The 144,179-nt window shown below is 45.9% G+C and overlaps 3 protein-coding genes and 1 pseudogene across 3 annotated transcripts in view; 2 read left to right on the top strand and 2 right to left on the bottom strand.

Annotated features, from left to right (window-relative positions):
- Positions 1–68,210: 68,210 nt before the first annotated feature.
- C7H17orf67 (chromosome 7 C17orf67 homolog) lies at positions 68,211–82,754 on the bottom strand. Its single transcript, XM_057773386.1, has 3 exons — positions 82,700–82,754; positions 81,695–81,795; positions 68,211–68,327 (listed from the first exon to the last, which is right to left on the bottom strand). The coding sequence occupies exons 1-3, from the start codon at positions 82,752–82,754 to the stop codon at positions 68,211–68,213; spliced, it is 273 nt and encodes a 90-aa protein (XP_057629369.1).
- On the top strand, positions 69,543–69,646 carry LOC130878894 (U6atac minor spliceosomal RNA; annotated as a pseudogene).
- A 15,576-nt stretch (positions 82,755–98,330) lies between the features above and the next one.
- Dgke (diacylglycerol kinase epsilon) lies at positions 98,331–120,301 on the top strand. The gene is made up of 11 exons (XM_057774957.1): positions 98,331–99,147; positions 102,987–103,146; positions 104,958–105,077; positions 106,725–106,868; positions 107,095–107,252; positions 107,894–107,945; positions 109,334–109,447; positions 112,978–113,049; positions 114,969–115,096; positions 115,944–116,055; positions 116,332–120,301. Exons 1-11 carry the CDS (start codon positions 98,690–98,692, stop codon positions 116,509–116,511), a joined length of 1,698 nt encoding a protein of 565 aa, XP_057630940.1. The 5' UTR covers positions 98,331–98,689; the 3' UTR covers positions 116,512–120,301.
- A 23,272-nt stretch (positions 120,302–143,573) lies between these two features.
- Trim25 (tripartite motif containing 25) overlaps positions 143,574–144,179 on the bottom strand; it is a 22,463-nt gene continuing 21,857 nt past the window's right edge. The window contains exon 9 of the mRNA XM_057776315.1: positions 143,574–144,179. This exon is cut by the window's right edge and continues 3,673 nt beyond it. The gene's annotated coding sequence lies outside the window, so the exon portion shown is untranslated.

Below are 144,179 nucleotides of genomic sequence, written 5' to 3'. Positions count from 1 at the left end.
GACTTACTGGACAGCTGATGACTCCAGAGACGCTGAGATATCACCTTTGCTCTGCAGGAGAACACTTGGGCCCAGCGGAAGGAGGGAAGGGACAGGGACCACAAACAAGCCATGGAGAGGAGAGTTACTCATAGATGAAGTTGGCTGTGGTTGCAGGTAAGCTTTGAGGAAGAGTACAGGACAAGGGCAGCATCTCACATCAACCTGCACCCATTATGTCTCAAGCCCCTTGTGCTCAGCAAGCCTGGCTTCTCTGTTTGTTTCTCCCAAAATCGCAGCCCACTGAAGCACATGGTGGCATCACTGAACGATCCTAGGAGGGTCAAACTCTCTGCATGTATATTTTCTTGTCTAATGAAAAGAGGCAACAGCATTTGATTTACAAATATAGACATGGGAATCTTTGGGGAAACAGCCCCTTGGGTAACGAAATGGCCCACATTTACCAAGCACTCACTACACACCATGCATGGGTCCAAATGTTTAATCTGAACAAGTCTCCATCATCACAGCTCCATAACTTAGGAATTCCGTACAATTAGGCAAACTTATAAAGGAACGGTGATGCACTCAAATTCTCACATGTGAACCAGACAAATGCACAGCTCCTATGTAAATAAGAGGGTGGTTTGATTTTTCACCATAGGTCTAACTGGAGTCTCTCGGTGTGTGAAGATTTTTGACAGCTTGCCTGTTTTTGTTTTCATGGGGACCTACACATGCCACGCAAGCACTCTACCACTAAGCTGCACCTCCAGCTCTAAACGAGCCCTCTATGCAGACATCCTTACTGGCCTTCAGGGGTTTAAAAGACGCCTCCAGGATCCCATGAATATAAGCACACCAATTTCAGATTTGGATCCCTGTTCTACCTCTCACTAGGTACTTCAACAGAATTCTCAAATGTTTCAGATCTTGGTTCTCTCCTGGTGTTATCATCAACGGAAAGGGAATCATGCATGCGCACACTCAGTTGGTATATCTACAGTACAGTGAAGGACTGGAGAGATGAAGAACACATAATGCCTCCTCCAGAAGACCTGAGTTTGATTTCTTGTACCTACATCAGGTGGCTCACAACCACCTCTAACTCCAGCTCCAGGAAATCCAATCCCTCTGCCTCCTTGAACAGCTGCCCCGACATGCCATGCACATACCCACAAACAGACACAGACACACACACACACACACACACTTGAAAATAATAAAAATGGAATTTAAGAAAAAAAATTTTTAATACAGCAACTATCACTCTTATGCAGATGGGCACAAGGATGTTAATGCAAGACGTCGCCATGTGCTCCCGTTGTGCATGCCCCTTCAGCCCCAGGCTGCTTGTATTTGGAACATAAAGACCACCAAAGACACTGGCCCTGCTTTACTTTTAAGTTGCCTCACTGTTCAAACACATGTCAATGAGCTTTGTAAGTGCTATTGAATTTTAAGTGACTTATGGGATGGATGGACTAACAGACGAATGGAAGGACAGATGGATGAAAGCAAATTAACCTCCACCACGTCTTTACTGGTAAGCTTTTTGATTCGACAACAATAACCTAAGATAAGCAACTTAAAAGGAAGAAAGATTTATTTGGATGTGTGGGGTCACGCATGGTTGTCAGTCTATGGCCACTTAACCCTTTTGCCTTTGGGGACCTCGTAAGACAGAGAGAGCATCATGGCAGGGAGCAGGTAGTATAGGAGGCTGTTCAACTTCAGAAAGCCAGGGAGTAAAAAAGGAAAGAGGAGAAGGAGGTCCCAATATTCCCTTCAGAGCTTGTCCCCAGTGACCTAACCTCCACCAACTAGGCCCCACCTCCAAGTTTCCACCCACCCCAACAATGCCACAAACTTGGGATTGAGTCTTTTATCATAGGAGCCTCTGGGGGACATCCCAAATCAAATCTACAGCATTCTGCCATGGCTCCCAATGCAAAAAAAAAAAAACCAAAAAACTTATTTTGTCTGTATAGGGACCAGTACCAGCTCAGGACCTCCAAGACCAACTTCTCAGCACAAAGGAGATTTGTCCAGCGGGCAGGGAATAAGAAACAAAGACAAGAGACAGAGGATGAGGGAGAAGGGGAAGGGAACAAGGAAAAAGGGCAGGGATATTTGCCCCAGGGGGACAAAGGACTGCCTCTGGATGGAGAAGAAACAGATGGGCACATAGGAAAATGGCAGTTTATAAAGCTACAAGGGGAAGCCCTGTGTTAGGATGAGGTGTTTAATTTTAATTGGGCCTGTTAATTAGGGGTGAGCCAAAGGGGTTTCTGATTACTGAACTTCAATACTTTGATAGCTGCACCTTGGTAGTCAGCATCAGGAGGAGGACGTGGCCAAATAAGGGAATAGACCTTGTTGAGCAGCTTTAGGGACGTAATATAATCGTTTTTAACGAGGCAGAGGGAATGGGGGAGAAGCAAGGCCTAGCAAAGCCATGTTTGCCATTCTCAGACTGGCTAGCATCCCTTCAAGGTGCACCTTAACCGGGCTAAGATTTTCTTCCCATACGAAGGATCCTTGCCATCCCAGGCATCTAACCAAGGTGGGGGATGGACTTGTTCTGTAAATTTTGCTCCATGCTTAACAACAAACTTTACTTCACGCTTAAACAATAACAAAGATACATTCAATCCATCTCCAGGGATTTTCTTTATCAAGACAGAGTCCCTCTATGTAGCCTAAGCCGTCCCTGCTTCCAAAATCTCCTCCTGAGTTCCAGGATTTCAGGGGTTCCTTACCATGCCTTGGGCCCCATAGTCCTTCACAGTTCCTTGCTCAAAATCCTTGCACACACACACACACACAAAAAAAAAAATCCTTGCACACGAGTCAAAGTCTGAAGTCTTCTCTAAGACTGAAGAAAACGTTTTGCTGTGAGCCCGTGTAGGAATAAACATAGGGGAAGTCTTATGTCCCCAAGATACAGGACACAACATACACATTCGTCCTCCAAAGAGCAGGCTAGGAAGACAGCTAGGAGGAACTGGGTCAAAGCGAGGCTGAAACTCGTGGGGGCCAAGATTAAATCCTATAGCTCCAGATCTTGCACCCAATGTACCTGGTGGCGATATGCAAACCCCTCCAAGAGCTTGGGAAGTCCTGCCTTTATAAACTTTCTGAGTTTAGCCCATCTAGCTATTTTGGAACGTGGGAGAGGAAACTATTTCTTCTCATTGCCTCTGACCTCCTTCAACAGATGGTCCAGGTTCCTGGCATCTCTTACGACCTGGAGTCTCCAACGTCTTTACTGTCAACCTTCACAAATCACCCTCTCAGAGGCCGCCTGCCTGAGGGGATTCTAAGCTTGCCACACAATGCCTGGTCTCCCAAAGTTTCTTTGGAAATCTTGATGGAAGCCTCCATGAGCCCATAACTCTTGCCTTGTGTATGGAAGCAAAACCACATCGTGTGGCCGTCACAAATGTCTTTTCCCACCAGCAGGTGCAGTAGCTGTTCTTTTGAGTAGTGGCTGCATGGCCTTTGAGTCCCTAGACAGCTGAACAAAAGAGACAAATTCTGGGGAAAGAATCCAGTAGAGTGATGGGAGGGCATCTTTTCTTCAAACAGAAGAGTTACAAATAGTTCACAGTTTGCATTGATGGCTTTGGTCCCATCCTTCCTTTTGGAACGGGAGTATTTACTTTGTGTCACTGTGTCTTGGAAGTACGTGACATTTTGTTTTTATGGGAACTGCCAGCTGTGAGCTTGCCTTGCACCTTAGAAGAGACTTTGGACTTAGGCTTTTGGGCAGGGCTTGAGCTGTGGACTTTGGGGATTTTGGAGATGGACCCCACCCTTTCCCTGCACTCTTTCAACTTCCGACCTCCAGGAGTTGAGCAGCCTCTACCACCACCCACTCCTTCCCTGCTGTTCTGCCTCACCAAAGGCAGCAGAGCCCCATGACCCTAAACTGAAACCTCTGAATCCATGAGCCTAAACAAATCCTTCCTCCTTCCATGTTGTTTATTTCGGGCATTTTCTCACAGAGAAGGGAAACTTCATACAGCATCCCAGACCGAGTTTGTTTTACACCTCGGAGGATCTTTCCAGTCTTTGGCTCCCCTCCATTCTTTGAAACCTGTAGCTCATCTTATGGGATTCCTCACCGTGGCCTCTTCGCTGAGCCCCTTCACAATGGTACATTGTTCCACTGTCTGGTAGCTGTTGACTCTGGCTTCACCTCTGTGCAGCATCCTCCCAACTAGAACTCCATAGCCCATGGACCAGCTCCATCCCAATTCTCAGTTCCACCTTCCATAACCCCAGCCTGTGCACAGGGCTTTCAGCTTGTTGGGGAGGAGGAGGTAGTGTCCAGGTATTTGTTCCCTGGGGCCCCAGTCCCCGGAGACCTGGGCTGGAACAGTGGATCCTGTGTGTCTTGGCATTCCATGGCCAGACTCCAGCCATGCTCTGAGGTTGTTTCATACACAGCTCTGAGTGCCCTGGGCTCTGCCTACCCAAGAGCCAAGAGCAAGTCCAGCCTGAGGCTCTGTCGCCCTCCTTTGGTAGTGGCTAGATGTGAAAAGAGAAACTGACCACCAGCAGAGTCTGGGGCTAAAGTCAGTTATAATTTCCTAGGGGCCAAAGCAGCCACCCAACAAGACACAAGTCTAGATGAAGCTGGCTCCCCAAAGCCAGGGCTACCAGTCTGGAACACTCGCACACCTTCAATGCCCCACATAGCTCTTATCATCACTGCCAATCCCAGAAAAACTACCCAGTGTCTTGGAGAATCAGCCCTCCTCTTACCAGCTGAACAGTACCAAGAAAACCATAGGCTCAGAGGCTCAGGCTAGTGCATGTCACCTCCCTGGTGTTACGCCTGATAGGAGCAATGGTGGGGCCTATATGATTCTTTCTTGTGACTGTGGAGAATGATTGCATGTGTGGAACATGAGGACAATAAGGACATCAACTTGTCTCACACCCCAGGCCCAACTTTCAGGAAAGAATGGCCCACATTTCATCAGAGTTCTTAGTGGGAAGGTGCTAATTCGTAAATTCGGATTCAGAGGGAAGATGCCAGTTCTCATTTACCTGAAGGTCAGTATCTACACGTAGACATTCACGAGAGAACTCCTAACTTGGGGGAAGGGCAGCTGGGACCTGTGAGCTCTCCCTACAGGGTACATGGGAAGAATGCTAGTGGCTGCCTTGTCTGTCATTGATGCTCATGTTGCCAAGCAACCATGACCCAACCCACTGCCTCAGTGTTGTCCTCTCCTGGATACCATCTCTGAGCTACCGGATCAAAAAAGGAAATAAAAAAAAAAATGTGTCATATGGAAACAGAGTTAGAGAGAGAACACCGCTTCAAAATCACATCAAATGCATCTGGAGCCCACCTCTGTGACAAGCACAAGGGCCTGTAATGCTCACAGGGGTGTAAACACTATGCGCTCCTGGATTCACCGGGACCACCACCTTCACTGTTTAGTCCTCACCTGTCGCCATCTTGGAAAAGAACAAGAACTGGGGGGAGCCCCCAACAAGTTAGAACAGGGGCCACAATTGTTCAAGTTTCTTCCCCCAAACACTGTTCTGTTCTGGCTCGAGCTAAGGTTGCCAGGATTAATTAGAATCTAGGGTTTTTAACCTGGTCGAGGTGGGGCACACCTTTAATCCCAGAACTCAGGAGGCTGAGGCAGGTGGATCTCTGTGAGTTTAAGGCCAGTCTAGTCTACAGAGCTAGTTCCAAGATAGCTAGGACTACAAAGAGAAACCCTGTCTCAGGGGGGATAAATAATCTAGGACTTTTCTGCCTTCATTTCCCCTATCTTATTGGAAAAGAGTGGAGTTTTGAAGGAAAATAAAACCTACTCTAAAGAATTGTCCTTGGAGCCAGTGAGATGGGTCAACAGGTACAAGTGTTTGCCACCCAAGCCTGAGAACTTCAGCTCCATTTCCATATCCTACATTAGAGGGGAAGGACTTCCAAAAGCTGTGCTGACTTCTACACATACACCATGACATACATGCATGCCCATACATGCATACATACTAATAATGACTAATAAATAAGATTTAATTTAAAAATAAGAATTGGAGCTGAAGTGAGAGCTCGGTAGGTAAAAACACTGGTTGCTTTTGCAGAAGACCCAAGTTTCAATTCCCAGCACCCACTTGGTGACTCACAACCATACATAACTTCAATGCCAGGAGCCCTGATGCTCTCTTCTGGCCTCTGCAGGTACCAGACGTGCACACACAATGTTGTTGTGGAATAATCTTTTTGTACTCTGTGAAGATATTGTACTCTGATTGGTTTAATAATAAAACTGAGTGGCCAATGGCTAGGCAGGATTTTGGGGGCAGAGAGGATGCTGGGAAGAAGGGCAGCAATGCAGAGAGTTGCCAGCCAGGCACATAGGCAGCAGCATGGGCATTACAAAGTAATGGTAACCAAGCCACGTCAAAGAAGTTATAAGAGTTAACTAGTAACAAGCCCAAGTTATTGGCAAAGCTTATTAGTAACAAGTTATTGGCCAAGCTTTCATAATTAATAAGACGTCTCCATGTGGCTATTTGGGAACTGGCAGGTGAGACAGAAAAGTCTGCCAAAAAAATGGTGCCCAAAATCATAAGACCTAAAAAAGCTTAACACAGAGTAAAAGCAGCTTCCTGGTGACTGCACTTTCTCTGGTAGGGTCAGTGCTAGTGGCATACAGAGGTGCAGTTCTTTTAAGAGGCCCTACTAACACTCACTTGAATGGAGTTTATGAGCAGCAAGCAGCCACTACTCAGTAGCATGAGACTAGGAAGGTCTATACCAGTGTGGACCCCAAAACTTCCCAGAGCTGGGGAGGTCAACATGGCTCCAGCCAGTACCTTCACAATGACGCTATGCTCTCTCAGGGAACCAAGGAGGCAGAGCCAGCTGCCAGCATGCCATGAGCTAAGCGGCTTAGCAGTTTAAGATTTTGTCCATGTGGACAAAAAAGATTAAAGATACACAGTAAAGCAGGTTTAGATGAAAATAAAACTCTAAAAAGGTTACAGTGTGTTCAACAATGTATATATGCTTAAAGAAAAAGGTATAAATGGTCATAAAAATAAATAAATATTTAAAAAATACTAAAGTCTTTAAAGAAAGAGTAAAGTAATAACAAAAAGTATGAGCCACATCAGGGCTGGAGAGATGGCTCAGCAATTAGGAGCATTATTGCTTTTTCATAGGACCCAGGTTCAATTCCTAGCACCCACATGACAGTTCACAACTGTCTGTAACTCCAGTTCCAGAGAATCTGACACCATTATACCAATGCACATAAAATAAAGTTTAATAAATTTTTAAAAAGAAGACACATAGAGATGGGAAATACACAGGGAGTCTGGATGCTATATGTTATTGTGTTATCTTTGAGTTTTTGATTGCTAGAGAACAAACAATAGCTGCTGAGAGACATTGGGTTATAAAATTGCTAAATTAAACCAACCTATATCTTTTGTAAATGTCTTAACTTCAAGATGGAAGTCAAAACTTATGTTACGTTGGAGAAGAGGTTATGCTTTTGTTTCCATAGAAAACAAAGACTATAGATTCATCTAAAGTTAAAGAAGATTGTGTTTGGTCAGGAGAGACCCCCTGAAAATCCTGGCTATATACATAAAGAAATAAACCTAAAAGAATTTACAAGGCAGGTGCTGTATATTTTACCTTCTCAAACATAAAACAAAAAAATAATATTTGGCTGGCTTATGTATAATGCATAGTCCATACTTGTATTAATGCAGATATGTATGTTACCTTTGAAAGTTTATGATTTTTCTCAAACGAAACAAGTGGAAGACCTGTATGACAAGAATTTTAAATCTTTGAAAAAAGAAATTGAAGAAGACACCAGAAAATGGAAAGATCTTCCATGCTCTTGGATAACATAGTAAAAAAGGCAATCTTACCCTAAGCAATCTACAAATTCAATGCAATGCCCATCAAAATCCCAGCAAAATTCTTCACAGACCTTGAAAGAACAATACTCAAATTCATATGGAAAAACAAAAAACCCAGGATAGTCAAAACAATCCTATACAATAAAAAACTTCTGGAGGTATCACAATCCCTGACTTCAAGCTCTACTACAGAGCTACAGTACTAAAAACAGTCTGGTGTTATCTTAAAAACAGACAGAAGGACCAATGGAACCGAATCAAAGACCAAGATATTAATCCACACACCTTCAAACACCTGATTTTTGACAAAGAAGCAAAAACTATAAAATGGAAAAAAAGAAAACATATTCAACAAATGGTGCTGGCACAAATGGATATCAACATGTAGAAGAATGAAAATAGATCCATATCTATCACCATGCAGAAAATTCAAGTCCAAATGGATCAAAGACCTCAACATAAAGCCAGCCACAATGAACCTCATAGAAGAGAAAGTGGGAAGTACATCTGAATGCATTGGCACAGGACCACTTCCTAAATATAAACCCCGTATCACAGACACTGAGAGAAACAAGTAATAAATTGGACTTCCTGAAACTGAAAAGCTTCTGTAAAGCAAAGGACATGGTCAACAAGACAAAATGGCAGCTTACAGAATGGGAAAAGATCTTCACCAACCCCACATCGGACAGAGGACTGATCTCCAAAATATACAAAGAACTCAAGAAATTTGTCATCAAAAGAATAATCCAATAAAAAATAGGGTACAGACCTAAACAGAGAACTCACAGCAGAGGAATCTAAAATGGCTGAAAGACACTTAAGAAAATGCTCAACATTCTTTTTTTATAATTTATTTAATTTTATTTTATGTGCATTGGTATGAGGGTGTCAGATCTCCAGGAACTAGAGTTACAGACAGTTATTAGTTGCCATGTTGGTGTTGGGAATTGAACCCAGGTCCTCTGGAAGAGCAGAAGCATTGCTCTTAACCACTGAGCCATCTCTCCAACCCAAACATCCTTAACCATCAGAGAAATGCAAATCAAAACAACTCTGAGATTCCATCTTACACCTGTAAGAATGGTCAAGATCAAAACACTTATGAAAACTTATGCTTGAGAGGATGTGGGATAAAGGGAACACTCTTGCATTGCTGGTGGGAGTGCAAACTGGTATACCTGCTTTAGATTTCAGTATGGTGATTGCTCAGAACATTAGAAAACAACCTACCTTAAGACCCAGCAATACGACTTTTGGGTATATACCCAAAAGATACTCAATCATACCACAGGACATGTGCTCAGTTATATTCATAACAGCATTGTTTGTCATAGCCAGAACCTGAAAACAACCTAAATGCCCTTTTACCAAAGAATGAATAAAGAAAATGTGGTACATTTAAACATTGGAGTACTACACAACAGAAAAAAATGATATCTTGAAATTTGCAGGCAAATAGATGGATCTAGAAAACAATATACTGAGTGAGGTAACCCAGACCCAGAAAGAAAATATCATGTGTGCTCACTGATAAGTGACTTTTAGACATAAAGCAAAAAACAAACAAAACAAAGCAAAAACACCCTACAATTCACAATCCTAGAGAACCTAAACAGCGAAGAGGACCCTAAGAGAAGCATACATGAATCTAATGCACATGGGAAGTAGAAAAAGACAAGCTCTTCTGAGTAAATTGGAAGTTGTGGACCATGGGAGAGGCTAGAAGGGGAGGGGAGAGGAAGGGGGGAAGCAGAGAAAAATATAGAGCTCAATAAGAACAATTAGAAAATAAATTTTATGAGTTTTCAGAGCAAAGAAAACAGAACCAATGAAAACAGGTCGCCCAGGTGATCCAGCATTTCAGAGCACCCCTGTTACAGTTTCCTCTGAGTTCTACATCCAGAACAGCTTCAAAGCTACTGGCTGAGATGATCCAGGCTCACAAACTATTCCAGTAAGGACTTCAGTAAGCCTTGTACTTTCCCATTGTGCAGAGACAGGACAACAAATAGGACAGCTAACTCTCCAAGGACTTGGCCATTATCACAATTTTCCCAGAATCTCCTAAAGATTTCAGTGCTCCAGACAACAAGAAGCAGTCCAGAAAACATGATGTCCACATTCCCAGGACATATGGTGGATAGATTTTGGTCATTCAGTGGGTTATATATGTTTGTCATCATTTAGAAGAATTGGTTACAAGTTGTTATTGGTCATGGCCGAGAAAAAAGCTAAACAAAAGAGTTAAATTCAAGTATCTCATTCTGAAGGGAAAAAAAGGAGATATAGTATAGAAATGATGAGAGAAAAGTGTGTATTGTTGAGTCTACTTTTAAACAACCACTAGTCTCAAATATTTTACAACGGTATGGCTTTTTTATATTGACACACATTTAAGGTTATTTTTCTTAGAACATACTGTACATATGTTTCTACTCTTGTTTAAGGTATTGTACCTATACAGCTCATTTAACAATGTAATGCACATTTCTAGTCCTTGAAAGCTATTATTACACACTATTTAGGATAATAAAGAAATGCAGGTTAGTAGTTAGTTACCTATAACAATCAAACTTGTAGTCATGTTAGCCATGTTTTCAAGGTTAAACAGAGATATATTTTAGATAGATGATCTTTAAACACTTCAAAGACTTATATAATATGAAATTTAAAATGGTTTGTAACATAGGGCTTTTTATGACAATAAGACACATCTGCTTCTGGTAGCATCAATTTACTTCAGATAAGATGATGGGCATCAAAGAAACTCCACGTGGAGTTTGCTTTCAATGTGACAAAACTAGCCCTTTGAGTAAGGTGCTGCTCTTGCCTCAACTGATGACAATATGTTGTCCAAGCTAGACAAGTAGGACACAAAAAAAGGTTACTGCTGAACTTTGCCAAGACAAGGTAGAACAGTCCTTCAAAATTCCTGATTTATAGAAAAATCTGTAAGATATTTTAGGCCTGTAGGAAGAAGATGATGCCCAACATTGCAGAAGAATCTTGGTTGACTATCTAGGCAATCAGATATTTTGGAATATCTGACTGTTATTTTGGAAGTGGTTTGTACTACACTTTCTGTTTACTCAAGTAATACTATATCCTTTGGGGCTTTTGATGGAGTTGAAGACTAGGTAGTTATAGTTGCAGTTTTCCTTAGTTATGTTAGAAGATAAATTAGGTACAGAGCTTTGGACTCATCAAAATAGAATAAATAATGGAGTATTGTCTCCAAATATGCCAAATACAAATGAACTGGACAATGTAATTCTTACTTGATAATTGTTCCTATTGTTTATAGTTTTATTATGTTAGAGTTAAAACCTTTGCTTTTATGTAGACAAAAAGGGGAAAATGTTATGAAAGATTCATTTATGTCACTGTGATTGGTTTAATAAAAAACTAAATGGCCAATAGCTAGGTAGATTTTTCAGGGCAGAGAGAATGCTGGGAAGAAGAAAGGCAGACTTACCAGCCAGAGGGAGAGAAAGCAGAATAGAGAGTATAAAGGTAGCCAAGTCACTTAAAAGAGCTTAAATTAAAAGCTATGAGTTAATTTAAGTTGTAAAAGCTAGTTAGTAATAAGCCTAAGCCACCAGTCAAGCTTTTATAAGTCATAAGTCTCTGTGTGAATATTTGAAAGATGGCAGGTGGGACAGAAAAGTCCGCCAACACAATGTAAGTATGCACATGCAGGCAAAACACCCATATCTATAAAACAAAATAAGTATAAAAGAAATTGAAAATAAAAATTATCTTTGAATTAGAATTTCTCATATATGATTATCTAGAGAATGAGATGATCTCTGTGAAAACATCCAGGAAGCAATTCAGGTGGGAGGAGAAGAGGTAAGGGGGCTAAGGGGATGCCCACTGACTCTTGACTTAGAGCAAAGACTCAAAAGGGAACTGTAACTTCTATTATCTCTATCAGAATGGAGCCTATAATGAGCGAGGTCATAGAGATTTAAAAACTTGGCCATGGCTTTGATTGACTCCACTTAACATAGGCTGTGGTAGCGCAAAGGCCTGTCTTAACATCCACAGCCTGTCAGCTCTGTGAATCAGACCTGAGTACCTCATCCCTGGGCAGAAGAGAGGACTCACTGGCAAACTGCAGATCTAGTTCCTAGAGCTGTAAAAGAAGATGTAAGCCTGGTCCAAGGAGAGCTTCCTACTCCACGTATGATTTCAAACCCTGCCTGGATACCTGAGACATCTGTGTGGACCTCCCTCAGTCCTGCCTTATCAAACAAAGGCAAGCTGTTAGCAGAGCACCTGGTCATCCGTTCCCAAAAAGTGACTATGTATATGTACATCAAAGAGTCGGGTGCCAGGGTGTTGATGGGGTCCTATTCTTTCTCTTGGACTGGCTATGAAAGCATGAGATTTTCATGGGTAGCCCCCAGCCTGAACTCTGAGATTTGTGCTGTTTTTCCCGTACTTGTTATAATCCAAGTAAATTTTTTTTAAGTGCCAGGAAGCCAGATGACCTCCCGCATGGTCTCTGGTTCTTCCCGGCACCTGCAGTGCTAGGCAAAGGGACATTCCTGCAGCTGCTGCTATAAATCATCTGGTTTCATCCGAGTCATTGCTAGGCTGGGACAGGCCAGCAAGGATCTGTAAAAGATACTTACCCCTTTCACCACAAAACTCCAAGCAGCACCTCAGCCTGAGTCTTCACTCCTTTAACACATTTCTATGTGCAACCCTCACGAGCTCCTCACTAAACCAAGACTTGCCCTGAAGTCCATCTGGCCTCCACCACCCAGAGAAAGGATCCAGAAACAGGGATGCTACCTTGAAAGCCCCTGCCTCCCCGCAATACAGCAGCCACTCCTGTACACTGTAGAGTCTGCTTTGGGGAATTTTCTGTCTCCTTGTCTCACTGTCCTTTCCCATAGCCGGGTCCCAGGATAGACCCCATCCTCTCACATATGGACTGCTATAGATGCTCTTTACCTCACGTGTGCCTAAAGTCGCATGCTTTTGAAGGACATGCCCTCTTGTGGCGGAGCAAATGAATGTAGACAGATTATATAGATATATACAGCTTTAATAAGGAAATAGACTTACAGGACCACAGGTTCCCGCGGCGGAGCAAAAGACAAAAAAGGGCTGCTGGGCTCACGCCCGGCAGATTTATCCGTAAACATTAGCCCGAGGCGAACACGCCCCCAATGGGTGGGGCTATGTCCCTACACCCTCTGACATCATCTGATTACATCACAGTGGGGTCCCAAGATCAACATTAGCTTAGGATGCATAATGAGAATCTAACTTTAAAAAAATAATATTTATATAAATGTTTTAGAGCCAAGTATGGTAGTGTCTACTCCTGCAATCCTAACACCCTGAGAAAGGAGGACCTTACAGTCAAGGCCAACCTGTGCTCCATGGAAAGGCCTAACTCAAAAACCAAACAGGGCTTGCAAGAAGGCTCAGTAGGTAAAATCATTTGCTGCTAAGGCCTAGTGACTTGAATTCAGTCCCCAGAATCCGTGTAAAGGTAGAAGAAGAGAATTGGTTCCACAAAACCCTCCTCTGGTCTCCACACATGTCCCATGGCACACACATGTGCACGCTGTCAAACATACACATAATGATAATAAATAAATATTTATTTTAAATGCAGTATTGGCTTGTTAAATTGTCTAGTGGGCCAGATGAGACCTGTGGGCAGTTTTCAGAACCCTGTGTTAAAGGACGAATATCACAGCCAACTGAAAACAGAAGAATAAGTCAAAGATGACATGTCAGCACAGAGCCTCTTCAGAGTCTAAAGAGCACAGAAAGAATCCAGGTTACTTAGGAAATCGAGATTCATAGTGAGTGTGGAGGTCAGTTTGCAAGGAGCAGAACCCGGCTCTACAAGATAGGGTTAGGAGGATGAGAAAGAAGAGGAAAAAGAGATGGAGGGGGGCAGGGCTCGTTGCAAACTTCAGCCCTAGAAAACAGCTCAGGGGTAAAGGTTTTGTGTCACAAGCATGAGGATCTGAGTTCCTTTCCTAGAACTCATTTTTTGTTTGTTTTGTTTTATTTTGAAAAAAAAAAAAAACGGGCATGGTGGCCTGTGCTTGTAATCCCAGTGCTGGGGAAGTGGAATCAGGCATATCCTTCACCCACGATCCACCAGCTTTGTCTAGGTGATGAGTTCCAGCCCAGAGAAAGATCCTGTCTCCCCCAACACACCCTCTAAAAAAAAAGGTGTAGGCCCTGAGGTGTCCTCTGGCCTACACACACCACACACACAAATACTAAAAGAAACTTCAAACTCTGGGCTCAGCGGGCCTGGGCTCTTCTTCCACGTACCTTCTCACTGATTTCCAAATGTAACAAACCCTAGCATTTGAGCACTGACGCTGGCTACCCTGTGCAGCGTTTGCCTAAAAGCATGGAAGGAGACGCTGCTGAGGTCCCGGCCAAACCTTCCACTGCCTCTGTCAGTGTGTGTTTACATCACACACAGCTGCCTACAAAACTATCTGGGCACCCACAGCGCTCCACGAGCAGGCCGTGTGTATTTATAACCGCACGGCCATGTGTGGACAGCCCCACACATAGATCTCACCTCCATCACTTCACACATCCCCGAGGTGCCCGGGGCCTGCTTCCTGACCTCACGTCAGGAGCTGTGTGCCCTGTAATTGACTCTGATGGGAACCGCGTTCTGCCAGCCAAAGGCATGCAGCCCACCACCTCCCACAGCCCACGGCTGCTGCCCTCCCACAGCTTCAGGGGCTGAGCCTTCCTGGTAAAGCTATGCCTACCCAGAGACTGGCTATAAACATGCCACAGGCTGACCTGCATATGGAAATGAGGCTCGCGGTTGGGACTGGCGCCCAGCCACAGGCCTGTGGCCTGGCTGCCGCCAAGTATCTTTAGCATGAACTTGGTTCCCATCAGTCCTTTCTCTGCCCTGCCTCCTGTCTCCCTGGTCTCCTGCCTTTTCTTCCACTCATAGTTTGTGGTTGAGGGCTTAACCTCAAGCCGGCACAAAGGGTTTGGCTCCAGCCTCCCCATCTGACAACGATAGCAACAGAATCATAGCAGTGCTCTCAGATCCAGAATCTCATCCAATGCGTGAGTCTCCCACGTTACAAATAACGACCTGAAGCCGGGAGAAAGTCAGTCATTCAAGACTAAAGAGGACAAGTTTATCACAGTTCAAGGGTGATCTCGTGGCTAAAAGCACCAGCTGAAGGAGGTGTTGGAATAGGCTGACGCAGAGCAAAGACATAATACCTCATATGAGAACAGCTGGCAGAGAATCATCATCACCCAGGTGGCCATGGAGAGAGGGTGACGAAGAAGAAATGAAGAATGTCTTCAAGCGTGCATAAGAGCTATATACAGAGTTCTTTTCCAAGAGAGAATAGGGTAATAGCCATCCAGCAGACCTTATTAGATTAGAAGATACACCGAGGATACTCAGGCCCCTTGAGATGATATGGAAACCACCCAAACCACTCCTAAGAACCTCTGAGATGTCAGCCCATCCTTTCTTTCATCGCCAACATTGCCCAGCCATTTCCGGAGCGGGACCCCAAGCACCTTGGGAAGAGAGGATGGAGAAGAACATTTGACTGCTTCTCTCATCAGTGTGCTGTGGTCCCCAGGCTCAGCTACCATGGAGCCCCTAATGGAGGCTTGGCCGTACCTGTCTCAGTTTCAACCACTAATAAATATGTGTGTGGAAACCTTCCCTCTTTCCTCCCCTGTCTCCTTATCCCTTTTCCTTCTCTCCATCCCTTCTTCCCATGCCTTTTTTTTTTTTTTTTTTGGTTTTTTTCGAGACAGGGTTTCTCTGTGGCTTTGGAGCCTGTCTCGAACTCACATAGATCCGCCTGCCTCTGCCTCCCGAGTGCTGGGATTAAAGGCGTGCGCCACCATCGCCCGGCTCCCATGCCCTTTTTTCTACCATTCTAAAGGATTCTTTCTTGGGTTGAACCATGATCAGCCTCCCTGTGATTTTTGGTCATTTGATATGCTTCTGCCTTCAAGGCTGCACCAAATGGGTGCCAGCACAAGCAATGAGGAGGATGGCAGTGAGGGTGGCATTTTGTTGGTACTAAATGAGCCTCATGCCGTCTCTTGCTTCTCTTTCCAGCCTTGGGGTGATTTGGTCTTTCACAGGCAACAGGTGGCAGCGTGAAAGCCTTCAGCCCTGGCAATCTAATGCAAGAGCTCCTTCCTCGAGTCCCTCACTAGAAGCTCCAGCTCCCCTCTTGCCCTCCGTATGCAAACCTTTAAACACTAAAGTCAGAGTCAGCAAGGTGGTCCCATGAAGGGTAAAGGTACCTGCCTCCAAGTCAGATTGCCAGGTCTCTCGTGGTAGGGGGAGAGAACCAGCTTCTACAAGTTGCCCTCTGATCTCCATGACACACATGCACCCAAGTGCACACACACACATATACACAAACAAATAAATAAATGTGATTTGCTATTTTAAATACTGAGACACTCTCCCCACCTAATCAGGCCAGGCTACACCGGCTCCTAACCCAGCCATTTTACCAGTTGCTCCATCAAGCTCCCCACAGTGTAATCAAACCGCATCAAGCCTATCCTGCCGACCTGACGGACTCTGCAGAGCTGAGTGCAAACCTAGCCCCCATTTCCAGCCAGGCTTCACAAAAATGCCATTCCCTCCAGCCCACAGCCTGCGGGCAGGCAGACACGAGCCCCATGGAGATCCACTCAGACTCTTTAAATCGCAAAGCTGAGAATGCAATCCACTATCCGGAGCACGAGTAGTATCCAGTCCCCGCCCGCCCATGTCACACCCACTAAGAGAGGTCACTCACTTGGGGATCTTCTCTAAATCAACTTCCCACCCCCTCCTACTGTTTCCCATTCTCCGCCCGTGGGTCCTCTCTGAGTCCCGTGTCTGTGGCTCCCATGCCTTGGGTCATAATAAACCCTGCTGAAATGTAAGTTCAAGCCTGTCCATTGTCATCCCAGTAAACAGCCTGGACCCGAAGACTGCCTCTCTCCCTCCTCCCCCTCCCTCCCCAGCAGATTAATAAATCAGATGTAGACGCCCATTGTTCTGGATGCAGTCAGAGTCAATTGCAGGATTTTAAATCTCTCAGCACAGAGCAGCTGGCTAGCTATGAGAGGCCCCGCTCTGTCTCTGGGAAAGGCAGCTAGGGGTGGAAATCAGAAAGGAGAGAAAGGGGAGACGAAATAATCAATAGTCAGTGGGAGCTCTGGGTGGTATCCCCCTTGGATCCCACAAGAAGAGGATCCCTAACTTCATCATGGTTCTCACACTGTTAGGACATCGGGAGGGGACAGAAAGTCAGGCCAGGAGGTGGAAGGTATGCTAGGCCTGGGGTTAACCCTCAGATGGGTGGGGCCCTTCCACACCTACCCTCTAACCTCAGCAGGGGCTAATTTCATCTGCAAATGTTTGAATGGTTCCTAGGTGAACCTTCCTGGGTCCCAAGCCACTAGCTGAATTCCGGTTGATTATCCCAGAATTCCCAAGAAGAATTCATAGAAATCCCTGGATCTTAGACTAATGATCCCCGGACACCCCCACCCCTTGGGTTTTGGTTTTGTCCTGTTGTTTTGTTGTTTTAATCCCTCGCTCTCTTGGGAGACGTGGTGTGTCTGCCACTGCCGCCTGAGTGGCTGCTAGATTTTCCCTCCCTGTGTATGTGGAAAATCATAAAAATATTTGGTGGCCAAAAAAAGAATGGGGAAATGCTTTGGTGGTCTGATGCAAGAGAAATGCTTTTATGGAGGGAGGGAGGCGGGAAGCTGGATGTCTTCTTCTCATCCCAAAACAAGCATAAACACTGTATTGACTGGAAAACGCTAGGTGGACAGCATTTTCCTGGGAGACCCGGCCCGCCCCACCCCCTCCAAGCAGACAAAAGCACTGTTGGCATCTGGCAGAGGGAAAGTCACTTAGAATCAGACCACAGAGTTTGGGAAGAGCTGAAAGCCGAAATTTTTGTGGGCTATGTTCGAGGCTCCTGCCCTGGTGGCCTAATTCTCTTGACTGAGAGAGGAGGCGGGGCTGCTGGTATTGACACAATGATGGTACTGAGGCTGACGCTGATGGTCAGAAAGAGAGGGCAAGGGGGGGATATGAAGGGGGGTGTAAAACAGAGGTGTGTGGAAAACATCCCTCATAGCCCCATGTATTTGAACCCTTGGTCCTCAGTGGGTGGCACTGTTTAGGGAGGATATGAAACTTTAGGAAGTGGAGCCTTGCTGGGAGAAGCCCATCACTCAGGGTGGGGCTTTGAGGGTTTATAGGCTCACCCCATCTCAGCTGACCCTCTGCTTCTTGTCGGGGTTTGAAGTGCGATCTCTGCTTGCTGGCCCTGTCACCACACCACCTCTACCGTCAAGGACATCTCGCCTTCTGTTACTGGAAATCAAAATAAGTTGCTCAAGTTGCTTCTGGTCAGAGTATTTTATGACCCAAACAGAAAAGTAGCTAGTGTAGGAGAAGAAAAACGGGAAAAGGGCCATGTGCTCATTATGTCAACTTGACACAAACTGGAGTCATTTTGAAAGAGGGAATCTCAGCTGGTGGTGGCACACGTCTTTAATGTCAGCAATCGGGAGGCAGAGGTAGGTGGATCTCTGAGTTTGAGGCCAGCCTGGACTATAGAGTGAGTTCCAGGACAGTCAGAGCTACACAGAGAAACCCTGTCTCAGAAAAAAAGGAAGGAAGGAAGGAAGGAAGGAAGGAAGGAAGGAAGGAAGGAAGGAAGGAAAGAAAGAAAGAAAGAAAGAAAGAAAGAAAGAAAGAAAGAAAGAAAGAAAGAAAGAAAGAAAGAAAGAAGAGGCACTGCGGGCAAGCCTGTGGTTTTGGTTGATGATCGATGTGACTGTGGGTGGTGCTGCCTCTGGGCTGGTGGTCCTGGGTGCTATAAGAAAGCTGAGAAAGTCATAAGGAGCTAGACAGGATCCTGCCTTGTTTGAGTTCTGCCATGACTTTCCTCAGCAATGGAGTGTGACCTGAGAGTGGTAGATCAAATAAATCCTTTCTTCTCCAAGTTGAATCATGTTTTATCTCAGTGACAGGAACCCCAAAACATGAGAGACAGGGAAAGAAGAGGAGAAGAGGGGAGGGGGAGGGGAGTGGAGGGGAGGAGAGAAGAGGAGAGGAAAGAAGAGGAGAGGAGAGAGGTGGGGAAAGGAGGGAGAATAGAAGAAAGGGAAGAGAAGAAAGGAAAAGAATAGAGGAGATGACGGAGGGAGAAGATGATAATAGAGGAGAGAAGAGACAGAAAGGGAAGGGAGGGGAGAAGAGAAAGGTAGACAACAGGAAGGGAGGGAAAGGGAGGAAAGGAAAACAAGCGTTTGTGCTGTGTTTTGGAGCTGAGAAGCTTGTCTGCATAGTTATCTCCTCCGATGTCCCTGGTGACTCCCAGGGGCAGGGCAGGTGCCATGATCACACCACACCATCCCAGAGAATCAGAAAACAAACCTCAGAGACTAATATGTCTGACAGCTCATCAATAGCAAAGATACCGTCCTACATGTCCGCTTCAGATCAATCCTACAAGTCAGCTTCATACCACGTGTGCCCTGGGTACTTTCCAACAGAAAGATAGTGTGAGTCCCTCTAAATTGTTCTGGTAGCCACCGTTTCTAAAGTTAATATTTGAAGTTGATTTGAAGCCGTAGGACATAGTGAAAGGTATGTACACTATTGTACTGAGTTTGAGGATACGGCATGGCATCAGATGTACGATGGGATCAGGCCGTTTTGCAAGACTAATGACATACAGTTGGTTAGTGTTGTGGAACTAGAAAGGATCAGAAACTGCCTAGGAGACAAGCCTCTAAGTACACCCGCAAGGAATTCTTTAACTCTGGGCATGCCTGTGAGGGAATGTTTATTGGGTTAGTTGAGGTTGGAATGGAGTCAAAATTTGGGTGGCACCATTCCCTGGGCTGGGATCCTGAACTCCAGAAAAAGAGAACATGAACTGAGCACAGGCATTCTTCACTCTCTGCCTCTTGACTATGGATGCGATGTCACCAGCTGCTGCAGGCTCCTCCACTTTGACATCTCTGATATGAAGGCTGTACCTTCTATCTAACTGTGATTCCGAATGAGTCCTTACTCCCTTAAGTTGCTTTTTCTTATTTAAGTATTTCTTTTTATGTGCATGGGCGTTTTGTCTTCTTGTCCTTCTGTGCATCGTATGATACCCAAGAAGGAGGAGAAAGAAGAGGCGAAGGCAGGAGGAGGAAGAGAAGAAGGGGTGTAGCTTGGGAAAGGAAGTGATCTTTGTGTGTTGACTACATGACTGAAGGAAGCTGACATTGAGACGAATTCTTCTCCATCAAGCAAGGATCTTGCTCCCTCTGTCTGAGGTGCTCTCAGCCCCATCCTCCTCATTAAAGCTGTCAAGTTCTTCTAGACTCATGCTGCTGGGCCATCTTGCCAGCCCCTAGGATTAATCTTGACTGTCGACTTGATTGTGCTGAGAGATGCACGAATTAGTAAAATATACTTTTAGGTGTGGTCTGAGGGCTTCTCCAGAGACAATTACCTACGTGGAGGAAAGGCCAACCCAAAAGGGACAATACCATCACAGCGCCTGGGGACCGTGGCAGAAATGGAGGGAAAGAAGGAGGGAGCCCATCAGCATCAGCACGCTTTGAGCTTCCTGGCCACTGGGATGTAAGCATCTTGGGCTCACACTTGTTCCGGCCACCATGATGTTCTTCCTTGCCTTGGGCCCACAGTGGAGCAAGCTGACTCCAGAGACCAGCTGCCAACCTCAAGTTTTCCTCCTTAAGCAACTTTTCTCCGGGGCGTGGTCAGAGCACTGTGAAACACTAACTCCCAGGAGCATGGGGCAGGTGCCCTCTGAGAGCTTCAGGAAGTAACCGCCTAGATTTCCGACATCTAGCCTTTACTTCTTTGAGGATCTTAACTCCTAGCCCACCCACTACGGCAGTTTCTTAAAGCAGCCCCAAGAAACTACTAGAAAAGGAAGGCCAGACACACAGCCTTTCTCAAGAAAACCAGAGGACAGCTAACTGAGAAGACAGAGCTTACAGGGAGGCGGTAAGGGACTTGGGTGCTGGTTTCACTGGCTGCAGGCCCCCAGGTACTTGTGAACACAGATCCAATGACATCACCTGTCACAATTACCCTACTATGTTGGTAATTACATGTGAGCCCTGTGAGACACTAAGCCTTAAAGTGAAAGGTTGAACATTTCAAATAAGGTTACGTAGATGTAAGGGCATGCTGTCTGCCACATCTGTTACCCCACTGATGGCCAGTGTTGATTCTGGCTGCCTGGAATCTTCCTTTCCTCCCTCACTACTCCCCGTACATCCATCTCCCTCGATAGGTCAAAAAGGACAACCTTCCCCAAACAGAAGAGGACCAGCATCATCCAAGGTACAGAGTAGTTGTATTTCCTTCTAGAAACCTCCAAACAAGCTCTCAAGGTTCCAATAGTATCCTATAAAGGAGAAAGTCACTTACTCTGAGAACTACTCAGAGGGCAAATTGTAGAACAGAATCAAAGTAAGAAGACAGGAAACATTAGTTCAACAGATCAGCCTGGAGTGGGGTGTTGTTAGTTTGTTTTGAGACAGACTTGATGTGTGACCCAAGCTGGCCTCAAACTCCTGCTCCTTCCAGCACAACTGTCTCTGTGGCAGGGTTATAGGTGCGTGCCACCATGCCTAGCTCTTCTGACAGAATTTTGTTGTTGTTGTTGCTTTGAAGATGTCCCAAGTAGCCTAGACTGACCTTGAACTTGCTCTCTGTGGCCGCCTGGCCTTGAACTTCTGACACTCCTGCCTCTACCTCTGAGTTCTGAGAAAGTCGGCAGGGGTATCAGAAGTTCAAAGCTTTGATAGAATTTTTGAACAAGGAGTGACAGGTGAGCTATCTCGTAGGCCAGTCACCAGTGGAAACTGGCCCAGGAAGTATTAGAAACTAGAGACCTGGAGAGAGGATTGGGGGGCGTGGTTACAGGCACTTGCCATGCCAGCCCCGAAACCTGAGTTTGATCCCCAGAACCCACATGCAGGTGGAATCAGAGAACTGAGCCTGCAAAGTTGTCCCCTGAACTCTACACTCACCGTGGAACAAAAACCCCACAAACACTCATGATGCATACACACACACACACGCACACAATAAGAAAAATTTTTAAACTAGAGATGGGTTTTATGGGGTGGGACATCTTGTTTTGTTTTGCTGTCATCACGGAAGTTGCTTTGGCAGAGGAATAGAATGAAAACTGATTCTGAGCAAGAACATTTTCTGTCTGGGCAGAAGCAGGACAGTTAGGAAGGGGTTAATATGTGAGGTAGGGGCTCCCCAGTGGGATGGCTTAACACAAATCCTGCCTGGCACTGATGTGGGTTCCTGATCTGCTGGGCTCTCCCCAGTGTGGCCCATGCCACATAATCTGTGATCTTGCCCCTGACCTAGCTGCTCCATTTCTCATTCATTTCTCGCTATATGAACACTAGTCAACGAGCCAGAGAGGGGCTGGGAGTAGAGAGAGCCGTGTATAGGTTACATTTATGAGGAAGCCGGAAATATAAGGAAACAGGAAAGTCAACAAGGCAGGGCAAGTCAGAACAAAGCAGAAAGTGGTACATGTCCTGTGCTCTGCTTATTTCTGCATCCCAAACTCCTTTGAAAGTTAGCGGCTCAGAACTACTGACGCATGACACGCGGCATTACGTTTACGAGTTATGAATATAGTGAGGCTCAGCTGACTGAGTCTTCTGTCGGGATGGAATCAAGAGGAGCCACTCCATGGCCGTCTGCTGGCAGATTGGTGAGTACAGCAATCCAGGATGGCTTCCCTTGCCTTTGGCACAGAGACGACTGAAAGATGGGGCTTAGCTGGGCTGTAAAGGGAACCTCCTAGAATCTCTCCAGCAAGCCCTCTGGGGGAAGCTAGACACTGTATTAGTTAAGGCTCCCAAAACCGAACCTTTCAGTTAGCAAGGCAAAAGTTCCATGGCCTTTTATGACCAAGCCTGAAACTGGCATAGCACCTTTTTGACATATTATATTTCTGAAAGCAGTCACAAGCCAACTCAGATTCCAAGGGCTTATGATTCCAAGAGAAGAGGGTCCAACAATCTGTGGCCATGGTGTAAAGTCACCACCCAGAGATGCACAAGAGATGGGAAGAATTGCTTTCTGGTTCCTGATTCTCAGAAGAGAAACACCTAGGACTGAGGAGGTAAACAGGCGGGAGAGCAATTGCTGACATACACAAAACCCTGGGTTTGACCTTTAGCCTCACAAAATGAAACTTTTTTAAAAAGATTTTTGCTAATTGTGTGTATATGTGTGTGTGTGTGAGAGTGTGTGTGTGTGTATGAACATGTGAGTGCAAGTACAGCAAAGGCCAGAAGAGGTCGCCAAATCCCCTGGAGCTGAAGTTACAGGCAGCTGTAAGGTTCCCAGTGTGGGTGACAGGCACCAAACTTGGTACAAAGCAATAGACATGCTTCACCACTATGCTGTCTTTCCAGGGCCCCAAAACACTTCCTTTTGAAAACGTGATGTGTATGGGTGTTTTGCTTGCATGCGTGTCTATGCACCATGTACATGACTGGGGCCAGCAGAAGCCAGATGAGGGTATCAGATCCCCGAGACTGAAGTTACAAACAGCTGTGATCTGTTGTGTGGGTACTGGGAATAACACCTGGGTCCCAGAAAGAGCAGTCAGTGCTCTTAACTACTGAGCCATCTCACTAGCCCAATTTAAAAAAAAAAAAAAGCCGGGCGGTGGTGGCGCACACCTTTAATCCCAGCACACGGGAGGCAGAGACAGGTGGATCTCTGTGAGTTCGAGGCCAGCCTGGTCTACAAGAGCTAGTTCCAGGACAGGAACCAAAAGCTACGGAGAAACCCTGTCTCAAAAAATCAAAAAAAAAAAAAAAAACTAGATTCTAGATCCTGTATGTGGGTTTCTGTTCCCTGTTGGGGGCTGAATTGTGTCTGGCAAAAAAATAAATAAAAATATGTTGAAATCCTAACCCTTATACATTTTAAAATGTGATTGTATTTGGAAACAAAGTACTTAAAGAGGCAATTAAGTGAAAATGATGTCATTAGGGTGGGCCCTAATCCAATATGAATCGTCTTCTTATATAAGGGTGGGAATCAGGACAGTGGCAGGTACAAAGGGAAGAACGCATGCATGAAGACACAGAGAGAGCAGCCATCTACCAGACAAGGAGACAGGAGGCCTCAGGGGAATTTCAGTCTCCAAAACAGAGAGAGAGAGAGAGAGAGAGAGAGAGAGAGAGAGAGAGAGAGAGAGAGAGAGAGAGAATATGAATCTGCTGTTTAAATCTCCCAGTCTGAGGAAATTTGTTATGGCAACCCTAAAAGCTTACTGCAAGCCCTGGCTGAGCCACTGTGCCCAGAGAAGGTGTCCTGGTGTTAGCTAAGCAGTGAGTGGGCTGGGCCTGCATGGATACTCATCAGAGCAGATATAGAGCCAGGGTGGTGCCAGTGTGCCACAAAACGTGAGGACACCATTGGCACAGGCCAGCTACCAGCCTCTGGTGTACCAGAAGCAGCATGGAAAAATGGATGCCTCGCGGCTCCCTTCTCCACCACAAGCGGAGACATAACCTTCATCCTTTGCAAAAGCAATAGCACTTTTTCTTTACAAAAATAAACACGGGCCTGGTCCAGGTTTCTTGTAAACACAGACCATGAATGCAAACAAATGCAGGTCTGCTTATACACACACTTGCATACACACATGCGTGCATGCGTGTGCACATGTGCATACACATTATTTCTGAATTCCCTCCCAAAATACTCTCCTCCTGGGTCTGGCACCAATACCCGGCAGCACACCAGGGCTCAGGAGACCTGGGCTTGGTCACAGCGCATCTCTACCAATATCCACTCCTCCTAGCTTTCTGTTTGTTCAACTTAAAGTCAAAGGCCTAGACCGGAGATGGCTTCCAATATGACTTTCGGCACTCGACCTCTTAATCCCAGCCCCACGAAGACAGCCCAGCCTGGCATGACAGTTGCATAGGGGTCTGCTGTTGAGCAGTCACGAGCAGCCAGCTGGTCACGGCTTCTGGTCTCCGTCTCCTCCACTCTGAAATGAACCTCACAGGCTTCCTCTCACAGTCTAAATGCAAGATCTGCTCTCTGTTCTATCAATTCTTCCGCCATTTTGCCCTTGTTTTGCTTTGTTTTTTGCCTTCAACAAGAATGTCTCCTCCTTAGCCTCCTGAATTAAAAAAAAAAAAAAAAAAAAACAGAAGGACACTCCTAGGTAAGGTGGAGAAGAAGGGAAAGCATAGCTAGAGGCAGGGACATCTGGGAGAGTCCAGAGTGAATAGGAGGAAGGGAAGAGGAGCCACCCACCAAGAGGGGCAGCCTGGACTGAGAGACTGACCAAGGGACCAAGAAGGTAAAGGGTAGACAAAAAGTCAAAAGGACCAGGTAACCAAAATGTCTGGATTATATGAGAAAGGGCAGCCCAGCCTCTGGGCTGGAGAAGTTTAGGGTAAGGGGCCGAACGCCAACCCTGTGACCGGTAAAGACTGAAGGACACAGGTGGCCAGGGTCTGCTTTGATATGTTAATGGACACCTCAGTTAGCCTTTTGTCTGGGGTTTGAAACCTTGCCTCTCCGCTCTCTTCTCCATCCCTGAGTCCCTCCTCCTCCATTCCTGGCACCTACTGCTCTAAGTCCCTCCTCCTCCATTCCCCGCATCTACTGCTCTAGCCTCAATGACCTTGACTGACCTCCATTTCCACTCCCCCCCCCCATCATAAGGGAGCGCTGGGCCCTCCCGCACCCACTACCAGGGCAGCCAGCACCCTCATGTCCCCTTCGTTTGCTGACTCTTGTCTCTGCCACCCTTTATCTCTACAGTATCTTTCTTTCTTGACCACTGAGTGCCCTCCCTCTCCTGCTGTCACCGAGAATCCCTTGCCTCCCATTCTGGAGTCTGACTTCCCAACCTCGGGGCCTTGGCATCAACCCAACCAAGAACCTTATCTCCTGGCAACTATGGACACCAGAATTAAACAGAGAAATTTTCCAGCTACACAGACAGGTGCCAAGCCAGATGAAAGAAAGGTCCCTGCCACAGCTGACCCTGGACAGAGATCACCTGTCCCTAACAGCTCTTCTGTCGTCACCCCGCCCCCGCCCAGGTCCTTCCCAGCCTCCCCAGCGCCTTCAGTCTCCCAGCCTGGGAAGCTGCCCGCTACACCCGCACAGGATGACCCCACCTCCACCATCACGGAGAAAATAGAGGCGATCAGGAAAGGGCGCCCCCATGTTCCTGCCACCCCACCGACAGACTCCACACCTGTGCGCGCGTCGTCATTCCTGCCTTTCCTCTCGCTTCGGGGGAAGCGCACTCCTACCCCTGCCAGGGCTGACCCAGCCTCCAGTGCCAGATTCTTCCCTACCCTCCCCTCTCCCTCAATCCTTGCCCTGCCAGAAGTGACAGCCCCCTCAGGTTTTGTCCTTTACCTGGTCCTGGGTACCTTCCTCTTGGCACATATGTATGACCGCATCTCTCCTTTGGGAGAAAGAGGGACTAGATTGCAGGCCCTGCCCTTTGAGGTAACTTATACCCCACTTCCTTTCCTGGCTCAGACATTTGAAATCAACCGCTAGTCTGGGACTTTCTCATCAGATACGTATAGATTTTAAAAGTGAAAATCTTTTAGGATTTCGTGTGAAGGCTCTTGACTTCTACCTTGCTGAGGCTTCATCTCTTGACAGTGCTACTGTGCCAAGCACTCCAGGCTGGTTGTCCCCTGAGCTTCTGTCTCCACCTCCCAGGAATGCTAGGGTTACAGATGTTTGAACCAGACCATGTGGGTTCCAGGGATCAAATACAGACTGAGACTTGTACAGCCAGTACCTTTCTCTATTGCGTTGTCTTCCTGACCCTAAAGTTGCTTTCTTGCTGTTAAAAGGCAGGGGATCATAGTCAGCTCACAAACAATGCAAGAACATTTGAAAAAACAAATTTAGCCAGCAGGACAGCTCTGCAGATGAAGCTGCCAGTGCAAGTCTGAGAACTTCAGTTTGACCCAGAAAACCAACCCCAGAAATTTGACCTCTGACCTCCACATGGCACACACATATATAAATAAATGAAAGACGTCCAAAGAAAATTTGAAGCCAGGTGTGGTGGTGCACGCCTTTAATCCCAACATTAGGAGCCAGAGGCAGGTGGATTTCTATGAGTTTGAGGCCACTATGGTCAACAGAGTGAGTTCTAAAACAGCCAGGGCTGTTACACAGAGAAATCCTGTCTCAAAAATAAATAAATGAATGAATAGAGGGGGAAGGGGAGAAAGGGAAGGAGGAAGAAACTTTAAATAAAAAACAAAGTCAAAATTTCTCCTGCCTCAGCGAGCAGCTTTGGTGCGCAGCCACACAGCAGCCAGGGTGAATAGCCACCATCAATGGTGGCTCCCCCAGACCTGTGTGTAGACTCCTCATCAGTGACTGAACTGGTCTGCAGAGAAGGGGTGTTTAGCTTGCCCTTCTGAGCCCCCTCCCAATGTGGCCCAGTGTTGGAGGGTACAGCTCGAGACCGAGATACAGAAAGTACAGTTAAGTTTGAGAGACCAGGACCTGTGCCCTATTGCTCTTTCCACTTGAATGGCTCCCCCGTCTCCACTCTTTCCTGGATGAGTACTCCGTTCTCCCTTCTCTGCTGCTCAGTCTCCTGTCCCTCGTCAGCACATGTGTGGCCGCAGCCCCTGAGTCCATAAGGCCTTCCAGCTTTGCTCCCCAAGGAACAAGCTGTTCGTTCACAACCATCTGAGACAGGCTGGCCTCCTGTGCAAAGACTCCCCAGTGTCCAGAGACAATGGCCAGTTAAGTCGTGTTCTCACGGTTTCCCCGTTTCACTAACACCCAAAAGGGCATTGGCAACTGCTCTCCCCCATCTCACTTCCATTTGCTTCCAGGCCACTGGCCCTCTACAGATCCCAAAGCCAGATTTTCCTGTGCCTGAGAGTATATCACTGCCACCACCCAGCCTGCCCTACCCCCAGTCCTTGCCAGCATCCCTCCACCCACCTCAGGGACTGATGTTCTCAGCTACCTGACAAAAGATTCTAAGCAAGATCTGGTATTTCCTTTATTGTAGGGGTGTGTGCCATAGCCACTTCAGCTCCTCCTCAATCCGAGGAAGGCACAAATACAACGCACAGGCCTGTGTGCATGCACACACACACACACAGAGTCACCAGTGTCACCACATTCTGAGTCAACACCCTGACACAAGGTCCAGGACAAAACCAGCATCCATGCTGATCTATGGAGAATCTGACTATGGAATCCACTCTGCAGTCAACAGCAGTATGAAGCTGGACTGGAGACATCAGCCTTGGCATCAGCCATGGAATCTTACTAATAACAGAGACTTCCTTTCCTCTGAACCTTTCTTCTCTCGTGTGGGAAACGGGTATAAAGATATAAGGTCTGTAGAGAGGTGATGGCCTAGAAGCAAGTGGAATGGGGGTATAGGGAGAAGGGTTGACAGTGTTCTTTACGAGTACCAGTGAAAAACCAAAGCATGGAAACCGTGTTTAACAATGGGGTGACTGAGAGATGGTGTTTAACGCATATATGTGGGAGAGGCATGTATGTATATGCATATATATATGCTGAATCTTCCACTCTTTCCTCTGTCTTAACTTTCATCCCTGACAAAGCTTTCCAGGGCCAAGGCTCCTTTCCACAGCTGTCCCTGGATTAAGTATGACCAGTGCCTACCACAGCAGAACCCCAGTTGAGTCACCTGCTGTCTTCCAAGACAGCTCTACTTTTGTCAAAGCCCCAGTGACACATCTGGAGAGTGGATTGAGGGAACCGTGCCCAACTGTCACCAAGCTGGCTACAAAAGCAAGAGGAAGAAGCTGGGGGTGGGGCGGTGGCAAGGAACAAGAGGGGAACTCTATAAGTAAGTGACTTCTTGGATTCAATAGTGCAAGCAATGCCCATGCTGACTGTAGACTTCTGTGGTGATGAGAAAGAAAACTCCCCCCAAAAGGATTGGCAATGTTAGGAGGTATGGTCTTGTTGGAAGAAGTATGTCACTGTGAAGGCAGGCTCTGAGGTCTCATATATGTTCAAGTCCATGGCCAGAAAGACAGACCACTTTCCTGTTGCTTGCCAGTCAAGACTAGGAATCTCAGCTGCTTCTCCAGTACCATGTCTGTTTATATGACACCATGTTGCACCATGACAATAATGAACTAAACCTCTGATTGTAAGCCACTCCAATTAAATGGTTTTCCTTTATAAGACTTGCCATGGTCATGGTGTCTCTTCACAGCAATAGAAACCCCAAGACAGAAGTTGGTACCAGGGATTGCGGTATTGCTGAGATAAGTCAGACCCATGTTTTTATTTGGAGTAATATGGACTTTGGTACTTTGGGTTAGGAAAGCAGTGGAAGGCTTTCAGCATTCCTTAATGGGTCATACTAGTAGGAGCATGAAAGACAACGGTGCTGAGTATGACTTGAACTGTGGGGGTGGGGGCTGACTCAGGAGGGCTCAGAGGAAAAGAATATTAATATGTGGCCTCGAGATCATTCTTGTGATATTTTGGTGAAGAATGTGGCTGCTTTGGGCTCTTGTCTGAAAAGTCGGCCTGAAACTAAAGAGTTTTAAATTAATTCTATTGGCAGAGGAAATCTCAAAACAGCCTAGTATAGACTCTGTAGTGTGGTTACTAGTGTTAACTCTAATGAAGACATATAGTGAAAAGGAGCAATCCAAGCAAAGAAAAATATTTGAGGAGAAAAAGAGTACCAGAAAGTGGAGCTAAATCCTGTATCCAAGAAAACAAACAGCTTATGAAACAAAGGGAGTGGGAAACCTTAGGGCAGGATCCCACCCAGCTAAATTTCCAACTTGTGAAAAAGAATTAAAGTCAAGTGTAAAGGTGCACACCTTTAATCCCAGGACTCCAAAGGCAGAGGCTGGCAGATCTCTGAGTTTGAGGCCAGCCTGGTCTACAGATCCGGTTTCAGGACAGCCAAGCTTAAGCAATGAAAGAAACCATCAAGAATAGAAAGTTAGTGAAGATGTAACTGAATGAGGGAGAAAATGTTCCTGCCCCAGTAAGCAGCAGAACTTGGCAGCTTCAGCCACATGGTTCTGGCTTTAGAGTCAAGAACAGAAGAAAAGAGTTAGGGAGTTTTCCCCTAAGACTATGGAAAGCCGCTGAGGCCAGGCATGTGTCATAGGTGTCCCTGAATGGAGGCCTAAAGAGGCCATTAAGTGAAACTGTGAAGTTGAAGTCTGGACTGCCTTGGAATCCCCAAGATGTTGGAGATGCCAGAGTCATGGGATACCTGCCAAGGAAAGCTGCTAACAGGGAGTGGAAACAGCCCAAGAGAAAGAAATATGTTGCAGTCAACAAAACCGAAAGGAGTTGGAGATCTGAAGAGCATTTTGACATGAGACATGGAGATGCAGAGTTTGGAGTTGGCCCTGCTGATTTTCAGCCTTGCCTTGGTCCAATATTTCCTCACTATTCTCTCTTCCCTGTGTTTAGGAACTATAATGTATATCCTGTGCCTATAATGTATATCCTGTGCCATTATATGTTGGAAGTATGTGATCTGTTTCTTGGTTTTGATTTTATAGGGGATCACTGTTAAGAAATTGCATGAATCTCAGAAGAGAATTTGAGCTTTAGACTTTTAAGTAAGTTTGAGATTATTATAGACTATGGGGACTTTTGAAGTTGGACTGAATGCATTTTTGCATTATTTGGATATAAGCCCTTGAGGGCCAAGGAATGGAATGTGGTCGTTTAAAAGGAAATGGCCCCCAAAGGGAGTGTCACTATTAGGAGGTGTGGCCTTGTTGGAGTTGGTGTGATCTTATTGGATGAAATAAGTCACTGTAGAGGCAGACTTTGAGGTCTCATATATGCTCAAGTCATGTCCAGTGAGACAGATCACTTCCTGTTACCTGCAAATCAAGATGTAGGAATCTCAGCCTCTTCTCCAGCACCATGCATGCCACACCATGACAATAATGAACTAAACCTCTGAAAATGTAAACCACCCCAAATAAATATTTTTTTCCTTTATAAGAGTTGTCATGACCATGGTGTCTCTCCACAGCAATAGAAACCCTAAGACAGCATCCATGTCCAGTGTCTGCCCTCCCTTCCTGTCCCAGCAGCCCTAGGGTTCTACTTGAGAACTCAACAGTCATGGAGTGACATTGTTATGGCATGAATGTAAAGCATCCCTCCAAAATGCTATTGGAGTTGTTAGCATCAAAGTCCAGGCCCTCGCAGCCTTAACAAGCTATGCTCATCATACCCATCCTCAGCAGATCAACTAAACAAACAAGTGATGGAGACAAGGAGATGTGTTTGATGTGGCCACACTAGGAAGAGGAACAAAGAGTTCCAGTAACACTTGCATCCTGATAAGCTCATCTATAGGGTCCTGACATGGAGTTTAGGTTTAAAAAGGGAGCAGAAGTGTGTATTACTAAGTAGTCCTGGTCATGGTGTGGTCCTGCTAACCATTGGTGCATCATTAAAGCGTCATTGTCCTGGCTCCAGTCCCTCCTGTAAGGTGATCTGAGAAGTTGTCAGAACTGTGTTAAATCTCCATCAAGGGACAAAATTTCCCCCTCTAGCTGGGGCCAGGATTCAGTCAGTGTTTTCCTTTTCCCAGCATGGGCTCCCTGGAGAAATTCCAATTTCCTGGACTCCCTTGTCTCAGTCTGACAGGGAGGTCACATGTGTCTATTTAGAATATCTTCATTCCTACACCAAGATCATTACAAAAAGGCTTATGTAGAGCGGACTTGGTCCCCAGGTAGATCCAGTCACTGAGCAGTGATTGGATAATGAGGCCTTGACCTGACCACCAATGGATGTACCACGTGATGGCATTACTGGCAGATGAAGGGCAATGCGGAAGGTAAGGCCTGGCTGGAGAAAGTAGACCACTGAGGGCTTGGGGATTCTCTTTATTTCTCTCTACTTCCTGGACAGCAGGAAGTGACATCCCTGCTCTGCCACATACTCACCACCATGACGATTCTGCTTCTTCTAGGACCCAAAGCAATAGAACCACTGACCGTCAGAAACCGTGAGCCAACTCACTCTCCCCTTTGAACATGCTCCCCTCAAGTATCTGTCAGCAAATGGAAAGTCTAACACAGATACACTCTGTTCCCAACACAGGTCACAGGGGAGAGACAAGGTCAATTGATCTAAATGTTCCCCCAGTGTGCCATGCACCCTGAATCTCATGCCCATCTTCCTTCTACCCCCCTGCAGCCCTAAAGCCAAGCACATAGGAGTTTGCTTGGGAAGCAGAAGGCAGACAGCCCTGCAGATCCAGATGAAGTCCATGACCCTTACCAGGCTCTGTGGAGAGTGGAGGAGAAAGCACTCTCTGTTCCCATGAGTCTACCAGCCCTGCACCGATATGTTGCCCTGAACTGAGCCTCCTCTTCTGTCACAAAGAGAAAAAAAACTTGACAGGATCCATCCTAGAGTGCAGAAAACAGAAAGCACACACTGAAGGTTGGCTTCATAAGAATTCAATGAAGCTGACAATTTCTCTAAGTAGAGATAGAGTGAGGCACCCAGAAACTACCAACAACGCCCTGCCCAGAGCTGAGAGGCTGAGAGGGAGTCCAGCACTGGGAGCAGACATGATACAGATGGGCCAAGAAGAAGTGCTCCAACTCAAGCCAGACATGGTGGTAACCATAGAACCTGAAAGGTAGGGGCAAGAAGATTGCGAATTTAAGGTCATTCTTAGCTACCTTGTAAACCAGAGGCTAGTCTGGCTGGGCTATATGAGACCTTGTCTGTCCCAACCTCTCATCTTACCCTATGATGTCCTCACAGTGTCTTCCCTTGAATAAACCCAACAAGAAGTCAGAAGGTGGGTAAGGCAAGAGTGTATGTCCATAGCGACCAGCCTTCGCACGGAGAGAAGGGTCAACATGGGACCAGAGGGAAAGAGCATTGTGCTCACCCACGTCACTCTGGCGTCCGGGCAGAAAGAAGCGAATGCCTGCCATAGTCAATGCTCAGTGCATTCTGGTTCTTACCCTTGTCATCGCCAGTTGCATCGCCAGTTGACCTGTCTATCATGAACCCAGCCTCTGCTCTTCTCTTTAGGTACCCTTGTCTTCTCTTCCATGGAGCGAACACGGTTATCTTTTATCTTCTTAGGGAGGGAACCACTGATGAAGACGGCAGCATCGGCTTTACTCTAGTGACCACATTTTACCTCCGATCTCACATTCCTGTATGTTAGAGTGCAACCACACCTCCCTCATCGACTTTGTCCAGCCTACCGAAAAGGGCCCGTGAGGTTTCCACTCTTTGCCCCCTTGGAGTCAAGGCATCAAGAAAACCAACATTGGCTGAACTCCTACAATGCCCAGTGCCCTTCTACACTATATCCAGTGTGGCTGGACAGTTGAGCACATTTGCTTTGGGACTAGCGGTGGAGTTCAATGGTAGATCACTTGCGTGATAGCCATTCCACCACTGTAAAGTGGGGGGAGGGAGAGTGGTAGCCTCGTCTTGGAAGCAGGCCATTCCTGGACAAACTGCAGGATTTTTCTGATTCCCAGGTCCCCCCCCCCCCCCCGTCAATGGAACGCTGCCTGTGAAAGCTCTGTGGTGACAAGGGGAGGGCCTCGCACAGATTCAGCCTATCATCTCCCGGGGAACCTGTGTCAGATGGAGAAACGGGGATCATAGCAGATAAGGGGTTTCCTAGGAGCTCCTCCAGTGATGACATCTGAACCCAACCCAAAGCCAGTAACAGCCCACTGCCCGTCCTACCGTACCTCTCCCGTCTGAGGCCATCACTGTGTTTTGAAGAAGCACAGACAACACATCCTGTAATCTTATCTCCTGATGCTGTTGCTTAGCTATTGGGCACAGACATGCATGGGTATGGGGTCAGTGGCCTCCTTGGCAGCAGCTCCAGGAATTAGGAAGGAGAATAAAGAAAGTGCAGCTGAGGAAGAGCTGACTGTGAGCATCCACGCAAGGGGACTGACTGAACACATCTTCTCCTTTCATTGAAACTACCAGAAGAGGGGACTTAAAAGGGGAGCTCCCAGTGATATTCCTAAGCTATCTGCCAATATAAGCAGCCCCCTTACATCCTGGCCTCCAGAGCTAAAAGATGGCCCTGTGCCCCTCTGCAAGGCCTAGGGACACTCAGAAATCTGGTCTCTGGGAAGTTAATGTTAAGGTGATTTGGAAATGAACTTCACTGAAAATTAGACTGGTCTTTGAGCCACGAGGTAAACCTTTTTCTATGCAACAGTAGGGAGTTAATCTTCCAGGCCTCGGTTTCCTCATCTGTGACCCCTAACTCCTTGTGTCATCAGGAGGAGGTGCACTGAGGCCAGGTGTTTGCAGGGAAGGGGACACAGGGCTGAGGGAACCAAAGCTGTGGCCTCCTGCCAGCTGTTAGTCAGGGATAGCTGAGCACCCCAGAGTTCCTCAGGCAGAATCAAGGCTGGCTCCTGTCTGAGCCTCAAGGCTCCAGCCCACTCCGGCCATGGTTGCCTATTGCCGCCTGCCCTTCGCTCCTTTAAAAGGAGGAAGCGTCCTTCCTCTGGAGACCGTTGTCCTGAAACCAGCCTGGAGCACTGGAGACACGGACTTCACGCTGAGTGTGTGGAACCACTTTCTGGGTTTAAGAAAATATATTATTGTTTACTTAACAGTTCCTCGGTGAGAAATGGAGGTCTGTTGCCTTAAACAGAGGCAGGGTGTGCACACAAAAAGGTTCCAGACTTGTTTGCAGCCAGCGGGGAGGAGGGAGAAGGAGGGCATCCTGTTGTTAACTCAAAAGGACAGACAGATGACGGGAACAGGTCAGCAGGGACCAGAACAGAGACACCTAACTCATTTTCCCTCTCCATAGAAAATGGTGTGTGTGTGTGTGTGTGTGTGTGTGTGTGTGTGTGTGTGTGTTTTCAAAAGCAATTCCTTTCCTTCTCTTTTCTGGCATGTGTTTTGCCAGTCTTACCTCAAATACTACTACTTTGCTTAAGAAAAGCATATTTTCTCCAGTTAGGCTCTGTGGGACTGACTGGCATTTCTACCTGACTACGTCAATTCTGAAAATCCAGTCAGCAGTTTTATGAGCAGCTCAGAACCTGGTAATGGGAATATGAAAAGCCCGTCTTACAACTGCTGCTTGACTTATTAAAATTATACATTGCTTATTTAATTTTTTCTTTTCCAAAATGACATTACGTTTACTTGTGTGTATATTTGCACATGTGTGTGAGTATGTGTGACACATTCTTATGTGTAGAGGTCAGAGGGCAACTATTTTTATCTTCTCTTTAGTGGAGAAGGGGCATAGTACACAAATATGCATATGGTGGCCAGAAGACAACATTATGGAGTCACTTCTCTCCTTCCACTTTTACGTGGGTTCCGGGAACCCAACACAGGTCGTCAGGTTTGCGTCATTAGCGGGAAGCTCCTTTGCCCACTGAGCCACCTTGCCAATCTTAATTCTTTCTTATGACATCAAGAAGCAAATTTCCCTACTCTCACGTCCAGCCTGGTCAGTGTAGTCTTCATACCTCATCAAGGAAATTTCCTCTTGCCATAGATGGAGACCGCAATGGAAAAATCACAACCAATCAATATAAAGAGCTATAGAGACCAGTTCCAGAGGATAAACTTACAAAACACTTCCACGCCTACGGCTGAGGGAACATTCAGGAAGAGAGAATGGAAAGAATGACAGAGACAGAGGATCAAGGACTTTGCTGAGAGATTGTGTCTCCTAGGAATGCCAGAAGCTACACCTAAAAAGTCTAACCATGACTGCCTAAACATGAACTGAACACGGAGGGCACAAGTGAACATGCCAACGACATGCAGAAAAGCCCTCGAGGTCTCAACTCTACATGAAGAACTCCAGGCAACTGAGTAAAGCTGAGGAGAGTGGTCCTCCCCAGGGAAGAGCACACCAATAGGTTAGCCAGTGCCAGTCAACCCTGAGAACATACATACAGGTGTCATTGTATGGACTTAACAGGTTATATTTGGGAATATAAATAAATACACACACATATGCATGCAATAACGGCTGACGAAAAAAGAGGCCATGAATTTGAAGGAAAGCAGGGAGGAGTATATGGGCGGATTGGAGGGAGGAAAGGGAAAGGAGGAATGTTATAAAATACAATCTCAAAAATAAACAAAAAAAGAGAAGTGAATTTAGCTGTTCTTATCATTCCTATCTCCTATATCTGTCTGACCTGAATGAATTATATCACTGTTAACTATCTTTATAAAATCAAGCAATGTGATAAAAATACATTATTTGTTCAACTATTACTGGCCCTTCCACCCATCCCAAGACAGGGTTTCTCTGTGTAACCCCGGCTATCCTATAGCTCCCAATGTAGACCAGGGTGACCTCAAACTCACAGAGATCCGCCTGCCTCTGCCTCCCAAGTGCTTGGATCCCAAGTGCATGTGTCACTACTGCCCGGCATTACTGGCCCTTCTTGAATTGCTATCTTATAAAAGTTCTAGGGTCTCTCTATTTTTCTTAGCTCACGTCTCCACATGACCCGGCAGCTTCTGTCATTTCTATATTTACAGTGCCAATGGTAATAATCACATTCTGTTATTTGGCCAAAATAATTGCCTTCAATTCCCCGTCTATCTAAAATTTGAAAATACATTGCATTAATATTATTGGTCTACTAATACTCACAAATAATGTATAGCAATATCTCCTTTGTCATAGGCTTTATTATTTTCCTTGAGTTGCCAATAGCTTTTGTTTTCCTTTTAGTATTTACCTTTGTTATAACTCCTCCCCTCTCAATTGTAAACGTTCTATCGTACACACTTGGACTCCGATTTTCTCCAGGCGGCATCTTAACACACTATCCTGGTCCTCACCTAACCTCCACAGCATCTTCTAGCATGGTTGCTTTTGAGCACCCCCCAAACTCTCATAAAGTGCTCTCTTCAGTTAGAGCCATGGTATTTTAAAGCTGTGTCTTAGTTAGGGTTTCTGTTTGTTTGTTTGTTTGTTTGTTTGTTTGGTTGGTTGGTTGGTTGGTTGGTTGGTTTTTCAAGACACGGTTCCTCTGTAGCTTTTAGAAGCCTGTCCTGGAACTCACTCTGTATACCAGGCTGGCCTCGAACTCACAGAGATCTGCCTGCCTCAGCCTCCCAAGTGCTGGGATTAAAGACGTGTGCCACCACTGCCTGACTCAGTTAGGGTTTCTAATTGCTGGAATAAATACCATAACCAAAAGCAACTTGGAAAGCAAAGAGTGCATTTCATGCTTATAGTCCATCATGCCTGGCAGCAAGGGCAGGACGTCAAGGCAGGAACCTGGAAGTAGGAACTGATGCAGAAGCCACGGAGGAATGATGCTTACTGGCTTACTTGCTAATGGTTTGCTCAGCTAGGATCACCTGCCCAAGAGTGGCACTACCCACAATGAACCAGGCCCTCTCGCATCAATCTTCACTTAAGAAAATGGACCACAGGGCTCGCTGACAGATCAGTCTATGGGAGTGCTTTCTCAATTGAGGCTCTCTCAAAATGGCTCGTGTGTGTGTGTGTGTATGTGTGTGTGTGTGTGTGTGTGTGTGTGTAGATGTCTGTGTATGTACATGTACGGGGAAGCCATAAGGCACCCTCAGGCATGAGTTCTTAGGAGCCATATCCTTTGAGACAGGCTCTCTCTGGAACCTGGAGCCTGCTGGTCAGTCTAGGCTACCTGGCCAGTGAGCCCCAGGAAGCTCCCTGTGTCCCACCTTCTCAGCGCTGAGCTCACAAAGACCACCACATCCGGTTTCTCCTGTAGGTGCTGGAGATTGAACTCAGGCCCGCATGCCGGCAGGGCAAGCACTTTACCAACTACCAACTAAAACTCTCTTCCCGGCTCCTCCTCCAGTGTTTTCGCTGCAACATGGTCTTAACTTCCAAATAAATAAATGAAGGGTTCGTGACATACACCTTTGATAAATCCTTGTCGTTGTTTAACTATGCTTCTCAGTCATAATTGATCATTTTTCTAAATGGAGAAGTCGATGGAGAGTCATTGTTTCTCAGAACTCTGAAGTCACATGCCTCTTTTAGCATCCAGGACTGCCCATACAGAGTATGACCTACAGTCTTCCCTGAATGACGGTTTCTTTCTCTTCTCTTCTCTTCTCTTCTCTCTCCCTTTCTTTCGTCCTGGGCTTCCTTTCTTCAGGATCTTTTCATTTAGAGAAAGTTAACAGTGATTCACCTTTCCATTACAAACTCATGTCCTTCAGCGCTGGGACTCTGTAGACACGACCTCGTGAATAAATCCTTGCTTCTGTTTTCTTTGTCGCCTTTCTGAAGCCCAAGCAGGGCTTCCAGGCAGGGCATCCAGGAGGCACCTGGATGCCACCTTTATGTCTCTTGTTTCCTTTCTCGCCACTTCTGTCTCTTGGCCTATGTTGTGGGATTCCTCTTTGCCTCATTGTCCAAATAGACTTTGTTTTCCTATCACTTTTATTTTTTAAATAAGTCCTTTCTTTTTAAAAAGAGATTTGACTTTATTTTATGCGTATAAGTGTTTGTGGAATAAGTTCAAAGCCAGCCTGGGCAACTTAATGAGACCTGGCCCCAAAGGATAAGAAGGCTTGGGAGTATAGCTTGGTGGCAGAATACTTGCCTGGCATGCCGAAGGTCTTGGGTTCAATCCCCAGAGGCACAGAAGAGATAAGGAATGAAAAAGAAAGAAAAGGAATGGTCTCTTCAGTCTCTATAACAGGAGGTAGGATCTTCCTGGGCCCACACAGGGTGATCTTGTACTACACTAAGTCAGGCTGAAGGGGGTGAACAGAGGTTGAAATCAGGCCCCCCTGCTTTTCAGGGCTTGTGGCCTAGCCCAGAGCTTGTTAAACCTGCTTGGGCTCCATTTTAGCCTCTCGTTGCCCTCTCACCCGAGTACTCGTGCAATGAACGACCTGCTCACACATCCACAGAAGCCCTGTTTCTCGGGAATAAGACGACCACACTAGCCCCCATTGTCACCGGGCAAGACACGAGAGTCCCACATCCTCCTTAAACGGAACACATACTCCATATCGCCACGCCTTCTGCCCAACCTGCTCTGTTTATTTATGTTACCCATGTGATCCCCCAAGGAATTTGAGTTTATGATCGTTATCTTAAACAATAACCTTTTTATGTTGGTTTATCCAAGTAATTAGTTTCATGGTCTATTTCTGAACGGCATTTTTCTTTCCCACCCAACCCCCTTTCCCAGCACTCCTGGTTAATCTATTTGTGCTCACTCTGCCCTCCTCTAAAAATACATACAATGCAACAAGATTTTTTTAAAGGTAATCTCTGGAATGTGTGAAAAGCATTCTGACCACAAAGTTATATTAAGATGTTTAATTATCAGAAAATTGCTGTATAATAAACCTATCAAACAGTAAGTGTGTACCCTGCATATATGCACTGGGAATTCCTGAGCAACCTCAGTCTGTAAACCTATTCACCTCACCCAGGCCCTCAACGGACTCTTTATGCCTTTGCTTTAGCCAGCCTGAGAGGCTTGGAGGTTCAGTTGCTTCTGAGTTGCTTCCGGATCCACAAGTTCCGGGGAGTTCTCCAAGCAGTTAGGACTTCCCCTAGCTCACCCAGAGACTGTGCTTGCTCATTCTTCCCTCCTCTTGCCACTTGCCCACTCTTAAGGGTTGTATTTGTTCACTGTCTATGTTTTAGGAAGTCGCTGGGGCACCAGGTCGCTACCGTGGGTTGCCTCAGTCAGCTGATTCTGCACAACAAGCAAACACAAACATTACGGTAGCCTGTAACAAGAAGCGTTTCTGAGGGTCTCGTGGGGTGGCTTGACTTCAGGATCTACGTCTCTGGGTCATCTGGAGCAGCTTAGCTCTGCACAGCTCTCGCCCCCACAGAGCCCATGCCCTGGTTTTCCCATAGCAACGGCATGTGTTTAAGGAGGATGGTTCAAGAGCATGAGCCTTTTCCACTTCTAGCCCTAAGGTTGCCTCCATTAGCACCAAGTGACACAGGGAAGCTGGGAGTCAAGGGCAGGCGAATGTGCTTGTCTCTGGAGGTGGGAAGGGAGAAGAGGAGCTTTTACAGACTTTCCTCATTCGTCTGCCCGTTTGTCAGAAATATCTGCTCCTTTCCCACATACAAAATACATCACTAGATCCCCGAGACACACCATCAAAGCCGGCATGGCTCTGAAACCCCAGAGTCTGATGATCTACACCAGAGCTGGCTGAGACTCTTCTTCACGTGATAAGCGAATGAAAAGAAGAAATAAAAAAGAAAAGACATGGCTGCTCCTAGGTATGGTGGAGGAGAAGGTTTATTGTAGATAAAAAGGAGAACTTGATAGTCAGAGGCAGGGGCATCTGGGAGAATCCAGAGTGAGCATGGCCCTTAGCTAGGATATGTGAGGAGAGAGAAAGGGGAGACAGGAGAGAAGCAGTATGGGTCAAGACACGACAGTGCCAAAATGGCTGAGTTATACAGGGGCCAGAGGAGCTGGGGGGAAGAAGCCCAGCTCAGTACCTGGACTGGAGAGTCCTGGGTAGGGGGCAAGTTGTACCTGCTGGGAGGTGGGGGTAGAGACTGAGGGATGTTGGGAGAACCTGACGGCTAGCGTCCACATTGGTATGTTAATGGGCACCTCAGTTAGCATTTGTCCCATGTTTAAGACATAACAAGAAGGACCTGAGAATCAGCAAGACATGATGTTCTTCCTCAGACACCTAACACACAATGGAGCACTATGTCCTGAGCCATGGCAGAAACACTCCCATCCAGGGTGGGACAAAATGGAAGGCATGCAGCCCTCATTCATGCCACCCTCATTCATGCCACCCTCATTCATGCCCACCGTTTCAGCATGAAGCTGGAAATGCTCTCACAGAGTCCCTGCTCTTCACTCTCTGTCTACGCTGCTCCTTCCTCTCCTTGGAGCTCTTGAATCTTCCTTCTGCAGTATCTTCCCTGCCTATCTGACTCCGCCGATTTGAAAGAACCTGTCTGAGGGCAGGCGGATCACAGTTCACTCTCTGCTTCCAGCCAGACATGATGTTCACATCTCCAACTGCCCCATCTCTCTTTTGAATCACCTGATGGAAGTTCTGATATTTCGTTAGCATTCTGTGAGGTTCATTCCATTTGATTCCATGTCCACAGTTCTTTTTGAGAGCAAGCCGTTCTCTTTCCCTGAGGAATCACACCCTTCTTCCTTTTGCCCAGGAGCCTTTGTGTCCAGCTGAAAGGGTACCCCATAATCAAGCGGGCCACCAGGAGCTGCCACATAGTCAAGATCTGAACCAAAGACTTCAACTAAGGAAAATCAATTCAACTGAGCCAACAAGTTGCCGGGTGTCCTGGTGGCCGAAGCACTGAGTAATGAAAAGATTCATGGTAGTTTGTCAGACAAAATCCTTTCTTTTTTCTCTAGATCATCAAATACAGTAAGCAGGCTAAAATTCAGATACGGGGAAAGGGAGCAGAGAGGGGGAAGCTTCTGACCGGTGAAGACAACTTCACACAGGCCTGGAAACTTAAAAATGACCTAGGGGTTAAAAAGGAGAGTCTGTCAGCTTGTGTGAACCTCAGACAAGAAGATAGGCTATCCCAAAGGCAGCTTCCTGTTACCTGGGAGAGAAAGGAAACTGGAGTGAAGAAAAAGGAAAGGCGTAAAGCCCCATCCAAGGATCAGAAACCCAAGATTTCTGATAGTCAGTTGTATTTTATTTTGTTTTTCAAGTTTCAAAACGCTGAGGGGAGTATAAGCCTTAGGGCTCGCTTCAGAGGTGAGAAGGAAGATGTGCTGGCTGTTCAGCTGACCATAGCTGGATTTGCTCTCTAAGCTCTGGAGACACTGGACTGGCCTTCTGTCTGATCGCTGAGGGCTAGAGCAGTCCCTCTTGTCTGAAGGCACTGGGGAGGCTCCCACAGAGGCTTCTGAAGGGTGGTCCACTTCTGAACAAGAGGCTGACTTGGTCCCTTTGTCCTGAAAGGGTACCACATGTATCTGAGACACGTGAGGTTAATAATAGACAGCAGGGCCAAGAGAGATGGGTTCATCAGGAAAAGGTGCTTGCTGCCAAACTTGATGACCTGAGTTTGATCCCCAGAAGTCATACGGTTAAAAAAAAAAGAAAAAACAGATTCCTGTAGGTTGTCCTATGGTAACCACACACATGCTGTCAGCTGTACACATACACAAACAACACACAATCAGTAAATAAAAGGCAATGTGTGCACATGTCTCTGTGTGTGTGTGTGTGTGTGTGTGTGTGTGTGTGTGTGTGTGTGTGTGTGTAAGCGGGCTGTCCTCTCCAGTCAGAGGTAGCTGACCACAGCCCTACCGACTTCTGTCCAGCTCTGCTGGACTGGCGTGGAAGTGAGAACTCAGCAGAAGGAAGATGGAAGGCTGGAGTTGGAAAAACACCTTAGAGCTGATGTCACCGATACAAAGGGCACTTGTGCCTCCCCACTAGTGTCCTGTCTGGTTCATCGCTGTGGCCCAGTGCTGAAGCCAAATTTTGGCCAGACTCTTTCCGGATTCCCAGCTAGGTCTCTCTGTCCCAAGTGACTGGTGTCTTCCCCATTTACTAAATGTGCATTGTGATCTCAGTTAGCGGGAGACAGGAAATCCACGCTAAACCCAAGTGCCGGCATGTCTGGGTTGGTCCTGGGTGATGCTCACTCTGCAATTCATTCATGCATCTCCCTACTCACAAAGCCGTTACCTGTCTCTCCTGCAGCAAGAGGGCTCTCAAGAGGTGATGATTCATTCCCAGTGGTGGGCCGAGAGGTCAGAATCAGGAAAAATGCCTTCTGTCTGCCATGACACCATTCCTTAGAAGAAGGCAGGCTCTCTAATTTGAGGCTCCTTTCTAGCAGGGGCATGAAGGGTGGCGTGAAGAATGTGGCACAGCCAGCCCACCAGTAAAGCAATTACAGAACAAAATTAGGCTGGTGGTTTAGGATATAGCACAAGCCTCCCCTCAAACGTGCCCTAACCTAAGAGCCAGTCCCCAGGACTCTGTAGGCCCTCAGGCGGCCTCCCTGCTGAGGAGGGAGCATCCCTAGCAAGCAAGGAAATCATCAAAGGCTGGGCAGCAGGGATGCTCAGCCATTAGACAGGGAAGACAGATTCCCTCTAAAACTAGCCTTTAAAGACATCTCATTTACCTTCAAGGGCCTCGGGAAAGCCCCAGATAGGTGCCATCCAGGAAACAGGGATACTTTGAGATCAGCAGGGTATAATGTGGCATAAGAGAGGCAGGTCAGGCCCAGAAACAACTTCCTGACTCGGAGGGCTTATTGGACCATGAAAGAGGACTCCTAGGGAGACTGCGAAATCACCATCTTTCTGGGCCTTTAGATGCCTGTTTATGTGAGGCCATGGCTTCCCGGCCAGCCCAGAGGCAGGCTGGGGGATATGAGAACTCAGGTCCCCTCCTGTCAGCAGAGGAAGTTATTTCAGCCAAAGAGCCCAGGTTTCCCCTTCCTGAGTGGAAAATCAAGTCCAGAAAACGGCATTATCTTCATTGCAGTACAGCACAGAACTATCCACTTCACCCACCCATCCACTCATTCATTCATTCATTTGCTCAATAAACACAGTAAACATTCATTCCACGCTTTGTTCAGTTCTGCCTACTTGAGAGTAAAGGGACAGCTTTGATGTCTTGTGATTTTATTATCCAAAAAGGGATGGGGTAAGTAGAATGGGGGCAGATCTTCTTCAGAAATACTCTCAGCCTGGAAGTCTTAATTCTGTGGGGCTTCTCCAACTTTGAAACAGCTGTGGGATATAAGATTGAGTCCATAGTTCTGAAGTAGCAAGCGGTGAGTCAGGGTAATGGAGACAGGGTCTGGAAGCTGGGAAGGGGACCAGGCAGAGAGGAGGGTGCAGTGAATAGTGGCTTTCTTTATGTGGACTCACATATACACACTACACACACACATGTGATGTCAGGACTGGAGAGACAGTTCGGCAGTTCAAGCATGTACATCGAGAACTGGAGTTCATTTTCCAGGGCCCACATGGAATGGCTCACAGCTGCCTGTAACTCCAGCTCCAGGGCATCAGACACCCTCTTCTGGCCTCCTTGATCACTGCCCTCACGTGTGCAAACCCACATTCAAACACACACGCACACGTAATTGAAATTTTTAAATAATTTAAAAATACTAAATTAGAACTCCCAGCATCTCCCCCTCAACCAGGAAGTGTAGATTCTATAGCAGCAGAAAGCCTACAAGATTTGGTTTAGAAATTCTCCTGAATGTGAACTCCTTGGGTGACCCGGTCATGCACAGACAGGCTATGACCCCCAGCAGCTGGACACGAACATCCCCTGTGGAAAGGGTGGAGTGTGGGGACAGGGGCCAGCCTTTCACCTCAGCTCCTTGAAGTGTGTGGTCTTTCTCCCTCATTGTTCCTGGGGCTCACAAGCATAGGAGTTGCCCCTCCATGCCTCTTCCACTGTCTGCTGTATTAGGAGCTTCTGGATTTGCAGTATATTTATTGGGTATATTTACTCTTTATTTACACGGCTCCTGGAAGTGAGCAGCAACTTTGTGCTGGGCTCTGACCATTGGCTCTGGCTTCTCCTGGCCTTCCCTACCTGCTAGGTTTGTATTCTTGGTGCCACAGAGAACACAAATTCGCTCACTCATTCTATTCATCCACTCATTCATTCAATTGTTCACTGAGTTGCTTGTTCAACACATTCAGTAAATACTCTTCTTATTTTATTACATTTTTTTATTTAGGCAAAGGGGCACGTGGGTGCTGTGCCATGTGTGTGAAGGTCAGCATGGGTCCTCCAACTCAGGTCATCTGACTTGGTAACAAGCACCTTTATCCACTGAACCATCTCACCGGACCAGGGAAGATTCTTGAAGCCTTGTCAAGAGCTAAAATTGCAGCAATAAACAAGATAACCTCCATTCCAGTGGTGCTTAGTGTTATAATTAAAAAAAAAAAAAAAACAAGTGATACAAGAGAGAAAGACACTATGTGATAGAGTTCACGTGGAAGGATTTTTTATTAGGAGGAAGAGAACATAAAAAGAGGGAAGTGATGTGGGATTCCCTCATAACCTATGAACAGCATTGGTTAATAAAGAAGCTACTTTGGGCCTGTTGCTGTGTAAAGCTAGGGCAAAGTGGGAATTCTAAGCAGGTAGAGGAGGAGAGAGTAGGCGGAGTAAAAGAGAAACCATGTAGCCTACGGAGAAGATAGACACTAGCCGCTGGATGGAACCTTACCAATAGGCCAAAACCACATGGTGATACACAGATTAATAGAAATGGGTTCATTTAAGATGTGCTAGCTAGGTGGTATGGGAGGTTCTTTTGTCTATGTGTTGCTTTTATTGGTTAATGAATAAAGAAACTGCTTTGGGCCTATAGCAGAGCTATAGGGGAACAGAGCTAGGTGGAAGAAACTAAACTGAATGCTGGGAGAAGGAAAGCAGAATCAGAGGAGAAGCCATGGAGCCACCACCAGAGACAAACGTGCTGAAACTTTGCTGGTAGGCCACGACCTCATGGTGATGCACAGATTAATGGAGATGGGCTATATTAAGGTCTAAGAGTTAGCCAATAAGAAGTTAGAGCTAATGGGCCAAGCAGTGATTTAAATAATAGTTTCTGTGTGATTATTTCACAGCTGATCAGTTGGGAAACAAACAAGCAGTCTCCCTCCAACAAATTGGCACCCATGTGATCAACAAAAATCCATTTAAAACCTGAGAGGGCTTGGAAAGGAATTCTAGACAATAAAAAAAGTTTAGCTGCATTTGATTTCCCAAATGGGCTTTACTTGCTGGCGGCTCCTTTAAGAGAGATTTTCCTAATTCAGCAGTAGCAAAAATGGCACGGCTTTGAAATGCTGGTTTTCTGGGCTGTGCTGCCAGCATGAACTCTGGCTCTTTCAGGAGGCCAAGCATATAAATGGGGTTTGTAAGCAGAATGTTACAAACTGCTTAATGGCAAATAGACCTGCTGTGTGCCGAAAACTGGGGCAATGTGCACGGCTTCCATGTTGGACTGGGTGGAACAAGCAGGAAGTACCATATATACCCTAGTAATGCCGCAGCTTAGGTTTTTAAGAAGTGCTTAGCATTTTAAAAAGCACTCCTGGACAGTAAAGAATTAGAGATACACAATAGGACAGATTCAAACATAACAGACTTCTAAATGAGCCACAGTGTCGAATAAATGTACATAGGCTTGGGAGAGAGAAGAAAAAAACAAAACAAAGTCTTTAAAGAGACAGACTATAGACAGTCAGATTAAAAGGAATAAAAAATAATAAGCCACATAAAGAATGGAAAATACACAGAGAGTCTGGATTATGTATATTATTGTATTCTCTTTGAATTTTTTTGACTGTGAAGGAGCTAAGTACACAGAGACATTTCATTGTATGGGCTGCTAAGCTAAATCAGCATATATATTTTAAAGGTATCTTGATTTCAGAATTTGAGTCTAAGGATATGTTGATTTGGAAAAAAGGTTCTTCTTTTGTTTCCACAAAGGATGAGAACCTGTGGATTGCTTCCAGATTAATATGGTTTGATGTACCAAGACCCCCTGAAAGGTTGCCATGAACACCCCCAAAAAATTACTTTACCCAACTGCTGACTGAAATGAACCTAGCACATAGGATATACCATGAAAGACCTGATTAACAGCACCCCCCCCCTTGGCCGGGCGGTGGTGGCGCACACCTTTAATCCCAGCACTTGGGAGGCAGAGGCAGGTGGATCTCTGTGAGTTCGAGACCAGCCTGGTCTACAAGAGCTAGTTCCAGACAGGCTCCAAAACCACAGAGAAACCCTGTCTCAAAAAAAAAAAAAAAAAAAAAAAAAAAAAAAAAAAAAAAAAAAAAAAAAAAAAACCAGCACCCCCAATCAGCAGGAAGTAGTCTAGAGATCTATGCCCAAATCCCAGATATTGTTTATAAATGTTTGTTTACATTTAAAGGAGGATATGCTATAGAGATGGATACTTTGCATTGGTAAGGATCTTGGTTCATTGATACAAATTTAAGGTCAATTTTGTTATACTGTGTATGTATATTTCTGCTCTTGATTAAGGTATTGTGTTTGTACAGCTCATTTAAAAATGTAATGTATAATTAAGAAATATAGGTTAATAGATAATCATCTATAATAGCCAAGCTTATAGTCATGTTAGTTAGGCTTTTTAGATATATAGAGATACACTTCAGTTAGATAGGTATTCTTCAACTCTTTCAGAGACCTTCAGAATATGACATTTAGAATGTTTAAGAACTTAGGACTTTTCATGACAGTGAGACACATCTGCTCCTGGAAGCACCAATTAGTTCAAGAGGAAAATGGGCATCAAAGAGGCTCCTCATGGAGTTTGCTAGTCATTTGGACAAGAGACTGTTCTTACCTGGACTGTTACATAAACTGGACATGCAGTACCCACAGAGCAATGACTGTTGAACTTGCCTAAAGGTGAGACAATCCTTCAGGATTCCTGCTTTATAAAAGAGTCTGCTGGACATTCTGCAGGACACAGAAAAAAGTGACTGACAAACTGCCAATATAGGCATAACCGTCTTTGAAATTTACTGCATCATGGAAAAGTTTGCTGGATACTATAGGCCTGTAGACTGAAGATAGATGCCCCAATAGTACAGATTGGGTGACTGTCCAGACAGTGAGATGGCTTTGTCAATTCTAGAGTGTTGAAAGTTGCTTACAATGAACTTATTGATTACTAGGGTAATATTGCATCCTTCTGGAGTCTTGGATAGAACTGAAAAATAGATAGTTATAGTTTTTCTTAGTTATGATTAAAAGATAAAGTAGATATAAATATTGTAACTGTAATTCTTCCTTGATAACTGTTTTGTTATATGTAATTTTACTATGTTAAAGTTAAAACCTTCCTTTTCATTTAAAAAGAAAAGGGGAGGTAATGTGGGATTCCCCTCTGTATGCTGTGAATATCATTGGTTAATAAAGGAACTGATTTAGGCCTATAGCAGAGCTATAGGGGAATAGAGGTAGGCAGGGAAAACTTAACGGAATGCTGGGAGAAAGGAGGCAGAGTCAGAGGAGAAGCCATGGAGCTGCTGCAGGAGACAGACACACTGAAAGTTGGTTGGCAGGCCACGACCTTGTGGTGATGCACAGATTAATGGAGATGTGTTAAATTAAGATGTAAGAGATAGCCAATCAGAAGCTAGAGCTAATGGACCAAGCAGTGATTCAAATAATATAGTTTCTGTGTGGTTATTTTGTAGCTGAGCAGTCAGGAAACAAACAAGCGCCTAGCTCCAACAGCTAGGAATACGCTAGAGTTGTTGGCCAACCAGTGTTGCAATTCACATAGTTTCAATGTGATTATTTTGGGTCTGGGTGGCTGGGAAATGAAGCTTCCAACAACAGGGAGAGGGGGAGAGAGGAGCAGCAGAAGAGAATAGAGAGGCAGAGCAAGAGAGAAAGGGGAAAAAAAGAGAAAGAGACAAAGACAGGCAGAGAAGCAAAGAGAGACAGAAAGGAAGAGAGAGAGAGAGAGAGAGAGAGAGAGAGAGAGAGAGAGAGAGAGAGAGAGAGAGAGAGAGAGGTGAGTTGTGGGCAGGGCCCTTTTAAAAGGGAAGGTAGTGAATGTGCACAGGAGGTGTTCTAGTGGCTACCACTGAAGACATAGCCTGTCAGAACCCCAAGGGCAGACCAGTACAGACGCCTGAATACTAATTTCTAGTGAGGGTGAGGCCCATAAACAAGAACAATGAGAGTTAATGGAGTTGAAAGATAGATTGATTGGTAGATAAATATGGAACCTTTGTGTTAATTTTGTATGTATTATACACACATACATACAATTTCAAAAGTAGGGCCAAGTAACAGAGAGAGACCAGGGTGGGACAAGCATTGCCTGAGATGAGTGGGAAAGTCCCTTCTGTACCATTTGTGGCTCAATGAAGCCTGCATCAGCAGGAGCCAACCCAGTCTCTACCCACCATGGGGTGATCTTCCAGACAGGGACCTGGCAAGTGCTGAGACTATGAGATAGGAAATATCTTGGTACAAGAAGGGCAACAGATTCAGGACACAGGAAGACAGATCTGTAAAAGGTGAAAAAGATGTAATAGATGAAACTATCTCTTATCCCAGCATTAGTGATAGGTGGAAATGCACAGACCCTGGGGGTGATGATTTGAAAGACAATAGCCCCCCAAAGGGAGTGGTACTCTTAGGAGGTGTGGTCTTGTTGGAGAAAGTGTGTCACTGTGGCCTTGAGCTTTCTTTTTCTCAAGCTTCCCACAGTGTGACTGTCAGTCAACTTCCTGTTGCCTGCAAGATGTAGGACTCTCAGCTCCAGCACCACATCTGCCTGCACACCGCCATGCTCCCCTTCATGATGATAATAGACTGAACCTCTGAAACTTTAAGTGAGTCACCCCAATTAAATGTTTTCTGTATAAGAGTTGCCATGACCATGGTATCTCTTCATAGCCATAGAAACCCCAAACTAAGACACTGGGGTTCAATTCCCAGCTTGAATCAGAGGCCAACCAACAATTCCTAGCTTGTTCATGGTCACCCAGCAGTGCGACAAAGAGCCAGAACAGGTCCAGGAGCCTGCTAAGCTTCTTACCCGGTGTTTAAGCCTCTGTATTACAGCCCTGTGGCAGGTGCTGGCACCCTAGAGCCTCCAGAGGCCGCAGTGGTTTCAGGAGGAGGGATCCAGGTTCATGAAGGCAGGCAATAAGAGGGGAGGAAAAGGCACCATAAAAACCCCAGGCTTCAAACTGACCAGAACTGACCTCAAGTTCAGATGGCCCATTCTCAGATCTATGACCTTGGAAAGGCCACATAACCTCTCTGAGCTTCAGTCTTGCCCTGTGCAATATGAGACAACACAGACCCACTCCAGAGATGTACTGTGGGTACATTCAGAGGGCTGAGCACAGGTCTAGGCACATGTGAAAAGACCTTGGAATAAGTTTACTGTTATTATAGACTAGTCCTGAGCCTAGAAAGGCTTTTTCCACCCACAAATACCCCAACCCATAAAAACACCAAATATTATCAGGCGTCTGTCCTGTGACAAATCACCTTCCAGTCATTAAGAATACAATATGGAGCAGAGGCGAACGTAATCATGCTAGTTCGGGAGGGAGGCAACAAGCAGCCATGTGAAGACTGGTGAAAATGCAACCAAGAGGGCTAGGCCAGGGCCCCGGAGTGGTGGCGCACAATTTTAATCCCAGCAGGCAGATCTCTGTGAGTTTGACGCTAGCTTGGTCTACATAATAAGTTCTAGGACAGTCAGAGCTACATAGTGAGACCCTATCTCAAAAAAAAAAAAAAAAAAATGCTAGGCCAGGGATGAGGGCAAGAAACTGCTGGACTCTCCAATGTAAAACAGCTCTGAAAATAATCTAATAAATCCTTTTTAAATGTATATGCATTCTTTTAGTTCTGTTCCTCTAGAGAAGTCTGAATAATAGAACAGTATGGAAGATGGCCCAGCCCTGGCTTTAAACAGTTGAATGAGCAGACATACACTAGCAATGTCCTGGGATCTTCCCTCTGTGGGATCTTTATCAGTTCCCATTGTTCTCAGGACAAAATGACAAAGCCTCAGATGACCATGCCGAGCCCTTTGCTATCTGAGCCTTCTTTAAAGCTCCCCAGCTGCACTGCCTGCTTCTCCCCCTCCCTCAGAGTGTTCTTGCCTCTTCCCAACTGGACCTTGATCCTTCTGGTTTCCAGGCCTTTGCTTCCTCCAGTTACTCTGTCTCCTGCTGTGTGTTAGAGGGTGACTAAAAGCTAACTGGCCAAGGAGGAGAACAGAAGGAAGAAAGCCGAGGCAGAGGGAGATCAAGACCCATCTGTCTGCAACCTTCGAGAATCTCTCTTTCCTTCCATTTATTCTGCCTTTCAATCACCATCCATCCACTTTAGTTACATCTATCAATCCTTCCATCCATGTATCTGTTCATCTACCCTTCCACCTACTTGATCATCTATCCACCATTCTTTCTACCCATCTAGCCTTCTATAGCATCTGCCCTTCCATCCGTATGCCTATTCATCCTCCCATCCACCTATTTATTCATCTATCCAACTACCCACCCTCTCTCCTTCCATTTATCCTTCAATCTGTGTACCCATTCATCTCCCCACTCGCCTACCTTTCCAACCGTTCAGCTATCCTTCCATTCATCCACTACCCCTCTATCCACCCATCTAGTTTTCTCCATCAATCTATCCTTCAATTTGCCCATTCACTCATCTACACATTTACCCATCTATCTTTAGCTCCGTCCATCTCACCTATCTCTCTTAGAAGCTAACAGTCTAATGGGAAGGCAGCAAGCATCACCCACCGCTTAAACCAACATCATAACTTGTATAAATTGAGACCTTGTCCTTACAAATGGTGACAATTCTCGCTGCCCTCCTGATTCTATTTCTATCAGTGTTTCCATAGAGGTCATCCCACAATAGGCAGTGGGAACACAGCTCCAGCATTCTTTACTAATTTCCTACAAGAAACACAAATCCAGGAGGATCCCTGTGACGTTGGTGACTTTGCTGCTGCAGCATTGAGGTGAAGGCAGTGTCTTTTACTCCACAGCTTTCTGTTGTTTTGCTAGGTTTTTCCCAAATTAACCCACCTCTTCCCAACACCCAAGAGACCCTCTCCACGACACAGCCCTCTGGGATCTTACGCATATAATAGCCTTCTGCAACTCCTCTCCTCTGTCTGCCAGACTACAAGCCAAGACCTCCAAAATCACAAACATGGGTTCCTGGTAGCATTTCTATTCATTTCCCAGTGTCTCCAGGTCAGCTAAGCCTCGAGTGCACTTTCCCAGCATCCTCTGCTCCCCTTCACACCAGCTACCACCTTGTGACACATCCATCATCTGAAAGCGTCACAGATTTCAGAAGGAAACCGGGTCCTGGGCCCTTCCCCCTTGAGCCCTCAAGCAGGTTATTTTGTAAGAGATCATGGACTTCCAAGACACGGTCTCGGAACCCCTGAGGCAGCACCTTGTTTTAAATAAGGAAATTGTATTTTGCCTGAACGTTGTGTTCAGATTCAGTATTAATATCAGAAGCCACAAAATGTGAATGGTGTCTAAAGTGAGGGAGGGGAGGCATGTGTTCTCCAGTCTCGCCCCTAAAGCATTCCTTCATCAGTCGACTTTGGAGGCAACCGCTCTGTATCATGGGACTTTCCTCCGTTTGCTGGGCATGACTGGCGCTGAGCCACACAAACACCAGGTGGGTGCTTACTCAGCAAATCAGTACTCTGGTCCCTACTCGTGGGCTCCAGGGACTCACAGCAGAGGGGACCCAAAAGACAGGTAGTTCCTTTCTTAAGAAAACTGGAGGCAGAATCTTGTTTCCGTGCAACACATCTGCCCTGACTTAAACTTTGACTCCGCACCAGTAGCCTTTCTGAGCTGTTTGCACTGTGAACATAGCACCTAAAAAGATTCATTAAAAAAAAAAATTAAAAAGAGGTAGCTGTCATTTTTAGAAAGGCGAGACACCCGGCACATCCTACTCTGAGTAGATTTCTTTGACAGAGTCTGGTGTTGCCCGGATGGTAAATATGCCCTCAGACTGCAAGTAAACAGTTCACGGCATGGAGCTGGGGTCGAAGAGAGGATGTGTTACACAACGTGGCCACACACGCCTTGTTATTTCCCAGAAATTAGAGGGTCTCCCAGTGACCCCATAAATTGATCACACAGGCATTATTCCACGGTTTCAACAGCAGACTCACGTTGACAGAGTTTTCCTGGCCCCGTAGATAAGATGCAAGAAGCTTTTGCAGGAAAATGGATGGAGCTAGAAAACATTACTTTGAGTGAGGTAACCCAGACACAGAAAGACAATTATCACATGTACTCACTCATGGGTGGTTTTTAAACATAAAGCAAAGAAACCCAGCCCACAAACCACAATCCCAGAGAACTTAGACAACAATGTGGACACTAAGAGAGACTTACATAGATCTAATCTACATGGGAAGTAGAAAGTAAAAAAAGACAAGATCTCCTGAGTAAATTGGGACCATGGGGACTTTGGGGGAGGGTTGAAAGGGGAAGGGGAGAGGCAGTGAGGGGAGCAGAGAAAAATGTAGAGCTCAATAAATATCAAAAAAAGAAAAAAGAAAAAAAAAAGATGCAAGAAGCTGGGGGTAGAAGGAGAAGGGGCCAGTGGTTGCGCCAGAAAAAAAAACAGAAACCAAGTTCTTGCCCTCTGGGCTTCTGAAGAAAAAACTCTGTCAACAATGAGTATCTGTTGGCTGGGGATGGGATCAGCAAGAAGACTAGATGGGGGTTAATTCCTCTACTGGGGTGTCTTTTTTCCTAAAGCAAGAAGAGTTTACAGGACTGGCTGAAAGAGAGACTCGCACACACTGCAAGGGCTGCATCAGGCAGGTTCCAAGGGGTCTTGAATAACATCCTTCTACCTACAGAATGCATCAGAGAGGTTTGAAACTAAAGGAAGATTTCACAACCACAGATAGCGATTCCCCAAACCCTTTGACAGACCCAAGGTGGAGCCCAAACCCTCCTGCATGCTAGAGAAGCACTCTCTCACTGAGCTGCAAACACTCCCAGTTCCTTCACCAGCTCTTTGACTCAGCAACAGTGGAGAAATACGAATGGCCATGTTCTAAGTAGCTGCCATTGATTCTCTCCACCACTAATGGTGACTGGCAGAGACCCAAGAGTCCAGCCCTGAGCATTTGAGGCCTTAGAGAAACGCATCGCTTGATCTTCACCATCTGGAATGCCAAAGGTGGGAAGTGAGGCTCAACTTAAAGGGCTCCCTGCCTCACCCAGAGTCGGCTGCCCGAAAGGACAGAGTGGGGAGCAGCAGCAAGTACCGGCTGGTATGAGTCACCTGGGCTGTCATCTGTAAACTTGCAGCCTTGTGGGTTTGTGCGTGAGAGGAGTTGCTGCTTTGTTTTGTTTTGGGCCAGGTCTTACAGCAATGTTTCCAACTCGTGTTGTTTATTTACGCATCCAGCAAGTGTCGCTGAACCTTCACTGTTTATATGGCCACTGTAGATTTGTCCTATATAAGACAGAGTCTCTCGTAGTCCAAGATGGCCTTGAACTTCTGATCTTCCTTACAGGCATAATCCACTATCCACATTTTACACCATGCTGGAGACTGAACCCAGGGGCTCGGAGGCAAGCACTATACCAACTGAGCAACATCCCAATTCCATCTAGACATTTTCTATAATGATGTATTTTATTTTATTTTATGTATATTGATATTTTGTCTGTGTGTGAGAAAATGTGTGTGCGTGTGCGTACGTGTGCGTGTGTGTACCATGTGCATACAGTGCCCAAGGAGACCAGAAAAGGACATAGGATCCCCTGGAACTGGAGTTACAGACAGTTGTAAGCCACTGTGTGGGTGCTAAGAATTAAACCCAGGTCCTCTGGAAGAGCAGCCAGTGCTCTTAACCACTGAGCCAGCTCTCAACCCTCATCCCCTGCATCTAGACTTTTAATTAAGACCTTTTCAATGGTCAGCTGCTGTCTTTCCATGGTGGGCTTCACCCTTCGTTTTCATGCCTTGAACCGCATCTCCCCCTACCCGGTCTGCTTACAGAAGCTAATGTCAGTTTTGAAGTTGGCTGTCCGTGGAGTTCTTTGATACAGACTTATGTGTAGTTGTTATGACAACCAAGCATGAAAAAGAAAAGCAGTCACGAAGGCAATATCAATTATAATGATGATGACAATGTTCTCACTTTCACACCTGCCAAAGGTGAGGGCCTATGCATCTTAAATGAATGCCTGAGCTGGAATTCGACCTCAAGTCCTGAGATACCATTCTCTGAACCCTTCCCACTGCTGCACAGGAACCCAGATGAACAGAACCCTCTGGAGAAGATGCTTCACAGGCAGTGTGACTAGATGCAATGGAGGCAGAGAGAGAAGGGGCCACAGGCTCCTGAGTCAGACAGCCTGGGTTACAAGTCTGCCCTGTGACAGTAACCAGATGGCCTTGGTCAAATGCCTTAACTACTTGATCCCTCAGTGCTAAACGGATCAAAATCAAATGACGATAGTGTCTGCTATTGTAAAGGCTAGAGATTAATACACACAAAGTCCCAGGACAGTGTCTTGACTTAATAAATGTTCAATCATCAGTTGCTCTAGCATTGAAGGCAGTGGAGGCTGTGGAAGAAAGAAGAGCACAGAGATCCCCAGCTGGGGGTCCAGGGGAAGATGAACTGAAGCTAACAGGAACCCACTCTACCACTTTCTCCACACACCCTTGAAGAGATCCGCTGCCGTCCCAATCGTTGGCTTCCTCACCAGTGGGTGAAAGGAGTTCAGTCCCATTAGTCACCACTACTTGGCAGAGACCACTGACTCCCTCGTACATCCCCGTGGCCCCTGGGGACTCAGAAGCATTCCCAGCTGGACAGTTTGGACTGAGAACAGCTGGTGAAGATGACTGGTCAGTTTCACTGAGCTCCAGACTGGCCGATCCGTCCCAAATGCTGGGGCTTTCCCAGTTCTCCCTGGAAGCTCTACCTCCAGAAACACAAACGAAGGAATACCAAGATGGCAGACCACCCCGGTGGTCAACTCCTTGTTTAAAATTCTGTAATCGCTTCCCAGACTTTGCTCTTCCTTACCACCCCCGTAGATTTTGGCCATAGTTGATAGGGAAGTCTTTGCTCAAACACCACGATTTCCAAAGACTTTTCACATCATGATGTCAGCAGTCGGTATAGCTGGGCCAGCTGGGGAAATAAATATCCCTATAAAACAAAGCTAGCGAGGTTGGGGAGACTGCTCAGTCAATAAGGTGCTTATTGTGCAAGCAAAAAGACCTGAGTTTCGGTCCTCCCCAGAATCTAAGTTAAGAAATTGAGAACAGAGGAGCTTGTGGTGATGCCAGCAACAGTAAAGAGGAGACACAATGATCCCTGGGGGTTGCTGGCCAGACAGGCTATCACAACTGACCAGCTCGAAGTTCACTAGGAGACCCTGTCTCAAAAACAGAAGGTGGAGGAGAGAGTGAAGCCACCCACTGGTGTGAAGTGGGGCCAAGCCCACCGCTGAGGCTTCTAGAAGTGAGACCACCTGCCTGACCGAAGAGATGCACGGGCAAGAAGTGTCAGGAGCGCTGCGAGACTTTGAACCTTTTACGGATGCTGTGACTGATGAGGGTGTGGAGACGGTAACTAATGGGCAGCCCAGAGACACCAGAAAGGCAGCAGCTAGTCGCAGCCCTTGGGACAAACTTAAACAATGGCTGCTCAGCAGGGCAGCCCATAACCCTCCCCCAAAGGGCCTTGTTTGCTATGACAGAAAATCAGATCATACATACTTTCATATGAAACTTTTTGCTAATTAAACTTTTGTAATGAGAGAGAGAGAGCATGCGCACTCAAACTGTGATGGCTTTGTGTTTCATCCCAGCACTCAAAAAGCAAGCATCTCTCTTGAGTTCAAGGCCAGCCTGATCTACATGGAGAGGCGAGCTAGAGCTATATAGTGAGTCTCAGAAGAAAATGGTACAGTGGAGAACAGTTAAGACACTTGATGCTAACCTCTGGCCTCCACACACATGTGAATGCATACACACCCACACATGTACTACACATATATGCACAAAAAGTAGGAGGGGAATCGTGCTGGACCAAGTAACACAAGCCTGGAGCAATCTGCTTCCTCTTTACCCACCTCTCAGTTCCTATTCATTCTTCACCATCAGCTTACACAACACTTCTCCAGGATGCTAAGATAGAGTCCCTCAGCCCCATGTAAGGCCCAGTGCACCCCGAGCCCCCCTGTGCTCTCCATCCCGACATTCAGTATAATAAAGGCCTCTCTCCATTGGGTGGGTTCAGTTGAGCTGCAACCTCCATGGAGACAAACACCCACCCACATCCACACACCTACTGCACTGCCCAGGGGTCTAGCAATTGGCACATAATTATTGAGAAACCAAACAACAACCACAAAAGCCACTCTCAAGCAGTCACCAAGATTAGTGTCACCCCCCACACACCCCAAGCATCTCCTTCCCATTCCCAGGATCAAGGCCTCCTCCCCACCCACTTTCTCAAGGAAGGCAAGAGCATGCACTCTGGCCACCGAGAACGTGGTATCCAGTGACACTACTGGGAACGCTGACAAAAATGCAGTTGTAGTGGGTTCACCCTGCTCTCAGGAAGGACTAGGTATCAGTCAAACTGCCTCGCACACAGGAAGAACATGAGCTGGTGCCGGCGGCGCAGGACGGCCTGAGCCTTTGGTCTTGGCTTTCCCCTCCCGGAGTATTTATATCCATCCGGAGAAGCTGGCTGGCCTCCTCAATGTGAATGTGTGTCCACCCAAAGTAGCTATGCCCCAGATGTGTTTAGTACCAGGCCTTAGATGGGCATTCTCTGCCGTTTTGAGGGTTTTAATAAGATACGTCAGGTGAATAGCTCAGGAGTGTCTAATGTTATCTTTGTCCCCTCAGAGGGGTGAGCTCCCGGCTTGGCGTATTGTTTGGGTTTGAGTTTGGTTGGGTTTGATTGGGTTTGGTTTGGTTTCCAGGACTGAGGTTTGAGTCTAGAACCTCATACATGCTAGGCATGCACTATACCAACTGACTCCTCAGCCCTTTTCTTAATTTTTTTTTTTTTTTTTTTTTTTTGAGACAGGGTTTCTCTGTAGCTTTTGGTTCCTGTCCCGGAATAGCTCTTGTAGACCAGGCTGGCCTCGAACTCCCAGAGATCCGCCTGCCTCTGCCTCCCGAGTGCTGGGATTAAAGGCGTGCGCCACCACTGCCCGACAATTTTTTTTTTTAATTTTTGAATCAAGATCTTGCTAAGTTGACCAGGCTGGCCTTGAACTTGGGATCCTCCTGCCTCAGCCTCCTGAGTACCTAGAATTACAGGCCTGCACCAACAGACCTGGTTTGCATTGTTTGTTCCTACAAACAAATAAGAGGGAGGTGTAAGGCGCTCCATTGTCTAACAAAGGTAAAAGGACAAGCCCTTCAGGAATGGAAGCAAAGACTGAAGACTCTATGGCCAGTGTCCCTGAAGAGTCAACCCCTGGGGCCATCTTTCCAGGTCACTCCTGGAGCCTTGGTTCAGGCTCTGATTTCTCCTTTCTCTCCAGAGAGCTGCAGAAAAGCCACCCTGGCCTTAAGAGTTGAATCTTTGCAGTGAGAGCAAGGGAGGACACATGCGATTTCCAGCCACAGAAGTCAGTGCGTGTTCTGTGAGGGGCAAGGAATGCAGGTTGTCCCAGAAGGGAGAGGCCTGCTACATGACAGGAGGCCGGGTCTGCAGCCCTGCTCGCACTTGTCAGTCCTAGGAGCGGGAGGGGGGGGATGCAGCAGTTACTACCACCCAGGCTCCACTTCCCAATCTATAAAGTGGGCACGACGGTGATGATGGAATCCTTGGCCAGATCTCCTGGTGTTGGTATGAAATAAGAGAAAGTGGGGGACAGTCCTTCTGACGAGGAAGAATTTGTTTAGTATCCACTGACTGCTATTTCCAGTACAGGAGTTAAGAATCTTGCCCTTTTTTTCAATATATATATACATACATATATATTATATGTATGTATATATATATTATATATCCTACTAACAGTGTATCAGGCACAGTAACTGAAATACAAAGAAAAATATGGAAACTGGGTCAGGCTTTAGGGTGCTTACTGTACAGGACTCAAGTTCAGAGAAAGGCAGGCAGAAGTTAGATCCTTGTGGAAAGAACTAGAAAAGTCGTGGTGGACGAGAGTATGGAGGATGCTAGATAGTGAGGGAACGGGACCACTTATCCCTGGCCCATCTGCCCAGTGGTTGGACTTGGGGATGAAAATCAACAGCGATCAGATTTGGTCTAGGATCCAAGCACGGAGCTCCGTTCCCGAAGTCTTATTTCCAGAGCACCCTCTCAACAACAGAATAACTAAGCGCTGAAGTGACGTCAGATCAAAGTAGATTATTTTCTTTTTATGGCCAGGCCTTTGGCTAGTTAGCCAGACTGGGGATGAAGTGGAGTCTGTCGCTGTACAGAGGTCCCAGAAAGTGAAAGGAGAGAGAAGCGATTATGCAGGACTTCTTGTCTGCCCCGCCACCCCTTCCAAGAGTCTCCGGGTGGAATCCTGCAGTCCGTCTCCTGGGAGCGGTTGGCTCTCCAGAAAATATGACACTATTTCCTGCCCTTGTTGGTTAGCACACCCCGTCACCATCCGCCTCGGTTTCATGTAACTGCCAACCGGCATTAACACCCTCCTCCTCGCCGAGGGAGAAAATAGAAAAGGAAGAATTCAAGCGGACCACCCCACCCCAACCCCCCACCCCCGTACCATCCTCGGCGGCACCAAGATAACCAAGTCAGAAACCACAATAGGATCCTGCTCCCTTCACCAAGGAATGCTAAAGACAGGATAGTTTGACTACTGCGTTTTCCTGCAAAGAGAAAGCGTGTTATTTAGGCTGTCTAGGGTCTCTACCTCACTACAGAGAAAGATCCCCCCCCCCCAGACACACACCCTCACCCCGCCAGTACAAGGCAAGAGGTGTTGAACACAGTCGGGCGGGATCTGTCAGCTGGTGTCTGCAGCAATCAGGTGAGCCGCCCGCCAGCGCCTGCAGCGGAGACATACTGACCCCTAGTGGCCGGTCGAGCCCTTGGAGCCTTGTGCCCACCCTTAGTTAGATTGTTACAGAGCAATCAAGTGTGTGCCTGCGTGGGTGTGGCCCGTGCTGTGTCTCCACCGCCTATCCCAGCACACTCACGCACGAGTGCACACACACACCCCATGTCCCTTTTCCCGTCCAAACCATAGAAGCAATTTTCCCTCCTTTAGTCCGTTCCAGAGAACAGTTTCCTAGGAACCTTAGGAGGGGCTCCTGGGCTCGGCTAAGGCAAGTTTCTAAGTTTTGGGGGAATAAGTGGGAAAAAGAGTGCCCCCATATAACACGGGGCTGGGGAGGTGGTTCAGTGGGTAAGAGCACTGCTGCTCGGGCATGAGGATTAGCGTTCCAATCCCTTAGCGCCCACGTGTCGGGGTAGGGGGGAGGTTGGAGAAATGACCCAAATGGTTAAAGTACTGGCTGTGCAAACATGAGGCCTGAGTTTTGATACCTAGAACCCACATAAATGCCAAGTGGGTTCCTGGTTGTCACAGGTGGTCTCCAGAGCAGGCTGGCTAACCAGGCTCACCTGTGAGTGAGCTCTGAGTTCAAGTGAGGGGCAACCAAGGAAGTTCCCCAACACCAACCTCAGGCCTCCACACACACACCCAACACCCATATACATACACATATAGACATTAAAAAGATAAAAAGATCCAGGTACACTTGTAAACTCAGCATTGCGGAGTGAGATGGGGGCAGATGGATACATGCACACACACAAGCGCGCGCGTGAACACACACACAGACTTTTAAAATTATCCATGTGCTTTCAATATGCAATTAAGACTATACCAACACATCACAGATGAACAAATTGAGACCTAGAAAGGCTTAATAGTTAGGGAGGATAAATCCAGCAGAAAGCCCAGACAACCTGTCTCTCTGCCACGGCACTGGGTTCCCTGCTTTGTGGGTACCATCAAAGAGGTGCCCAGAATGATGGCAGAGTGTAGCAGGCTCTAGACCCCCAAGTTCTTCTCTGCACCTTGCTTTCCCAGAACACCACTCACTTCTGGAGCCTCGAGCACAGCATGCAAGGTGTTCGATCAAACCCGAGCTAGACAGTTTGAGGGAAGGTTCTAGGAAAATGGGAGAGCCGGAGGAGGGCCAAGAGCTCCGTGAACCCTAACGCTGAGGTGGACGCATACCTTGTGCCCTCCAGGACTACCCCAAGAAGAGGAGTTTTCAGGTACAGCCTCATTGCCCCTTCATTTTGGAGCCAGTATGATCTGTAAACCTCAGCTGAGCCCTGTGATTCACATCTGAAAATGGAAGCTTCTCTCCTTAGTTTGGTTCGTGCGTGTTATAGAGAAGTCTTACTACATCGGAGTAAATATAACCACATGTTTTTTACTGTTTTCATCACTTATTGTGTGTCTCCGTGGAGGAGGGGGAGGCATGCATGTGCCACGGCCCACAACTGGCCAGAGTCTGTTCTCTCCTCCAACCATGTGGGTCCCAGGGTTTGAACTCAGGTCATAAGCCTTGCCAGAAAGTACCTTGACCCACTGAGCCAACTCACAAGCCCACCAAACTCTGTTTTTGACGTGAAAAAAAATGAATATCTCTGCCGAATGGTCTCAGTCACTATCTCTGGTTTCCTAGGTAATGAGCAGAGACCCTGCACACCCTGGCTTCCTAAGTCAAGGCAGCTGTCTTCCCACACTGTGACTGTCACCATGACCCTCACATGCTGAAAACCCACCTGTCTTCCTCCCTTCGAGCAGCTCTGTAAGGCTCGTGTCTGTCTGCAGACCTTTACCCGAGTCTTTCCCTCAGCCGGGAGTGCCCTTCCTGTACATGGATCCTCATGAGGTTGGCTCCTTCCTGTCATTCCGGTGTCAGCTCAAGTGTCACCTCCTCCGAAAAGCCTTCCCTGTGCACCCAACCCCAAAATAGCCTTCCAGTTACTCCCTGTTGCATCACCGTCCTATCTGCTTCCCAGCAGTTACTAATCTCTGCGGTGTGGTGGCCAGTCACCCCGGCTAGTTAGCCCCTGCGGAATAAGGGCATCTGTTACACAGCAAAAGCCCACCATGGGGCCACACGAGGGTCCTAAAGCTTCACCACTGCAAGACGTGGCGCTAGGTTCTATCGTTATCCCCACTGAACAGAAAGGGAAATCCAGGCAGGGAACATTCTACAACCTGTGCAAAATTCTACCCTCAGTAAGCCTTAGTCTGAGCATGAACATTAGCCTGTCAGAACAGCAAAAGACAATTGAAATTTTACACAAGCGCAGGCTTGGAGAGCTCTCCCCTCAAAAGATACCGAATTGACCAATAAGCAAATGGAAAGATGCTCAAAATCATTATTAGGTTTTAGAGAAATCAAAATCCCCAATGAACCCCCTTTCACACCCACCAGGGGTGTTTAAGTGAGAAATAACTAGCTGTTGGCAAGAGCGTGAGAAGCCTTGATGCTTGTGTGTTTCTGGTGGGAGTGAGAGATGGACAGCTGCAGTAGAGAACAAAAACTCTCCTCGAAGTTCAAGCTTGGGGAGGTGGCTCAGTCAGTAAGGTGCTTGCTCTGTAAGCCTGGGGACCAGAGTTCAATTCCTAAGACCCATAAAAATGTTTTGTTTGGCTTAAAGTTGGTTGCAATGTGGTTGGCAATCACAGAGGCAGGCAGGTGGAAACAGGCGGATCCTTGGGTCACATGGGACAGCCAGTCCAGCCTAATGGAAGACGCTGACTCAAAATAAGGTGGGTGGTATTCCTAGAGAATTACACCCCAAAGGTGGTCCTCTGACCTCTACCCACTCTCTGCGCACACGCACGTGCACACAACACACACACACACAAATGTGCATACACACAATAACAACAAAACTCAATGGAAATCACATATGATTCAGCAATTCCCTCTCTAAGTAGGGACCAAGAGCAATTGAAAGCAGTTACCAAACAAAAGCATGTACCTGAATGTTTATGCCACTCAGGAGAGCGAAAGTGTGGTAGGAACTCAAAGGCTCATCAACTACTAAACATGAGGTGGGACATAGATCCACTCAATGGAATATTGGTTGGCCCCGAAAAAGGAATGTTCATGCATGCTACAGCGATGATATCCTTGAAATCTATGCAATGTATAAGAAATAAGAGACAAAAACATTTAGGACTCAATGTATCTGAAATATCCGGAATAGGCCATTTCATATGTAACAAGCAGATAGATGTTACTGAAGACAGGAAGGAATTAAAAAACAGAGAATGTCAGCTTAAGGGACATAGGGTCTCACTCAGGGTGATGAGACAGCGGGAACTGGACAGTGGTGCTGGGTGCACAACATGTGAATATGTGAAACCCCACTGGGCTCTAGGTTCTAAAGTGGTTACAAGAAACCTAAAAAGACACCTCATCGGAGAAAACTCTTGACAACCGGAGTTCAGTACATGGAACCCACATGGTAGAAGGCGAGAACCAACTCCTGCCAGCTGTCCTCTGACTTCCAGGCTCACAGCATGGCATGTATGTTAAACAAATAAATAGATTATAAATAAATAAGTAGATAGATAGATAGATTATAAATAGATCATTTAAAAAATAGATAAATAAATCAGCCTTCGGATGCAGGGCAGATGGCTCAATGGATCAATCCCTTGTTGCAAAACCATGAGGACCTGAATTCAGATTCCCAGCAGCCATGCAGAAGAAGTCAGGCATTCAGCATGCACCTGTAATCCCAGCTCTGGAAGGCAGAGACTTACAGGCTCCATGATCAACCAGACTAGATTATCAGTGGGCCGCAGGTTTGGCAAGAGATCCTACCTCAAAAAAGACAGTGGAAAACAGCTGAAGATGTTGACTTCTGACCCCCACGTGCACACACGTGTGAACGCATACACACACATACAAGCACAAAATGTGATTTGCATATTTTGTTTCTCGCATCCCTGGACCTAGAGCCACTAACGTCAGGTATATGATGAGATCATAAATAAATCCCTGAAGGTGGGAGAGGTGGGAGAAGCATCTGTGTCTCCTGGACGGCGACATAAAGTTCCAGGAAAGTTCTGGGTCCATGGTTCCCAAACCCCAAATGTTCCCAAGTATCCCACTAAGTCAGAGGGCTGGCGAAGTCTGGGGGTTTGCATGTGTAGCTCAAGACATGTCTTCCTAGGGCCACGTTTTAAGAACATGGCTGCACAACCGCATGTCTCAGAAACAGGGCCCACATACTGAGAGAAACGTGCATACACGGTGTGGGGAGGGACACTGAACCATACTGAGTCAGTTTCAGAGTGAGAGATCTCCATCCAGGTCTCAAATTCTGTGTGTGGAAAGAGGAGTTACAGGCTCAGGGAGGGGCAAGAGAACCAGATGCAGACTCCAAGGACCAGCCCCCCAGTGATCTGCTTCCTCTAGATAGGCATTGCCTCCTAAAATATCCAGAAACTGAAATTATGCCACTAGCTCGGAATCAAGCCTTACACAGTGGTAGTGGTGGTAGTGGTGGTGGTGGTGGTGGTGGTGGTGGTGGTGGTGGTGGTGGTGGTGGTGGTGGTGGTGGTGTTTGGGCAAGGGTCTCATGTAACTCAAGCTAAATCTCAAGCTTGCTAGGTAGCTGAGGATGTCCTTAAACAGCTGGTCCTCTACCTCCTGAATGCCAGGATTACAGGCATGGGCCACCATCCCCAGTTTTATGGAATACTAGTTGTCAAACCCAGGGCTTTGTACCTACTATCTAGGCAAGCACTATCAGCGCCTCTCCAAGCCAGTACAGAAGTCTTTGGAGAGCATCTCATACTGATAACAACATGTTTCTGTGTTACCAGGCTAAAGGTTTGCAATTCAAGGCTGAGCTGGGATGGGGCAGGACCGGGAGAAAATTCACAACTGAACAAACAGGTATTTACTATGTGCCTCCACTCACTGTGACGGAGAGCTGGGGCCCTCTCCAGAAATGCCTGCCAACGACTAAGCTATAGTGCAGACCTTTGAATACGTATGAGTACTAAGTCCATCTGTACGGGGACCATATTTATCTATGCGCACCTAAAAGAACAAACTCACTTCCTGGGTAGGGGCTCAGTGCTGGCTAAATGAAATACTAAATGCAATTTCTCACAGAACTCCTAATGCCCATCCATTGTTTCTTAGATCTTATTTAGTGTGTGTGTGTGTGTGTGTACATGTTTATGTGCACACTGCGAGCACACCGCAGTGCAGAGGAGGCCAGAGGACCACTTCTGGGAGTCAGTTCTCTCTTTCCACTGTGGGGGTCCCAGGTATGGAGCTCAAGTTCGCAGGTTTGGCACTAAGTTCCAGATTTTACCTTCTCTTTTACTGGCTTTTTATTTCATCTCTACAAGTTGGTGTGATGGCCCTCGATCTGAATAGCAAGCAGAGATGCCCTAAAATATAACAATACTTGTGTGGAACCAGCTTCAAAATGGAATCCAGACGCCATCATAAGCTGTAGGAATGTTCAAAGAGGAAGAAGCAAACAATTTTCAAGACAAAAAAGCTGTATTTGTCGTATTGAATCAATAGCCCTCCATCACGATGAGCAATAACAAGAGAAGCATCAGCCCCAAGTTAAGCGGAGTGAGGCTAACGTCTTTAAGGAACTTTCTGTGTAAGGTTTCAGCCGCCTTTGAGGTTTCCTAGACTTCTTTGGGACAGCTATCATCAAGCAATCCCATGTAAGAAGCCTGTCTCACAAGCCACAGCTTCATTTACTGTTTTGTTTTGCAGAGTTGACACAAGGAACTCCATCTTTGTCCTGCCAGGTTTCTTTCCCATTGCTATGCAGAGGTTCAGCAACTTTCTCCTTATACCAGCCCAGCCCAACCTTCCCAGAGACAGGCCCACCCCGACACCACTCAAGGTGACTCCCTACTCAAGGTGACTCCCTACCCTGCTTGAGCTTTGACTGCCTAATTCTGGAACCGAGGTACAGTGAAGGCTAGGGGTACAGAGAAACAAGCACCCTGCTTTCCACAAGAATCTCTCCTTTGCTAGAAGACTGGGTATGTATTTGGTCTTAAGTTATGGTTCTGTTGGGCTGACCTCGAGCTAATTTTTATTTATTTCATGTACATGTCTATTCTATCTATTCATGGGAGTGGGTGTGTGCAGGCCACAGCATGCTTGTGGAAGTTGGAGGATAATGTCCAGGAGTCAGTTCTCTTTATTCATCATGCAGGTCCTGGGGACCAAACTTGGGTTGTCGGTCTTGGCAGCAGGCACACTCACCCACTCAGCCATCTCACCAGGCCCCATCCACATATTTAAAGAACAGGTTATGGGAGGGAGAGATGGCTCCATAATTAAAAGCACTTTCTACACTTGCAGAGGACCCAGTTTTGGTTCTCAAGCCCCCTCCCCACTACCGCCCTATCCCTCGCCCGCACACATGGTGACTCACAGCTCTCTAGTGGCTACAGTTCCAGGAGATCAATGTCCTCTTTCTGGTCCTCCAGTGTGGTGCACCACGCCCATCTGCACTCTATGCGCCGCCATTCCGTTCGTGAACCAGGCAAGGGGCTGGAGATTGAGACGCACAAAGACTCACAGTGACACGGGTCATCCTTGATGCCAGAATGCCCAAAGAATACCCCCCCCTTTATTGTGTCCAGGGGCAGCTTATATAGGGATAGCCACGCCCCAGCCAAACACACCAGAAACCATTCCCCTGCCATCAGGAACTCCTGAGGGTCTCGTGCTCAGAGCAGCTGTAGGCACTCAGGAGCCCTGTGATTCAAGCTGTTAGTGTTCAGATCAGGGGAAAACAAGTTGTTTACAAGAAATTTAGGATCTGGGGGTTCACAGCTCCCAACACCCCAGCACATGGTGAACATACATACATGCAGCCAAACACTCACACATATAAACTAAGATTAAATCAGTTTTTAAAAAATAGTGGCACACTATTTGGAACTGGGTTTACAAAGGTGAATATGGCAAGAAATCCTCAGTACTCCCCTAGTGGGAAAAGAGACACACAGAAAGATTAGACACCGGCCTTTATTAGTGCAGCAGAGAAATGAAAAAGCAAAGAACCCCAAACTCAGCAGCTCCCAGTGATGCACCTCCCCAGTCTAAGCAAGAGAGTCCACAGTGCAGACACCCCGCCCCAGGCCTGTTCTGCAGCCCCCAGCTCCATCCCTCTTGGGAGGACTGAGGCTCTGCCTACTTGCAAACTGGTAGGAAGGCTCTCAGGGCCCTGTGATTCAAGCTGTTAGTTTTCTCGATATGGGCAGGTTAGTAAAACGGAGCAGAATATATATTTGTCATTCCCTCTGAAGGCCACTTCTGGCCTTCCCACAAAGGGCCGCAAGTTCCTGAGGTCAGAAGGCCTCATTTCTGCAGTTCCAGATCAAATGGAAGACGAGCTTCTCTCTGTCCCATCAGCCTCCGGATCACTGCCTGGAAACCTGCTGGAGAAGAAAGGAGGAAATAATTTTAGAATGGTTGTGGGGGTGGGGGGGGAATGGTGGGGGTGGAGGTGGTGAAGGAGGAGAAAGAGGAGAAAGAAGGAGCTACCAGCTGTTATTTCCTGAAAATTCCTTCTGTGTGCACCAATTTTGAAAGATTTTTATTTATTTATGTGCATGTGCATCTGTGTGTGCATATATGTGTATGGATGCAGTGTGCCAGGAAGCCAGAAGAGGGCGTCAGACTTTCCTGGAGCTGGAGTTGTATAGATGGCTGTGAGCTGCCAGGCGTGAGTGCTGGGACTGAAGTCAAGCTCTCTAAAAGAGCAGCAAGCACTCCGGGTTTTTTGTTTGTTTGGTTTGGTTTGGTTTCTTTGAGACAGGCCATTGATGACGTCAGGGTAATAAGACAGTCCATGACAAAACTGGAAGGGCACTCTACAAACTCCCGAGTGACATTCTGAAGGGACATCCCTGTGCCAATACAGTCACACAGAACACTCAGCAGCAAAGGTGCGGAGATTGCTCGTGGCCACACATAATCAACCACCCGGTTATGACCTGATCTGCTTGGTCTGTAAAAACCTAGAGAGGGCTAAGCACAGTGGCGCATGCCTTCAATTTTAGCACTCAGAAGACAATGGCTGTAAGATTTCTTTGAGTTGAAGTTTAGCCTGATGGACACAGCAAGCTCCAGTCCCTCCAAACTGGGCGGGGGGGGGGGGGGGGGGGGGAGTTGTGGTGGTGTGGGGTAGGGAGGCTACAGAGAGAGATGACTCAGTGGTTAAGAGCTGCTCTGCTAGAGAACTCAGGTTCAATTCCTAGCACCCTCATGGTGGCTCACTACTGGCTGTAACTCCAGTCTCAGAGGATCTGATGCCCTCTTCTGGCCATTGTAGGAACTGCATGCATGTAATATACAGCTCTTTCCTGGATGGCAAACAGGGTACCATCAGCACCCCATCTGGGATCTCTCAGTGACCAGTGGGCACCCCTGTTTTCCTTCTTGCATGGCTCCCTTGCCACCCCTTAAACGACAAGCAGCGACACCTGGCCCCTGAGCACACTCCTCCAGGAAGTCTCCCCACCGTGAACACATCCCCATCTTCATTCTCCCCAACAAAAGGCCGGGAACATACCAAGCCGGCTCCAGGTCCTTACACAGGGTGGACCAGGTCCCTGTCGCAGTGAGGCTTGCAGTGGGGATTCAGCCAGTGTTCCAGAAACAGCTCCTCAGCACGGTGCTCCAGGGCCAGCAGGTGGTGCACATACTCCTGAAGAGACAAACTCACAGCAATGAAAGGCTCCTGGAGCTAGCTCTGTAGACCAGAATGGCCTCAAACTCACAGAGATCCACCTGTCTCTGCCTTCCAAGTGCTGGAATTAAAGGCGTGTGTCACCACCGTCCAGCTCAAAAATATCTTAAAGCACATGAACCTTCCTGGAGCACTGAAAAGCCTTTAACAGAGGACTTGGCTTAAACTTTAAGATGTTTCTGTTTTGAGAATGTTCTCTGGGAACTCTATAGCCAGTACTAAATACAATCATTAACAGTTTAAAAGAGGAGCTGGAGAGATGGCTCAGTGGTTAAGAGCATTGACTGTTCTTCCAGAGGACCTGAGTTCTATTCCCAGCAACCACATGGTGGCTCACAACCATCTGTAATGAGATCTGGTGCCCTCTTCTGGCCTGCAGGCATACATGGAGGAAGAATGTTGTATACATAATAAATAAATAAAATCTTTTAAAAAAAAAACAGTTTAAAAGAGGGGGTGGGACTGGGAAAGAGTACAGTTGGTAAAGCACTTGTCATACAAGATTAGGGCCTGAGTTCAGATCCCCAGACCCCACAGGAAGCAGAAATGGGTGTAGTGATGCATGCCTATAATTCCAGCACTGATGAGGCAGACAGAAGGAGCCCAGGGCCTGCTGGGCAGCCAGTCTCTCAGAGTAAATGAGTTCTGGAGACAGTGAGAGGCCCTGTCTCAAAAAAAAAAAAATCCAAGGTGAAGAGCAATTGAGAACCTCTGGCTTCCGCCTGCATGTGTATACAGCTGTACCTGCACAGAAAAACATGCATACACATACACCATACATGTGCACACACATACACCATACATGTGCACACATCTACTCTACTGTACCTGCACACCTGCACAGGAAAACATGCATACACATACACCATACACGTGCACACATCTACTCTACTGTACCTGCACACCTGCACAGGAAAACATGCATACACATACACCATACACGTGCACACATCTATACATGGGCACCTGCACGGGAAAGCATGCATACACATACACCATACATGTGTACACATACAGAAAGCCAGATGTAGTGTAGTAGCTATGTAGCTGTAATCCCAGCACACGACAGGCTGAGGCAGGAAGATTGCCATACATTCAAGGCCAGCCCAGGCAGCATAATGAATCTCAGTCAAGCCTGGGCTTAGTATGAGACCCTGTCTCCAAAGGAAAGAAGTGTTATAGGGAAGGAGGGAAGGGTAACAGCGCTCTTGACAAGAGCCTAAAACACACAGCCAGGTAAAGCCTTGCCACCTACTTCGTCGCAACTGCTGCTTTTTGGCCCTGGAAAAAAATTACACTGAGTGCAGTAATCCAGGCTCAGAAAGACAAACACCACGTGTTCTCTTTCATGTGCAGATCCAAACCCCGGCCTCTGGGGGTACAGCCCTCGCAGGGTGCACATACATACTTGCAAGCAAAATATTCCTGTGCATAAAATAAAAAACAAGTCTATGAAATCATGTTTAAGTAGAGGGAGGGCTACACAGAGAGACAGCGTCTCAGAAAGAAACCAACCCTGGGCTCCAGTGACTCTCTGTCGTAGGCCTCCTGAATAGCTAGGGACTAGGGCTACTCAAGCCAGGTAGGAATTTGCATTGGTTTGTTCTTTACGGCAACAGCCGCAGTACACTGAGTGTGTGCCTTAGTGCCTGGTGCACAGTAGGGCCTCAGTACAGCTCCGTGAAGAAATCTACAAATGAGTACATGACAAGATTGCTTCTGGTCCTACTATATCCTCGGTGGAAGGTCCCTCGCCATCTGTGTAGATCGTCTCTCTGTAACAGCCAAGTGTACATAGAAGCAAAAGTCAGTATCTATTTCACAGCGGCTGAAGTCATCCCCGAAGAAAAGTCATCAAAATAGACACACACTGAGAACGAGAAAAAAAGCCAGCACCGGTTTCCATGACACTTGAGTATTTATTTTAAATGTTAGGGAAATGAATATGCCACAAAGGCCTGAAAGCAGCCGTTAGTCAAAGATGAAAAGCCAAGCTACAGATCTGCTAGAAACCACAAATTCAACAATTGCACTGGCTGAGTCCGAAATGGCCCGGCGTTAATGAGCATCTCAAATGTTCCTGGACTGGGAAAGGAGAGGGAGATGGAAAACAGGTTTTCATTGCTTTAGATTCTCTTCTCTGGGGAGGGAAGAAATTAAACAAAAACAAAAACTGGTATTTGTGTTCCATGTCAAATGCCCATTGTAATGATTTAAGTGAATCATTTCCCAGTAGTGGGAATGGAAACCACACATAGACCCTCGCTGAAATAGCATGACAACGAAGTGTCCAGCGGAACCTGACCTGACCCAAGCATGACACAGCAAAACCGATCAAAGCAGGAACTTTTTTCCAAGATGTCACCATCCTTTCCTATGACATTTGAGCGGGATTACAGATCCGTGGACATTTGGAAGAATTCTTTTGATCATTAGTCAAAGCAAGGTAATCGCACAAGCTGGAAGATGGTTCAGAAGTTAAGTGCCCCAGAGCCCCAAAGGCTCCGTGCCCCAGGAAAGCCAACGTGTGCCGAGCGCAACAGACAGCTCGGTAATTCTGAACCGTCTTTGAGACCATGGGAACGAAAGCCTGATGCGGTCCCTAGGACATTTCTCACAGGGATAAACATGAAAGCGTGTTTACAAAGTCTACTTAGCATCAAGCTAGCCTGATTTATCCGCACCCTGGAAGAACATGCCTGGAAGGAACACAAGCCAAAGTGGCCCAGCTTCCTAGAAAGGCAAATCCCCAGATACAGGATCACAGAAGACATCCCTGAAGCCTGAATGTCATCTTTCTTAAAGACTTTGCAGCATTCTCCCGGGCAATGGGTAAACATATTCTTCCCTAAAATTTGGAAAGATTAAGAGAGGACTAACAAGTTTAAATGAGGTAAGAGAGGAGATCTCCTTGAATAAACTCCAGGCTCTACAGTAGATTTCTATCCTGCTGAGTCCACACACCCTCCCACCCACTCATCCCAGGAAGCACGGAGACATAACTAGTACTTAGTAAATGCCAATCATCAGTTTGGTGCTCGAGACCCAGAAGTGAGACAAATTGTCCATTTCCTAAAGCCATTTACAACGGTCTAATAGGAGAGACATAAAAATATCAAAACTGAGGACTGGAGAAATGGTGCAGTGGTTAAAAACATATACGGTCCATGAAAAGGACCCAAGTTCGATTCCCCAAACTCTTACTGGGCAGCTCTCAACTGCCTGTAGCTACTGCTCTAGGGAATCCAACTCCCTCTTCTGGACTCCACTGCTTACACGTGTGTGCATACCCACACACAGACAAGCACACAAATGCATAACTAAAAACTGAATCTTTTAAATAAATAAAAATGTAAGCATTAAATAAAAAGTTTACCAAAACACCACCTTCGATCTCCAGTGAGATGGCAGGGCTGAGAGTCAACCCATTGTCTCTCTCTGGGCCTTTTCCTAGACATCCACTCCGACGTGTGTTTATGCAACACACAACATTGTTTAGAAGATGAGTAGGACATCTGTCTGTCTGTCCACAGGAGAGACTCTCTACCCACCGGAGATCCCTTCTCAGCCCCCCTAGTGGATGCCTGCAAAAGCAACCTGTGAACTGAGCTGCCTGCCACATACTATGGTTTTTTTCCTACACACACACACACACACACACACACACACACGCAGGCCTATGATGAAGTTTAATTTACAAACTGGGTCAAGTAAGAAACCAATGTCAATAATTAATTATAAAATAGAATAACCCAAATGTTATGCTACAGAGATGGAGAGGTAATTGAATCAGTAAAGTCCTTGCCCCCGCACAGAGCAGGGCCTGTCTCAGGGAGGCTGGGTCTAGGTAGGGAGAGAGTTACTGAAATTATCCACAATAATGACAAAGAAAGCTGACAGACCAGACAGTTAGTAAAGTACTTGCCTTGCAAGCATGAGATCTTGAGTTCAATCCCTGGAACCTACATAAAAAACAGGCATATGCTTTGGAAATCAGTGTGGTGATTTCTCAGAAAATTAGGAAAAAATCTACCTCAAGACCCAGCAATACCACTTTTGGATATATACTCAAAGGATGCTCAATCGTACTATAAGGACATGTGCTCAGCTATATTCATAGCAGCATTATTCGTGATAGCAAGAACCTGGAAGCAACCTAGATGTCCCTCAACCAAAGAATGGATAAGGAAAATGTGGTACATTTACACAATGGAGTACTACACAGCAGTTAAAAAAATAATGACATCTTGAAATTTGCAGGCAAATAAATGGATCTAGAAAAAAAACATATTTAGTGAAGTAACCCAGACCCAGAAAGACAAATATAATATGTACTCACTCATACATAGCTTTTAGACATAAAGCAAAGAAAAACCAGCCTATAGTCCACAACCCCAGAGAAACTAGATAACAAAGAGGACCCTAAGAGAGACATACATGGATCTATATAGGAAGGAGAAAAAGCTTCTGAGTAAACTGGGAATGTGGGGATCATGGGAGAGGCTAGAAGGAGAAGGGGGATAAAGGGAGGGGAGTGAAAAAAACTGTATAGCTCAACAAAAACAACTTTTAAAAAAAAACAGTCATAATGCTGTACACTTTTAATCCCAGTGAGCAGATCTCTGAGCTCACTGGTCAGCCTGTCTATTCTACTTGAGGAGCTCCAGGCCCATGAGAGACCCTGCCTCAAAATACAAGGTAGATAGAGGTAAGTAGCTCCTGAAAAATGATACTCAAGGTTAACCTCTGACCTCCACACATAAAAGCACAAATGCGCACGCACACACACACACACACACACACAGCTTATCAGACTGTACTTCCCTTCTTCCTGTGAGGACTTGAGATGATGCAATGCTTCTGGGGTGGGATGAAGTGAGGTGAAGGGCAGAGGCTGTGTGTACGTGAAGCTGACTGGAGGAGAAACACAACAACTCTGCAACAGACTCGGTGATGGACACAGGACTGTCCTAGTCACTGTTGTTGCTATGAAGAGACTCCATGACCAAGGCAACTCTTAGAAAAGAAATCATTTAACTGGGGGCTTGCTTACAGTTTCAGAGTGTTGATAGGAAACAGGCAGGCGTAGCACTGGAGCAATAGCTGAGAGTTTTATACCCTGATCCCTAGGTAGCAGGCGAGAGAGAGTAGGCCTGGGCTGGGCTTCTGAAATATCAAAGGCCACCCCCAGTGACATACCTCCTCCAACAAAAATACACTTAATCCAACGGGGCCGCACTTCCTAATCCTTCCAAGCAACTCATCAGCTGGGTACTAAGTGTGTAAATCCACGGCTTGTGGGGGACATTCCCATTCAATCCACCAAAGAAGCTTAGTGACTGACAGGTGTCTCCTACAGACTGCAGGCACAATAGACCTCCCCACCCCAGGCGAGATGAAGCAAGACAGCACAAGATCGCATCATCCTCCCCGGAACGGTGCACAATTTTAATCTTAGGCATTGTTCCTCGCTAGAAATCCCCATTTAATATTTGTAGACTCAGGGTGAGCATGAGTCGCAGAAGCTTGAGAAAGGAAAAGTGCAAATAAGGAAGGGTAAGTGTGCTGGGAGAGAAGGAAGCTCTGTGACATTCAGAAGGAAGAGGAGGCTGCCAGGGGGAGCTGAGGGATGAGAGCCTTGCCGGCAGATGGAGACGCTTATGAGAAGGTGCCGAGGTTTGAAAAGGAACGAGAAGTTCTGGGTAATTGAACATCAGTTACCATGGAAGGGTGGCAGGGAACCCAGGGATAGCTTGGGGCTGGATGTCCCCAGGTCAGGGAGCATGCTGCCTTTTTTTCTATAAGCAGAAAGGAGGCAGTAGGCTGTCTTAGTCAGGGTCACTGCTACTGTGATGGAACACAGTGACCCAAAGCAACTGGGGGAGGCAAGGGTTGGTTTCAACCATTCTTTAATAAAGAATGGGTCATCACTGAAAAGAGGTAGGGCAGGGACCTGGAAGCGGGGGCTGATGCGGAGGCCATGGAGAGCTGCTGCTTACTGGCTTACTCCTTATGGCTTTGTTCAGCCTGCTTACTTAAAGAACTCGGGACCACTAGCCCAGGGATGGCCCGGCCCATAATAGGCTGGGGCTTCCCCCATCGATCACTAAGAAAATGCCCTCCACACTCGCCTATGACCTGGTCATGAGGAGGCATTTCTCTGGCTGAGGCTCCCTCCTCTCTGGTGACTCTAGTTTGTGTGACATAAAACCCGCCATTACCAAGGCTTCAAGGATTATTTCCCAGGCTTTTTTGTTGTTGTTGTTGTTAATAATCACCCATAGGTATCACTAGGCTGAGCACTCACACACGTTCTCCCATGTCACCCTCACAGTGAGCCGAATAGGCACTTATCGGTTCCTCATTTCCTAGCCGTGAACACTGAGACTCGGGGAGTTTAAATGGTTTGGCCGAGCTATGGCAGCGGGTCCGCAGTGAGCAGGGGCACAGACAAGTTAACTGCTGCCCAGCATGAGCTTCATGACCTTGTGGAAAGCATACATAGCATCATTAAGTTTTTTAAGGCTGTTTAAATAGCAGACCCTCTAAATCCATGTCTACTTATAACATACGAAGGGGACCCTTTGAGTTGGAAATTGGATCTTTATCAATGTTACCAACTGAAGATGACATCATACAGGATTCGGGTGGGTCCTATCCAGAACTGAGAGCTCAGATAAACCCTTTCTCCCCTAAGTTACATTTTCCAGGGTGTTTTAACACAGCCACCAGAAACATAAATAGATTATTCCAACCTGAAAAGGAGAAAATGGAGACACTGTATCACACAAGGAACAAGGACCCCTTGTGACAGCAGGCAGGTTGGCATAAGGCAGTCAAGGGTTAAGAAATGGTAAGGACCACCAGTCACCACCAGGAGGCAGTGGAGGGACACGGTTCTTCAACGCTTCCAGAAGGAGCTAACTCTACCAATACTTGACTCAAACCCCAGCCTCTTTGAACGGTAGGATAATAAAGTGCTTCTGTTCTAGATAGCACAGTCCATTACGGCAGCCCTAAGAAATGGAAACTCAGCAACCGCGGAGAGGACGGAGGTGACAGTAAAATTTTGCTCCAAATCTTTTTTTTTTTTTTTTTTTTGTTTGGTTTTTCGAGACAGGGTTTCTCCGTAGCTTTTGGTTTCTGTCCTAGAACTAGCTCTTGTAGACCAGGCTGGCCTCGAACTCACAGAAATCCGCCTGCCTCTGCCTCCTGAGTGCTGGGATTAAAGGCGTGCGCCACCACCGCCTGGCTTGCTCCAAATCTTATTGCTCAGAAACATCATCGCTTTTGCCCCATATACACAGATGCACGTGGCACCCATACAAATATGGGCAGGCCAAGTTTGCCTTCCAAACTTCCTCTCCGTTTTAAGAGTTGTACATGCAAATTTTTATTTAAAGTTTTGTCAAGAGTACAGGAAACTGACTACCAGGGCGCCTCAGCGGGGAAAGGAGCTTGCCACATTAGCTTGGAGACCAGAGTCAGATCCCTGGAACCCACAGAGAGGTGGGAAAGAGAGTCAGCTCCACAGAGTTGCCCTCTAACCTAACAGTCCCTTTCCTTGGGGAGCAGAGATGAAAGCGTTGCCTTCTGAAGAGCAACACTTCCTAACTTGAAGGTGTCCAGGGTGGCTGAGTATTGCACAGACAGGGGCCATGCTTAAGGGATGTGCCTACGTTCTGCCTGTCTGAGGAGCTCAGATGAAGCCTGAGCAACTTTCTAGGGACCACACTGAGCAGCAAGACTTGAGATCCAGCCCTGCAGATGGAGCCTAACACTCTCACGGGTGAAGGGCTCTTCTAGGGGCACCTCAGAATCATTTTTGCGTTGGTGACTTTCACACCACTGTGACCTCAGTACCTGACAGAAAACAACATAGAAGAGGAAGAGTCAGGCTGGAGACACAGCTCAGTGGTTAGGAGCACTGACTGCTCTTCCAGAGTTCAGTTCCCAGCACCCATGCCAGGTGGCTCTCAACCACCTGTTACTCCAGCTCCAAGGGACTCCTGTCATCTCTGACCTCTTTGGGCACCTACATTCACACGCACATAATCCCCACACAGATACGTGAAAATACAAACCATGGAAAGTATAAATAAGCCTGGCAGTGGTGGTGCACACCTTTAATCCCAGCACTCAGGAGGCAGAGGCAGGTGGATCTCTCAGTTCAGGGCCAGCCTGGTCTACAAAGTGAGATCCAGGCCAGTCAGGGCTACACAGAGAAATCCTGTCTCAGAAAAAAAAGAAAAAAGAAAAAAAAACAAAAAAAAACTTTCATATAGATAGATAGTATAGATAGTTTTAGATATATACATATATACATATATTGTGTGTGAGAGAGAGAAAGAGAGAGGGTGTGTGTGTGTGTGTGTGTAAAACCTTTTTGTTGTTGTTTTGGTTTTGGTTTTCAAGACAGGGTTTCTCTGTTTAACAGTCCTGACTATCCTGGAACTCTCTCTGTAGACCAGGCTGGCCTCGAACTCAGAGACCTGCCTGCCTCTGCCTCCTGAGTCCTGGGATTAAAGACGTGCACTACTACTGCCCAGCAATATAAACATTTTTTTTAAAAAACTTAGGAAAGATTTGTTTTGGCTCATGATTCTAGAGAGCTTATGTAACCCATCAAGGTGGGGAAACCATGGCAGAGATCTCAGTCAAGGCAGCTGGAGTGTGTGACTGTTCACAACATGGTGAACTGAGGAACAGAGAGAGTAGGGCAATAACCAGGGGTCAGGCACAATCTCAAAGGTGTACTCTCCTGACCCACTTCCACCAGCCAGGCCCCAGTGCCAACTGAGGAACAAATCTTCAAAACCTGAACCTGTGGGGACATTTCAGCTTCAGACGGTTTTCCATTCTGCCTTCTCTTCCAATAGCCCCATCATCAAGCAGCTGTCTCCAAACCAGCTTGGGTTATCTGGCTGGTCTTGGCCTCTTTGTGTGTGCTGAGGCTTCCTTAGACCTACAAGTCCTCTGACACAAAAGAATCACTATGACAACTCAGTCAACTCTACCTGTCACCAAACAGCACATCCCAAAATGAATACCAGCCTCTGAGGACCTCCCACCCCATTTCCAGGGGATTCAGACCCTACTCTCCAAAAATCTCTGTGGAGCCAAGTCAATTATAAATGATCATCAGAGCCAGCTACACTATCACAGCAGCTTCAAGAATCTCCTGACATCCATGACTGTCCCCATGGTGTACCCCTGCCAGTCATCATTCCTTCTGGGAAACCACTAACACAGATGGCTGCGTGTGCCTGGGGGCTGCAGAAGATAAAAAACACGCAGCAAAACCAACTGCAAACCCAGCTGGGCAGGGAATTCCAGGAACTACCTCCCTTGGGCACCAGCCATGCTCCTTTCTCTGAACAAACGCCGCGCCACAGTTCGCAAGGAGCGGCTGTGAGACTCTGTGTGTGTTTTCATTTTGAATTAACACTCCCCCAAAGCACCGCTCCTTACCCTCTGCCGTGGCTTCTTTCTTCTCTAAACCAGTTTTCTGCCATCTAGTCACTTAGTGAGAAGCAAAATAAAATCACCCCAATAGTCAACATCTCAGTTACTTCCGATGACAGCAAGCATGTGGGTCACCAGGCTTGGTTTCCAGGGGCACATGCTTTCCCCAACAGCTGCCAAAGTCCACCTGTCCATCTCCCAGGTACCATGACAAGGAGATGGAAAATATGTCCAAGGATGTCACTGCCTGTTTCCAATGAACAGCAGGGTCTGGAGGTCTAAATGAGCCTCTAAATGGTTCCTGTGGAGCGGGCCTGATTGTATCAATTCCCTGCTTAAAATTCCTAGATGGTTCCACAAATGTGTGCAGCCCAAAACTCAACCAGGTTGCAGTGATGGCCAGGCGACGTCCTACCTGACCCTGAGGCAGCCTTCCACTGGCACCATTCCAGGTAGCCCAAGGCAAGGCCCAAAGAGGAATATGGAGGAAGGAGTTCAGACAGTCTGGCACAGGTTATTTTGCAAAGCCTTTTTCGAAACACACACGTATAGGCCAGACATGGCAGCACACTTTAATTCCAACACTCAGGAGGCAGAGGCAGGTGGATCTCTGGGAGTTCAAGGTCAACCAGCCAAGGCTATATTGAAATACCCTGCCTCAATGAGAGAGAGAAAGAGAGAGGAGGGGAGGAAGAGAAAGAGAGAAGGAAGCATGACTCTTCAGAAGCCAAGGGCCCTTGGATGATGTCCACTCTCTGTGAAGCTCCTGACCCTGCCTAGCCAAAGGTGGGACCTCACTGACACCCCAAGAATGCTGGCAAGCACAGGGCCACCATCCTCGGCCTTCAGATGCAGCTGTGTGTGTTCTCAGGGATGGCGATGGCCTCAAGCCAGGAGCAGGCACAGTGTCAGCAAAGGAATATACTCAGAAGTTTGCGTCTAAGCCAGGAGAGGACCATACAAGGCAGAGTTCAGAGCCAAGAGCAGCACAGTCGCAGTAGGCAGGAAACAGCTTCAACGGTCCAAACGCCTGCAGGGAGAGGCCGATGGAGTTCTTCAAGGCCGTTGCCCCACAGAGCTCAAGACAGTCAGGTGCAGGTGCTGGCAGAGAAAACCCTCAAAGATTGGCGCGAAGGGTAGAATGCTTGTTTGCCCTACTTACACAAGGCCCCAGATTCTGTCTCGGTACAGGAAGAAAGTTGAGAGAAATGGTGGAGAGAAATGTAAGGGAACCTCCCCCACATGCAGTTAAGAAAAAAATAGGGATTGGGCTAGCTGGAGGGCTGGGGGGGGGGGGTAAAGATGCTTGCTGTCAACCCTGACAACCTGAGTTCAGTCCCTGGGCCCCACACAACAGAAGGAAAGAACCCTCTCCCACAAGTGGTCCTCCGGCCTCCACATGAATGTACACACCACTCAATAAGTAAATGTAAAACAAAGAGTGAGAGTAGGAACAAGGTGAACAGAATGATTTGAATCTAGTCTGACCCGAGCCAGTAGTGTTTACCATCAATTTTTTTCTCTTGATGCTGGAGATCAAATCTAGGGCCTCGCGCATTCCATGTGAGCATTCTACCACCGAGTTACATTCCCAGACCAATGAAAGTCTTTTAAATATCAAATATGCACACTGAGTCCACAGTAAGAGAATAAGTAAAATGTGGTTCCAGGTTCCTGTGGACCTCACATAAGAATCTGACAGAGGCTGAGCTGATAGCCAGTTGAAGGGTCCAGGAAAGAGACTAACCAGGACCACAGAAACACCACCAGACAATAACCTCCAGACACCCAGAGCTGGTACATTGTGATGAACCTTCACCTGATGAGGGAGAAATACCATGAATGTCAGAACAGTCAAATTAGACCCCCAAACAGGGGTTGGACCAGCCTGCCAGGGTCTCACAGAAGGCACTAAACACCCAAAATAAAGTCAGGGAAGGGGGCTATACAATTACTTTCCTCGCTGTGATAAGATGCAACTTGAGCCTGGCAGTGGTGGCACACACCTCTAATCTCAGCACTGAGGAGGCAGAGGCAGGAAGATCTCTGTGAGGTCAAGGCCAGACCAGTCTACAAAGTGAGTTCCAGGACAGTCAGAAAAACCCTGTCTCAGAAAGAGAGAAAGAGAGAGAGAGAGAGAGAGAGAGAGAGAGAGAGAGAGAGAGAGAGAGAGAGAGAGAGAGACGGAGGGAGGGAGGGAAGGAGGGAGGGAGGGAGGAGGGAGGGAGGGAGGGAAGGACAGAGAAAGAAAGAGAGGGAGGAGGAAGGGAGAAAAAAAGGGAAGGGAAGAGAAGAGAAGGGAAGGGAAGGGAAGGGAAGGGAAGGGAAGGGAAGGGAAGGGAAGGGAAGGGATGGGAAGGGAAGGGAATAAGGGAAAGGTCAGTCCCAACTCATACATCTTCAGCACAATTCCTGCACTTAAGGGTCAGGGGTCATTGCAGAGGAGGGACTTGAAAGACTGTGAGAACCAGAGGAACAGGGAGCTTGTGTTTCCTAGAAATATCAGAGAGGCCGCATCCATGAAGTCTAGTCAACATGGCCGCCTAAACAAGACTTGAACAAAGATAGCAGAAATGGACATTGCTAACATGGAAGAGAGAAAGCTTGTGAGGCTTTAACCATAGACAAAGAACTACTGGCAACCAGGAATTCTGAGAGGGAGAGAAACCATCTTTCCTAGGGAAAAACCCCCAGTTAGTTATCTAATGCCAAGTTGTCAACCCCGAGATCATATACATGCAGGTAACATTATACGGACCAATCAGGTTGTATTTATGTATTTAAGAGTGGTGTGTGTATGTGTGTGTGCATGTGTATGCGCGCACGTGTGTGTGTGTGTGCATGTGTGTGTAAATCAATTAAATTAAAGGAAACAATGAATTTGAGAGAAAGGGGATTACATGAGGGGTTGGTGAGAGGAGAAGGAAGTGGGGAACGATGTAATTATATTACAATTTCAAAACATAAAAGAATGGGCTGGAGAGATGGCTCAGCTGTTAAGAGCACTGGCTGCTCTTCCAGAGGTCCTGAGTTCAAGTCTCAGCAGCCACATGGTGGCTCACAACCATCTGTGATGAGATCTCTTGCTCTCTTCTGGCCTGCAGGCATACATGAAGGCAGAATACTGTATACATAATAAATAAATAAATAAATCTTTAAAAAATAAAAATAAATAAAAGAATATTACTTTTTAAAAAATGAAAGCTACCGCCCGGCTTGCTTTCTCTTTTTGAATGCAGTCTAAGACCCAATCCATAGAATGTTGCTGCCTACATTTAGGGTGGGGTCATCCATTTTGAAACTCTCAGACATACCCAGAGGCTTGTCTTGAAATCAATGCTAGGTCCTGTTAAGCTGATAGTCAATACTGGCTATCCCAGGTGCCTTGGTTCAGAAAGACTAGGCAAGTGGAAACCATAACCCCCAGAGCAGAGCTGAGAGCAAAGGCATCGACCAGAGGCAGCTGGTACCAAGATTCTACCCAAGGTGACCGCTGCCAGCTGAGGATGCTAGTGCAGTCTGCCTGGGGTCCAAGAGACAGACAGCGGGTTGGCATCAGCCAACAGGAGCAGCTGCTGAGCAAACAGAGCAGAGGAGGGAGATGCTGAGCAGCCCCTCGGGATGCCAGGCACACACACCACATACCTGTAAACCCTGCTATTTCTGTTTTAAGTATCGTGTCCTCAGTAGGTGAGGAGAGCAAGTGTCCCCAGAGGTGAAGGGCACACATGTCTTAGTGCTGTCTGTACTATAACCCCCATCTCACAGTCCTTCCAATGAGCAGCACTCAGTTAATTTCAGAATAGATGCCCATTCAGAAGACAGTGTGTGGTATGCAATTGCCAGAGCCAAGCACTCACCCGCATGGGCTCGTCAGGGAATCCAGGTTTGCTGGGCCTGTCCTGTCGCCGGGACCTCAGGAGCTGCTTGGCTTGCTTTTCTGTCAGAATCGGGGAGGCCTCTGAAAAGAATCAGGGAGAGACTTGAGGGCTCCCCAGGCCCAGGAGCCCACACTCCGTCTCAGTGCTCCAGGAGGACTTGTAAGTTCAGTCGTGGTGAAACACAAAGAGGAATCTGTCCCAAAGGATGGGGCATTTCTGAGGACTCGAAAATTTTAAATTGTTTCTACTAGGGTTAACTTAAAGTAAAAGCTTCAGGACTTAAAAATCTACTTACTTCTTGCAATGGTCCACTCATTTACAGTGGGCATTGATGTAATGGATAGTTTTGTTGTTGTTGTTGTCGTCATTTATTTTGGCTCATTTTTATTTGTTTTGAGAGAAGATCTTTTGCCTCGCTGCCCTTGAACTCAAACGTCTAGTTGAAATGACCTTGAACTTCTGATCATCCTGAGTGCTGGAATTACAGTTGTTTGCCACGGTGCCCTGTTAACATGGTACTAAACTCAGGGCTTCTCCACATGCCAAGCAAGCACTCTGCCAACTGAGCTCTCCAGCCCCGACTACGGTTTTAAAAAACATATTCTTTCCCAATCTTGTCTGTGACTGTGTTAAATCCGTTCTTCACACAATCCACTCAGAAAATATGATTACAAAATGATTAATGAGGAGGTGGGCCTCACGCAAATATTAAAAGATGTTAGCGTAATAAAAGTACATCAAGCCTTCCGTGATCGTATATGAATCTTAGAAGAAAATGTAATTCAAGGTTTGTCAGTATTTCTGAAAATAGTACTCAAACACATCTTAAGTCTTTTCAAAGGAATTAATTTACTTCCCTTCTAAATAATAGGAATTCGAGAAGCTTACTTTTACAAAAAGAAAGCATATCAAATTATTAATATATATACTATATATGATCACGTCAGTGAAAAAATAGGCTGTGTCCTTCAAGAGAGAACCTACCTGAGGAGAAAACCAGTAGGGTGAGAGCAAAGACTAAGACAAACAGCTTCTCCATGATGCTGGCCAGGCTCCTCTCCTCCCCTGACTGAACTCTCGGGACCTGTCCTGACCCGTTCCACCTACTTAAAAGAGGCCCCGTCAGTACCAATGCTGTGTAGACTGCCACTAACACGGTTTGCCACGTGATGCTAAGCGTATCTGACTCTGAGCTTGGAATAATGACTGTAAAAATATTTTCCTCTAAATTCCTGGGACTTTTCATCCTGAGACAGGAAATGCTCCCTCTGTAAGATGACCTTCTGAGTGTGGTTTCGAGAATATCCATTTCACGTAAACAGGTCTACCGAGTGCATTTGGTAATATTTCTGAATATTTCTCTAAAGCTTTGGTTTATTATTTTCTGCCTCACTGGGTAGCACTCGCCCCTTTTTTGACATCTGGCTATGTTGTGTGTGTGTGGATGTGTGTGTACACGGGCATTCACGTGGTTCCATGCAAGTGTAGAAGCTTGCGGAAGTCAGTTCTCTCTTTCCACTGCGTGGGTCCTGGGGATTGACCTCAGGTTGTCTAAGACTGTCAAGTTCATCAGCGTGCGCCTTTACCTACTGAGCCATCTCACCAGCTGGAATCATCTCTTATATTTACATATTTGATTAATGGATTTTGGAAAAAATGTCATAAATCTAAGTTCATCACACACACACACATTGATAATTTCAGAGGTAGGTAAGTAAGGAACATAAAGAAGGGAATAAAGATTTTTCCCTCGGCCTTTGGAGCCAGAAAAGACCACCCTTTGAATCTTGACCTCACCCCCACCCCACCCACACTGCTCCTTCAGGTAAGTTGGTAAGTCATTTAACTTCTTTCTTCTCTTCTTAGAGAAGGAAGCAACAAACCCACCATGTGGGTGTGGTGAAGCACTGGGGAGAAGCATGAACTTGCAGTTGCTGTGACCCCTACACTCAGCCATCTCTTTCTTAAAATTGAGGAAATTAGGATCCAGAGAAGGGAAACCAAGTCCAAGTTCACACATATATACTGGGGAGAATTTAAGTCTGTCTCCACACTTACGTTGTGTGTTCTCCTTATGCTCCATGCCATAGCTTAGATACAACTACCCAAAAAGGCCCCTGTGTTAAAGACTTGGCCCCCAAAATGCCAGTACTGGGCAGAACAGCCTTTAAGATGTGGAGCCATGCCCAGATACAGTGGTGCATGACTTTAATACCAGCACTCCGGAAGTAGAGGCGAGCAGAGCTCCGTGAGTTCAAGGCCAGCCTGGTCTACATAGGGAGTTTTAGGAAAGCCAGGACTGTGTAGAGAAACTTGGTCTCAAAAAAGAAAACTAAAAAAGCTGGGCAGTGGTGGCACACACCTTTAATCACAGCACTCCGGAAGCAGAGACAGGTGGATCTCTGTGAATCTGGATCTCTGTGAGTTCAAGGCCAACCTGGTGTACAGAGTGAGTTCCAGGACAACCAGGGCTACACAGAGAAACCCTGTCTCAAACAACAACAACAAAGGAGAATGTGGAACCTACATAGGAAGTTCCAAGGGCACTGAGAACCTGTCCTGATGGGGGCCTGTGGGACCTGGCTCCATTCCTCTTTCTCTTTTGCTCCTGGATCACATGACCTATTCTGTTCCACTCTGTGCTCTTGCCACGATATGCTGCCTCTCCACAGGCCTAAGTCTTTCTAATGTTCTCAGCCTTCCTAAGGCTGAGACACTGTAACACAATTCCTCATGTTGTGGTGACCCACAACCATAAAATTATTTCGTTGCTACTTCCTAACTGCAACTTTGCTACTGTTATGAATCATACTGTAAATATCTGATATGCGACCCCTGTGAAGGAGTCGTTCGACCCTCAAAGAGGCCACCGCTCACAAGTTGAGGATAACTGCCCTAAACTGTGAAACAAAAAAAACCTTTCCTCAAGGCTGGGGCAACATCGGTAATGAAGAGCACCTACTGTTCTTGGCAAGGACCCAGATTCAGTTCCCGGAACCCACGTTCATAACTCCAGTCAAGCACACACGTGGTACACATGCCTGCCTTCGGGCAAAACATTCACAATATAATAAAATAAACCTAAAAATGTTTAAGGGGAAGAAGCCATGAATTGGAAAGAGAGCAAGGCGAGAGGGTACACAGGAGGGTTTGGAGGGAAAAAAGAGAAGAGGGAAATATAATGACATTATAATCTCAAAAAAATTAAATAATTGTTTTTGAAAAAACTTTTTGTCTTTAACAATTTGATCCCCGCAGATAGCCTATCACAGGGATAAAAACCTGACTAACACACCCCATAGCCCACTTCTTTCTGCACAGGGCTGGGGGAAATGCCAGGAAGGCCATAGCAGCCTTCTCCAGACTTCTGGTTATTTTCCTAAAGACAATAAACCTGCTGGGTGTGGCGGCACACTGTAGGAATCCCGGCTCCTACTGGGTAGCAGGAGGAGGACGGGGGAGAGTTCGAGGTCCTCTCCACCACACAGGAAGTTCAGTGCAAGCCTGAACCTCAGCAACCCTGTCTCAATAGAGGAGGGGAGACTCCAACACACTGCTGAAGTTCTCTGAAATTCGTCAATAAATATCACGTGAAGAAATCGTTAGATACATAATAAATTGTAGCTAAAAGGGACGTGGCTTTCCTTGTAAAAAGCTCTCCATCCAGAATAATGACCTGCTGTCCTGTTGTCATTTTGCCTGCCAGCTCCAAAGAAAACAGAACTTGACCCGCGGCTGTCGGAGGTTATGCTAATGCTGAGTAACTGATATTAAGCCGAAATGCCCTCAAAAGGAAATGAAAAATAAACAAACTTTCTAAACTGAAATATCCTGCCACTGGGTTGGTATTTTGAGCAGTCTGCAAACAGGAAAAGAAATCACGCGCTGTCAGTAAAAGATGCCTCACGCGCTCTTCTCTCCCCTTCCCCCTTGAAACAGGGTCTCTCTGTCTAGCCCCTGCTGTCCTGAAACCCACTCTGTAGACCAGGCTGGACCTGAACTCACAGAGAGCCGTCTATCTCTGCTCCCTGCATGCTGGGTTAAAAGGCATGAGACACCACATCCAGTTGCTCGTTATAACTGTACCTGTAACTCCAGTTTCAGAGGAGATGATAGTCTTTATGGGCACTGCGTGGACATGGTACACAGATGTCCACTCAAGCAAAACACCCATACTCATAAAATAGAAATAAATACATCAAAACAAGTTTCAAAAAAAGAACTAAGGAATTTCAAAGTATTGTTTTAGGAATATGCATATTGTCACATTAAGTATTTTGAGGTCGATTTTTGTTTTTCTTTGGGGGGGATAAGAGGTGGGGGGTCAGGCTAGTAAAACAGATACTAAAGCCTAACAACCTAAATCCAATCCCCAAAACGTACAGGGTGAAAAAAAAATCCTGAAGTTCTGACCTTCACACGAGTGCCAGGGCATCCTTGTGCCCAGTGCATATGTCTCTACAGGAACACATAAGAAAATAAATAAATGTAATAAAATATTTAGGCATCCTGCTTTTGTTTTTTGCCCATATTCATTTTTTTTTGCCATTTTCTTCTGCTCTTTGTGGTTGGATAGAACTCTTTTGTTTTGTTATATCGAGTAAACTTTCTCCATCAATTAGAAAAACTAAACTATACCTAGTTAGAAAATTCTAAAATGCTCAGTATACATTCACTCTGATAGCATTTTCTCTAATCTAGTCATTTCTGTCCAATAAAAAACATAATATGGACCAGGCGGTGGTGGCACACACCTTTAATCCCAGCACTCAGGAAGCAGAGGCAGGCAGATCTCTGTGAGTTGGAGGCCAACCTGGTCTACAAAGCAGATGCCAGGACAGGCGGGACTGTTACACAGAGAAACTATATCTTGAAAAACCACACACACACACTCACATACACACACACACACACAAACACACACACACGTAAAACCATAATGGCAAAGTGCAGCAGTGGTACCACACTCCTTTAATTTCAGCACTTGGGAGGCAGTGGCAGGAGGATCTCTGAGTTCAAGGCCAACCTTGTCTAAAGAGGGAGTTCCAGGACAGCAGGGCTACACAGAGAAACCCTGTATGGGGGGGGGATACAAAAATAATATGAAGCAGGACTAGGCACACAGCTGTAATCCCCACACTCAGGAGACTGGGGAAGGAGGCTCATGATTTCCACTTAAGGCCCTCATTCAAACAAGCAAACAGATACAATAAAAGGAACTTTTTGGCTGAGGATGTGGCTCAGGTATCAGACCCTTGCTAAGCACAGGCACAAAGCCTTGGGTTTGGTAACACAAGCCTGAAATCTTAACACTCAGGAGTGGGAGGCAGGAGGGTCTGAAGCTCAAAGCCCTCCTCAGCTACACAGATAATTCAAGGCCAGCTTGGGCTGTGTGGGACCCTGTCACAAGAAAGTAACAAGCTTTGAGGGAGAAAGTCATTGGAGACGGGGTCACATCTAGTGCGGGTTGGACTTGAACCCCTGATCATCTTGCTTCTACCTTCCAAGTGCTGGAGTTGGAGGTGTATGTCACCATGTCCGTTTTTATGCACTGTGGGGGATCAAACCCAGGATGTCATACGTACTAAGAAAGCATTCTACCAACTGAGTTGTATCCTCAGGCCTGGGAAACTTCTTAAGTGATATAAAATAACCCAGTGGTGTTGGAGGAAGCCACTTATTGGTTTCTGTCCACTCATCCTGGCAAAGTTTCAACACGTCTGTCTCTGGTGGCAGCCGACCCATGGCTTCTCTCTAACTCCTCCTCCTTTCTCCCAGCATTCTGTTTAGTTCCCCTCCCCCTCCAAGCTCTGTTCCCCTATAGTTCTGCTATAGACCCAAAGCAGTTCCTTTATTAACCAATGATATTTACAGCATACAGAGGGGGAACCCCCACATAACAGTGAGGGGTCATACACCTTTAATTCTAGCACTCTTGTGGCAGAGGCAAGCAGACCTCTGTAAGTTGAGGCCAGCCTGCTCTACAGAGTGAATTCCAGAGATATGTAGAGACACCCTGTCTCAAAAAACAAAACCACAAAAAAAAATGTAAAATATAAACCAGTCATTCTCGGGCTATATTCCTGGGCTATTCCACACTGTCTAGTGTTGCTGGATCAGGCCTTCAGACTGATAGGTCGTCCACACTTCCATGTTTCAAGCACTCCACTACTGCATATGGCTAACGGCTACTGAACCAGACATGGGGCCTACAGTCGTCCACCTCTCTTGCTACTACCCCATCTTCAGCTTCTGTCCTACATCCACAGCTGGTCTCCCATCCCAGCTGCCCTTGTCAATCCACTCTCCATGCAGCAGCACCGATTTTCTCCATCAAATAGAAACTCGCCCAGGTAAGGGGGCACACAACTTTGGAAGACAGAGGCAGATGGATCTCTGTGAGCTCCAGGCCAACCTGGTCTTACATAGTGAGACCCTGTCTAAAAATATTTTTTGAAAAAAAATTGAAAAGGTGGAATTAGAAACTCCATTGCCTTCCCAATAGACTCAAGACAAAATCAGGGCCCTTCCTATGTGCTACATGCCCCTGAGCCCTATGCATATAGCTCTTTCCAATCCCGCTCCTACCAGCCCCCCCCCCCCGCCCGTCCTCCCCACTCACTCACTGTCAGCTAAACAAGCTCTTTCCTACCTCAGGACCTCTGCATGCGCTTTTTTTCGTGACACCTCCTTCTCATCTTTCAGGTGTCAACTTGAAATTTCTCCCATCTGGGTAACCCTGTCCTTCTTAGCCTTCTCAGTAAAATTCCCCTTCCCCCTACACCCATTTCTGTCCCATAATTTATTTATATCATATTTAGTTATTTGCCTTTTTTTATATGTGAAAATTTGTATTGAAACTTTGATGTGGATTACATCGAATCTGTTATTTGCCTTTTAAATGCTGTCTCCTCCACTGGGTTGTAAACTCCAAGTTAACACGTAACTCTCTAGTGGACTGGAGGGGCGACGCTGGAGAGTGAGCGCCTGTATTACACCCTGGGATGCTCAGGTGGAAAGGACCGTGCAGGTGTGGAACTAGGCGTGCTGATGCTCAAAAGATCTTGTCCGGTTTTGCCTCTCAGAAGAGGATGCAATTCCCAACACGTCCACAAGGTGGCAGAGGAGAAGGTAGGACCCCCGCAACTAACACTGCAGAAAAGCAACAAAGCCTCTAAAACTTTCCCATTTTGGAAGCAGCCAGGCTCCCAGGGAATTACTGGTCATGGGAAGGGGTGGTGCTCCGGTGCCTAAGACTATTTCTCTACTACCAAGTTAATGTACTACTCGAAGTCTTTTTTATTTTTTCTTTTCTTCATTCCTGGGGCTCAAACCCAAGGCCTTGAGTGTGGAAGGGACATGCTCCACCTCTGAGCCCCACGTCAGCCCCTCACTTGAAGGCCTTCATCAGACTCCGAGGGCCAGGAGAAGTCAATTATCCATCTGACAACAGCTATGAACAAAAGAAGGTGCCACCCAGGCTTGGAGGAACACACTTGTAATCCCAACACTCATAAGGCTGAGCAGAAGGATTGAGAATTACAGAGCAGCTGAAAGCAAGACCCTGCCTCTAAAGAAATAACTAGATGATAGAGACAGACAGACAGATAGATAGACAGACAGACAGACAGCTACCTCCTGCCACCCATAATCTTATGGCATTCACATAACTATTGTTGTCATTCAGAGTTTCCCCTTTTTTTTGGAAGTGGTTCTAAATGAACACCGATATTTAAGGACCTTTGATAAGCCAACGCTACAGAGTGCTCTGCCTCCTCCTACTACATGGCGTTTTAACAGCAGTGGAGATCTAAATTCCAGGAACTAAAAAAATTTCTGAACACACTTAAGTCTATTTGGGTTTTTGTTTCTGTTTGTTTTAGTACAAAGAGATCCTGAATCTATCCTAACCAAGAGACTTAACATGTGTTCACATTGTATAGGTCCAGGGTCAGCCTCGCAAATCCTTTTTCGTTGTTTTTGTTTTTGTCTTTTGTTGTTGTTGTTGTTGTTCTTTTCTCTTCTCTTTTCTGCCCTAGAACTCGCTCTGTAGACCAGACTGGCCTCGAACTCACAGAGATCCGCCTGCCTCTGCCTCCCAAGTACTGGGATTAAAGACGTGCGCCACCACTGTCGGGTGCACATTATGCTTTTTAATTGGACAGAAGCTACTAGATTAGGTAAAATGCTTTCAGAATAGATGTCTACTGAACATTTCAGAAATGTCTAGCTAGGTATAGATTTTTTTTTTCTAATTGATGGGTGAAGTTTATTTGATAAAATAAAACATCGGTGATCCGCCCAAGCACAAAGAGCAGCATTCCTTGGTGTCACAAGCCAGGATGGCAGGATGCATGCTCGTATTTAAAACCAAGTTTGCAGTGAAGCCAAACCCGTGAAGCCCGTGGAAGCACAGCCAGAAAGGCCTTGAATGAATTACACGTTTGGTTCTGAATTTGGGGTTGGTTGTCATGCATTCAGGAACCTTCTGCTCTCACCGAATCTTCCACCGCCCAACATTCAGCCAACACCACAGCTCCCGCTAGAAGAGCTAAGGTCTGGACCAGCTGACTCCCTTTGAGCAGTGGGACAATAGCAGATGTGACACAAACAGGGTGTGCGCTGTCTTTGTGAAGGTAGCCCTTCGAGGCAACCTACCCAGGTCCATCAATCTGCCCAAACCCGCCAAGCCGGCAGTGGATCTAAGTTATTAATAAGGCCTTGCCAGAATGGGCATTCAAAAACAAATGAACGCCTCTGTGTAGGCAGGGAGGTCTAATGGCTGCAACTGTGGCCTTTGGAGCTCGTCCCCAAACCTGGGATAGTTAGGTGTGGTGTCTGCCTATAATTCCAGCAATCAGGAAGTAGAATTAGGCAGGAGAGTCACAAGCTTGAGGCCAGCTGGGGGCACATATGCTGTGACCTTGTCTCTCTCTGTCTCTGTCTCTCTCTTTCTCTCTCTCTTTCACACACACACACAGGGGTGGGGTATAACTGTCCTTGTTATTCTCACCTCCTACTCTGTGTGACGTCACTCTAATTTGTTTTTGCATACACATCCATTCTCAGACCCAGGCCATTCTTGCACACCAAGCCAGGGGTGTCAGTGCAGGCTGTGTGTGTAATCCTAGCACTCGGGAGGAGGAACCGGGAAGATCAAGAGGTCGAGGTCATCCTTGGCTACATAGGAAGTTTAGAAAGTTCAAAGTCATCATGGACTACGCAACAGAGTCTGTCTATAAAAACAGAATGGGGGCGGGAGGCGGGGGGGGGGGGCGGGAACCCAAGTCTGTGAAACAGTTTTCAAAGGACCAAAGATGCTGAGGTTAGTCACGCATATGAGGATGCAGACCTTTCTACACTGTTTCTAAGGAGAGACTGTGGCCCCTTTTTAATGAGATTGCTTGCCCCACTCACACGTCCTTCTGGGCTTCCCTTCCCTTCCCTCAGGGTTTTGCACAAGTTCACCCTTCCCTTCCTGTGTGGAGCTGCAGAACAATGGTGAGATGCTTGGCCTTGGACAGAGGCCTCCTGAGTGCTTCCACAAATGGACTTTAATTTCTCTTCTGGGTCCAGGGATGCTGGCCTCAATTTGTGTCTGCCCAGCAGGTGAGGAGGATAGCCAAGGTCAGCAACGGTTATGGTGGCCAGAGGCAGCCTACTGTCCAACCTAAACAGGAAGGAGAGGCACGCGGGCAGAGGGGCAGGAATGTACGATGTTGACAGGAGGGGAAATAAGGTGCACTGTGAGGGCTACAGTCCTATTCAGGATCAGCGCCCGGCCTGGAACTGGAAGACACAGCATTCACTCTGTGAAAAATAACAGTCTTATGTCCATCAGGTTGACAAAACGTTCACCATCAGGGACCCCCAGCAGCGCTTCTCCAACCTCTGAGGAGTTCTGATGCAGCAGAGAAAAAGAAAAGCAGAAGATAAAAGCAAACCTGGGTCAGACATGCTGATAGAGCTGTAATCTCAGCAGTCAAGAAACTGAGACACATAGGGCTGTGGTGGCATGCGCCTTTAATCCCAGCACTTGGGAGGCAGAGCCAAGCGGATCTCTGTGAGTTCGAGGCCAGCCTGGATTACAAGAGCTAATTCCAGGACAGGCTCCAAAGCTACAGAGAAACCCTGTCTTTAAAAACAAATAAATAAATTAAATTAAATTAAAAACCAAAAAACAAAAAGCTGAGACGGTAGGATTGAGAGTTCAAGGTTAACCTGAGCTTCATAGCAATAACCTGTCTAAATTAATTAGTGAATCAACAAACCCTTAGGGGTAATCAGTAACTGTAAAAAGACAAAAAATGGATAAATAATATAAGTATCTTCTGAGAGGTAAGAGAACATTTTTACTCAAAATCAAGAGGAACGGGATGCTGGGAAAAAGAAAAATTTGATTAAAAAAACATTCCAAGCAGGGTGTGATAGTACATGCCATAGTCCCAGCTGCCTCAGTCCAAAAGCATAACCCATGTCCTATCGGTAGTGACTGCAGCATGCATGGACACACACACACACACATACAACAACAATAATACTAAAGGTTTTTTAATACACAAGCAGAAATAAAAAATTTAATAAAAAAGATTTAAGGGAAAAAACTGAAGAAGTATCTTTAAAACAAATCAAGAATGACAGGGAGGCTTAAGAAAACAAGAAAAAAAATGTTTAAAAGAGGAAGCGTTTGCCCAAATGAGTTGCAAACCGTGCCCACATGAAAAGCTCTACAGGGGAGTTCATAGAGGTTTTATTCATCATGGCCCAAACCTGGCAGCCATCAAGATGTCCTTCCAAAGATAACAGGACAGATGATCTGGAGAGAACAAAACAAAGAAAGAACAGGGAATTTTGAGAGTAAGTGGAAGAAAGTGGGTTGAAGCCAGGGGACCTGGTATGCCGGGTGCCACCATCCACCTGGACACCCAGAGCTGTGGCAGTCCCTGCTCCCCAGTACCCCACCCTATCACTTGGGTGCGTGCTCCTTACCCCACAGAATTCTCCCTCTGAGAGCATATTTTTGCCAGATGTTCAAACTGTAGCCCAGCCTGGAAATTTCCAACGGTGATGAGCTGTCTCCCGAGAACCCACCCACTCAGGCTGGGATCTTCTCAGGGAAACTGAATCCATGCTCTGTCCCTGAGACACTCAGCTTAAATCCCCCTGGTAACCTTCACATAGAAGGAAATAGGTTTTCTGCCACCCCTGCACCCTTCCCCCACTTCCTCCACCCCCATAATAAGTTTCTCCACTGATGCGGTAAGCCAGATCAAGCCAAACTGAAAGAGTATAACAAAGCAACTCTCTGGTGGGTTCACTGGTCTCAGAGAATGAGGCCAGAGAAGTAGCACACAGGGGCTAAAGCAGTAACGTTTTATAGACTGTAGGCGAGGGGCGATGACGTGCCTGCCAGAAGCGGGGTTTGTGCCCAAGTGTGGTCAATAACTGAGAGTTTAGGCAGGGACTTGGGCAGCTGGCAACTTCAGGGGAGGAAGCTGCAGCAGCCACCGAGACTACACCAGAGCTTCTGTTACTTTTCCTTTGTTTGGAGACTTTGAGAGGGCAGGGTTCACAGAGATAGAGTAAGAAATGGGGCTTCCCAGAACATGCAGGGGTGAACTGGAACCTCCAACCAAACATAGGGCTTTACTGATCCTCTGGATAGGGCTAAATTGGGGCAAAAAATATCAGATAATATTGACTTACCAGAGGTACTAGTTTTGTTTGATTGAGACAGAGTTCAAATTGGCCTTGCTATCACTATAGAGCCTAGACTGACCTCAGATTTGAAGGAACCCTCCCTGGTGAGGGAGCAGTGGTGTGCCACCACACTCAGAATATCAGTCTTCAGGACTTTTTCATAAACGTTAATCCGCCACAGTGATGTCAGAACCTCAGGAAATCACGTGAGACGGGGATGTTTGTAACAGCATATGCTAGCAACAACGTCACTAGTTCTGGAAGTAGGAGTAACATAAAGTGTGGGTGGCATGGAAAATTATATTACAGAATGGAATATTATGTAACCACTAAATGTGACCGTTTTTCTTTCTCTTTTTTTTTTCTTTTTTCTTTTTTTCTTTGGTTTTTCAAGACAGGGTTTCTTTGTAGCTTTGGAGCCTGTCCTGGAACTGGAACTAGCTCTTGCAGACCAGGCTGGTCTTGAACTCACAGAGATCCGCCTGCCTCTGCCTCCTGAGTGTTGGGATTAAAGGCGTGCGCCACCACCAGCAGCCCTTTTTTCTTTATTATGTGTATATATGTTGCAAGGGGCTGCTTAAGTCCGAAATAACCACACAGAAACTGTATTATTTAAATCACTGCTTGGCCCATTAGCTCTAGCTTCTTATTGGCTAACTCTTTTTTTTTTTTTTTTTTTTTTTTTTTTGGTTTTTCGAGACAGGGTTTCTCTGTGGTTTTGGAGTCTGTCCTGGAACTAGCTCTTGTAGACCAGGCTGGTCTCGAACTCACAGAGATCCACCTGCCTCTGCCTCCCAAGTGCTGGGATTAAAGGCATGCGCCACCACGACCCGGCTTATTGACTAACTCTTATATTAATTTAACCCATTCCTACTCATCTGTATATCACCACAAGGTCATGGCCTACCAGCAAAGTTTTAGCACATCTATCTCTGGCAGCTACATGGCGTCTCTCTCTGACTCAGCCCTTCTTCCTCCCAGCATACAGTCTAACTTTCCCTGTCTACCTAAGCTCTGCCTTGCTATAGGTCCAAAACAGTTTCTATATTCATTAATGGTAATCACAGCACATAGAGGGGACTCTCACATCATATATATACATAGAAATGTATAAATACAATCTGCTGAGACAATCTAGTGTCACTACTATGCAAGTGTTTTTAGGGCTGACCACTTGACACTGGATAATCAATTAAGAGGCTTATCCCTGGGCGTGACAGGGTCTCCCTCTCTCTGCAGTCATTGGTTGTAGCTTTTCACCTAGGGGTGCAGTCTCATGAGACACACTGGTATGTCAACTGGTGTCATTGTTTAAGTCTTGTTCAGGCTATAAGTATGACTTTTAAAAATATGTAAAAGACATTTTGTTGCCAAGCGTTGTGATGCACACCTGTAGCCTCAGCACTGGGGAGAATGAGGCAGGACCATCACCATGTTTCAGAGGCTTACTTGAGTTATGTAGTGTGACCCTCACACACACACACACACATATACACACATTATCTTGAAATCTAAATTTGGAACACAGCGATAAAGAATGTGCTTACTACTTGCCCTAAGTGTGTATAGAAAAAGAGTGTGCCACTGTTTCCAAAGAGAACCACCAAAGAGGGCTGGAGAGCTTGCCCATTGTACAGCCCTGGGTTTCATCCCCAACATCAAGTAAACCAGGCTTGATGCTAACTGCCTGTATTTCCAGCACTTGGGAGGCGGAGGCGGGAGAGTCAGAAGCTCAAGGTCATCCACAGCTACACAGTGAGTTCCAGACCATCTTGGGATAAATGAGAGCCTTTTTCCAAAGGAAATAAAGAAGACAACAGAAGGAAAACAGGTCAAAATGTTTAAACACCAGCTGTCCCTGGTAGGACTTTTGAGTGATGCTTTTTTTTCCTTCCCTTTACTATTGTGCATTTTTCAAGTATTCAACAATGGAAACGTGGAGAGAAACCGTCATTTTTTAAATAGTATGTTCTTTCATTGCCTCTTCAAAAATGTAAGGGTTCTGCACCCAGAAGGATTTAGAGAAAATGGTGACTAGCACACACTGTGCCAGTGGCCAGAGCAGCAGGATCGCTGCAGAGACCCTCTCACACTCACTCATGTTACAGATAAGGATGTAGGACCTGGGTGAAACATGAACCTAGGCAGCAGGAATCCCACATGTGAGGGGCAGGGCTCTCCTCCCAGCACTCCCCAGCCCATTTGATCATCTTCCCATTTAACCAACAGCATCTTCGTCTTCCAATTCCAGACTGCTAGGTATGCCAGACTCAGACTCACAGTGTGATGCTAGGCTAGCTCACCATCTGATAGCTATTGTAAATGCAGACTCCCACCTCCAGACAAGCGGTACTTGCTTGTATTCCCAGCGCTTGAGAGTCAGAGGCAGGAGGACTTGTTTCTCCATCAGCTTCCCAGTTAGACCTGAAGCTGCTGCTATTTTAACTACTATATGTGACCCTGCAGCCCTGCAGTCAGCGCCCTTTTGCTGCCGATGGAGTTTTTAACTAATTCTCTATTGTTCTTTCTACCAATAAAACATGGAAGTCAGATATCGGGGTGAAAACCTGCTAGCTCAGAGAGGCTGAGAAGCAACCAGCTGACCTTTCTTTTGGACCAGAGATCCAGCACGAGAACATCTCTCTGGCTGTCCCTGTCCCAAATCAAAAAAAAACAACAAAAAAAAGGCAAAACAAAACTCTTAAGTCCTTCCCTACCCCTTCCTGTGTTTCCTGTGTGTCTTTAAATTCATTTTCCTGTCCTCTGTCTCTCTACGACCAATTCCTGTCAACTATTTGCTGGCTTCACCTCCTGATCCAAGGTTGACTTTATTAGCACAGTCTCAGGTTTCACAGTGCAATCAAATAGCTCACAACAATGACTGACACAAATTTGAGGCCAGCCTGGCTTATATAGTGAAACTGTCTCAAAGGGATAAGCATCTCAGGCCTCTTTCCCGAGAAAAGGGGAATCAGAGCCTACATTTCAGAACCCCAGGGCAAGATTCCCACGGGAGCAAAAACAAACTAGAAACTCTTTCATGGCTTAGGCTGAAGCTGACCTGGATGGTCAAAGAAATTCTTTTTTTTCAAATTTTATTTATTTATGTTGGAGGGGGGGTCCTCACATGGCACAGAATATTTGGAGGTCAAAGGACAACGTCTTAGGGTTTCTCTCGCTGTGAAGAAACACCATGCCCACAGCAACTCTTATAAAGGAGAACATTTAATTGGGGTGGCTTGCTTACTGTTTCAGAGGTTTAGCCCCTTTACTGTCAGGTCGGGAAGCAAAGCAGCATGCAGGTAGACCTGGTGCTCGGGAGGAGTTGAGAGTTCTTACACCTTGACTACAGACAACAGGAGGTGGTCTATCTCACTGGGTGTGGCTTGAACATATGAGACCTCAAAGCCCACCCCCATAGTGACACACTTCCTCCAATAAGGCCACACTTCCTAATAGTGCCACTCCCTTGGGGGAGGGCATGTTTTATCCAAATTACCACAGACAACTTGTAGGAGTCACTTCTCTTCTCCCACCTGTGGGTCCCAAGAATCAAACTGAGGTTGTCAGGTGTAGGCCTCTACCTGCTGAACCATTCCACTGGCTCACAGATGGCCAAAGTAAAACAAAATGATTCGGGATGTGGTAAGCTGTTAAGGATGGGGTTGACCTTGCCTATGTAGTTCAATCTGGCCCTGAACTCACAGAGATCCATCCTCTTCTGCAGGCCACCATACCCAGCTTGTGTGTGTGTGTGTGTGTGTGTGTGTGTGTGTGTGTGTGTGTGTGTGTGTGTCCCATGCATGCAGGATCCAGAGGGGGCCAGAAGAGGGCGGCTGATTCCCCTGGAGCTTGAGTTGTAATGCTACCAGAGAACCAAATTCAGTTCCTCCTGAAGAACTCTTAACCTCTGAACCATCTCTCTAGCCCTTAATAATTCTTTTTTTATTCTCCCTTTTCTTATTTTTCCTTCCATTCTTCCTTCCTTTCTTTCTCCCTTCCTTCCCTCCTTTCTTTTTTCCCTTGAGATAGGGTTTCTCTGCCTAGCCCTGTCCACCCTGGAACTCATCTGTAGACCAGGCTGGCCTTGAACTCAGACATCTGTCTGCCTCTGCCTCTCCACTGCTGGAACTAAAGGCAGACACCACCACCCCCAAGCCCCCTTAATAATTCTTGCTAGACAGGTTTCTACAGGCCTGATGCCCTCTGAGCGTTGGGACTTCCCACCTAGTAATTGTCACCTAGCAATCATTCAGTATGTGTGTAATAATACCAGTAACTAGTCTAGGGTAGCTCAGTGTAGTGTTGTCTAGCATGTGATACCTCTGAGTTCAATCGCCAGCACCAATATATAAATAAGTAAATACAGAGAGAGAGAAAGAGCACTTGTGACTTTTGGCAATCTTTTACTTGTGCCATTCAGAACATTACACTTTCAAGAGAGAGTTTTCTCCATTCCAACATCCATAACATGTCAATTCCACCTCCATCAGCGAAGAAGTGGGTGAGGCTGAAGGTCAAATACTGTAAATTGTTTATGGCAGAACTTCCTGTGGTTTCAAAAGTTTGCTAAATCTCTTTCCACACAATAAATGTGTGCTTTCAGGGTCTTCGCTTTCGGGGTGCTCATCCTTTTCAATGCAGTCTTTCAACATTCCTGCCCACCTCCAGTCTCCGCCTCGCCCCCAGATCTGGCTCCGCCCTCATACCTGACCCCTCCCACCCAAGGGGGAGCGCCCCCGCGGGGCCCGCCCTACATCCCGTCCCGCCTATAAATGCGCTTTATCTGCACAGGCCCTACCTTTCTATAACTCCGTCCACCAGCGGAATGCGCCGCCATAGGCCTTATCCTATCCGACTCCGCCCACTCCCTGGGAGCGTCAGGCCCCGCCCACCCCCTACCGCAGAGGGCCGGCGTGCGGACTGCGCAGGTGCGCGCCAGAGGCGCGGCCTTCTCACCCCCACGCAGATCTCGCTGCGTGAGGGTGGGAAGGCGATCGCGGGCTTGACTGCAGGTAGAACACGGGGCCGCGCGAGCCGGCGGAGGTGTACGAGACCTCGCGAGAAGGGCGCGGGCGAGGTCCCGCGGGACGGCCGTTGCGAGCGCGGTGGCGGCGGGCCTGGCCTGTGCTGGACGGAGCCCGCGAGTGTGGGCCCGGGGGGGCCGAGGCCGCGCGCTGTGAAGGCGAGCCAGCCGCAACCCCCATGCTGTGAGTCCTAAAGGCGAGCCCTCTGGACCTGGCCGCTCCCTAGGCCACGCCCCAGTCTGGGAAGATGGAGGGGGACCGGCGGACCAGTCCGCCCAGCCAGAGCCTGCTTCCCGATGGCCACTTGGTCCTATGGACGCTGTTCTCCGTGCTGCTGCCGGTGTTCATCACCTTCTGGTGTAGCCTTCAGCGGTCGCGCCGGCAACTGCATCGCAGGGACATCTTCCGCAAGAGCAAGCACTGCTGGCGTGACACCGACCTGTTCAGCCACCCCACCTACTGCTGCGTGTGCGGGCAGCACATCCTTCAAGGAGCCTTCTGCGACTGCTGCGGGCTCCGCGTGGACGAGGGCTGCCTCAAGAAGGCGGACAAGCGCTTCCCGTGCAAGGAGATCATGCTCAAGAACGACGGCCGGGCCACAGATGCCATGCCTCACCACTGGATCCGCGGCAACGTGCCCCTGTGCTCTTACTGTGTCGTCTGCAAGCAGCAGTGCGGCAGCCAGCCTAAGCTCTGCGATTACAGGTATGGCCTTTGTGTATGGAAGGGGCGGGGGCGGGCAGGATTGCAAACACTCGCTCGAGAGACCTAAATTCATCGCAGCAAATGGCCTAAACCGCTCACTCACAAGCATCCCTGGCGTTCACGGCAGACCCCCTTTAGATGCTTTGTTTTCGCGTTTTGGAGATGGGGGTCTCCTATAACCCAGGCTGGCCTCAAACTTTCTGGATAACAGAGGATGACCTTGATCTTTTGATCCTTCTGCCTTCACCTCCCCCGTGCTGAGATGACAGGCCAGTTCAAGAGGTGCTGGGGATCTAACTCAAAGCCCCTGAACACGTTTCTCAAGTACTCTGTCAACCGAACCCGCCACCACCTTCCCACCCCTGCCAGGGCTCTTAATTTTCATCAAAGGCCTCTTAATTGCCGCCTGCCTTGTGGCTACTCTGTAGCACCCCATTTTATATAAGGAAAGCTGAAAGGCACACAGTAACTTTATTCTAGTTACAAACCAGCAGGCTCTTGGTTTAGAACTATGAAAACAATGGTTATCCCAAAGCAGAGCTCTAAGTTTCTTTTGCAAACACTGCACTTGGTGTCATAGTGAAGTGTTTGACACACAAGACAAAAACGGAGTATTTATTTTATGTTTGCTATTTGTTTATTTGTGTGTGGGGGTTGCACATTTGTAATGAGTGGGGGTCAGAAGACAGAACTTTGTGGAGTGAGTTCCCTTCCACCGCAGGAGTTCTGCCACTCTAGCAAGTATTCAGGCGAGTGGGCCTCACCAGCCCTGAAAGGAATATTTCGTTGTCAGATCTTTCAGGTGAGTCACCTGAGTTAAACTGAGCATGTTTTTATGGCTTCCGCACGTACACTGAAGAGTGCGTTTTGCGTGTGGAATGGCGTCTGAACGAGGCTTCTGCATAGGAGGTCGGTGGACAGCAGCACTGCTCTGCAGATCATTTGCTCTCACGTGTTTAACGGTTGAGAAGATTAAAGATAAAACAGGACAGGATCCCGAGATTTCTAACACCTAGTCTTGTCAGAGCCTTGTCTGGATCTCACTGTGTCTTATTTCCAACAAATAGAAAGTCCCACACACGCTCCCAAGAGCTGAAGCAGAAGGTGGTACTCTGGGTGGGGGTATGTACACGTGAGCACCCACAGAGGCCACAAGAGGGTAACACGCAGACACACACCCGAGCCGAAGTTGTCGGTGGTTGTAAGCCTCCCAGCATGGGTGCTGGGAACCAAACTCGGGTCCTTTTCAAGAGCAGTACACGTTCTTTAGCTCTTGATCCATCTGTCCATCTTCTCTTTAAAAGGTTTTTCAAGACAAGGTTTCTCTGTGTAGCCCTGGCTGCCCTGGACCTCGCTCTATAGACCAGGCTGGACTCATACTCACAGAGATCTGCCTGCCTCTGCCTCCCAGTTCTGGGGTTAAAGGAGTGTACCACCGCTGCCTGGTTGAAAAAGTTTTAACAGGAAAAGAAAAGATTGAATAAGTTAAATAGTACATAATGTAATATTACATATTTCTTTCTAAACCATGATTTTAAAAAAAAAAAAAACAGCTTACGAAAATATGTGTGATACCAACTTGGAAGAAATGCAGAGTCCAATACACCCAGATCACGCTCCTACCTGAAAAGTATCTTGTACTGTAAAATTGGGAATATGTCTCCAGAAGAATTGTCGATGGTGTTATTTATACCTTTCTAAGATTCCTAAATTCTCAAGCATAAGTTTTTTTTTTTTTTAAGAAAAAAAAACTTTTATTAAAGAAATTCATTGGGCTGGAGAGATGGCTCTGTGGTTAAGAGCACAGACTGCTCCTCCAGAGAACCCAGGTTCCGTTCCCAGCACCCACACAGCAGCTCACACTTGTCTGTAACTACAGTTCCTGGGAATGTAACACCCTTACGCAGAAATAAATGCGAACAAGACACCAATGCACATACAATAAAATTAAATCTAAAAAAAATCATGAATATATTCTAGTTTTTAGAAACTAAAGCAACACACACACACAGAGGGTTAATTAGACATTCATGTCCTCCCCATCTGTAGTTTTACTTCTCTTCCCAGGGGAAGTTATTAGGAAATACTGCAGTGGTTATCCTGCAGGTTATGTTCAATAATAATATACAATAAGGCCACCATCATGTGTTAGCCTGTGCCAGGAGGCCTAACCTAGACTCTGCCCTTGCTTTGGGTTCTTCTTCAGGAGGCTAGATTTATTTTATATGTGGGTGTTCTTCCTGCATGTATGTCTCTGTACTGCTTGTGTGTCTGGTACCCCCAAGTGGAAGAGGATGTCAGAGGCCCTGGAACTAGAGTTGCAGATAATTTGTGAGCTACCAGATGGTTGCTGGGAATCTAACCCAGGTCCTCTGCAAGAGTAACAAAGCTCTTAATTGCTGAGCCATCTCCCCAGCCCCTGCCCTTGTTTTTTCAATATAACAGTTTTTGGTTTGGGGTTGGTTTTTTGTTTTGTGTGTTGAGGGCGGGGGGGTGTTTGTTTGTTTGTTGTTTTGGTTTCTTTCTCTTTTTTTGACACGAGAGCAATACTTGTGAATGGGAAATTGTATCCCTTATGCTTGTCTCTGTGGTGGTGACAGTTTGTTTATATGCCACATCTGATTAGCTGTGCAGGTGTGAAACCAGGAAGTTAAGTAGATCAGTGTCTCATAGTCTTATTTAGCTTAAAAATTGGTGGTGAAATTTGACACTTTTCCCCGCAAATAAATATGATATGGAGAAAAATAAATACAATTTGGTAGGTTAGAGTTAGCTGAGCTGTAGATGTAGGTAGATAGGTAATAAGAACACTTGACTATCATATACAAATCCTAGGTTCCATCCCCAGCACTGGAGGAAAATTACCCAAACTTGGTGGCACTTGCCTATAGCCCCAGCAGTCTGGAACCTGAGGCATTAGGATTGAGAGTTCAAGGCCAGAGAGGATCAAATAGCAGCATCTTTGCTCAGAAACAGTGATAACATATTCAGGAGTTATTAGCTGTAAGCAGCCAGTAGATGGGTGTATTCACGTCTACTGTGTAACCTATTACAGTTTCTGACGTTAGAAGCCAGTCTTTATAAATGGCATGAGCAAGTTGTGTTATAATTGTCTCATTGTGCAGGTATCTATTTTTAGCCATCAGTAGAACTCTTGAGTAAACAGTAATTACTTACAAATCTCAGCATCCAAAAGGAGAAAAAAAAAACACCTTTAAAATAGAAGACCAGGAGATAACATCTGGCAGAGAAGTGTTTGTTCCCTCCTTAGATTAGTTAATTCTGTCCTGCTCTGGTGGCCTGCTTTTGTTCAGTCAGATCTGTCTTATCTGTGAGGGGATTAAATAGCTTAGCAGATTAATAATAGAAAGCCTAAGTCTTGCCAACACTGTTCCCTGCCTGTCGCTGGCACTGGTACCCAATACAGAGACAAATCTGAATACATACGCTCTGTCTTTGTTTCAGAAGCAGACATGGAACTGTTTATCTGCTCCTAAAAGAAATGGGATGCTTTCCTCTCTATGTGCAAGTTGACAGTTTTCCAAACCAGACCTGAGGAACTGCAGGTGTCAGACAGGTTTAAACGAAAGCCTATACATTGCTAATTACGGCTATTGTTCTAGGTTGACCTTATTAGGGGGTTGTACCTACAGGTGTCTATCATGATACAAAATCATTTGTGCATTTTTAAAAGTATGATCATAGGTAGTATATTTTTGTGCAATTTTAAAAATTATATTTGTGTGTGGATACACTGTTTTACCTTTTGACAGAAATGTGGTTTGTGGATTAGGAACAATGGTTTACAATGAACTGATGGCTGTTTCTTCTTTCCTCAGGTGCGTTTGGTGCCAGAAAACAGTCCATGACGAGTGCATGAAGAGCAGCTTAAAGAATGAAAAGTGTGACTTTGGAGAGTTCAAAAATCTCATCATCCCACCAGGTTATCTGACGTCCATTAACCAGATGCGTAAAGACAAAAGGACAGATTATGAAGCGGTAATTAGTTTATTTATTTTATAAATTTATTCATTTAAAGTTAGTATATAAGATAGTTAATTCTGTGTGTTTGAGAAAAAAAAGGGAATGAAGTAAATAAGATATTAAAGGGTTTAAAATGTCATTATGGGAAGCCATAAAACTGTACCCACAGCCAGTCATGATAGCAAATGACTTTAATAGCAGCACTCAGGAGGTAAAGGCAGTAGGACCAAAAGTTTAAGGCCATTATAGCAAGTTCTAGAATACATAGCAAAAACTAAGAACCAGGAGCTGGAGAGATGGCTCAGCAGTTAAGAGCACTGGCTGTTCTTTCAGAGGACCAGGATTCGATTCTCAACATCCACATGGAGACTCAGAACTGTAGTACCAAGGGATCCAACACCCTCTTCTGGCCTCTGGACATTGCTTTTATATGGTACACAGACATAAATGCAGGCAAAACACCCATACATATAAAATAATAAAAGAGCCTTTAATCACAGTACTTAATAGGCAGAGACAGGAGGCAGATAGATCTCTATAAGACCTTGCCTCAAAAAACAAAGAAAAAAACTAGGGATCACAGACAAAAAAAAAAAAAAAAAATCCTGGCCAGCTAGTATATTCTCAAATACATCCAGAAATGAAAAGCAAGGTCAGAGAAGATCAGACTCCACTCTGTCGATGGCTAAAAGAACATGGACTGTATTATCTGGTGACAGACTCAAATACTAAGGTTGAACATCCCTAACCCAACATTGAAGATCCAGAATTTAAGGTACCATCATGGTACCACAAGTAGAAAATCCTTCTTCTAATCACAGGACAGGTTGTGGTCAAAATGTAGGAACACTAAAATGTCCTACAAAACTGACCTTGTGCTGTTTGAAGGCACATACATATGAAACATAATTTCATATTAAATTTGGATCCTGTCTCTAAAGTCACCCCATTATGTATGTACAAACACTCCAAAATAAGAAACACTTCTGCTGGGCGGCGGGTGGTGTTGGTGCATGTCTTTAATCTCAACACTCCGTGAGTTCAAGGCCAGCCTGGTCTACACAGCGAGTTCCAGGACATCCAAGGCTGTACAGAAACTCTGTCTCAGAAAAAAATAAAAAAAAAAAAAAAGAGGGAGAGATATAGTTCTGTTTAAGCATTTCAGATAATAGATACTCCAACTCTGTACTGTTCCAAATTTTGAACATAGCATGTGTAATGTCTGTTTTGGAAGCAAAATGAGAAAAAGCACTCGCTATGCAAGCGTGAGGACCTAAACTCAGTCCTCAGCATCTGTGTTCAAGGCTGAGCATGGTGCATCCATTTGTAATCCCTGCCTTAGGAAGGCAGTACTCCTGGGGCTTGCTGGCTAGCCAACCTACCATAACTGACAAGCTGCATGAGCCATCGGGAGACCATATTTCAAGAAAGAAGATAGTCTCTTATGGTGGGTATGTGGCCAACACCTTCCATCTAGCACTTGGGAGATGGGCAGGCTGATTGATTTCTATGAGCCCCAGGCCAACCAAGGCTATATAGTGAGATTCTGTCTCAAAACAGGAAAGGAAAGAGCGGGCTTCTGGAGAAAATATCCGAGGGCGTTGTCTCCTCTTTCCATGGAGACTTATGCACACAGAAAGTCTACATTGAGTGAAAGGTCAAGCTGTAAAATCCTCTGCCATTCTTGGGCTTGTTAGTCATTATTGTGTTGATAGTACAGGTGTAATTCTTTCAGAAAATTATAGCACCATTGCTACTAAGGAAAGTTTCGTATTTGCCATCTCTCAGACACTACTAACCCTGTTTCGTCCATGTTCATTTTTTAGCTGGCTTCTAAGTTTGGAAAACAGTGGACCCCATTAATAATCCTGGCCAACTCTCGCAGTGGAACTAACATGGGAGAAGGACTGTTGGGAGAGTTTAGGATCCTGTTAAATCCAGTCCAGGTAACTAAAGAGAAAGCCTTGCTTTCTAAGTCTCATTTTTAGCTTTTGTTTTCCCTAAAATGCAATGGTTATTGATGCTTTAAATCACTACCTAGTCATAGGAAAGAATAATACTTGTAAAAAAAAAAAGCCTCAAGCCTTTCAAATATGTAGTAAAACAAAAGTCACATCACCCAGCAGTCTCATTTCAAGGGAAAGGAAGCCTATGTCCCACAGAGATTGGGGTACAAATGTCCGATGGTAGTATTAGCCATAATCGCCTAAAAATGGAAGAGCTCGACTCTTCATCAGCTGGTGAATGAATAAACGTGCTGTGTCTTCATAAAATGGGTACTTTTCAGTGACTGACAGAAACAAACTATATGATAGCAAGTGAACCTAAAAAGCACCGCTAAATCAATCAGGGCTGAAGGTAACAGTCAGACTGTGTAATTGCTTTCATGTGTCCTGTCCAGAAAGGGCAAATCAATAGAGCCAGAGAGTGTAATTCTTGATTGCCTGGGACTGGAAATGGGAAGTGGCTGTAAAGGGACCTTGAGACATCTTATTTAAAAAAAAACAAAACAAAAAACAAAAGGGTTATGTACTGGATTTTGATAGTAGTTGCACAAACTAAAATCGACTATGTGTTCCTTTTTAGAGAGGAATTTTTTGATAAAGTAAATTATACCTTGATTTTTTTAGGAGGGGTTTGAGATAAGGTTTTAAGCCTGTCCTGGAACTCACTTTATAGACCAGGCTGGCCTCAAGCTCATGGAGATCTGCCTGTCTCTGTTTCCCAAGTGCTGGGATCAAAGGCATGTGTCACCACTGCCCGGCTTATACCTTGATTTTTAAAATGGAGGGAGGCACACCATTAAAACTGAATGTACATAATCCAAGTGTGATGGCACACCCCTATAATCCCAGTACAAGGAGACGGGTGCAGGTTGATCTTTAAATTCAAGGCCAGTTTTTAAAGCATGAAGTACAGAATCCTAACTAAGGGCGAGATTAGCGTGTTGTAAGGGGAGCAGCGGGCTGCATCCCACCACCCGGCTAGTTTATACCCGAAATAACCACACAAAATTGTATTGATTAAATTACTGCTTGGCCTGTTATTTCTAGCCTCTTATTGGCTAACTCTCATGTCGTGATTCAACCCATTTCTAATAATCTGTATGTCACCATGAGCTCATGGATTACCGGGAAAGATTCAGCATGTCTGACCTATCTGCTTCATGGCGGGTGGCTCTCTGACTCTGCTTTCTTCCTCCCAGAATTCTGTTCTGCCTTTCCTGCCTGAGTTTGCCCTATCAACTAGGCCAACTTAACCAATGAAAGTAACACATAGACAGAAGACCCTCCTACACCATTAGCACACTAGTTTGATGTGAACAGAAAGGAGTCAAATGGTACTGTAGCCTTAGGCTCTCAGTTTGCGTTGTATTTCCACATCTGCAGAATCACACAACAGATTTAGCCTCCTGGGCCCCGTGTCCTAGTCGGTAGAATGAGGCCGGTCCCTGCTTTGTAGGTCAGTGTACTAGATGAGCCACAGTAATAGATCGGGCCCTGGGAACTGTCAGGAAAATACATAGAGGGCAATCATCCGCAGGTGAAGGACAGTGTGGGCTGAACATAATCTCCTTGTTCTTTTATTTTTAGGTGTTCGATGTAACTAAAACGCCCCCAATCAAGGCCCTGCAGCTGTGCACTCTTCTTCCTTATCACTCAGTTCGTGTCCTTGTTTGCGGAGGGGATGGAACTGTGGGCTGGGTCCTCGATGCAGTTGATGAAATGAAGATTAAGGTATCTGTCTTTAAGAACCACTGTAAAGCCAGAAAGAGTGAAAGTAACAGGTGACCACTAGATGAAGCCAATTTGGATAGTTAGGAATGAAACACTGATTAAGAAATTAGTGCAACCTACAGTTGTCATTTTTGTCTTTGTTGCTTTAGTCTTTAAATTTTACAAAATACTATTATGCTACAAATAATCTAAAGAGAAAATCTGTGGTACATCTTCTGTATTCTAGGGACAAGAAAAGTACATTCCACAGGTTGCGGTCTTACCTCTGGGAACAGGCAACGATCTGTCCAATACCCTGGGTTGGGGTACAGGCTATGCTGGAGAAATCCCAGTCGCACAGGTCTTAAGAAATGTAATGGAAGCAGATGGAATCAAGCTAGACCGGTAAGTTACTACTGCTAACTAGTAACTAGTACTAACAAGTCTGTTACTTGAGTTTGGAGGTATTATTTATGTAAGTGAACAGTGAAGTTGGTCAGGCATGGCAACTCATCCCTGTAATCCCAGCATTTGGGAGATTGAAGCAGAAGAGAAATGCCATGAATTTGAGGCCAACCTGGGCCGTGGAGTTAAGAATTTGTCTCAAGAAACCAAAAACAAGCTAAATGTAATTTAAGTGAAAAGAACTATTATATTAGTTGCACTTATAACAGATTCTGGTATCTTGTTTTTAATATTGTAAATAGTTCAGTTATAAATTATGCTAAAATTTGCACACTTACTTAGATGTGGGTACATCGTCAGATGCTTTAAAATAGCATTGAGGGCCAGGCAGTGGTGGCGCATGCCTTTAATCCCAGCACTCAAGAGGCAGGGGCAGTCAGATCTCTGTGAGTTCGAGGCCAGCCTGGTCTACAGAGCGAGTTCTAGTATGGCCAAGGCTATGCTGAAAAACCCTGTCTTGAAAAACAAAAAAAATTAAAAATAAATGAAACATAAAATAGCATTGAAATTGTCATCTGTCAACTTATCTAGAATACATATTTTTTTGGTAAAATATACTTTTTTTAACTTCTGTTTTTTAGATGGAAAGTGCAGGTTACAAACAAAGGATACTACAATTTAAGAAAACCCAAGGTATGCTTTTAGTACTTCGGTTGTACGCAATTTAGCAAGTGCACACAGAGTGTCTGTGGTCTGTTTTTCCCATCAGGCAGGTGGAGAGATCTGGCATCAAAAGGGAGCTGGGTACAAAGCAGATCACCATGTGCCTGCCTTACTCACTCAACTGTTGGGTTTGGTTGTTTGAGGTTTTGCTTGTTTTGTTTCTGTTAACTTGTATTTGGGGAGGTGCTAAGTGAATATTTTGACCACATCCCCAATCCCCAAGCTGGGCTCTAAAATGAACAGGTGCACTTAGTTCTGCCCTGGCAGATCAGGTTAGTTTGGATCAGCAAAGGACCGTAGGTGAGGTATGTCAGCAAATAGTTGATATTACAGAGATGGTAGAGAACATTTGTTTACTGAGGATCAAAGTCAGGATCTCACACACGCTGCCCAAGTATTCTGCCACTGAGGTACCCACAATCCCAATCTATATTTTAAGAAAATTTTCTGAGATAGTGTGACCATAGCTTACAGACACAAGGAGAGCCTTAAGGATAATTTAGAGAGTTTATTTTCAGTTTAAAGATGTTTTAAAGTTAAACTGATAAGACTTAATGATGGCTACAAAAGGAAGAAAGCAAATACATAGCTACTAGAGCTTAATGTTTATGATTAGATATATGGAAGTGATATTAATCAAGAAAATAAAATAAGGAAGTTGGGGCTTGGCGTGAAATGAAATGAGTTACTTGGCATAGCATCTCAAATGACTGTGGGTATTTAATCAGAGGCTGAAGGTTTGTGTTTTTTGCTCACAAGATCCGAGCTAGACATGCAGACTGAAGAATTTAGGCTGAATAGGAAAATACAAACTAAGGGAATTAAGACCAACAGAATCTGAAAATTACAAAGAAGGTGCAGACCAAATACCATGAGAACACAGAAGTGAAAAATCCTGCCTAGAAAATGCAGAGCCTCGGTGGTGGCTCACACCTTTAATCCCAGCTGGAGGCAGAGGCAGGCTGATCTCTGTGAGCTTAACACCAGCCTGGTCTACAAAGTGAGTTCCAGGATAGCCAGGACTGTTACACAGAGAAACTTTGTCTCATAAAACAGAAGGAAGGAGAGAGGGAGGGAGGGAGGGAGGGAGGGAGGGAGGGAGGGAGAGAGAGAGAGAGAGAGAGAGAGAGAGAGAGAGAGAGAATGCAGAGCCATTCCAGATGGTACGAGATGTGCAGTGCTGAGTAGAAGTGGGAGTCATGTCTGTAGTTACTAGCCCACAACTTCACTGGCAGTTTCGGATAGTCTGTGAAAAGTAAATTCAGAAAATATTCCATATGCAAGAAGAATGCGGACTGGGATTGACCAGTGGGTGGCGCTGCTGCTGGAGGGAGTCACCATCACTTCCTCTCTCACAGGAGTTCACAATGAACAACTACTTCTCTGTTGGACCTGATGCCCTCATGGCTCTCAATTTTCACGCTCATCGTGAGAAGGCACCGTCTCTGTTTTCCAGCAGAATTCTTAACAAGGTGTGTGGAATAAAATAACATTTCCTGCTTATCACTGAAGGTACAGTAAAAATCAATAGTTCAGTTATATTCAGCACTCTTAGATTCCGATCAGACTGACTTATGGAAACATTTACATGCTCTGCTTTGTGTAGGATTTCAAATTAGGATCCATAAATGTATTTTGTTGACTATAATAAGAGTTTTAAAATTAGAAAGTTGAGCTATTTTATTTAGATGGAGGTTAATTGGAGTATGTTAACATCTGTCTTAAATAGCTGAAAGGTTTTTTTGTTTTGGGTTTTTTTTTTTTTTTTTTTTTTTTTTGGTTTTTCTAGACAGGGGTTCCCCTGTAGCTTTGGAGCCTGTCCTGGAACTAGCTCTTATAGACCAGGCTGGCCTCAAACTCACAGAGATCCGCCTGCCTCTGCCTCCTGAGTGCTGGGATTAAAGGCGTGCGCCATCACCACCCAGATGGAAGATAAATTTTTGGTTAAGTCACTAATAGAGAACTATATTCTGTTGGCTTAGGAAAGCCCCACAAGGCAAATGAGGTAAGGAAAGGGGCATTTGTTCCCATGACTCTTAGACTCTTAACAAAAGTCATCACTCCAATTCCTAGCATGGCTGATCCCTACTCCTTATTTGGTTTGGTTTGGATTTTTGAGGGACAGGGTTTCTCAGTATAACAGCTCTGACTATCCTGGGACTCATTTGTAGACCAGGCTGGTCTCAGACTCACAGAGATCCACCTGTCTCTGTCTCCTAAGTGCTGGGATTATAGGCATTCACTACCCCCACTTGGCTTGTTTGTATTTGATTTGTTGTTATTATTGCTTCTGGATTTTTTTTTTTTTTGAGACAGGGTCTCTCTGTGTAGTTCTGGAACTCACTATGTGGACTGGGCCGGCCTTGAATTTGCAGGGCTCCACCTGCCTTTGCTGGGATTAAAGGTGTGCTCCACCTTACCGAAGTCTGCTTAGCATGTTTTTTCCAAGTGACTTGACTGTGAAAGATAAATACACATTAGTTTATGCTTATTTATGTTTTACAAATAGTTGAAATTTTATACTATTTGTGTATGAAATATACACATTTCATGGGGGCATGTCCTTGCATCCTTCGTGGACAGCAGAAATGAACTTCAGGAGGCAAGAAGGCAGTTCTGCTCAGCACGACTCAGTACCACGTGTTGGTTCAGACTTCAGCAGTCTGACCCCGAGCGGTTTGTTGTAGGCATCTTAAGCACAGCACAGTTTGGTGGAAACTGTTCTGGGGATAACTAACTCAGTCCCTCATAAACAACAAAGCGTGCGTACGTCTCCTTGGGAACAAAGTAAGCTAAATACACACTGGATGTGACTCCATCGAAGCTCTTTGTAAAGCCCGTAAAGATGGGTTCTATAGACTGACTCAGAAAAACAAACTTAGGGTAAGGGTCTGGGGGAAGATCTGGTGCCAGAAAATCTCTGGCCACACAGGTAGTGCAAAGGTCACCAGATTAGCAAGCAAGCTTCAACCCCTGCTCAGAGAACAGGTTTGCATTCCTTCCCCTGAAGAAACAACCCTGTGTACACAACTGTGAGCATAGAGACCTCCATGGCCCCAGTATTCCTCTCTTTTTATATTTTAAAGAGAATAAATTGTGGCTGTAATAGAGGCCAAGGCTGAGTGAGTGCAATACCTACCTACAGTGCTACTCTAGCTATTATAGGCAAGCATAAGAGAACTGCACGAATAGCAGGGGACCAAGGAAAGGGGAAAGCTATCTTAACCGTGGTAGTCATTCAGAGGTCACTTGGGAGGGAGATTCTTGTCGTTGTCGTCATCCCCTCCCGTGTGTGTGTATATATGTTTGTGTGCGTTTTGTTTGTTTTGAGTTTTTTTGGTGGGTTTTTTGTTGTTGGTTTGTTTTTTTTTTTTTTTTGGTTTGTTTGGTTTTTGTTTGTTTTTTCAAGACAAGGTTTCTTTGTGTAGTGTTGTCTGTCCTGGAACTCACTCTGTAGACCAGGCTGGCCCAAATTCAGAGGGATCCACCTGCATCTGCCTCCCGAGTGCTGGGATTAAAGGCGTTCGCCACCACCACCCATCATCATTTATACAGATTATCAATTTGACGACTGACAGATAACATGAGAGAAATCTGACATACTAAAGCAGCACGTGCCAGGAAATTACTGGCACCAAGATAATGCTTGAGCAAAAATTCTCTATAGTAGCTATGTTTTCTAAAACGGTGGTTCTCAATTTGCCCATCACTTGATTAACTTCTGCTAATATTGTTGCTATTGTGTTAGTACTTTTATTAATCATACAGATCATTTTTTAAATATCTCTTTGTCTTCCAGTGATCACTGCTGGGACTGGTAATAAAAAAAGGCATCGTAACAGCAACTATTACAGGATCTAGTAGATGCAAAAATAATCACAATTTTTAGGGAGAGCTCTTTCACAGACATTAGTTCCCTTTTTTTAATAAAATAATAAGACAGGAGGGAACAGCAGAGACAAGTTAATGGTTAAGGTCACTGGATGCTCTTGCAGAGGACCAGGGTTTGATCCCCAACACCCACATGACAGCTCAGGACCCTCTGACTCCAATTCCAGGGAATCAGATGCTCTGTTTGATTTCTATAGGTACTAAACACACATGTAGTACACAGACATACATTCAGGCAAAACACCCACACACATAAAATAAAATCTTTTTTAAAATAGTGTTGCTAAGACAATAAAGACTGCTATTGATACAGTTGGCAACTTCAGTTTTTCTGTCAACCCTTCTATATTCAAAGTGTTTAGACAATGTGTGCCAGATTTATATGCATTTTCCTTAATAATTTGGAGTACTGGGAAAAAAATAGAATTTTCTTATTTCAACGTAGTCTTATAAAATATACTTTTCAAATAAGTCAAGAGGCAGTATTATTTGAACACAAACTGTCCCAACCATATCCCACATTCCCTCTGAAAAACAGAGTAGTTAAACCAAAAAATAATGGATTTTATTGTCACCTTTAAAGAGAGTGATGATTCTGTAATTGTAACAGAATGGGAGAGCTGAGGCAGGAGAATCACCACAAAGTCAAGGCAGTCGACTACATAGTAAGACTCTATCTGAGGAGAGAGAGGGTTCAGAAATGCTGCCAGGGCCTCAGTTGCATGTAGCCCTGGGTTTAACCCCCAGCACCTCATAAAGCCAGGTGGGGTGACAACCAACCAGCTGCAATCTCAGTACCCAAGAGGCAGAGGCAGGAGAATTAGGAGTTCAACCTAAGTATCAAATTTTAGGCCAGCCTGGGCTACATGAGACCCTATCTCCAAAGAAAAAGAGTTAGCATTTCATGTGTCCTGGCCACAGTTCACCTAGACTCCTCCTACCACAGTTGATGATGAAATGAAATGCCGGAAGGGTATTAGAAGGGTGTGAACCCGGGTCGCATGCCAGAGGCTTCCCCGTTTCTCTGTCCCTCAGTGTCCAGGCCACATGGGAAGCAGTGGCTTACAGCATAGCAGGAGCCTTCTTCATGCTTTAATTTCTATTTTCACAGGCTGTCTATTTATTCTATGGAACTAAAGATTGTTTAGTGCAAGAGTGTAAAGATTTGAATAAAAAAATTGAGGTAAGCTCCTAATGCCTTTTCTAAGAATTTCGGTATTGTCTGAATTCTGAAGTTCTTTCACAAATGCTGAGTAGTTTTCTGTGACCTCTGTTCACGGATGTGAGTGTCCACTCGCATGCCAGACACTTGCTTAAGTTGCTTGGGTTTTAAAAATATTTATTTATTTATTATGTATACAATATTCTGTCTGTGTGTATGCCTGCAGGCCAGAAGAGGGCACCAGATCTCATTACAGATGTGAGCCACCATGTGGTTGCTGGGAATTGAACTCAGGACCTTTGGAAGAGCAAGCAATGCTCTTAACCACTGAGCCATCTCTCTAGCCCAAAGTTGCTTGTTTTTATGTATATGAGTATGCCACCTGCATACTTGTAAGTGCAACACTTGTGTGCCTCAGTGGCCCAAAGAGGGGAGCAGATCCCTTGAGCTAGAGTTCAGGACAGTTGTAAGCTGCCTTGTGGGTGCCTAGGAACTAAACCTGGGTTTTCTATAAGACTAACAGGTGCTTTAACCATCTCTTGATGCCTCCACTTGAGTGAATTCTTTATAGTCCTTATTCCTCTAAATTGTCAATGCAAACATATATGCCAGGCATTACTAGATTCCCAGAGACAGCAAAACTATTTTAAATTCTTTTCCTAAGTCATATGGTTCAAGGTCACAGGAACTAGTATTCACAACTTGGACCCTGGTTTGTTTCCAGAATCTGCTTAACTGGTAAGAAGATAACAGCTTTATGTTTCCTGACACAGTGCAGACTCATCTGAATGCTCATGAAAGTTTAAAAGGTTAATTCATGTTTTGTATGATATCTCTTACCATATTAAAGCAAGTAAAAATATATAAACAGTAAAAATAAGGCATTGTTGACAGTGTATTGTTGCAGACCCCTGACATCACATATAGCGGTTGTGTATCTTCCTTGCTTTTAGAAAGAGTCTGTAATAGTTAACAACAACAGAAACATTAACTAGACAACCCCAGAACTATTGTAAAATAAGAAGGGGTGGGAATGATAGACGTCTTGAGAAAGAACGGACAGCATGGGCATGCAGTAAGGAGCCTGATGCGCCAGCCCAGAAAGCTGCTGCTGTCCAGCAAACCCTTAGCAGAAAGCCTTCAAGAAGCCACCCAACAGGGAGGGAATTGCAAGAGTCTCCATCAAAGTTTTATTGGCTGTGGTGCTAGGAATCAAACCCAGAGCCTACGGAGCCCAAATACATATAAGAGAGAGAGCTTCACTGCAGAACATGTCTTGCAGGGAGGAGAGGGTGAGGGCCAAGTCTAAGACATCCAGACAGAGGCGCCAGCCCATGGCCTATCATAGCAGACTGTTTGGAACTTGAATTCTGCCTCGGGTGCCAGGGTAAGCCAGTAAAGGCTGTAATGAGGGAGTGACGTGTTGGTTGTGCCAGCTGATGTCTTAGGGTACATGAGAGGGGAATGAGGCAGGAGTACACGGCCTGTTGGAAACATTTACGGGGGAAGGGAGGGTGGGTTCCACAAAACACTGTCAGGAGTGCAAGACAGGCAGTGTCGTGTGGTTTCTTACTGATTGGCAGTGGGGAATCCAGCACAGATAGTGCCAGGCTCCCAGTTTGGGAATGTAAGGTGCCATGCTGCTTTGTCTATTTTGTACAGAGCAAGGAGCCCAAGTAACTAGTTCTAGGGGATCTGAAGCCCTCTTCTGGCATATATGAAGCAGCATTCAAACACATAAAATACTTGGATAAACATCTTTTGTAAAAGAATTGATTCCATTGTGTGAAGAAAAGGAACAGCCAGGTTGCCTTGCATGCGCGGAGTTGTCTTCCCCTCAGGCATGTCTCACATCTGAATATGCGTGTTAAAGTTTGAGTTCCGAGTAGATAGGTGTGGAAATAGGGTGCCCTGTAGTAACTACCTACATTTCTTTAAAGCTAGAACTGGATGGTGAGCGAGTTGAACTGCCTAATTTGGAAGGTATTATCGTTCTGAACATTGGCTACTGGGGCGGCGGCTGCAGACTGTGGGAAGGAATGGGAGACGAGACTTACCCTCTAGCCAGGTATGGATGTCGGTGTAGTTGGTTGGGCTTGGCAGTGCCTGCTGTGGGTACATGGTCTCACTGAAAACGACGTTCATCTTCAACCCAGTCTCACACTGCGGTCTCCCTAGAGCTGGATTACAGTTGCTAGTCACCACAGCCAGCTGCAGTCTGGGGATGTCATTTTGCTTTTAAGTGCTCTGGGATTTTGTTTTGTTTTAGTAAGTTTTCCCTTCTTCTATATATGTTGACATATGAACATTAATAAGTTGATGGAATAGGGTGTGGTGGCACTGGGTGCCTTTAATCACATGGATGGGTGGATGGATAGATGGATGGGTGGGTGGGTGGATGGATGGATGGGCGAGTGTTGTAGGACACCATTTGTTTGTTTTCCCAGCCACCCAGACTCCTGAAATAATCACACAGAAACTATATTATTTAAATCACTGCTTGGCCCATTAGCTCTAGCTTCTTATTGGCTAACTGTTACATCTTAATTTAACCCATCTCCATTAATCTGTGTATCACCACGAGATTGTGGCCTACCAGCAAGTTTCAGCATGTCTGTCTTTGGTGGTGTCTCCATGGCTTCTCCCTTTACTCCACCCTCTTCCTCCCCGCATTCAGTTTAGTTTTCCCTACCTAGCTCTACTCTACCCTATCACAGGCCTAAGACCGTTTCTTTATTAACCAGTGGTGTTCACAGAATACAGAGGGGAATCCCACATCAGGTGGGCAGATGGATGAGTAGGTGAATAAGTAAATAAATAAACTGATAGCCCATCTTATCAAAAGAGAAACTGCTATCTGTGGATAATTTGATTTCATTGTGTTCTGTAATCCATATTTTTTATTCCAATGTTAGGCATGATGATGGTTTACTGGAAGTCGTTGGAGTGTATGGGTCTTTCCACTGTGCTCAAATCCAAGTGAAACTGGCCAACCCTTTTCGAATAGGACAAGCACACACAGTGCGGGTAGGTAGCTGGCTGTTTCCAAGCTGTGGGTGTGGGAGACAGCACGCATCTGTCACTTCCTCTGTCTCCATAGACTATAGCAGGGCCTTGCAGGAAGCTGCCAACTAAAGAAATAAAATACCCACTAGAAAAGAATCCCTAAACAGTCTCTCGGTATATTCAGATGAATTTTTGTTTAATGTCAAAGGTTAAGAACCTGTAGGAGTTAATGGGAGATAGAAATTCCTGCCCGTAGTTTCTAGAACTGACATTTTTCTAATTATTTCCTGATTTCAGCTGATTTTGAAGTGCTCGATGATGCCAATGCAGGTGGATGGGGAGCCTTGGGCCCAGGGACCCTGTACTGTCACCATAACACACAAGACACATGCTTTGATGCTCTGCTTCTCTGGGGAGCAGTCGGATGACGACATCTCAAGTGCCTCGGATCAAGAGGACGTAAAGAAAGCTGAGTAGGACGAGCTGACGCGGCAGCTGTACATAGACACGTGGTCGCCCATGGAAGTGCTGTTAGCACTCGTCTTCATTTCATTCCTGGTGTGATGGGTGTGAGCTTATGTAAACAGCATTTCCACAGCTAGACTTCAGCGTCACAAACGCGTTCTCTTAGCAGCAAGATCCTCTCATCATTTATTACTAACTTTGGAAAAACACACAAAGTTGCACGGAGATGAACTGCTTTTCCTGACTGGATGTTTTGAGACTGGCGCCCACTGCAGCATGCACTGTCTTGAGTGACAGTTGATAGACAGAGTGAGGATGAGATCACTTCCCTCTTAGTTTTTGATACGGTGACAACATAACACGTTAAAAATTAACTTGCTTTTTGAACTGCCGTGGTTAACGCTGGGCTTTCTCCTGCAGTGTGGTTCCTAAGATTTCCCAGCCCCAGCCAGATGGACCTACATCCTGATTTCTGGGAGCCCCTGAGGAGCAAAGAGAAAGAGCAAAGACACTTTAGCTTTCACGGCGGTGTGTTTTCTGTCGTCGCGTTTAGGCCTTTGGGTGTTTGTTTAATGACCATATTGAGCTGAAATGCAAAAATCTTTTTTTTTTAAGTTGTTTTTGTTTGAGCAGTACTAGGGTTTGAACCTAGGTCCTCTGGAAGGAAGTGTAGACAGATGCTCTACTACTGAACTGCACTCCCAGTCCCGTGTGTGTGTGTGTGTGTGTGTGTGTGTGTGTGTGTGTGTGTGTGTGTGTGTGTTAGGTGGATGGGTCTAAAGTAAGATGAAGAGCACTTTGGGTTGGGAGCTCTATAATTCACCAGCTTCTCTGTTGATTAAAAGATAGTGTTGACAGTGGGGAAAAATACACATAAGGGAAGCTTCTGAGTTAGATTAATTATTCAAAAAACAATTCTAGGCTGACTGCCTTCGCATCAAGTGAGCAGTCTTGTGTTATGAAATACTGCAGGACTTCAGCAGCATCAGCCTTGGAGAAGGAAGCTCTGCTGAGATGTTTATCATATTTATTTCAAAGTTAGAAAGATATATATTTTTAACTTAATTTATTATCCGTGTGGTATGATCCTTGTGGTTAGCATTTACACTGTATTGTACAGCTTTAGCTGGTGAAGTGGTCACGTAAGTCTGCTGGTCACAGTCACATCGAACTCTCCTTTGCTTTCCATGGCATGATACTCACCACGCTCATTTCTCAGACTTGAAAAGGGAAGGCACATGATGAAGACCTTGGGGTAACAAGCTTGGTTTCATTGCACCTCCACCCTCTGTTGCCAAGGACTTACTGAAAGGCAGTTCCACAGATCTCCATTAGAGGGTGCTCTTCTGCTGTCAGTGGCCTGCCTCTGTGGTTGGTCACACCCATTGGGCATCTAACCCTGTGTATTTCTGACAAATGGCATGTTTGCACTTGGTGGTCTTGCATGAATTAATTTCTGAAAGACTAGAATCTATTCCCAGAACCACCATTTATCTCCCATTTAAATGGTTTGTTATGAGTCTACAGTCAGTGAATTGCCATAAACTTCAGTCTGAGTCACCTCAGGCCTAGACCATGTGTTTGGAAGGCCAATTTAGTAATGTCTATTAATGTATCCATCATCTAAAGTAAATTTTCACTGCGAAATTAACCTCTTCCAGGTGATGCCAAATTCTCCCATTGAAAGATGCTCCACTAGTCTGTCCCAGCTTCCTCATACACATTCCCTGGATAATGATAGCCGAGGGCATGCGAGAGTTTGCAGCACTGCCTTGTGAACAGATCCTGTTTGGAGTGCAATGAACTTCATCCTTAGATTCATGGTCAGGATTGCTAAGATGTCACCCTCTGACATTACTTTTACCTGTAATTCATATCACTCATCTGTAGTGGAAACAGATCATTAATTTGGAGCTATCAATCAGAATCCTTCAGGTAACTCCAGAGATGCCCTAGTTAGAGCAGGCATGTGTCCCCTTCCCACAGCACACTATACTGATTTTCTGAGGCCTTGCTCACCCGGATCTCATCTGCACCTTTCACAACACCACACCACAAAATGTACAGTATTGTTCTACAGCTCACACTTTTAGCCGCTAGTTCACCCAGCATTCCAGATAAATGTATAGGCGTGTGCCTTGTTTGAATACAATTTGTAAGACTTGGTGTTTGCAAGTTATATATTAGGTAGTGATAGCTTACATTCCTGGGGTCTCTACTTCACACACTGGGTCACCACGAGATCCTCTGCTCCATTTAAAGTTGTCTCGATAGCAACATAACTTACATGTTCTCAGGAAAAATTAGAAACCATCTATTTTCACATCTCTTGTCTTTTTCTGCCCTGATACATTCCTAATGTCCATAAACTTAATGGCTTAAACACCAAATACCTGGCAGCTCCTCTCGGTCCTTAGGCAGGTAGTTTCTAACGCTTTATTATATTATATATATATTAAGTCAGAGGCACTTCTGTCTCGAACAGAAGTTGCCCTATGGTGAGGTCACTAAATATAAATGTTCTGAATTTTCTGTAACTCTTCGCTGTGAACGTGTAATGTAGCTGATATTTATAAACATTTTATAGTGAAACTATTTATTTTATTTTTTTAGAGTATGAAATCTGTAGTAGTTGCCTTTTGAACATTTGTGTACCCGGTTGTAACATAGACTGACTCAGAAAAGTTCTTATCTGTGCTGTAAACTGGGTGCTTCTACCAGCATGTCAAAAAGAGGCATTTTCATCTGTAATATAAAGTCAAATATTTCTAATGTACACTGTGGGTTTTTTAATTTGCCTAGTTAGAAAACTTGAAAGATTATGTTAATTTGCACATCGATGTGAACCTAAAAACATAATCTGACCAGAAAAGTCTATAGAAGATGATTTTGTGATACTTTTGTTCAAAATGGTAATTCTGAAGCAAGAAGCCAGCGCTTTATATTCAGAAATGCTCCGGTAGGTTCTCTGTGTGTGTGTGTGGGGGGGGGAGGTGTAATTTGATTTTTGTGACTTTTTTAAACTTCTGTACAGTTTAGGGCAGGAAATGTTAAATAGACTTATTATTATTTAGAAAATGTTTTCTTGTTTGGGTTTCTTGTTTTGCTTTGTTTTTTGTTTGTTTGTTTAGTCTAGAAACTTTAAAAAGAAAATCGTTTTGTTGCTTCCTCCCAGTCCTCAGGAAGTCCCATGCTCAGCTACAGCACAGGTTCTTGCTTCAGCTCACCTTTGCAAAGCATGCTCTGTGTTTCTAGAAGCCTCAGACCTAGCCGTTGCATCTTGCATGTTCTCTCAAAGCCAGGAAGGCCAGGAGTGTGGTTGAGGGGCGAGTTCTCAGCCCAGACATGGTCTCACGGGACAGAGGAGCCTTTTTATTTACAGCACCCTTGTTTGTACTAGGTTGGCAGTGTATACTGTTTTAATCTCAACACCTGGAGGCAGAGTCCTAGCCAGCCTGGCTACATAGAAGGATTCTGTCAGCGGAAAAAAAAAATTACATTCTAACCCAGTCAGTGACCTAGCTATTAACATAAACATTGGTAGTTCCTGGTGTGAATGTAGTCTTTAGACTGTTGTGTGGGGTCTCGGAGGAGGAAGAGCTGGTGGAGCAGAGTGAGCTGCCAGATGGCCCCTGCCTTCCTCCTTAGCACAACAATATATGAGACTACTAACTTCTGCTGAGTGAGTCATGGGACTTCAGTGTGTAAAGTATTTATGCTGTTTACAAAACAATTCTCTCTCTCTCTCTCTCTCTCTCTCTCTCTCTCTCTCTCTCTCTCTCTCTCTCTCTCTCTCTCTCTCCTCTCAGTTTTACAAGACAAAGTTTCTCTGTGTAGCCCTGGCTGTCCTGGATCTCACTCTGTAGACCAGGCTGGGCTCAAACTCAGAGATCCGCCTGCCTCTGCCTCCCAAGTACTGGGATTAAGGCATGCGCCACCACCGCCTGGCATCAGTTCTCAGTTGGGCATGGTAGCAATGTCGTGTCATCTCAAAGAGAGAGACAGAAAGATCTCTGAGTTCAAGGCCGGCCAGCCAGCCAAGGCTACAGAAACCCTGCCTCAAAAAACAAGGATTTAAAAAAAAAATTATGTATATGTATGTTTTGTTTGCATGCATGTCCATGCCATGACAGTGCCCAGGGAGGTCAGAAGAGGGTGTGGGGTGAGCTACAGTGTGAGTACTGGGAGTTGAACTCAAGTCCTCTTACAGCCAGTGCTCTTTCCTGCTGAGCCAACTCTGTAGCTCAAATTTTTTTCTAAGGATTTGGAAAATGCTTTCTTTGAACACTTTGTCATATGGTTGGTTTTCTAATGTTTTTTATGACTCAAACCCTCATTTTTTCTGAAAATACTGTTTTGGGGGACTCCATTGCCACTCGGAACATAGTCACTTGGCTGTGTCACAGCTTTCAATGGCATTTTGTTGCTTAGTAAAGTACCAGAATTGGCCTCTGTTGTGTTGTGATCATAGTGTGCAAACTGTCTGTGTATTCAGGTACTTTACATAAAGATACACGTGTGTGTTTTCTCTGATGCCCCTGGCTATTTAGTGAGTATGAGGCTTACTGGTCTCAAAAGGGTATATCCCAAGATTATTAAAAAGTTAAGTTTTAATACCAACATTGACAAGGTTATCACTCTGCAATAGGATCCATAGAATTTACCCAGAAAGTGTGTAGTCATGATACTGATACTAGACCAAGGGCCTTTCCTCAGTCTCCATAAGGGTAACCTGGATATTAAGGCTCACATTAAAGGAGATCCAAAACAAAGAATGCACTGAACAAGAAAGGAGCCCAGCTCTCTGGTGACTGACATAGACTGTTCAAACGGGAAGAGTTAGGACATTAGATTGTTTTCCTAGTTTTTTTCTGGCATTGTCCAAGCAAGATAGCACCCTGATTGGATGGACAGATTTGACAGGCTGGGAAAAATGCAGGGCTAGGCAGGGCACCACCTTCTCTTGGATGGCAACTGCTTCAAACATCTTCTCTAAATTCAGGGTTCTGCTAGTAGTCCTTACAACTTGATCTGCTTGAATGATCTCTTGGCCATCTGCTCTGTGAATGTTCTGTGCCAGTTTAGAGCGCCCTACCTGGGTCTTGGGTGCTCTTTCAAGAGAACTCAGCCTTTGAACCCTCAGCACTGAAGATGCGGCGACGCCACTGGAGCAGCTGGCCGGCTTCTCACACCTTGTCCCCACTCTGACCACAGATCTAACACCCACCCGTTTCTGTTAACTGCTCCGGTGGAGTTGGGTCTGCATCCTGTGGTCGGTACCTACAAACAAATATAAAAGAAAGCGTATGATATGTTGAAACTGTGTTTGCTTGTTTTAAAATAAAATTTAAAGTTTAGCACTTAAGAAGTCAATCTTGTGGTGGGTGTATGATTGTCAAACAATGACGTGAAGCTGTGAGTCATGCCGGGCGGGATGGGGGCGGCGGCGGCACACGCCTCTAACCCCAGCGCTCGGGAGGCAGAGGCAGGTTGATCTCTGTGAGTTTGAGGCCAGCCTGGTCTACAAGAGCTAGTTCCAGGACAGCCAGAGCTGTTACACAGAGAAACCCTGTCTTGTAAAAGAAAAAGAAAAAAAAGAGAGAGAGAAAGCTTTGAGTCTCTAGCAAATAGTCATTGGTCTTCAGCAGGGCAAGCATACTTTGTAGCAAGTTCTAAGTCACTTTTGAATGCAAAGAAACATGGAAAATTTATAATGCCTGTGGTTATGGTGGCACTCACCTTGTGTTGGCTTGAATGAGAGTGGTCTCCAGAGACTTATGTTTTAATACTTGGTCCCAGTTGGTGGAGGTGTGGCCTTGGAGGGGGTGGTGTGTCTCAGAGGTGAGCCCTGAGCTTTCAAAAGCCTCCCTGCATCCAGTGTGCTCTCTGCCTCTTGATTAGAGTTTGAAATGTGAGCGCCCAGTTGTTTCTGTTGCCGTGCCTTCGCCCCCTTCCATTAGAATTGTAATTAAATGGCATTGAAGAGATGGCTCTCAAGAGCACTCGCACAACCACGAGAAGCTGAGTTCGAATCCTGGCACCCACATAACAGCCTGGTGTGATCTCCCAAGTTCCTGTAATTCAGGAGATGGAGACAGAAAGATCCTGGAGTTGACTGACTGCCAACCTAGGGAAGGCAAAAACAGGCTGCACTTGGTGTTGCACGCCTGTAACCCCAGCATTTAGGAAACAGACAGGGGCCTCTATGAGTTCCAGGCCAGCCTGGTCTACAGAATGAATTCCAGGCCAGCTGAAGCTATGAACTGACACCCTATTGTAGTAGGAGAGCTGCGGGCCTCTTCCCACAGCCCGGCTCATGGTTGCCTGGCTAGCTTATGCCCCAAAATAACGACACACAAACTCTATTCTTTTAAACACTGCTTGGCCCATTTCTGTTCATGTATGTAGCACCCCAAGGTGCGCTTACCGGGAAGATTCTAGCCTACGTCCATCCTGGGTCAGAGCTTCATCGTGTCTGCTCTGGAGAGGAGAGCATGGCGTCTGTCCCTGAGAGGAGCTGCCTTGCATCTGAGCTCACTTCCTCTTCCTCCCAGCATTCTATTCTGTCTACTCCACCCACCTAAGGGGTAGCCTATCAAATGGGCCAAGGCAGTTTGTTTATTGACAAATGACCTTCCTGCATCATTTCCCTTTTTTCTGTTTAAACAAAAAAAAAAAGGAAGGCTTTAACTTTAACATAACAAAATTACATATAACAAAACAGTTATCAAGTCAAAATTACAATATTTACATCTCTTTTATCTTTATCATAACTAAGGAAAACTATAACTATCTATCTATTATTCAACTCCATCAAAGACTCCAGAAGAATACAATATTACCTAAGCAAACAAAAAGTAAGCAACTTCTAAACTCTAGAAATGACAGAGACATCTCACTGCCTGGACAGTCACCCAAAGTTCCTCTGTACCGTTGGGGCATCCATCTTCGGCCTAAAGGTCCATAGTATCCAGAGACGTTTCCATGAAGCAGGAAATTTAAAGGCAGTTCAGTCACTATCTGCTGTGTCCTGCAGAATGTCTCGCAGACTCTTTCATGAATCAGGAACCCCGAAAGATCATCTCACCTTTAGGCAAGTTCAGCAGTCCTCTCTCTGCGGGTTCTTTGTGTCCAGTTTATAAAATAGTCCAGGCAAGAGCAGTTTCTTGCCCAAATGGCTATCAAACTCCATAAGGTGCCTCTTCGATGCCCGTCTTCTTTCTTCTTGAAGTAGATTGGTGCTGCCAGGAGCAGAGTGTCTCATTGTCATGAAAAACCCTAAGTTATTAAAGCACTTAAAATGCCATATTTTATAATCTTTGAAAGATATGAAGAATGTCTATCTAAAATATAAGCATGCACATCTAGAAAATCTAACATGACTACAAACTTGACTATTATTGATAATTATCCATTAACAACCTATAGACATTACATTTTTAAGTGAACTACACAATCACAATACCTTAATCAATATCAGAAATACATATACATATAATAAAATTGACCTTAAATTAATATCAGTAAACCAAGATTCATATCAATGCAAATTATTCACATCTATATCATCTCCCCCTTTAAATGTAAAAGAACATTTATAAACAATATATGGGAACATGGGCGCAGTTTTTTCTCTCCAAACTGCTTCCTGCTGAATGGGGGCGCTGTTATTCGGGTCTTTTATGGGATAACCTGTCTGCTAGGTTCATCTCAGTTGGCAGTTGAGCGAAGCAATTTTTTAAGGGTGTTCACAGCAACCCTTCAGGAGGGCGTGGTCTATCATACCATATCGTGATCAAAGAAGCAATCCACAGTGTCTCATCTTCTGTGAAAACAAAAGAAGAAACTCTTTTCCAAAGTATCATATCCTTAGATCCAAATTCTGAAGTCAAGGTATTTTGAAAATATCTATCTTGGATTAGTTCAGCAGCATTTATAAACAAATATCTTTTAGCAGATGTTGCTCTTTCCTCAGCATTCAAACAATTCAAAGAGAGCATAATAGCATACAGTATCAAGATTCTCTGTGTATTTTCCATCTTTGTGCAGCTTTATTTTAACTCTATTTTGTTTACTTTTACTTTTATTTTATATTTTCTGTATATCTTCGTCCTGGAATAACTCTTTAGACCAAGCTGTCCTTGAACTCACAGAGATCTGTCTGTCTCTGCCTCCCAGGCAGTGGGATTAAAGGCGTGTGCTACCACACCTTGAAGTCACAGAGGTCAATCTTCATCTGCCTCCCAAGTGTTGGGATTAAAGGTGTGTACTACCACACCCAACTACTTCCTTATTTTTGTTTTTTTACTTTTAAGAACTTTATCTTTCAGTCTGCATATATTTTTAAACACACTGTAAATCACTTAAAGTTTTCTTTGTCTTTGAATCTCTCTTTACTGTATATCTCTCTTTTTCTGACCACATGAGTCTTTAATTTACCAAGCAATATCAGTAGGATGAAAGCCGTGGCTTCGACGACTGGATCCAGCCATTCCTTAGCTTTCCAGCCTCATGGCTGAGGTACCGGCTGTAGCCATGTTTATCACCACAACTCTGTGGCATTTCAAGGTCCTTGCCAGCAAACAAGCTGCAATACTATATCCACAGACAACATTCAAGTCCTCTCTCTGTAGTCAGCCCTCCTGCCTCAAACAGTCAGAGTTTGCCCTGGCAGGATGGCCCAGAAAGCCGGCATTTTAAAACAGCACAACTTTTTTCCTGCTACGGCTGAAAACCGAAAAGCATGCCTTCAGCTTTTCACCAACACCGTTTTAAGTATTTCGTGGCAGGACCTCTTAAATGAGCTGCAAGGTTTCACAGCTGAAGCTGAGTCAGGAAGCCTCTCTTAGATGAGAGCGCTTGCTTGCCTCTAGCAAGCAGAGCAGACCCGAGAAATTGCTGCTACCAAGAAAACACGCTTTACTCTATTCTTTCCCAAGCTTTCTCAGGCTTTCTGTGGATGCAGTTATCCACGTGGGCGCCATCTGTAGTAGGAGAGCTGCGGGCCTCTTCCCACAGCCCGGCTCATGGTTGCCTGGCTAGCTTATGCCCCAAAATAACGACACACAAACTCTATTCTTTTAAACACTGCTTGGCCCATTTCTGTTCATGTATGTAGCACCCCAAGGTGCGCTTACCGGGAAGATTCTAGCCTACGTCCATCCTGGGTCAGAGCTTCATCGTGTCTGCTCTGGAGAGGAGAGCATGGCGTCTGTCCCTGAGAGGAGCTGCCTTGCATCTGAGCTCACTTCCTCTTCCTCCCAGCATTCTATTCTGTCTACTCCACCCACCTAAGGGGTAGCCTATCAAATGGGCCAAGGCAGTTTGTTTATTGACAAATGACCTTCCTGCATCACCCTATGTCAAAAAATATATATATTTATACCCAGATAAGTAGGGTACTATGTGAACTAGAGCGTATAAAACACACCATCTATCCCAGTCAAGTGGCACGCTAGCCTCCATAGAGCATCTCATCCATAAAGCAATCTCAGTCAAGTATTTTTTTGTTCCTTCCAAAATATTCAGATATAACTCCTGTTTCCCAAATCATGAGGGTTAATGGCATACTGAGTTTCCTGACTCCATTTTTGAGTCTGTGTACACACTTGCCAGCCCTCTACTCCCCACCCCCTGACAGCCAGGTCTGCCTTGGCAACGCATTTGGAATTTCCATGACCCTGGCCATGGTCCAGATGCGTTAACCAAAATAAGTAACAATTATGTGAACAAAATGTAAATTAACATAACAGAAAAAGGTATAAATCAAAGTCAATTGCCATGCTGTGACTGAAATAATTAGGTTCTCTCAAAACAAATGCCGCAGGGTTACTCTGACCCTCATCCAAGATTGATGTAATTGTACTTTTTGCTTGTAAAAACCCTGCCCTGGAGCTTCTATGCCAAGAGACACTGGGGTATTGGCCCCACTCTTGGCCACAGGTCAAAAATTAAAGGACTCAATCTTGAGATTCTTGGCTTCATTGGAGTGGTGGTCTGTATCTTTTTCATGTGAATTTATTTCAGTGACAGTGTTGCATAGATTGTAATCACTGACCCACACAGTCTTATGACTCTGAAATCCAGTGGGTCTGGGCTTCTCTTTTTCCCCAACTAAGTTACACCATCTTCTGGCCGGTGAGGGGTTTCTAGCTTTCATAGTTGACTACTGTAACTGTGAGGGTTTCTTTCTGTTTGTTGTGACCAGAAGCAAGGACAGCATTTATTTCTGCTTACAGGATGGAATTCACTGGTAGAGTTCGGAACAAGAACTTAAGCAAGGGGCTGGAGAGATGACTCAGCAGTTAAGAGCACTGGCTGTTCTTCCAGAGGGCCTGGGTTCAATTCCCAGCATCCACCTATAACTCCAGTTCCAGGGATTCCAACACCCTCACACAGACATGCATGCTGGCAAAACACCAAAGCACATAAAATAAAAACAAATCATTTTTTAAAAGAGAGAACTTAAGCAAGAATTTGGAGGTAGCCCTGCTTGCTGTTCCACATAGCATCACCTCCAGTCAAAAAACTCACTTCACAATCAAACAAGTACAGCAGATATCATGGAAGGGGGAAGAGGCACTTGCTAGCTTGCTCACAGGACATGTTAGATAGCTTTCTTACATAGTTCAGAACCACCTGTCTGGGGCTGATACTTGGGTCCTCCTACATCAATTAATAAGATACCCCCAGACAAGCTCACAGGCCAATCCCACCTGGAAAGTCCCTCGGGTGAGACACCCTTCTCAGATGCCTCCAGGCTGTCAAGTTGACCGTTGAAACAAACCAAGACAGGGCTGGAGAGATGATTCAGCAGCTAATAGCAGGTAATTGCAGAGGACCAGAGTTTAGTTTCCCCTACTCAGATTGGGTAGTGTAACATGAAGGCCTGCTTGTTGGGGTTTCTGTCCTGCCCAGTTCCCACAGCCCGTAAGTTCCAAAGAAACCAGACAGAATTCTACATTAATCATAAACTTATTGGCTCATTAGCTCAGGCTTCTTATTAACTCTTAAAACTTATATTAACCCATTATTCTTATCTGTGTTAGCCACTTGGCTCAGTACCTTTTTCAGCAGGGCAGGTCACACCGTTTCTTCAGTGTCTGAGAGAAGACTAGAGAGGAATGGGCTTCCTCCTTCCCAGAATTCTACTGTTCTCATTGCCCCACCTCTACTTCCTGTCTGGTTGCCCCTCCTATACTTCCTGCCTGGCTACTGGCCAATCAGCATTTATTTAAAACATAATTGACAGAATACATAATTGTCCCACACCAGGGTAGCACAAAATTGCCTGTAATTTTTAGCTCCAGGGGTTCCAATGCCTCTTCTGACCTCCAAAGGCTCTGCACTCATGTGTAGAAACCCATGCACACACATACACACACATACAATTTTTTTTTTTTTTTTTAAGTTTTTCGAGACAGGGTTTCTCTGCGGTTTTGGAGCCTGTCCTGGAACTAGCTCTTGTAGACCAGGCTGGTCTCGAACTCACAGAGATCCACCTGCCTCTGCCTCCCAAGTGCTGGGATTAAAGGCGTGCGCCACCACTGCCCGGCACATACAATTTTTTTTAAAGTTAACTAAAACAGTAACAGACTCCTTTTTCCTCTCGCCACTGTCTCACAGCTATACCACAAAGCAGGAATTGGTGTTTGTATGTATGTTGCACGTTCATGTGTGTGCATATACATCTTACATGCAGGTGCATATGTGTGTGGAGGCCAAAGGGTAACCTCAGTCCTAGGTACCCTTCCTTAGGCACAGTCTCCTTGTCTTCTGAGGCAGGGTCTCTCACTAACCCTGGGAGTTGGCAGGGGCTGGGGGGTGCCTCACCAGATAGGCTAGACTGGGTAGCCAGCATGCCTGAGGGATCTGTTGTCTCCACTTCCCCGGTGCCGGGTTGTAACTATGACAACCACACCCAGCTTTTTTACATGCGTTTGGAGGATGGGATGGAACACACATCTTCACTTCAGGTTCACGTGGCAAGCACTTTACCAACTGGGAAAACCCCAGATCTCTCCAGACCAGAAAGCAAAATTTTGTGGGGACTTCACTGGAACTGGCCTGGCAAGATGACTCAGCGAGTGAAAAACGCTTGATGCCAAGCCCGATAGCCTGGGTTTGATCCCCAGGGCCCACAAGATGGAAGCAGAAGAAAGCAGCCTCCATAAATCGTCCTCTGTTCCCACCTGGGTGCTGTGGTTCACACACACAACACACACAGCACACACTAGATAAATGTAAAAAATACAGATTTTCATTGCCTGGCGTGATAGTTCACATGTTTGGGATTTGTTGTTGTTGTTGTTTTAATTTGGTTTGTTTGTTTGTTTGGTTGGTTGGTTGGTTGGTTGGTTGGTTGGTTGGTTGGTTTTTTATTTGGTTTTGGTGTTTTGGGGTTTTTTGTTTGTTTTGCTTTTTTCAAGACAGGGTTTCTCTGTAACAGTTCTGACTGTCCTGGAACTCCCTTGGTAGACCAGGCTGGCCTCGAACTCACTGAGATCTGCCTGCCTCTGTCTCCTGAGTGCTGGGATTAAAGTCTTGAGTCACCACTGCCTGGCTAGTGCACACATTTAATCCCACCTCACCCAGAGACAGATGAATCTCTATGAGCTTGAGGCCAGACAACAGGGCTACATAGTAAGACCGACCCTGTCTCAAACACAAACACAAAGAAAGAAAACCCCAGCAGCTCTAGCCAGGGGTGCCGCACAGGGTCAATACGTGCTGGCGGTGCAGTGAACTTGCTCTGACCGGTCAGCTTCTGCTGCCTCCAGTCATTTTCTGTGCTGACTCATCGACAGGCCCACAGAGAAACAGCACGTGAACCTCCAGGTTCAGAAGAGCAGGAAAAGGAAAGTGATACTTAGCCCGAGCCTAGAAGGAGATGACGACCTAATAACTTCAAATCAGAAGATTTGTCATTTGTTAGCTACTGGACAAGACAGCAGGAAGAGCAAGGTACTAGCAGAGGCTCAACGGGCCATGAATTTGGGGAGGTAGCAGATAACCAGGGAGGAGAATGTTTTGACATCCGTACTGCTATAAAGCCCAGCTCGCAGGAGCTCGAGAACGGAAGAGGAGACGTGGAGTCCGCGAACTAATCACTCAATTGACTTTCTTATCTGAGGGAATAAAACATAATTCTCTGGGGCCAACAAAAAGGGTCAACACACACACCCATGCACACACCCACGCATGCACACCCACCCACCCACACACACACAAACACCTTCAAAGTCTATCATTTTCTATCATTATTTTTTTCCCTTACAGCTTTTATACTGCATCAGAATCTTTCAAGCAGTATAAAAGTACAATGTGGTTACATTCTGTTTTCCAATTGAATGATTAAAATGAATACAAGTAAAAAAAAAAAAGCATGTTTCTTATTTCCCTTACATGATTAAACATTTTCTATATTTTACAGGTGAAAAATAAATTATTCCCAAGGACCCACATACATTCATGTCTAAGCAACTTTGTTATAGATTAACAAAGTGTACACACACAAGGTATTTTTCTCAGTTCTTTTACAGGCAGGCTGAATTTTGCCATTACAAAGAAAGGATCAATCATTTTATTTATCCCAAAAGGTAATCTTATAAAAAAATTTTTAAAGAATCACAAATCTAAACTCTTATATATGAAAAACAGTCATCTCTACTTTAAATCCTCAGGGTGCATACCGACTCATCCACAGTTTTTTGTTGTTGTTGTTGTTGTTGTTGTTTGCTTTTTCGAGACAGGGTTTCTCTGTGGTTTTTTGGAGCCTGTCCTGGAACTAGCTCTTGTAGACCAGGCTGGTCTCGAACTCACAGAGATCCACCTGCCTCTGCCTCCCAAGTGCTGGGATTAAAGGCGTGCGCCACCACCGCCCGGCTCATCCACAGTTTTTTATTACAGGAAGTTGAGGGCAAAAATGGGAACAAGGAATTAATCATTGCCTTTGGCACGTGGTCAGCTAGTAATACCCAGGCCACCTTTGTTCTTGTTCCTTGACCTCAATGAGTCCCTCGCTCAACTAACAAACGTGTGCCTTTCTAAACGTTAAATTGTCCCCTAAGATTTTCTACATTAAAGTCATTAACAAATACACCTTAGCCTAACCTTACTAACAATCTACATGTCCAAATTCTTTCTAAGGCTGGGGATGGAATCACTAATCTGCCCCAGCAGCAATGCTTAGAAAAAGTCACTGTTATTGTAAGCACCAGTAACACTGCCCAGGGAGGGGCTAGAGACCCCTGAGAGTTTTCAGACAACTCATAGATTATGAGGGACGTGGTGCCCACAAGGGCAATAAGCAAAATTATACTCAATAATAACAGCATGAGGTCCTCAGGACACATAATCTTCGGGGTTCTGCCTCTCCAAGGCTCCCTTGACTAAGTTTTGCTGTCCACCAGGCCATGTTCCATGAGTTCCAATGCTGCCTGTTGGACCCCTGGCGTGGCCCATGACACCTTCATTCATTCATCATTCATTCATTTATTCATTAACTACAGAGCCTGCAATCTCGGCACTGGGGAGAGAGAGGCAAGAAGGTCAGAAGTTCAATTTCATCCTCACCTACACAGTAACTTTGAAGGCAGCTTTGGTTTGGCATGCGACCTTGTCTCCAAGGGGGAGCTTTGGCGGGGGAGCTTGAGCCTTGGAGGAATGGATCTGTTCAATAACTCTTGTGCACACACATATGTGATAGAGGCACAGAATGCCAGATCACACAAACACAGCCAAGGCCAAGACCTGGACGATTGAATCAGTAAGCTTACAGGGAGCCACTCTGAATTTTATTTACTTTTTATTGATTTTTATTGAGCTCTACATTTTTCTCTGCTCCCCTCCCTCTTTCCTCCCCTTCAACCCTCTCCCATTGCCCCCATGCTCCCAATTTCCTCAGGAGATCTTGTCTTTTTCTACTTCCCATGTAAATTAGATCCATGAATGTCTCTCTTAGGGTCCTCATTGTTGTCTAGGTTCTCTGGGATTGTGAATTTCTTTGCTTTATGTCTAAAAGCTACTTATGAGTGAGTATATATGATATTTGTCTTTCTGGCTCTAGGTTACCTCACTCAATGTATTTTCTAGATCCATCCATTCGCCTGCAAATTTCAAGCTGTCATTATTTTTTTCTGCTATGTAGCACCCCAATGTGCATATGTACAACGTTTTTCTTATCCATTCTTCAGTAGAGAGGCATTTAGGTTGTTTCCGGGTTCTGGCTATGACAAACAATGCTGCTATGAACATAGTAGAACACACGTCCTTGTGACACAATTAAGCATCCTTTGGGTATATACCCAAAAGTGGTATTGTTGGGTCTTGAGGAACGTTGTTTCCTAATTTTCTGAGAAATCGCCAAACTGATAGCCACTCTAAATTTTAAACCATCCCTAATGGGCTAGTGACATAGCTCAGCAAGTAAACGTGCCTGCCACCAAGCTTAATGACCTGAATTCAGTCCCAGCACTTGGGAGACAGAGGCTAGTAGATCTCTGGGTTTGAGGCCAGCCTGATCTACAGAGAGAGTTTCAGGATGACCAGGGCTACACAGAGAAACCCTGCCTCTAAAAACAAAGCCTAATAAACAAAGGCAAGAACCAGCTCCTAAAAGTTGTCCTCTGACTTCCACATGAATGCATAGGCCCATACATATACAATAAATCAGTGCAATAAAAAAGTAATGATAAAAATATACTATTACTTCTATAGATAGCAAAAATAATAATCCAAGGCTGGGGGTGTAGCTTGGCAGATGCGTATGCCAGATGGGACAATTTACATAAGCAGTAAAAGCAGTGAAAGCTGGAGGCAGGAGAATCAGAAGTTCAAGGTGATCCTAAGCTACCTGCCAAGTTTGAGGCCATATTGGGCTTCGTGAGAGACCCTGCCTACACAAAACTAAACCAAAGAGTCCAGATTTCCTTGAATTTTGTCTTACACACTAGAAGAGGCAGGAAGTTCAAGGGGCCTGAAAACCACAATGAACGTGGTTGAGCAGTGGGTTAAGAAGCTGCTTCTGGTATTCGAAAGCTCTGCTGTGAAGAGCCTGGGCAGGAAGCTCCCCCACTTCCTTCCACCTCCCAGAAGCCCTGAGAAAAGAGAACCTGTCTGATAGCTTCTCTAGACAGCTATGACAGCTAACAGAAGGAATCCTGGAAGTTTCTTGAAGGCACCCAGCCTCCCACATCCAGGAAGATCACAGGATGTGCTGCCAAGACTCGATAAACTGCCTTTCAAATTCACCTGAGTACGTGCAAGGTCACCATGACACTGTGGTGAAGCCGTCCCCCCCACACATGGGGGCTGGGCTTTCAGAAACTGCAGATAAACTTGGCTTTAACTAGAGGGACTGTCCAGATAATGGGGACATTTATGGAGAAGTGCCTGTGGCTGGGCAGAACTGTGTGCCCTGTGCACATTTGGTGGTGATGACTGGCCGTTTGAGAGTCATCTCTAGTCCTGAGATCTTGCCTCCACAACACCTGACGTGGTTTCCATCTGAGATGTCCCTGCAAAGACTCGCGTGCTGGTGTGCTTGTTCTTCAGCTGATGTCGCTATTTTGGGAAGCTGTGAAACCATTAGGACCTGACTAACTGGTTAAAGGGAGTCACTAGAGGCAAGCCTTCGAAGGCCGGCTCACTCTGCCTCCTTCTCTGCCATGACGTGAGGCGCCTCCACCAGTGAAATGATGAATTCCGCTATGCCTTCCTAGCCTTCCTGAACTGAGCCCCTCTGAAACTGTGAGCGGAAGCAAACCCTCCTGTAAGGTGTTAACAACAGACATTCTGTCACAGTGATACCAAAGTAACAGATAAAACAGCTGTGTTATTAATTACCTGAAAACTTAGTAGTTATGGGGTTTTTTTGGTAGGGGGAGGGCAAGGTGCTTTTTGGGTGATACTTTCCGACCAGTTCCACCCAAAGACTGAGGTTCAGGCAGGTAATACTGGCTGATTCCAAAATGACCTCCTCTGATCTCTATGACAGGTTGCCTTGCTATGGAATAATCCTCTTGTACACTGTAAAGATCTGTCACTCAAATTGGTTTGATAAAACATTGATTGGCTAGTAGTTAGGCAGGAAGTATAGGTGGGGTGACCAACCTAATGATGATAAGAAAAGGGCAGAGTCAGGCGTCAACAGCAGACCCTGAGGGAGCTGGAGATGAGGTACCACCATGTGGCAGGGCATAAATGGGGAATATGGGCAAACTTAAAAGATAAGATTTAGCTGGCTCACGCCTTTAATCCCAGTACTCGGGAGGCAGAGGCAGGCGGATCTCTGTGAGTTCGAGGCCAGCCTGGTCTACAAGAGCTAGTTCCAGGACAGGAACCAAAAGCTACGGAGAAACCCTGTCTCAAAAATTCAAAAAAAAAAGGGGGGGGGGGTAAGAGTTATCTAGTAATAAGCCTGAACTAGCAACTGAGCGTTTACAATGAATGTAAGTGTCTGAGTGGTTATTTGGGAACTAGCGGCAGGGAAAATGTCCTACTACATTGCCTTAGCTTCCTCACAGCGTGGGATCCCAATTCCAAGGAAACCATTTGGAGAAGCAAGCTGTGGAGAGAAATCCTGTCTCCTCAGGTGACAGCCTCAGAAGTTACGGTGGCATTTCCACAAAAGGCCCACCCAGATTCCCCAAGGAGGAGGTAGCCTTAGCCTCTTCATGGAGACGTGGAAAGATGAGAAGCTCGTGGGACCAGAGAGAGGCACTGGCCATTTTTGAAAAATGCATATGCAATATTATTAACATTATCTGCCATTCTTTTTGTTGTTGTTGTGGCAAAATATGCATAAGGAGACACATCAATTTAGTGATAATCTTGATAGGTTGTATTTACATCTAGTTAGCTCCTGCATGTGTGTGCCTGCATGTGTGTGCCTGCATGTGTGTGTCTGCATGTGTGGAGGTGGGAAGACAATATGCAGGAATCAGTTCTCTCCTTCCACCTCATAGGTTCCAGCGATTGAACCCAGGTCATCAGGGTTGGCGGCAATCACCTTTACCTCTCCCTGGCCCTGTTTTAATTATTTCAAAATATACAAAACAATTGCTTGCAATAAGCCCACAAAGTTGGGAAAATATCACTGTCATCCCTTTCCAATAACCCAATCAGGACTCTGTACCCATCAAACAATGGCTCCCCACTCCCACTCCTCCCTGAGTCCATCATTCTACTTTCCGACTGTATGAAGTTGCCGGAACCTCATCTAAAGGGGACTGTCACGGTTTGAATGTGAAATGTCCCCCCCTAGGCTCATGTGTTGAACATGGCTCCAGCTTCTGGCTGTTCCTGGAAATTATGGTACCTTTGGGGAAGATGGACTAGCTAGTGGCTATGAGTCACTGTGGGTAGCGACTTTGAGCATTGCCTCCCAGCCCTGCTTTGCACCTGAGCTCCCAGAATTCTGTCTACCAAGGTCTGAGGAGCTACAGTGATACTCTTTTCTGCTATGCTGGAGTGGTCGCCAAGCCTCATCACCATGATGACGTAAACCTCTGGAACTGTGTGCCCGAATAAGCCCTTTTTCTTGGAAGTTTCATCTCTCTGCTGTTTTGTCACAGCAATTAGAAAATTAATGAACACAGGAACCATCCTGTATCTGTCCTTTCATACCCGGCACAATGTTCAAGAAAGACCTCTTGAGCCTGTTTCTTATCTCCAAAGTTGTCAGGAGCCGTGTCCCCCCAAAATTTACAGGAAGCACCGCCGTGAGGAGTTTTTACAGAGGGCTTCACTTTCCAATTGTATTGAGAATAGTTTTATTGACCAAGCCTATCCCACACCCAAATTAACTGTTAATAGAGAGCCTCTGTTAAGGGAACCTGCCTCACATTCCAAACTATCTAGACAACTAGGTGGGGTCACCTTGTGACTTCCCGACCAAGGAATCATGACCTGATCCATCGTAACCTCTTGGTTTACGTAACGGGCGTGGACCACGTGGCAAGACCCCATGCCCCAGCCCCCAAGCTCCCCATTCAGGGGCTATATAAGCTGTAACCATGACTCTAATAAACGGAGGCTTTGACAAATAAGCTTAGCCTCCTTCCTGCTTATCAGCCTATGCCTTTCAGGTGGTGCCTCTCCGTGACCCTGGAATAACTGGCCAGCCAGGCGGGTTACAAACCCTAGACAGAGTGACCCGTCGAGGCGGCTACAGCAAAGTGGGGTAACAGAACCTACCCCATACGGTGTTGACACAACTCCTATCAAAAGTGAATCAAATTCTCCTCTCTATGAATATATACACCGACCTTTCTTTCTTTCTTGACAGAGTCTCACACAGCCCAAGTTGACTTCAAACTAGCTAACATAGCAGGATGACCTTGAACTTCTAACCTATCTGCTTCTACCTCTAGATCATTAGTATTGCAAGTTTTACCATTTTGCCCATCTCACACTGTGCTGGGGATGGAGCCCAGGACTTCACACTTGTCAAACAAACTGACTGAGTCACACTACCAGCCCTACTTGGCTACTTCTAATGAGGAGACTGCAGCCAGCGTGGCACAGAGTCTCCTGAGGTGCCGTTGTAAAAGGTGGTCCAGCTTCTGCTTCCAGTCCTTTCTTCAGTCTCTCACGGACAAAATCTACCTGCTGCAAGGAGAGCAAACAGATGTATGGGCAGGTCCCAGTTCACGCTAGTGGGTAGTGGGGGGGGCGGGGCAGGGAGCAGGTTAAGGACAGCTCTAGCCTTCAGCCTTCAAGCTACCCCAGCAGATGTCAAACTGCACACATCCAAGATTCAGGAACAGAATACACCTGTTTTCTTCTCCAAGTTTGCTCTGTTACATAGAGTTGACACATGCTGAATCAACCCAGAACCGCCCTGTCTTGAGACTGAGAGTTCTTAAGATGAAACCGTTCCTTATTTTATTTTTTTTTTTTTTTTGGTTTTTCGAGACAGGGTTTCTCTGTGGTTTTGGAGCCTGTCCTGGAACTAGCTCTTGTAGACCAGGCTGGTCTCGAACTCACAGAGATCCACCTGCCTCTGCCTCCCAAGTGCTGGGATTAAAGGCGTGCGCCACCACCGCCCGGCTCCGTTCCTTATTTTTAAAAGCTGGGTTTTCCACCAGGGCATGGTAGCTCATGGTTATAATCCCAGCACTCAGGAGGCTAAGGCAGGAGGGTTGTCTTAAGTTACAGTTCAGCTAGGACTACTGGGTAAAACAGAGTCTCAAGGGAGGTGGTGGCGCATGCCTTTAATCCCAGCGCTGGAAAGCAGAGGCAGGCAGATCTCTGAGTTTGAGGCCAACCTGGTCTACAGAGTGAGTTCCAGGACAGCCAGGGCTACACAGAGAAACCCTGTCTTGAAAAACAAACAACAAAAACAGGCTGGCAAAACTGGCCCAATGAGTAAGGGCACATAATACTAAGCCTGATTACCTGAGTTTGATTCCGAGGACCAATCAGGTGGAAGCAGAGAACTGCTTCTCATAGCTGTCCTCTGACGACCACATATGTGCCCTGGTATCATGCTCCTCTAACACAAATTAATTTAATTTTACAAAAATCTGATGAGTTGTCCGCTGGCTTTTACACATGCTCAGTGCCACACACGCAAAACGCACACACCACACAAAAGAAATGTCAAAACCTTTTTCAAAAAAAAATTTTTCTTTTTAGGAGGGGCAGGCTGGAGAGTTGCCATGGCAGTCAAAAACACTGGCTGCTCTTGCAGAGGAGCTGGATCTGACCCCCAGCACCAACACAGTGGCTCCCAGCCATCCATAACTTCAGTTTCAGGGGATCCAAAATCTTCTGATCGCTGCAGGCAACAGAAGGGAATGTGGTTCTCCCCAACAGAGTCACTAGAGAATAGCTGGGCTGGCGACGCTGGGGAGGACCTTAACTTCTCTTCTATGTTAGGACTCTGGGTAGAGCCATACTTAGCGTGAGGGTGTTGGTAGTGTTTAAAACAGGATCTCACCATAAACTCAGGCTGGCCTTGACTCAGGACTTCCAAGTCAGCCGGAGGAGTGCTGTGATTTCGATTATGAACCGCCATCCTCAGCACAAGTGTTAAAGGTGACGATGACGATGGTTGTATGTTTGCGCAGGAGTGGACGGGTGTGAGGGAGTATGTCGTGTGAGCACAGTCATCCCTGAAAGTCACAAGAGAGTGTCGGGTGGATCCCTGGAGCTGGAGTCACAGGCACTTGTGTGCTGCAGGGTGTGGGCACTGGGAACTAAATGTCCCGTCCTCTACAAGAACAGGAAGTACTCTTAACAGATGGACCATCTCTCCAGTCCACAGCTCAGGATTTAAACACACCACATACACACACACACACACACACACACACACCTCACTTCCAAACCTTCGTGTTCTCCCACAGCTTTGCCTTCTGGGGACTCAGGAACTCACCCCAGCAAAGGGATCGTACACAGGGCCTTAGCTAGAGCAGCACACGTCTATTTATTTTGTACGGTCTGGCCCGTTTTCTTTACAGTCACCTTCCCCACACCTCCCTGTAGGATACAGAGCCCCACTCCACCCCCAGACATGGACCTGGGCTGCTTTTTCACTAGCATGGTCCTCCAGACAAACTTACTGGATGAGAAAGTCACCCTTCTGACGCCATGAGGCAGCAGTGGCATTGTGTGAGGAGAGGCAAAGGCTGAATTCACAGCAGGGACCCACAAAGGCTGGGCCTGGCAGGCAGGACACGTGTGACATGGAGAAGCAGTTGTTCTAAAGAGAGCAGCTAGCTGACCATGAGCTGTGGGAGCCGGGATTTCCTCTGAGTGGTGTTGCTTTAAGAAGGAATTAGAGGGTCATTGTCTTAGTCCCTGTTCTCTGGCTGTAAAGAGACACCGTGACCATGGCACCCTTTATGAAAGAAAGCATTTAATTGGGGGTTGCTTACAGTTTCACGGGGTCAGTCCATTATCATCGTGACAGGAAACAGGGAAGCAAACATGGCGCCAAGCATGGTATTGGAACAGTACCTAAGAGCTGCATCCTGATCTGAGAACAGAGGAGGGGGAGGGAGGGAGGGAGGGAGGGAGGGAGGGAGGGAGGGAGGGAGGGAGGGAGGGAGGGAGGGAGGGAGGGAGGGAGGGAGGGAGGGAGGGAGAGAAAGAAAGGGAGAAGGAGGGAGCCTAATAGTAGCAGTGTGGGCTCTTTGAAATCTCAAAGCCCACCCCCAGTGACATACCTCCTCCAGCCAGGACACAGCTCCTAACCTTTCTAACCCTTTCAAACCACTCCCGGATAATTAAGCATTCAAATATATGAGCCCATGGGGTCTGATCTTACCCAACACACCACAGCCGTCATTAGCAGTAGAGAGAAGGAGGTACCTGATGGGAAGGGAGAAATCCAAAATATAAAACAAAGAATCGGGTCCAGTGACATAGGCCTGTCGTGCCTGCTGTTCTGGAAACTGAGGGAGGAAGTTCACAAGTCCAAGGCCTGCCTGGGCTACGGACTGAGTTCAAGGCTTGCCTAAAAAAATCAGTGAGACTCTGCTTCAAAAATAAAACAGACCTGGGGATGTCATTCACGAGTTGGAGTATGCTAGCCTAACATGTTCAAGCCCCTAGTTTCAAACACTAATATATCCCGGGGCGGGGGTGATGCAGGGGGGAACCACAAGGGACGGGACAGCAGCAAAATGGACCCTAGCCGTGACTTCTGATCCACTTTTAGTCTCCAGAGACTGGGAACTCTCACTTCTAAAATTCTCCCTTTTCCCCCCAGTATAGACTGCTGGCTCCTAACAGTGCCATCCAGACCTACTGATTGGTTGGCTGCCTTCCAGACAAGGGACAGATGAGGCGTCACCACCCTGCACGGCTTGAGTGTGCCTTTCTCGAAGCCTAGTAAGCAGTCAGACTCCGTCTGAGTCACTCGAAACGGGGAAAGAAATCGGGAACTAGAAACTGGCCCACCCAGCAGGTGCTGCCGGGTTCATAGGACAAAGTTCAAAGTTACTCAGCAGTCACAGTCATCCCAGACCAGCCCAACCTTTCTGTTTACGTTTCTTGGAGTGTTACTCCCTGCAAGACCGCACAGCTGGCATGTTCTACTTTTTTAGTAAATTTAGGAGTGTGTGTTTATTCCCCAAGAGGAAACCACAACAAAAATTGCTATCAACCTTTTATTAAAAAAAAAAAAAAAATTAGTGTTGGAGAGATGGCTCACTGACTGCTCTTCCAGAGGACCTGAGTTCAATTCCCAGCACCCATGTGGCAACTCATAATTGTTTGTAACTCTAAGATCTGACACCCTCACACAGACATACATGTAGGCAAAACGCTGATGTACATAAAATAAATAAATTATTTTTAGAAAAACAAACCTGAGTGGTGGTGGCGCACATCTTTAATCCCAGCACTCAGGAGGCAGAGGCAGGCGGATCTTTGTGAGTTCTAGGCCAGCCTGATCTACAAGAGCTAGTTCCAGGACAGGCTCCAAAGCTCCAAAGAAACTAGAGGGATTTTTAATTTATGTGCATATGCTCATACATCTGTGTCTATACAGCTGTGTGGGGGTCCATGCAGGTACCCTGAGAAGCCAGACAAGGCCTTCAGATTCTTTTTTTTTTTTTTTTTTTTTTTTGGTTTTTCGAGACAGGGTTTCTCTGTGGTTTTAGAGCCTGTTCTGGAACTAGCTCTTGTAGACCAGGCTGGTCTCGAACTCACAGAGATCCGCCTGCCTCTGCCTCCCGAGTGCTGGGATTAAAGGCGTGCGCCACCACCGCCTGGCGGCCTTCAGATTCTTTAGAACTGGGGTTACAGGCTTTTATGAGCTGCCCAAAGAGATTGGTCTTTGTTCTGCTAAAGAATCGTTGATTAATTTTTGTATCTTATGAACTTAGTTTCTGTGCTTTTGTTGTTGTTTTGTTTTGTTTCTCGGGACAAGGTTTCACTATGAGCCCTGGCTGTCCGGGAACTCACTCTGTAGACCAGGCTGGCCTTGAACTCATAGAGATCCACCTGCCTTTGCCTCCCAAGTGGGATTAAAGGCACACACCACCACTGCCTGGCGATTTTTTTTTTTTTTTTTTTTTTTTTTTTTTTTTTGTATTTCGAGACAGGGTTTCTCTGTGGTTTTGGAGCCTGTCCTGGAACTAGCTCTGTAGACCAGGCTGGTCTCGAACTCACAGAGATCCGCCTGCCTCTGCCTCCCAAGTGCTGGGATTAAAGGCGTGCGCCACCACCGCCCGGCTATTTTTATTTTTTTTTATTTTTTTTTTTTTTGAGACAAGGTTTTTCTGGTAGCCATGGCTGACCTAGGATCTGCTCTTTAAACCAGGCTGGCTCGAACTCATAGAGATCTGCCTGCCTTGGTCTCCCAAGAGTTAGGATTAAAGGTAGGTGCCACCACCCCCGGACCCCAGCATGTTTTGAACTGAAAAGTTGCCCTCTAACTTCCTTAGACCCTCACAAACAAGATTATAAGCTTTGTTTACAATCCCTTGTGACACCCACAGTAAGGACTCTTCCCTTGCTGTGACTTACTACTTTGTCTTATCTCTGTTGTAATCCTGCCCAGTGCACTTCAGGATTACCCCAGGCTCTGATTTACTAGAAATAATAGGTTCCTTTGAAACACTTTGAACAATCTAACTTCTGAAGCCACCAAAAACATACACTTGGCTATTGTTGACAGTAAGCCCAGGTCTCTCCTGACAAGCTCACACCCATGTCTTAGGTGTGTACTGTTCTTTCAAGGCACCTTTCCCCAGCTAATGCCTGTGCTTAAAAGCTTTTTATCCTCTTCCTAAGATTTTTTTTAAAGACTTCTTTATTCATGTATTTATTTATATGCGTGATCTGTCTTCATGCACACCAGAAGGAATCTGATTCCCATTCAGGTGATTGTGAGCCACCATGTCGTTACTGGGAACTGAACTCAGGACCTCTGGAAGAGCAGTCAAGTGCTCCTCACCACTGAGCCATCTCTCCAGTCCCAAGATTGATTTTTTTTTTATGTGTGGGTGCCTGAGTGTGTGTGCGTGTGCACCATGTGCACAGAAGACCCTTGGGTCCCTAGAACCGGAGATACGGGGGGTTGTGAGCCCATGTGGGTGATGCCACTGAACTCTGGTTCTCTGCAAGAGCAGCAAGCGCTCTCAACCTGTGAACTGTGTGACACAAACAAAGCTAAGCTAAAGGAATAAGTTCAAGGACAGACTGGAGTGAGCTGTCCAAAGATGCGGAAGCGGCTCAGTGTTGAGGACTATAAAGACGTTTTTGACATTTATTTATTGTGTGTGGGTGCACACGTAGAGGTCAGAGGACGAACTTGAAGGAAGCAGTTCTGTCCTTCTACCTCATGGGTCCCAGGGATTGGACTCAGACCATTTAGTCTTGAAAGCAAGGACCCTTACCCTCTGAGCCAGTCGGCCGCTCTTTAAAGAAGCCGTTTTTGAATATTCATGAGGTGGGTGGCATACTCATGGTGGTCCTTTACTCTCTCTGAAATGATAGTGAACCAGGTCTCCCTTCGAGGATGCTTCTTCCCATGATGCCTACAGAAGGGAATGGGTACCAAAACCACAATGTAAATGATGTAACCATGCTGAGTCCTAGTATAGCAGGAGCAGCCTCTCTGTGGCTGCCAGGATGCTTCACCGCCAAGGGCCATTTCGACCATCAGGGGACATAGGTCCCAGGAAGTGGCTGTAACTTCCTTGGTTTTCTCACTCTCCCTTCTGGAATGGTCTTCCTGGAGTAAGTGGGGGCTTTCTTAGAAGGTGTTTTTACACCCCGTTCCGTCTGTCGCAATTCCAGGTCTTAGGGGAGGATGGGGCATGGTGAAAGTGACTTGCACAGGTTGTGGGGCTTCCCCAGGCAGCTGGAGCTGCCAAGACCAGCCTTGTTTTTTCCCCCAAAGCCTGTCCTTCCTCTTATCAGCTTGGCTGTCTCACACCCTCCCCCATGTTCCCAGATGTAGTTAAGGCTAACTTCAACCTTCATTTTTACATACGCTTATTTCCACCACAACACAATCTCGGCCAGGAGTCTCTCCACTAGACCACAGAAAACTTTCAAATTGTTCCCAGCGTTTGGGAGGTGGAAGCGGAGGATCAGGAATTTTTTTTGTGTGTTTCTTTTTGTTTTGTTTTTCGAGACAGGGTTTCTCTGTGGCTTTGGAGCCTGTCCTGGAACTAGCTCTGTAGACCAGGCTGGTCTCGAACTCACAGAGATCCACCTGCCTCTGCCTCCCGAGTACTGGGATTAAAGGCATGCGCCACCATCGCCCAGCTGAGGATCAGGAATTTAAGGTCACTCTCGGCTTCACAGTGAATTAAGCCTGGGTTAAATGAAATTCTGTTACAGCTAGCTTGGCGGTTGGGCTTCTGCCTCCTCTCCCCTGCACCTGGTTAGTGGGGCTCATAGTCACCCCAGACCTCTTCTAGACTTCAAGGGGGCACCTGCACTCACAGGGCACATTCCCACACTCACACGCATGGCTTGTCTCGACTGAATTGCCATTCTGACTTTTATCTAAATGACAACAAAGTGGAATCTCCGAAGAGTCTCTAACTGACATTGTGGGTATTCCCAGGAAAGTACAAAACAAATCGAAAATGAGATAGTTTGTTAAAAGAACGTGTATGTGTGTGTATGTGTGTTTTAGCAGGGCGGTGTTGGCACACGCCTTTAATCCCAGTACTTGGGAGGCAGAGGCAGGCAGATCTCTGTGAGTTTGAGGCCAGCCTGGTCCGCAAAGCGAGTTCCAGGACAATCAGAACTGTTACACAGAGAAACCCTGTCTTGAGAAACAACAACAACAACAAAAAAGAATGTGTGTTGTATGTGATAGGCTGCGCAGTAGGACTTATTCAAAGCTTGCAGGTCCCATCACCTCTGTCCCAATAGCAACTGCTGTCCTGCACACAATGGCCATGCCAGCCACCAAGAGTTAGATGTGGCACCCCAAGTTAAGGGACCCAGTCCCCCACTGTGGTGCCTGGCCTCAGACACCAGCATCACTTTGGTGGCCTCGGGCTCCACACAATGCTGACTAACTGTAAATCCCCAGAGTGGCTGTGACCTGCCTACCGTTTGGCATTTGCTAGAATTCACAGAAGGCAGGACAGTACTATATTTATGATTTTAACTTTATTAAAATGAAAAGAATCAAAAGGAGTAACATAGAAACACAAACAGGGCAAGGTCTGGAAGGGTCTAGAGCACAGAGCTTCCTTGCCCAGCCACCCTAGGACAAGAGTGCATCAGCCTGAATGAAGCACAGCTATGTGTGTGCCCATCTGCAGAGAAGATGCACAGGTCTCCACCACAGCTGGATTTGAACCATCATTTACCGGCAGGATTCCCAGAGGTCTTGGACTCACCTCAATCCCCAGTTCTCTCTTCTCCCCTAGAGGGGTCCTTCAAGTTCAATGCCTCAGCCCTCTAATCAGTCACCAAACTGGTCTTTATATTGGCTAGCTGCCATCCTCGGTCATCTCCCACCAGGCAAATAACAATGACAGTCCATCCTCTCAGGAAACTCCAAGGACTTAACACCCCCCCACACACACACACACACATGTCCCCAAACCAGGGACAAAGGCCAGCCAAATGCTTTAATAGCCAGCATTTCCTGAGACACCCATTCCTCTGTAGCAAAGATCATGAACGGCGTCCATCTTCTGGTCTGGCCTGTTTTGCATTTCGCTATTTAACTTTTCACGACAGAAATGTTC

Source organism: Chionomys nivalis, chromosome 7, assembly GCF_950005125.1.
Source record: "Chionomys nivalis chromosome 7, mChiNiv1.1, whole genome shotgun sequence".
In the NCBI taxonomy this organism is placed as follows: Eukaryota; Metazoa; Chordata; class Mammalia; order Rodentia; family Cricetidae; genus Chionomys; species Chionomys nivalis.
Note: the sequence above shows the minus strand (reverse complement) of the source record. Positions and strands in the feature narration are given on the sequence as shown.

What these genes read in the sequence shown, in the direction of transcription:
- C7H17orf67 (XM_057773386.1), bottom strand. Translation starts at nt 82,754, where the DNA reads ATGGAGAAGCTGTTTGTCTTAGTCTTTGCTCTCACCCTACTGGTTTTC. An exon ending in CCTACTGGTTTTCTCCTCAG is followed by an intron (nt 81,796 to 82,699) that starts GTAGGTTCTCTC and finishes GATTCTTTTCAG; the next exon opens with AGGCCTCCCCGATTCTGACA. An exon ending in TCCCTGACGAGCCCATGCGG is followed by an intron (nt 68,328 to 81,694) that starts GTGAGTGCTTGG and finishes TTGTCTCTTCAG; the next exon opens with GAGTATGTGCACCACCTGCT.
- Dgke (XM_057774957.1), top strand. Translation starts at nt 98,690, where the DNA reads ATGGAGGGGGACCGGCGGACCAGTCCGCCCAGCCAGAGCCTGCTTCCC. An exon ending in AAAGGACAGATTATGAAGCG is followed by an intron (nt 103,147 to 104,957) that starts GTAATTAGTTTA and finishes TTCATTTTTTAG; the next exon opens with CTGGCTTCTAAGTTTGGAAA. An exon ending in TCCTGTTAAATCCAGTCCAG is followed by an intron (nt 105,078 to 106,724) that starts GTAACTAAAGAG and finishes TTTTATTTTTAG; the next exon opens with GTGTTCGATGTAACTAAAAC.